The sequence below is a fragment of the Macaca nemestrina genome, chromosome 9, assembly GCF_043159975.1.
Source record: "Macaca nemestrina isolate mMacNem1 chromosome 9, mMacNem.hap1, whole genome shotgun sequence".
Classification (NCBI taxonomy): domain Eukaryota; kingdom Metazoa; phylum Chordata; class Mammalia; order Primates; family Cercopithecidae; genus Macaca; species Macaca nemestrina.
The window spans coordinates 24,350,830-24,495,008 of NC_092133.1; the positions used below are offsets into that span (position 1 = coordinate 24,350,830).

The window sequence follows — 144,179 nt, forward strand, 5'->3', positions numbered from 1 at the left end:
TGAGCCCAGGACAAGGCTGGTTTGCTGGGTGTGCACAGTTGCACTGATTTCCACACTTAGAAGGGGTTCCCACCCTTGAGGTTGAATGTTCTGTATTTACGCCACAGAATTCTTAATTATTTTATTTTTGACTATATGTTTTATAAGTAAAGTCTGATGGGACAACGGAGCATGTACTTGGGACTATGTAATTCTTAGCAACTCTCAATTATAACAAAAAATAGAAAAATTATATGCCAACTGGTTCTAAAAACAAGTGATGTAAGAGCAATATATTCAGTAGAGGAAGGCAGGATAATTGCCAGTGAAGCCTTGAAATTCGAATAGGTATTAACCAGGGATGTATTTTTTCTCTCTCTTACACTTGAATGTCAACTGTTTTCCCACATTTGTTCACATTAAAGCCTTTCCTTTAACTTTTCCAAACCATGGAGCAAATGGAGTAAGCACTTAGTATCCCCAAATAAGAATCAACTGTGCACTTTCTATGCTTTTTGGATCCTCAGAAAGATTCAGGCATCTGCTCCATCAAAACATCATACACCTTGGTTATAGACACTGAATATTGGGGCATTTGCATACACTAGTTGAAGAGATTTGGGAGTTACAAGAAATATGAAAGTGCTATCACTTTTTCTATCCAGGCTTCTTGAAAGTGAAAGCATGCTTAAAGGATTTATCAGCAAATGAATTGGGTTTTTCCAGTGGGTAGGATTTGTACAGTGTATTCATTTATTTCATTAACAAAGGCAGATATCTCTTGCATTTAAGTGGCAGTTCTTTCCACTCAAAGTCATGAAGTTCAACAAATGCAGAACTAGGCTGGCACCTGGGCCTCCTGGTCTACAATTTCTTAATACACCCAACAAATTTGACAGATCATCAACTGTGTTAACTCTGAGGATACACTGGAGAGTACGGCAGGATTTGCCCCTGCCATCACGGAGCTTTCACCCTGCGAGGAGACTCGTGTTAATCAAATAATTGCACATACAAATTAGATGATAACATTCAGAATATAGCGCATCATGGGATCACAAAACAGAATATATTAACCTTTTCTTGAAGGTTAAGGTTATGGTACACGCTCCCGAGGGGTGGCACATGAGTCATGATTTGGAGGAAGAACACCAGCTAACTAGGAGGTGACCAGGGAGGGAGGAGGAAAGTGGGTCAGGCAGAAGGTCCCATGGCAGGTAGTAGTGGGGGCAAATGTGAGGTGTGATTGGTGTGTCCGAAGCAAAGAGAGACAGGGGAATGTGGTGTGAGATGAGGCTGGAGAGACCGACAGTAGCTAGATTACACAGGCTTCTGGGAATAATGTTAATTTTTCTCTTAGGAGCAGTGAGAAACCATTTAGTGTTGGTTTTAGGCTGCAGGAATGGGAATAACGTGTCAGATTTGCTTTATTCTTTTAGGAACTCTTTTGTTTCAGTGTGTACCTGGTGGTGGGTATGAGATTCCCTTGAGACGTTATATAGAGATGCCAATGGGGACAGCTGGTTAAGGGAGGCCACAGCTCAGGGGGAAGGAGGGTGAGTCACCTGAACACAGAAGACTGGGAAAGTCCTGGGTGTCAGGATCCTTCAGGAAGAGTGCAAATTGTGACAAGAAAATAGAGCCAAGGATGACCCTCAGCAGCATTTAATGATTGAGGTTACAGGAAGATGAATCTAAAAAGAAATCTGATAAAGAATGACAAGAGAGGGAGGGGGAAAAGAAAAAAAAGAAAGGAAAGCGAGTGCAGTGTTGGTCATAGAAACCAAGGCACTGAATGTTCTAAGTAGAACTGGTCACAGTGGAATTTCTTTTGATGAGTCAGGTTAGATGACGACTAAAATACATACATTTCTTTAGTGATAGGGAGAACCCTGTCAATCTTACAGAGTAAGTGAGCAAGGGGTGGTAGTGAGTGGTCAGAGAAGTGATGAAGAGTTGGAAAGGGAGAAAACTCTTTTTAAAAGTTTGTCTGTGAAGAGATGGGGTGAGAGAGGGAGATAGCTGGACAAATTTTCTACTATCACAAATATTCTTGTTTCCATTAGCTGGGCGTGGTCATGCATGCCTGTAATCCCAGTTACTCAGGAGGCGGAGGCACAAGAATTGCCTGAACCCAGGAGGTGGAGGTTGCAGTGAGCCGAGACTGCGCGACTGAACTCCAGCCTGGGAGGTAGAGTGAGACTCTGTCTCAAAAACAAACAAACAAACAACCCCAACCCCCTCAATATCCTTGTTTCCAAACCTTGAAATTCTGGGTCTCTACTGCTGTATTCCCGGCTTCACTAAAACACACAGAATTAGACTTCAATTTGTTACAGAGATATCTTGGGGTTCAGCTCAGAGCATTGTTCTAAACTGCCGGCGAAATCTTACATGAATCATCTCATGAAATAAGTCCCCAATATCCTTATGTAATACAATCAGTCTGCTGTTGGAAGAGTTTCAAAGATGAAAAGATAACATTTGGCAACCCATCTAAGAGCTTTATTTTTATAAACAAAGCAACGGTTTTGAGAAACGAAACCGTTCAAAAGTAACAGGTTCATTCCTTTATATGACAAATGATGAGGACAGTTCTATTTTCCTAATACTCTGTTTCATCAACTGAAGCTATTTATTTCTTTAGCATTTACTCACTTATCCTGACAACAGGCCAAACACAGTCTACTTGAAATATATATTTATTTATGATTTCTCCAAACCTCCTTCTCTAAGGTTTCTTTTATTTTCACTGAGTGAGGTTTATGTTGGTGAAATGTTGCAGTCACTTGTCACTTTCCCGGAGCAGTAATTTAGCATCTGAAGAATGAAGCTCCTGGGTTTCTGAGAAGTGCAGATCTGTATCTGATGCTGGGAGTGCAGACAGGTGCCTCTGATCACGGTGAGAGAACACTCGCCAGAATGTGTTAGGTAAGGAAATAAAAATAGGGAGTTATCCCGGGAAAGTGATAGATGTCGAATATATTAGAAAGGGACAGTCATTATGGTAGTAAAGTTAAATTAATAAACAATTATAAATGGATTCGAATCTCTTATTTACAATCTGCTATGCAATTGCAGTGTCATACGCTGTGCTGTGGGTTTTGCAAGCTTCTCTCATTCAATCTTCTGCCACAACTCTGTGTATTGGGCAAATTTCTTAACTCCCATGAATTTCAGCTTATAAATTTGCAACATAGAAATAATGGTAATACCTGAGTTTATAAAGCCAGTATCAAGTGCAAAAAACCAATTTGCAAACTAGGTCCTGACTTCCATTTCCAGTTAACATAAAATAACTGGGATCTGCTTGTTCTCCAACCTGAAATGACCAAAAATACCAGGCAATGTGTGTGAAGCAAAGGTTTTCAAGTAACTGGTAGGGTAGCCAACTAAACCAATTTAAAAGTATCAGTGGAATAAGTATATTCTTTTCAACAAATAATGCTGGAAAAATTGGATGTCTATATGCACAAAATGAGTGTCAACCCATTCTTTTCCTTACATAGGAAAAATAACTAACAATTGGTCATAAACCTAAATCCAAAACCTAAAGCTATGAAACATATAAAGAACATGGAAGAAAGATTTGTGTCCTTAGTGTAGTGAAATACTTTTTAGGTACAACAACAACAACAAAAAATTATCCAGAAAAAAATTGCTAAATTGTACTTTGTCAAAAAATTTTTAAAAATATTTGCTTCTTAAAAGACACTGGTAAGAGAATAAAAAACAATTGACTGGAAAAACATATTTTCAAATCATACTTCTGATTAAAACTCAGAACATATAAAGAAACCTTAAAGTGCGATAATAAGAAAACAATTACATAAAAATTGGGTAAAATCATTCGATAGACATTTCCTCAAAAAAGATATATAGGCAAATAAGCACATAAAATGATTATCATTATTGCTTAATGAGGTATCCCCCACATAATATTGCCAAATATTTAAATTTTGACAATTATATTTGGCAATATATAATATATAATATTTGGCAATATTATAATTGTCAAAATTAAAAAAGGTGGATCATACCAATCATTGGCAAGGATATGGCAGAACTGGGACTCTCAATACACTGCCGCTGGGGGTGTGAAATGGTTACAGCTACTGTGGCAGACAGTTTGGGAGCTTCTTAACAGGTTAATCATACTCTTATATATGATCTATCCATTCCACTCCTAGGTATAATACCCGGAACAAAGAAAGCGTGTGTCTATGCAAGACTTGAAGACAATTTATGGCAGCTCTGTAGTAACCAAAACCAGTACACAGTTTGAATGTCCATCAATAGTTGAATGTATAAATGGTCTGTGGTATACCTATACAACGGAATACTGCTCAGCAGTAAAAATGACTTGGCTATGGATACATGCAACAACAGGAACAAGTCTCAAAATAACTATGAGAAATGAAGAAGCCAGACAAAAAAAAAAAAAAAGAATATATCCTGCGTGATCTGATTTATAAAACCTCAAAAGAATGCAAACTAATCTCTACGACAGCAGATTAGTAAGGATCTCCTGGAAAGGTAAGGTGTGAAGAGGGGAGTTGTCGAGAAAAGGAGAGGACTGGGTTAACAGTCACAAGAAAACTATTTTGATTGTGGTTGATTATTTCATGGGTGGTGGTGTTGATTATTTCATGGGTGTTTACATATATCAGCTCATCAAATTGTATACTTTAAATATGTACAGTTTTTTGTATATCAAGTAAACCTCAATAAGGATATTAGGAAACAAGAAAGAAACAAGGTGATGTGTGTAACCGGAATCACAACATTTTAGGAACGACTTCCCAAAACACTTATGGTCTAATAGGAAAAAAGGAATATGAGAGAATACAGAGAGATCGGAGAGATAATGCTTACAGCTAAGCATTATCCATGTTAATATGTTTATGGCAAAGCTGGTGAAACAAACTTCTTCAGAGTATATGTCACACCCTGAGAGAATCCATTAATTCCTGACTGGGAATCCTGAGAATGTTACGCTTAGGTGGCAATGAGAGCATCATTGGACCCATCGGAGTAGCAGGAAGAAGCAGGTTAGGGGCTGAATGAAGAAACACACCAATTGTCATGTTTGTAGGAAGGATTCTCTTGGTGACACAGGATGAAGAAGACAATCTGCATTGGCGTCATCCTCCAGAAGTTCATCTCTGTTGTTTTGGGAGAAGTAAAGCAGTACCGAGACATATTTACAAGTTGGGGCCACAAAGAACTTCACTGTGAGCCAGGGACAAGTTCTGTTAACCCAAACACTGCTCTGGGTCCTCAATCACATACAATTTCTACCAATTGCAAATCCAGGGAGAACTCGGTTCATTCCAAGATGAGTCATATAAATTTATGTGAGCACAAGTATCTCTATGAATGTACCAAAAGGGGAGAAAAAAGGAGGACAGAAATAGGAAAAACAAGTAAAAGACAAAAATTCATTCACCAGAAAAATGTTACCATGAATTTGATAAACATTTTCACCAAGGATGTTTCCATGAATTTTTAAAACATGTTATAAAGGATGCTCAATAAAACAACACAGCAGCAGGCTTCAAGGACTCAAGGAAGATATGATGATACAATAAATGATGTTGAAAATGAACTTAAAATTGAAGTAAAACAGAAATAGGAGAGATGATAGATATTATTGCCATGCCAGAAGCTTCCCAAAGGAGAATAGACATGGCTAAAATACTCTATAAACATGTAGGAATTAATTAAGGAAAGCAAGCAAAATTAAATGAAACTACAAAAAAATTAAAAAGGGCATCTGGGCATGGCAGTTCACACCTGTAATCCCAGCACTTTGGAATGCCAAGGCTGGAGGATTGCTTGAGGCCAGGAGTTTGAGACCAGCCTGGACAATAGACACAATTTCTTTAAAAAGAACATAACAGAAAATGGATTTGCGCCCCTGTAGTCTTAGCTACTTGGGAGGCTGAGGCGAGAGGATGGCTTGAGCCCAGAAGTTAGGGGCTGCAATGAGCTATGATCACACAACTGCACTCCAGCCTGGGCAATAAAGTGACACCCTGTCTCTTAAGAAACAAAAAGGGACAAGTATATTAAAAAAAAATTGTTAAGAAGACTGAATAGTCAATGGTATAGAAATAATATCCAAATATATAGTTCAATATTTTTTTCCAGAAATGAAACACTTGGATCTTAAAGTCATACTAGGTCCCAAGAAAAACTGATGGGGAATAATTAACACTGAAATCACATTCTAAAAATATTACTGACATTCAAAGATTAAAAATCTATTTGCAGTTAGGCAAAGGATCAAATCTCTTATGAGGAAAAAGAAAATGAGTCTGCTTCAGACTCTACACCCAGAGTTAATGCTAAAGAAATAGCAATGCCTGAAAGTCCTCAAGGAAAAAAAAGAGTGAGTCAAGTATCTTATTCCTGGACTCTGTCATCCAATTTATAAACAAAGCAGACGTCTCTAAGTACACAAGAACTCCAGGAATACCAGTGAATCTAGAATGCAACTTTCTGTTATAGAAGATTCTAAAGGGCAAACTTCAACTGATGAAGAGATGATTAAGGAAAGTATGGCAAAACTTCGTTTTGTTGGGAGAGGACTGAAATAAAGGTAGGGTTTATATTAACAGAATAGAGTATAAATAATCTATAATCCCTGAAAAAATGGAAAGAACAGAGTAAAGTTGGGATGAGAAGAAGAAAGATAGGAGGTAGTATAGAAAGCTGTGTAGCTTAAAATTAAAAGCTTTTAAAGCTGGCAAATCAAGTAATAGAACTGTAAACATGCTTAAATACTTAAAGGTAATTGGTACAAAAACCTTATAATCCACTAACATCAGGTGGTAGATGAGGCTGAGCAGTGGAGAGGAAATGGAAAACAACAACATTTTCATTATTGCTAAGAGTAGAGTTTTAGCCCGGTATCCGCTAAAAACTAGAAGAGTAAATGGAAAGATATAATTAGTCCAGAAATATACTTGCAAATGTGAAAACTTAGAAGTATGCAATAATTTTTTGTAAAGGCAAAAGATTAGAAGTAGTTGAAATATTTGGCAATTGGAACTGCACAACTGTATAATGAAGTCATTGGAAAGACTGAGAAAGCTCTCTGTGTACTTGCATGGAATAATCTCTAATGTGGCTATTAAATAACAGGAGTGAGGCAAAGAATAGTGTGTATGGAATGCTACCAATTGGATAAGAAAAACACATATGCATTTAATCATGGACCAAAATGTCATGCAGCATATACACATATATATGTATATATATGGACGTATGTATACATATGGACATCATGGACAATATGCTGTCATACGGCATATACATATACATGTTGTCCATGATGGACCGCATATGTGATGTTGGTTCCATAAGATTATAATGGAACTGCCCTATACAGGTGTACCCTTTTTTGGTCTTTTATACCATATTGTTACTGTAACTTTTCTATGTTTAGATGTATTTAAATACACAATTTGTGTATTTAAATTGTCTATAGTATTCAGTACACGAACATGCTTTACTGGTTTGTAGCCTGCGAGCAATAGGCTATACCATATATCCTAGGTGTGTAGTAGGTTATACAATCTAGGTTTGTGTAAGTACGCTCCATGATTGCACAATAACAATATCACATAAAGACGCATTTCTTGGAATGTATTTCTGTCATTAAATGATGCATGGCTGTATATATCATATAAAATATACCTGGAAAGATAACCAACAAAAATGTGTTTATAACTTAGATGTTTATGAAGGACACTGTAAGCAGAGGTCAGGAATAAGACAAAAATTATTTACTGAATACCTTTTCATACATTTTAAGTTCTGCACCATTTGTACATGTATTAATTATTATTATTATTATTTTTGAGACGGAGTTTCGCTCTTGTCGCCCAGGCTGGAGTGCAATGGCACCATCTCGGCTCACTGCAACCTCTGACTTCCCGGTTCAAGAGATTCTCCTGCCTCAGCCTCCCAAGTAGCTGGAATTACAGGCGCCTGCCACCATACCCAGCTAATTTTTTGTATTTTTAGTAGAGACAGGGTTTCACTACGTTGGTTAGGCTGGTCTTGAACTCCCAACCTCGAGGTCTACCTGCCTTGACCTTTCAAAGTGCTGGGATATCAAGCGTAAGCCACTACGCCTGGCCTAATTTTTAAAATAATAAGTTTTAAAATTTCCTTTTAGTGAGATGAAATTCAAATAACAAAAATTAATTATTTTAAAGCGCACAATTCAGTGACACATAGTATATTGTATATTCATAGTGTTGTGCAATCATTTTCTCTATCTCGTTCTAAAACATTTTTGTCACCCTCTAAGAAGACCCCGTATCTATCAAACAGTCACTTCCAATTCATAATTTGTTTTTAAAGAAAAATCAAAACCCTCATGATGGCTTATAAAGACATCCATAGACTTCACTTTTCTTTGAATCCGTGCAACCTTAATTCCAGCTACATTCCTACTTCTTATTTTGAGTCACAGTGGTCTCATTTATGTGATTCTTGAATTTGCCAAATTCTTTTTCTCTCTTCAGAATATTTGCACAAGCTAGTCTCTCTGCCTGTAACACAGTGCTCCCTACTTTTCACCTATCACATTCCTAGTCCATCTTGAAATTTCCATAGATGCCCTGGTTTGCCATCTAGACTAAGAAGTTCTCACAAAGTTACTGAGGTTATGCAGCTTTTTAGTAGTATATTTTGCATTTAGACCTAGAAAAGCTAATGCTAAAGGCTACTTTCCAGTAACTTAGCTCTGCTGGCCATTCCCTGGCTCATCTAATGATATTCAATTCACACATGATAATAAAAAATTAATTTTTCATAAATACAAGCCTTAGGTCTCAAATATACACATTCTGAGGACTGGGACATATGATATGCTTTAGAAAGTTACATAAAATAAGGCACCTCCTAGAGCAAATGATTTTTAGCGTAAATTTCATGTGAGTAAATTGAGTAAATAGAAACCAATCAGCCAGTACCACAGTGACACTAGTGGCAGATCAAAAAAAAAAAAAAAAAGAAAAGAAAGGGTAGTACTAAATAGAATGCCTTGTCCTGAGCTCAAAAATCATTATTTGTTTCTGGTGATTTACGTGAAATTGGAGACTCAGATCTTGAAACAGCCACAAAGAGTTTTTAATGCATGCTGCGTATGTTAGGGCATGAAAAAGCAAACCACCACAAATTGCACAAAGGAGATGCAACTCGTGTTGTCTGATGGCCAGTTCCTTAGGGATTAAGGTCTTGAACACACCGTTTGGGTTTTAGACAACTGAATTGCATCCCAGGTCTCCATAAAACCTTTAATAGGGAAGGAAGGCTGCTTTTGTCAACATGTAAGTCATTCTCTTCATTGTGCATATAATCTCCTAGATAAGTGATGCCATGATTTTGTACCTTTTTGAAAAGTGAATATTACAGCTGTAGTTTCTATAAAGCTGGCTGCCATGGCACAATTAGAGGTGAAATAAATCCCACCATTTTGGATGACACCCTATGCAGCTGAAACCAGGGCGTATAGATGGATCTGAGAAAATGGGATTTGACTGTGTAATTATCATACTCAGTCAATGTACACAGTTTATTTACCATGAAAAATAATTATTATACATGCAGATATTAATTTTTGCTATCAAATACCACTTAGGAAAACACTAACAATTTAGAAACTTTTATATTAAAAATGCCTGAAATGCCTATTTTAACCAATTCATGAAATACCATAACCTTTTTTTCCCCAGAGTTTTGTGTGATTGCTTCAGTGTTGATGTTGAACATCAGAGGGAACAAAGGGATCCACCTAATAAGCCAGTGTCTGGGATTTGGAAGCCAGGAATTAACAGCAGTGTTAGAAATGGTATTCCAAGGTCACAGTGACTTTTTTTTTTTTTTTTTTTTTGAGACAGAGTCTCCTTCTGTTGCCGAGGCTGGAGTACAGTGGCATGATCTTGGCTCACTTCAACCTCCACCTTCCAGGTTCAAGCAATTCTGCTTTAGCCTCCCGAGTAGCTGGGAATACAGGCATGTGCCACCATGCCCAGCTAGTTTTTTGTACTTTTGTAGAGACAGGGTTTCACTGTTTTGCCCAGGCTGGTTTTGAACTCCTGAGCTCAGGCAATCCTCCCACTTTGGCCTCCCAAAGTGCTAGGATTATAGGCATGAGCCACTGCGCCAGGCTGACTTTTAATCTTAAGAAGATAATGTTTTCTCAGTATTAGTTTTAACTTTTACTTGATGTCTTCTTAACATTTAAAGAAAAAATATCACTGTTGAAAATGATTTAGTATTTGGCTAACATTCACTGGTAAGAGAAAAATGTATTTTTGATGCAATAGTGATAATGATGAGGATGACAGTGATCAACATTCACCAAAGGCTCACCAGGCACCAGACACTGTCCTAGGTGCTTCACACATATTACCTAGTTTAATTCCCTTTACTACCTTTGGTAATAAGTAATAGAATTATATTCCTCTTTTACAGATGTGAAAACAGGTAGAGATTAATTGAGTTAAATAATTTGATTAAGTTTACACCATTAACAAGATACCATAGTAACTACTACATTTTACTACTTCCTATTTATAGCTACCAATTACTGAGTACTTGCCTTTGGGTCTCATGCAAGTTGTTTTTTTTGTTTTTTTGTTTTTTTCATTTTACTTTCACAACAAATGAGGTAGATCTCAACAGTTTATGTTCTTATACATAAAGGAAATGAGGTTTGTAGCAATGAAACAAATTGCCCACAGTCACCTTGCTAGTGTTACCTAATTTTCAGCCTACTAATAAAACCTAAATCTCAGTATATTAAAGAGTATTTAGTTTTGGCCATTTCTCTGGATGTGAAGATTTTCTTGTTTTCTTAAAAGAAATTGCATTTACAAATCATCTCATCTTGCACGATGCCTCGTGCAGTCAGAAAGACTTGTTGGGCCCTGGTAGAGAATCTTCTCATCTTTAGGCTTAGATAAATATATATATATTTGATACATAAGAGAACTTTTCTTTATATTGGTTTATTTCCACAATGAAAAAAATGTTCTGTACTGAATCTAATTGCATGGACTTGATGTGTGGAGTGAATTTTATATATACTTCATCTTCAAGTTGTTCTTCAGAAGTTTAAATTGCTCTTCCAATAAGAAGATAAAAATAAATTTTGATGCTAGATTGCTTATGTCAATGCCTTATTTTCATTACTGTAGAATTGGAAGTTTTTCTTCTGGCAGAGATGTCTGTAGGAAATATATGGTTATATTTTCAAGGGTACTTACAGTAATAATGATGTGTTTGGCTCTTACTCTTTAGTACTTTATGTAAGATTTTAATTAACCCTCACTGTAATCAGGCATAGATATTATATAAATTTTATTAAGGCACAGAAAGTGAGAAGCAATTGTGAAGTCATAGGTCAAAAATATAATTGCCAAAAATCTCACAACTAGTAAGTGGCAGAATTATTTGACACTATAGACACTGCATTCTGGACATAGCAATGACATCAGCAACATTAAAATGATGTGGGAGGGGCAGCTCAAAGGACATGCTTGAAGCAGAAGCAGTGGAGGGAAGGTTAAGGGATTTCTAGTTGTCATATGAGGGCATGATAAAATAAAAACAAGGTAATTGTGCATGTGGGAATCTCTCTCGCTTGGGAAGACAAATGCCAAGAGAGATCATTGGCATGGTGAAGGAAAGCTTGTGAAGATACAAAATGTTGATTGCCATATGGAAAATCTATGTGATTTAAGTCAAAATATTGTTTGCCATAATGGAAAGCCATCAGAAGCTCAAGCACACCACTTACCAGCTGTGAACTTGGACTGGACAAGTTGTCTAAGAGGGATGATAACACTATCCTCTGTCTAGTTTCACTGTGCGACGTTAATGAGAAAATGTGGATAAAATCCTCAGACAGCTTTGATAAATCTCTTACAATATTCTGTTGTTCCAGTTTTTAAAAAGCCAGGAAGACAGGGTCGTTCTCAAATACTTAAGTGCACTAATATGGGAAAGGAATTAAATCTATTTTTTGGGAGGACTTGGTGAATTGAAACAGATTTTGACTTAATGCCAAGCCTAGTTTCAATCAAGGCTTGCCATAAGAGGTTAGTTTTCCTTGAGAATATATGCATTATCTATCAGTGAAGAAGTGTAAAGAAATGGTGGTCACTTAGTGTGAAGAAGATTCAAGCATTAGATCAGCATTAATGTAGGTAAATTTTAAGGCTTCTTACGATCCTCAGGATCTATGATAATACGAAAGTCAAGCCTAAGAGAAAAGAAACTTCTTCACTGATTTTCCTATCCTTATGCCAAAGGCCTCCCTTGTTAAGACACATTTGAAACAAAATCTCATTTCATGTAACAAGTGCATTACCCAAGGAACTATGTCTTAACATAAATATTTGTGAAAGTTGTTGGGGTAACTTACTCATAAAACACCACCTTAAGATAGTAGAAATGAAAAATAATATATCACTGAAATATATATCTTAATAAAAGCTTAAAATATGTTATAATAGCATGTTAATTGTATACTTTTCTTTCTAGGGTAGGGATTGCAATCTCTTCTTGGAAAGAGTAAGACAGTAAATATTTTAGGCTTTGTGGGACATTTGGTCTCTATTGACTCAACTATGCTATGATAGCTCTAGGCAGCCATGAACAACATGCAAATGAATAAGCATGGCTATATTCCAATAATACTTTAAGGCAATGGCCAGATTTGGCGCACATGCGATCATATGTCAGTCCTTTGCAATGAGGACAGTGTAACTATGAAGTTTCTCCGTTGCAAGCAAAGTAACTGCCTTTTCATAATTTGAGCAGAAAATGAATTTATTAAAGAATATTGGCAGTTTGCAGAATCTATAGCAGGCTAGAGAACAAGCAATGAATGTAATAAAGCCAGGAAAAATGACCAAATCATGCACAAAACCAATCACATGAAGACCCCTCTGCTCCAAGGCACTTAAAGGGGCTACTAGAATTGTGAACAACACTGCCTCTGGATACTGGGTGTGGCTATGTCTGTCACTCTTCCCATCAGCCTTGACAGAATAGGATCTTCAATAGTTCTATTTCATTGTTTCACCAGCTTCGAAATCCAGGTTCAGTGTGGGTGCCTCTGATTAGCAGAGTCTAGGTGAAATTCTCACATCCTACCTTTAATGCAGGGTGGGGAGGTGAGTACTCAGCATTTTCATCTTATATGATTGACACAAGAAATGAAGAATTACCCAACTTAAGAAAGAAATTCAGCACTGGGCAGCAAAAATGAGTGACAAATGTCTAGTATAAAAAGGACTGAGGTTTTTTTTTCCCCCCACATATGTCTCTGTAGGAGCTAGAATGCTGCCCAGTGTATGACAAAGTTCCATGAAAAAAATACCTAATAAACAAAAAATAGGATAAGAGTTACTAAGAGCAGCCTAAGACTTAATAGTGACACAAGAAATGATAATTCTCTTCCCACACTGTATGCCTAAGCTCTTACAGAAATAGATGTACAGTAGAAAGGCAGCATATGCATTCTTTGAGATGGGTACGCTAGGAAGACAGTGTACTCATGCCTCATGAGAAAGCAATGACCAACAATGGTCATTTATTTATTGGCTCTTTGTGATATCCATTTATTCATTGGCTATTTGTGAATATTCCTTTGTGCCAGGCAACATGATAGGTAGAGGAAAAAGAATGATTAGCACAAGCAGAAGTGAGGCCTGCTCTGATGGAGTTTCTCATCTATAAGGGAGAGAAACATTTAGAAAAGAGAATTTAATATAAAATTGCAAGTTACTTAAGTGCTACAAAGGAAGGTACATGGTGCTACCAGTGTAAATAAAGAGACATGAGATCTGGACAGGGTTTCAGAGAAGGTTTTCCTGAGAAAGTAATAGCTAAGCTGAGATCTGAAGAATGAATGGAAATAGTCATGTAAAAGAAGTGGTGGAATTAGGAAAACAAAAGCCTACAAGGCAAAGAAAAAGCATATGCAAATGCCCTAGGGAAGGGGTGACAAGAAGAGTACTTCTAAAGGCACTTTTTGAAACTGGATCCCTTCTTTACACCATATACAAAAATCAATTCAAGATGAATTAAGTAAGTAAATGTAAAACCCAAAACTATAAAAACCCTAGAAGAAAATCTAGGCAATACCATTTTGCCCATAGGCCCTGGCAAAGACTTCGTGATGAAGATGCTGAAAGCAATTGAGAAAAAAAAAAAAAACTGACAAATGAGACATAATTAAACTAAAGAACTTCTGCACAGCAAAAGAAACTATCGACAGAGTAAACAGACAACCTACAGAATGGGAGAAAATGTTCACAAATTGTGCATCCAACAAAGATCCAATATCCAGAATCTATAAGAAACTTAAACAAATTAATAATCAAAACCAAATAACACCATTAAAAAGGGCATGAACAGATAATTTTCAAGAGAAGATATATGTGTGGACAACAAGCACATGAAAAAATTCTCAACATCACTAATTATTAGAGAAACGCAAATCAAAACCACACTGAGATACCATTACGTACCAGTCAGGATGGCTATTATTAAAAAGTCAACACACGGCAGATGCTGGTGAGGTCGCAGAAAAAAAAGAATGCTTATATCCTGTTGGTGGGAATGTAAATTAATTCAGCCATTGTGGGAAGCAGTGTGGTGATTTCTCAAAGAATGTAAAACAAAAGTACCATTCAATCCAACAATCCCATTACTGGGTATATACCCAAGGAATATAAATTGTTCTATCATAATGTTCATTGCAGTACTATTCATGAAAGCGAAGACATGGAGTCAACCTATATGCATATTAATGGTAGACTGAATTTTTAAAAAATGTAGTATATATACATTATGGAATACCAAGCAACCTTAAAAAAGAACAAAATCATGTCCTTTGCAGCAACATGGATGGAGCTGGAGGCCGTTATCCTAATTGAACTAACGCAGGAGCAGAAAACCACATACTGCATGTTTTCACTTATAAGTGGGAGCGAAACATTGAGAACACATGAGCACAAAGAAGGGAACAACAAACACCGGGGTCCACTTGAGGGTGGAGGGTAGGAGGAAGGAAAGGATATAAAAAGACTTCTTGGGTACTATGCTTATTACCTGGCTGATGAAATAATCTGTACAACAAACCCCCGTGACATGTAGTTTACCTATATAACCTACACATGTACTACCCTGAACCGAAATCAAAAGTTAAAAATAATTAAATAAATAAATTCTGACTCTGTCTCTCTCTAAATACACACACACACACACACACACACACACACACACACACACACACACATATATATATATATATACACACATATGTATACACACATACTCATAAATTGCTATTTCTCTGACATAACCACAGTGTGAAGAATAAATTGGAGGGTACAAGAATGAATTTGGGGATGAGAGTCTCAGGAGAGGAGAGAGAGAAAGAAGAAGAAAAAATGTGTGACGTAATTATGACTGAAACTTTGCAAATGTAATTTTAAAAAGATAAATCTACACTTCCAAAAACCTCAGTGAGCTCCAAGAAGATTAAACTCAAAGAGATCTACAGCAAGACACATGACATATTTTAAATAAAGTATGTCAAACTGAAGGGAAAATCTTGAAAGCAGCAAGAGGAAAGTGACTATCACATAGATGTAACTCAGGAATGGAAAACCAAACGTCGTATCTTCTCACTGATATGTGGAAGCTAAGCTATGAGGACACAAAGGCATGAGAATGATATAATGGACTTTGGAGACTTGGGGGAAAAAGTGGAAGGGGGCAAGGGATAAAAGACTACAAACATGGTGCAGTATATACATGGGTATGGGTGCACCAAAATCTCACAAATCACCATTAATGAACTTACTCATGTAACAAAATCCCACCTGTGCTCCAATAACTTATGGAAAATGTTTAAAAAAAGAACTGTGAAAAAAATGCAAATGGATTAGACTTTCCAATTAAAAGTCAGAAATTGGCAGAATGGATAAAAAGCAAAAACAACCACAATCCAACTACATGCTCTCTATGAGAGATTCATTTTAGACCCACAGACACAAATGAGTTGAAACTAAAAGGCTGAAAAACTTATCCTATGCAAAGAATAACCAAAGAGAGCTAGAATGGTTATACTAACACTAGACAAAATATGCTTTAAGATAAAAATTATAACCAGAGACAAGGAAAGACATTATGCACCAATAGAAGTATCAATCCACCAAGAAGATGTAATAATTATAATTATATAAATGACAAAGGAAAAGATACAAGTCCAAAATTAATAGCATTGAAGAAAGAAATAGACATTTCTACAATAATAGTTGGAGACTTCATTACTCCACATTAAATAATAGAACAAGTAGACAAAATACAAAAAAAAAAAAGGAGTAGTGGAGTTGAACAACACTATAAACCAATACACGTAGCAGACATATGCAGGACACTCCACACCAAAATAATATAATTCACATTATTCTCAAGTGTATATAGAACGTTCTCTGGGATATGTTGGGTCACAGATAAATGTTAATACATGGAAAAGATTGAAAACATCAAAATACTTTCTCCAACCACATGGAATGATTTGGGGTTGAGTCCACATTCTCCTCCCTGGGATCTGTGGCACCCTTCGTGATTCTGGTGGAATCCCATCTTGGAAAAGTTGATCCACAAACTTATACAAAATTACAAGAGATTCCAAATAGGCAGAACAATATTCAAAAGAACAAAGTTGGAGGGTTCTTATTTCCCAATTTCGAAACCTACTACAAAGCTACAGTGATTGAAGGAGTGCGGTACTGGCATAAAGATATACAAATAGACCATTAGATAAGCATTCAGAATCCAAAAATCATATATCTATGCCTAATTGATTTTCACAAGGGTGCCAAGACCATTCATTGAGAAAAGAATAATTTCTTCAATATGTGGTGCTGTGAAAACTTGATGTTCACCTAATACAAAAGAATGAATTTGGGCCCCTACCTAACATTACATACAAAAATTAACTTAAAATGAATTATTGATCTATATGTAAGAGTGAAAACTGTAAAACTCCTGGAGAAAAACATAGAGGCAAATCTGTATAATCTTTGATTGGACAATGGATTCTTAAATTTGACATATGAAGTGTAAGCAACAAAAGAAAAATATATAAATAAATTAGATATCAAAATTAGTATTAAAAAAAAAAACAGCAAAGCACACTGGCTTATGCTTGTAATCCCAGTGCTTTGGGAGGCCAAGGCAGGAGAATTGATTAAGGTCAGGAGTTTGAGACCAGCCTAGGCAAAGAAGTGACACTCCATCTCTACAAAAATAAAACTTAAAAAAAATATATTAGCTGATTGTGGTGGCATGCACCTGCGGACCTAGCTACTCGGCTAGGAGAGAGGATTACTTGAGCTCAGAAGTTGAAGACTTCGGTGAGCTGTGATTGCACCACTATAGTCCAGCCTGATTGACAGAGTAAGACCCCATCTCAAGAAATAAATAAACAAAACTAAAAACCCTAGGTGCATTTAAGAATATTATAAAGAGGCCAAGTGTGGTGGCTCATGCCTGTAATCCCAACACTTTGGGAGGCCGAGATGGGCAGATCACAAGGTCGGGAATTTGAGACCAGCCTGGCCAACATAGTAAAACCCCATCTCTACTAAAAATACAAAAAAAACTAGCTGGGCATGATGGCAGGTGCCTGTAATTCTAGCTACTCAGGAGGCTGAGGCAAGAGAATTGCTTGAACCTCAGAGTCGGAGGTTGCAGCAAGCTGAGATGGCGCCACTGCACACCAGCCCCGGTGATAATGTGAGACTCTGTCTCAAAAAAAAAAAAAAAAAAAAAATTATAAAGAACGTGAATAGATAACCTACAGAATGAGAGAAAATATTTGCAAATCATATGTGGATAGGGGTCTAGTATACAGAATATATAAAGAACTCTTACAAGTTAAAGAAAAAAACAAATCCAATTAAAAAATGGGTAAAGACCTTCGATAAACATTTCTCCAAAGAAGATATATAAATGTCCAATATACATATGAAAAGATGTTCAAAATCATTAGTTATTAGAAAAATGCAAATTAAAACCACAATGAGATACTACTTCCCACACACTAGGATGGCTATTATAATATATAAAACAAGTCAAAATCCAGAAAATAAGTGTTAAGAAGATATGGAGAAATCAGAATTCTTAACCACTCCTTGTGGGGATGTAAAGTGGTGCAGTGGCTGTCAGAAACAGTTTGGTGATTTCTTGAAAAGTTAAACATAGAATTACCACATGATTCAGCAATTTCACTCATAGGTATACAGCCTAAAAAATTGAAAACAGATACTCAAATTCATGTACAAGAGTGTTGATAGAAGCAGTATTCACAGTAGCCAAAAAGTAGATTTCTTGGAACCCAAATGTTTGTCAAGAGATAAATGAATAAACAAATTGCAGGATATGCACACCATAGAATATTCATCACCATAAAACAGGAATGAAGTGTTTATACACGTATAATGTAGATGAACCTTGAAAACGTCATGCTAAATGAAAGAAGCCAGACACAAACAGTCGCATATTTTATGATTCCATTTATATGCAATATACAGAATATGTCAATCCATAGTGAAAGAAAGAAGATTGGCAGTTGCCAGAGCTGGAGGAGGAGAGAATACGGACTGACTTCTTAATAAGGATGGGGTACTCTTTGGGGGTGATAAAAATGTTTTGGAACTTGATATAGGTAGTGGTTGCACAGTACCATGAATGTACTAAAAGCCACTGGATTTTACAGTCTAAAATGGCAAATTTTATATAAATTTTACCGCAATAAAAAGCACAGCAGCAAAAGAAACAAAGAATGGATGTGGGAACTGACTGGGAGGTTGTTGGATTAGTTCAGGCAAGAGAGGAGAGTGTTTTTGACTAGGGTGGAGATGGAGATAGAAAGAAGTAAACCATCTATGACAAGCTGGGCTTGATGTCAGAGGAAGAGGGGAAGGAAAAGGGCAGACACTAACAGGCAGGCTTTGATTTGGGTCATGGCCAACTTAATGCTGCAAAAGTGTATTAATGGGAATTCATCCAGATCAGACTTACCCTCAAACTCATTATCTGACCCTATTTAAAATGGACTTACAGACCCATAAAACCAATTCTGGTTAGGGCCATTTATTTCTATCTAATAAAACTTGAAGCTTTCATTTGATCCATTAAAATTCTTAATATCATTTTTTTATCTCTCTCTTTAAAAAGCTATTTTTTCATGTTCTAAGCATAATAATTATCTACTTGACAAATGTATTCCTAATTACACAATTACTTCATTATATAGTATCAGCTTAAGAATACCTGAAGTCTGAAATCTGTCTGGGAAGCAAATTATTTTATTTAATATATAATGTAATTTCTCCTGAAATAATTTTTAGGGGCTTGGGAAAAAATGATTTGGGCAGAAAAACTCTGGTGTATAATGTTAGAACTGATATTCCTGACAAAAATCAGGCAGAATGGATCAAATGTTGTGAAATGAGACAGGGTTGATTAGAGTCTCTAGCTAGGTCTTTGTTTGCTGTAAATGTGTATCTGTATGTGTGTACATGTTCACATGTGTGCATGAGTGTGCATGTGTGTGTGTGCATGTGTGTGTGTGTGCTTAAGGCAGTGAGAAAAGGTGTCTTGGTCATGAAGTGGCCTCATTTTAAGTCAAAGTGGTGAGAAGTTGAAGCAATAAAAAGTTTTTCTCTGTGATGCAAATGGTACCCCACCCCAATCTCTGAAATATTCCTCTCTACATCTTCATAGCAGTGGCTGTAATTCCTGTATGTTAAAGGCAAATATAAAGAGGCAAGGTAATATGTTTTACCAGCTATTAAAACTCAATAGGAGTATAATATCAGATCTTTTATATTCTCCAACAGCTGAGAATAAGTTATAGGGGCAATGGGAGTTTTGACGGAAAGTATATTAAAACTGCCGATTAGGGGCCTAAGACACTTCTGGACACCTTGATAGACAAATGGAAAGTCTGGTGTTTGGGGAAATGGTAATCAAAGACAAAACTTTTCTTACTTGACAGATGTAAAGAGGTCATTCTAAAGATTTTTGCTTATATGAAAAGTCTTCTCTTAGGCTTATCTTGGCTTCTTCAACTATCCCAGAAATTGGTTGTCCAATAGCTTAGAAATGTAGTCAAACCTGAGATAATTTTCTCTATTAGGAACATATTTGGTGTTCTTTAGAAGACTTTTCAACAACCCTCACATCCTAATAATCCTCATAGGGACACTGAAGTGTCAAGAAGAAACCCCACTACTGCCCTCAGTCAACTTAGGTTACACTGTAGGGACTGGATTGAACACTTTGCTTTTGGTTATTGCTCTCAATGTCATTGACATTGACATTTGTCCCCTAAATTCATTATTTATCCCTCCTTTCTCAACTACTTTATAAGATAAACATGCTAAAATCTCATCTGTTTTCCTCCTGCCTTGCTTTTCTCCTACTTAGTTCTTAGGCTCAATGTTAAAGTCATTTCTGATGGAAAGCCCCCACCATCCTCCCACTCCTCAGGTTACACTGGGCATCATCCTCTGTGGTCTCATAGCACCCTGTCCTCCCTGCATCATGGATGGGTCTTATTCTGCACTTTCTTTGTCATCTACTTGAGTGACACAGATGTCACCTAGATGCCTTCTTCCTTTTTGAGATGTTGGTAAAATTGAATCAAACCTTTTAATTCAATGGCCTGAGGACATCCAATCCCTCCACAGGGAATCAGCTAATATCAGCTATTACCCACAGGGTATTTGAGGTGAGGAGAGAGGGCATGGGAAGATGTTATTTTTCTGAAAGTCCTGAATTTAGAGCAGGAAAAGAAAATGGGGACAAACCATCCTGCTCTACATGGATCTCAACTGGAAACTCACCAAAGGACTTTGTTTCAATGAGACAGCAATGGAAACAATCATCACTCTTTACAAGCACTCAGGGTACACTACGCCACTAGAGATTGTGAAGGAGAGTGAGTCATGGAAGGGGACCTGTCACAACACCCTCTGCCTTCCCTGATGCTCCTCTCCCTCTTGTTTCTTCTCATCACCTTCTTATCAGCCTGCCAAGGATCTCTCAATTATCTTCCCCAATGGGGCAAAGCACTGTTCTTTCTCTGGATCTTTGGCACCAGCCGCCATTGAGACACCTGTTTACACCTGCTCATTTCTCACTAGAATATGGACCACACTGGAGTAGGGTATGAGTCTATCTCCTTCAACTCTATTCCCAGTGAAGTGCGTGATTTATAATTCTGGGAAGAATTTCTATGAAGTAATGAATAGAGAGTTATGATGGAATTAAGAGAACTATCCACCTGTGGACATAATTGGAGTCTGTGCCATTTTTAGACTTACAGTCAAAATTTTTAGACTTACGTCAGCTATTAAGTTTAACTCGAAGTAACTGTCTTGTGCTTGGCACAATGTAAAACACCCTGGGGAGTTTGCTAGGAGCTCATGATGTCACTTTCATTATAAAGTGGACAATGAAGAAGATAACATTATTGTGCCTGAAATGGTTAGCTGATGGCTAAGTGCTAACCTAGGTGGAACTGAAAATTGCCTTCAGAGAAAAGAGGCTGGTGTGGGCTGGGGCCTCTCGGTGGGTTTTATGTATGAGGAAGGTGTTGAAGAAGGGGTAGGACTTTGGATTGATAGGGAGGAAGTGAGATAACTTGACCTGTCTAGGCAGTGGGGCAAAGGTGAGCAGGCATGCACAGAGGACAGCAAATGGCCATCAGCCAGGACACAGGCACACGTGTGGTGCTTGTGATAACCAGGAATAGGAACTTGCACCTGTATCTGTAAGTAAAAAGAAAACACTCTATGTTCCTGAGCACCTCTTACATGCTAGACATGTCTATATAAATCATTTGTACCTACTAAACTCTTATCTGAGATTTACAGATGAGAGAACTGAGGCTTGGAGATGTTGAACGAGTTCTCCAATTCATATGGTGAGCAAGTTGTAGGGCTGGAATTCATCCTCCACTTCTCACTGCACACATAATACACTCCTCATTTCATGACTCTACCTATTGAAGAGAGGTTATTTTGATAATAGGATGTGGGGAGGCTCAGCTCTAAGGAGAAGGGTCATTGGGTTCCAAGAGGTCACTGCTTTTTCTGGAAGTTGGGAGGCAATAGAGCAGAGGGCAACTCAGTCAAGGATTCTACAAAGCGGATGCTGAGAAACACCTGTGCCCTCATGCTCTTCTGAAGCCCCCAGGCAGGTAAGGAGCCTAAGGTAGGGAGCAGTCTGTAGGGCCTTCAGAATTCTCAGAGCATCTCCCACTTTTGGGTGGCAAATTGTGTCCTAGAGACATCCCAGTAGGGGCAGCCAATGTGGAATGTGAGTAAATGCTATCTTGTCAGTCACTAATAACTTTCTTGGCTGAGTCTGTGTCCCCTTTGGGGTTTTCTGGATTCCCTATTGGACCTCTAACCAGCCTCAGAGCTACGGAGTGCTAATTGAAAGGCAGGGAGTAGGGAGGTATGTTTTATTTTCTCCGTTTAGCAGATGAAGAACACAAGACCTCAAGAGCTAAGTCACATAAGCTGTACATGAGATCACACACTCCAATAAGGGAAAACTGGGATTAGAACCCTGTTTATCTGATGCTAAAATTTTGAGTTCTTTCTATTGTGCCATACCATACTGAAACCTCAGCTAACTTGAATATTTAGGGAATGATGTCACAGAAAGGGAGGCAGGCAATGTGGGAATATTGGAAATAAACCAACAATTTTAGCACATATTTTAGAGTTTCTAAACTTGAGATTACATAATTTTTATGAGCCTGGATTTTAAATCACTATATTTTTCTTCAGATTGAAGACTCATACAACAAAAATACTGTCTAGTTGGGTGCTTCCACCAGATGGGCCGATGAGCTCTGGTTATAAACAAGACCCCATGCTTTGTTTTAAAACTTTTATGCTTTATTTGGGGGATCATAAAACCTGTGTGTGTGTGTGTGTGTGTGTGTATGTGTGAGAGAGAGAGAGAGAGAGAGAGAGAGATGGAGATCAAGAGAGAAAGATTTCCTTTCCATGTATGTAAGACACCAAGTTCCAACTAGGAGAACAGAGGTGCCAAAGGTTGAGGGAATCCGCCCTGGGTGACAACACTCAAACTGGACAGTCTTTACTTTTTGAATGAAGAGGAATGTGTCCTCATTCAACAAGTCACTGAATCTCTTGCCACTTTTCAGTGGGAGAGAAATTGAGATCAGTGCAGCATGGTATAGGTGGAATAGGGTGTGGACAAGGCATCAAGAAGCCTGAGTTTGTCCTTGCAGTAGCTCCTTGTGTGACCTTGAGTGATTCATTTGCTTGCTGGGCAGTACTGAACTCATATTTAAGAAGGAGAAATTTAGTGTAGATAGTGTATTACATCATATAATTTAAAACAAACACACAAACAATGGACACCCTGGGGTGGGGGACTGAGGTGACCGGAAGGGGACACAGAACAGCCTCTGTGGTTCTGGGATTGTTCTGTTTCTTGATCTGTGTGCCAGTTACAGGGGTTGTCTAATCATCTATACATTTTTGTTAGTTCACTTTTCTATATGTACTTTATTCTTCCAGAATATTTTACAATAAAAACATGGAAATCAAACCAATTGAAGTTCTAGTTACTTCAAATCATTATTTAGAAAAAAGGCTAAGGAGAAACATAGTGAAAAACAAGATGAAAAATGATTTAAAACCTCCCTAACAGACGTCATCTCATTTGTGGGTTGCAGTTTTCAAAGGAGATCAGAGATGAATAGTCATGTGAGAAGAAAAGGAAATACAAATAGTAATAGCGCAACAGTTCAGGATGGACTGCTCTGGACAGCACGTCTTTATGATAGAATTGATCATCTATCACAGGTTTCCACTGAATGTGACCTTGCAACTACACAGTCTGATTTACTGTAATAACTGTATTTTGAGGCATTACATATTTAATCAATTTCATGGAGGAGGCAGTAAGTTAAAAACGATGTTGAAACTCAGGACTCATGTTGTTGTGCTGGGATGCTATAGTCCCACAACACAATGTTACAGAATGTTAATGCACTGAGGACCCAGAAAGACCAGGAGCATACAAATAGGATCACAGTCAGTCCTGCTAACACACAGATCACTTTTAGATAAATGCATCTCTTTCTTTGACATTAAAGGCAACTTTCAATTTTGATGGGAATCTATACTTAAAATAAAAGAGATACAATAGTTGAGGGTTGGAAGGTAAAGCTTATACCTGGAACACTGAGCTGACACTGTGGCTTGTGCTCAGGAAGCTGCAGTGGAGGACTAGAGTACCATGGTGGCTGGAGTTCCTGCCTTTGAACTGACACCAGCACATCCTAGAAGCTTTGAGAGAGTCCTTTGGCAAGCTTGGCAGCAAAGAGTATCCTTGCTTGAAGTCAGTACCCAGATGGCTAGAAACTGGTGTCACAAAACTGGAATCTTACAAAATGAGGATTTATGGGAGAATAGATTGGTATAGCCCTTTTGGAGAGTTATACAGTGATCCCTAGTATAACTGAGAACGCTTATTCTCTGTGACCATACAACTTTGCCCCAAGGGATTTACCCTATAAAAATCCACTCACTATGTACACAGAGACATGGAAAGAATGTCTATAACAACTTTGTGTGTAATAGTAAAAATTTGGAAGAATACCCACTTCCATTTATGTGTAAAGAATAATTATGCTATTTTCACACACCAAAATACAATTTAGCAGTGAAAACAGTTGAACTACAAGGATGTATATCAACCTAAACTAACTTCATAATATCCTTGATTATAAATGAAATTTTCAGAGTAATATAATATTTTATAAGAGTTACTGTAAGAGTTAAAGAGGAAAGAAATACAAAAAGCAGCCCAACAGTCAAAGACAGGTTTATTTTGGAGAATAAGCTTGAGAGGGGCTTCTGGCCAATTTTGGTCAGCAGTGCTGTCTCTTACAGACTAAGAGTATCATTGGATTTTTGAGGGTGAGAGAGCTTATCACAAGCTTGGAATGTTTCTGTGTAGGGAAGTTTATGGCAGGGTTGGAATGTCTCTGGTCAGAGGGGAGGTTATCTTGGGGCTGACACTTCTCTGGCCAGAAGGGAAGTTATCTTGGGGCTGGCATGTCTCTGGTTGCGGAGTGGTTTGGAATGTTTCTGGTCAGAGATGTTATTTGTGGTTTATGGTCATGGTGACTGTAGCCATTAGGTTGATGCCTTGTGGATTTAGGCAGTTTTTGATCAAAGTGAACTTTAAAATGACAGTGCTTGTCCAAGATGGCGATGCTCCTGCTCTGTCATTTACCAGCACGTGAAAATAACATTTAAAAATACTTAGGGACCATATATAACTAGTGAAGGTATGAAGAGATTCGTGTGAATGATAAACACCATGTTCGATATACTGGTCATCTCTGAGAAGGAGTGATGGGGATGTGAACTGGGAGGAGCTCACAGGTATTCAATTTGTGAGTCTTTGCAGCAGTTTCAGTTATTCCTTGTGTTAATCATCCTGTCTGGATGGCTAAAATAATTCATAAAACAACTTTAAAAAGTTAATCTGAAAATAAAATTGTTAATTTTACATAGATCTGTTAATCTATATATCAATCTATTTTTCATATAATAAATGTTTACTGAGCTCCTGCTTCATGTGCATGATCTTCCAGGAGCTGTGAGAGAAACAAGAGAAGTAAAAGGCATAGTCCATGTCCTCCAAGGACTAATGGTTGATTTGGGAAGACAAGACATAGGGAAATTTAGTCAATATTATGATAAAAGAGAAATCTGAAAAGAAGACAGCTTGAAACAATGGTTCAGAAGAATCCTGCTTCTAAGAATGTGGCAAAAGATAACATGATGGACAAAAAACCAAAACCAAAAACAAACCAATAATGGAACATAAATCCACTCACTCACTGGAGTCCTGGATCTTCTTTCTAGGATACCATAAAATCTACTAACTTGACAAGTGCTGCCACTCAGGCCTGGGTCCTTTCAAACATTTCTTACAATTGCTAAAGTTCTGCACAAAGGGTGATTTTTCTTCTACGTTGTGTATGCTTTGTCAATGTAAGTGTCACAGCTCTCCGCATGGTGGTGTCACAATGTCAGGGCAATATCCATTTGTCATTATAATGTCCATAGAGCTCTTTCTAACTCTGTTTTATGCCTAAAATATATAAGAACATATTGAGTTTGACTAGAATAGCTTCAGTCCCCTCACAGGAGAATCAAGGGATACAGTGGAGGAGGGTTCAGTTGTTTTGCTGACAACAATTTATGTGGGACTGGGTAATGGATATTATGTGAAAGGCTAGATCACTTGGAAGGTCCTTACCAGCTGACATGGTTTGGCTGTGTTACCACACAAATCTTGTCTTGAACTGTAGTTCCTATAATCCCTGTGTGTCATGGAAAGATCCCGGTGTGAGGTAATTGAATTATGAGGTTGGGCTTTTCTCATGCTGTTCTCATGATAGTGAATAAGTCTCATGGATCTGATGGTTTTATAAAGGGCACCTCTCCTACATATGCTCTCTTGCCTTCCACCAGGTAAGACATGCCTTTGCTTCTTCTTTGCCTTCTGCCATGATTATGAGGCCTCCCCAGCCATGTGGAACTATGAATCCATTAAACCTCTTTCCTTATAAATCACCCAGTCTCAGGTATGTCTTTATTAGCAACATAGGAACAGACTAATACAGCAAATTGGTACTGGTAGAATGGGATGCTTCTGTAAAGATACCAAAAATGTGGAAGTGACTTTGGAACTGGAAAACAGAGAGAAGTTGGAATAGTTTGGAGGGCTCAGAAGAGGACAGGAAGATATAGGAAAGTTTGGAACTTCCTACAGACTTGTTGAATGACTTTGACCAAAATGCTGTTAGTGATATGGACAATGAAGTCCAGGTTGAGGTAGTCTCAGATAGAGATGAGGATCTTGTTGGGAACTGGAATAAGGGTAATTCTTGCTGTGTTTTACCAAAGAGACTGGAGGCATTTTGCCCCTGCTCTTGAGATCTGTGGAACTTTGAACTTGAGAGAGACAATTTAGGGTATCTGGTGAAAGGAATTTCTAAGCAGCAAAGTGTTCAAGAAGTGACTTGTGTGCTGTTAAAAACATTCAGTTTTATGTATGCCCAAAGATATGGTTTGGAATTTGAACTCATGTTTAAAAGAGAAGCAGAGCATAAAAATTCAGAAAATTTGTAGCCTGATGATGCCATAGAAAAGAAAAACTCTGGCCGGGCGCGGTGGCTCAAGCCTGTAATCCCAGCACTTTGGGAGGCCAAGACAGGCGGATCATGAGGTCAGGAGATCGAGACCATCCTGGCTAATACGGTGAAACTCCGTCTCTACTAAAAAATACAAAAAACTAGCCGGGTGAAGTGGCGGGTGCCTGTAGTCCCAGCTACTCGTGAGGCTGAGGCAGGAGAATGGCGTGAACCCAAGAGGAGGAGCTTGCAGTGAGCTGAGATCCGGCCACTGCACTCCAGCCTGGGTGACAGAGCCAGACTCCGTCTCAAAAAAAAAAAAAAAAAAAAAAAAAAAAAAGAAAACAAAAACTCATTTTGTCAGGAGAAATCAAACCAGCTTCAGAAATTTGCATAAGTGACAAGGAGCCAAATGTTAATGTTAATCACCAAGACAATGGGTAAAATGTCTCCAGGGCATGTCAGAGGTTTTCACAGCAGCCTCTCCCATCACAGGCCCGGAGGGCTAGGAGGAAAAAATGGTTTCATGGGCCGGGTCCAGGGCCTTGCTGCTCTGTGCAGTCTTGGGACTTGGTCCCTTGTGTCCCAGCCATGGCTAAAAGTGACCAACATAGAGCACAGGCCATTGCTTCAGAAGGCACAAGCCGCAAGCCTTGGCAGCTTCCATGTGGTGTTGGGCCTGCAGGTGTGCAGAAGTCAAGAATTGATGTTTGGAAACCTTTGCCTAGATTTCAGAGGATGTTTGGAAATGTCTGGATGCCCAGGAAGATGTTTGGTGCAGGGCCAGGGACCACATGGAGAACCTCTGTTAGGGCAGTGCAGAAGGAAATGTGGGGTCAGAGTCCCCACACAGAGTACCCACTGTGGCACTGCGTAGTGGAGCTGTGAGAAGAGGGCCACCATTCTACAGATCCCAGAATGGTAGATCCACTGACAACTTGCACCATACACCTGGAAAAGCCGCAGGCACTCAAAGCCAGCCTGTGAAAGCAGCTCGGAGGGGTGCTGTACCCTGCAAAGCCACAGGGACAGAGTTGCCCAAGGCCATGGGAGCCTACCTCCTGCATCAGTGTGACCTAGATGTGAGACATGGAGTCAAAGGAGATAAATTTGTAACTTTAAGTTTTAATGATTGTTCTATTGGATTTCGGACTTGAATGGTGCCTGTAGCCCTTTTGTTTTGGCCAATTTCTCCCATTTGCAATGTCTACCCAATGCCTGTACCTCCATTGTATGTAGGAAGTGACTAACTTGCTTTTGATTTTACAGGCTCATAGGTGAACGGGACTTGCCTTGTCTCAGATGAGAGTTTTTGGACTGTGGACATTTGGGTTAATGCTGGAATGAGTTAAGGCTTTGGGGGACTGCTGGGAAGGCATAATTGTGTTTTGAAATGTGAGGACATGATATTTGGGAGGGGCCGAGGCAGAATGATAGGGTTTTGCTGTTTCCCTACCCAAATCTCACCTTGAATTGTAGCTTCCATAACCTCCAGGCATCACCCCCAGTGCTTAGCCCTAAAGGGAAGCAATGAAAGAATATAGGGCCCACTTTCAATGAGAGTGATAATGTGCTGTGGAAGCATTTGTGACGGCACTAAGCATGCCTAGAGGCAAATGGTCTAGACCTGGGGAAGGGCAATCTCCCGCTTTCAGTCAAAAAGAATAACAAGTTGCATTATAAAGAACTGTTGCCCTTCTGTTCTGAGGTAGACAACCTTCATGTTTCTTTCTCTTATTGCTCTTTTTTTGCTTTGCAGCACAAATGGCATTTGTGTATGAGAAAGAACAGCTATCCTTCCCCTTGAGAGTGAGTGAATATGAAATATCTCAATCAAGGGGATTTATAGCTAATGAATCCTGCACAAAAACAAATAATTAGTTCCCATCGCTACTCGCAGGAGTAAGGAACAGTCCTCATTTTCTAGCTTAAGTGTACAGGAAACCTAGTCATTCAAGAATGACAAGTCATTTTATTTCAGAATCATACTTTAATCTGCCAAAGCAAATGAAAGTTGAAATGAGGATAAAATGTAGCATGACATGGCCATCTCTGATCATTTGTGATTGTAACAAGCACTTATACGGGATTGGGAGCACCATTCTTTGAGAATATGGAGACCCAGATTCTTTTTTCAGCTCTTTCATGAACAAATTGTGTGAACTCATTGCTTAATCTATCTGGGCTTCAGTTTCCTCATCTTAAAAATTGAAAGGGTCAAATGTAACACCTTCAGTAAGCTGTTAGACTATAAAATATAAATTAGCACATATGTGTATATTACTAAACACATGTGTGTGGAGAATGATGTTGGTAACATTAAGTAGCCTTTTCTTGTTGTTTTCCTGCATGTCATAGTAAACGTTCAATGCAGGAGGAATACTGTTGCTATAAATTATTTCTGGTTTTCTGTAATGCATGTAATGAGAGGGACATCTTTGGTAGAATGACTCACATAATAAATATGGTACATATCTTCCTGTTTAGTAACCAGGCAAGTACATTTCTGTCATTACCATGATAGAATATAAGCATCAGCTGCATGCTATCCACACCTTTTTGGGAAAGTGTTATTCACTGAGTCCTCCCCTTCCTCCTCCCCTGCTCAATTTCAGTGCTGACCCGTTACATCACTTTGGTAAATCTCTCTAACATCTCCATGCCTTTGTTTTTGCTCAAGTAAAATAACAACTTTGGGTTAGACTTGTATCAAATAAGAAAAGGAAGAAGAACAAAAGCATTTTAAATGATTCTGTGAACAACAATGTTCAGAAAATGCTGCACACCTGATCCCTTCTCAGAGCCTTAGCATCACATTAACATTCTGGAGACTCTGAGAAATCCTGCACAACAAAATCCTGTCTAACTTTAATTCACCCAGCTTGTCCTGGAAACAATCGTCCATGAATCCTTTGTTTCTGGGTAGAAGCAATTAATAATGGCACCTCAGAAGTAAGAATCACCAGACTTCGGGAAACCTCAAACATGATGGTCTCCAAGATGTCATTTTAGCTTAAATATTTTATGAAACCATGGCAAGAAACCCCACCCAGCCACAAAAATGTTTGCCATCTGCACACGTGACCTAAGTTCTTCCTGCAAGGACCTCCTGAGGGCCTAGCTTTACTGCCTTAACCCAGTCTGGACAGTTTTTCTTATAGGTATCTGACTGCCTGTCTGATTCTAAGAACAAGCCATTCTCCCAGCAGACAGTCATCACAGGTCTGGTTCAGACACTTCTGATTACGGGCCTGCTTTGCCCTGAGTGTTCTGTGTTGACTGGGCAGTGCTTCCTTTTCTGAGGTACCGATCCCCAGGCTTTGGTGTCTCCTGCCTAGATTACCAGGACTAGCCTGTGCCTTCCTCCCTAGGTTGTCTAGGTTCTCTAGAGTGAGTTCCCTTTTTATCTGCTATGTATAATCTCTATTTTGCCATAAACACTTGTATTATCTACCAGACACCTGCTGACTCCTTTAACTCTGTCTTCACACACTTGGCCAGCCCATTATACTCAAAATCTTGAAGCAGCATTTTAACTGGAAGCCTCGAGGATTGCAGTTGATTAGAGGCATATTCCAGAACATAAATACTAGGGTGTCAGTTGTGATGCTGTCCCTGGAGGTGCTGGTTCTTGGTATTTCCGATATTTCCAAGTGTTGATTTCATCAGTGTGCACTATGGAGAGGGGATGCCTTCTTCCTGCCTGAAAAACTGGGAGCAATATTTTATATGTTTTGTGACAAGACTAGTGTCAAAGGTAGCAAAGACATTGTAAATATTTAGGGCACCTGATAACTCAGGTCCAAACTGTTACAGCAGCTATGCTATTGTATGTTTCTCCATCTCCATAGATGAGTCTGCGTAGGCACCTTTATTGGAATCCAAATGCATCTGAATTTCCCACTGCTTCTCTAAGAAGCGTTGTCTTTAGCTAATAAAGCACAGCGTGGTTTCCTGTACCTCGAGCATATGTATCACCTTGAGATTCTGCTCATGTCTCTGTCTAAGTGAGATGAGCACTAAGGGATTCTGATAGAGAAGATATCTGGGGAGCTTTGGGAGGAGTGGGGGCCATATTTATTCAAGCTTTAAAAGATAGAACAAGGCATTAAGCCCTCATCAGAACAGTTAGATCTTGTTCCTAAACTTCCCTATTGATCCATAGTTTTGTCAGAGGCATGTGAACCAGAGCAACTCCATCTTGAATAGGAACTGGGTAAAATGAGGCTAATTTTACTGGGCTGCATTCCCAGATGGTTAAGGCATTCTAAGTCACAGCATGAGATAGGAGGTCAGCACAACATACAAGTCATAAAGACCTTGCTGATAAAACGGGTTGCAGTAAAGGAGCTGGCCAAAACCTGCCAACACCAAAATGGCGATGAGAGTGACCTCTGGTGTCTTCACTGCTACGCTCCCACCAGCACCATGACAGTTTATAAATGCCATGGCAACATCAGGAAGTTACCCTAGATAGTCTAAAAAGGGGAGGCATGAATAATCCACCCCTTTTTGTTTTTAGCATATCATCAAGAATTAACCATTAAAATGGGCAACCAGCAGCCCTTAGGGCTGCTCTGTCTATGGAACAGCCATTCTTTTATTTCTTTACTTTCTTAATAAACTTGCTTTCACTTTGCACTGTGGACTTGCCCTGAATTCTTTCTTGTGCGAGATCCAAGAACCCTCTCTTGGGGTCTGGATCTGGACCCCTGCCCTGTAACAGTGTGATGGCTTGCTCTTGATAAGCCAAGATCACCCTCAAAAACTTGGAGATGGGTTATGGCAGACATCTTTAGGTATCCCAAACGAAACTGTGGTGTTGCTCTCTTTGCCTTTTGCCTTGAAGGAAGTCAGAAAGAATGGGAAACTTTGTGTATAAAATATGGCCTGGAAGGAATATTACTTCTATTAAAAAATGTTTATTGCCAGCATATGATCATTCAGGTAATAGATACTACACACATAATATTTGTAAACTACCAAATAAATGAACTCAGATAAAAATAAAAATCACCAAACTTCTGCCAGACAAGAATAAATACATTATCTTATAGCTATTTCTGGTTCTTTCCATATGCATATATAAAAATACATAATAAAAGGTAATAACATTAAATAATATATAAATTTTCTAGTTAGCTGACTGGATTTTTAACAAAAAAAGGAATTTATCCTGATTTCATAATTCTATGTAGATATTTTCACTTCCTGATATATTGGACAATTTCTTCTGTGCTTTAAATATTCTTATAAATAATTTTAATAGTTGCTTAGAAGTCCATTGAAAGAATGTACCATTGTTTACATAATCAATTTTTCAACATTTAGGACTTTTACTTAAACATATAAATATTGTTTTAATATCCATCTTAATGGAATAAACTTTAAATATTTCTCTGACAATGTCCTCAAATTCCTGTAAGAGGGATTTCTAGGTCAAGCAATACATATGTTTCGAAGACAAGTGACACATATCAACAAATTATTTTTAAGAAAGACTCTACCCACTTATAGCACTATCAGAAATGTATTAGATAACTCACATGCTATATTATCATTAAAACAATTTCAAAAAATAAATTTTGATAGCAAAATATACAAATAATTTTTAGTTTTTAAATGTGTATAACATTTTCTTTATAGGCTTGGCATTTGTTCAATTGTGATTTATATGTACCTTTGATACATCTGTTATAGTGCTCCATTTTTCTTATTGATATGTAGAAACTATTTATATTTTGAGGCTCATACAACATTTTTCTCATGTCTTTAAAGTTTTTTTTTTCTAGTTTTTTACTTTCAATTTTGCTGAAACATGATATTTTTCTGTAGGTAATTTAGAAGTGGGAAGAGAGAACTGAAACTCTAAAACAACTATTTGCACATGAAAATTCAGTGCTCACATGCTGATATAAAACATAATATTACAAAGTGGGTTTTCAAAGAAGAGCACATTTGGCATTTGATTCTTTATCTTTGCCATGTTTCTGGACAAGCTGGCACACTTAATTCACAACCTGTGTTCTCTCTGACCAACATTTAAAGAGATTGATGTTCTTGCATGCAAACAATAAATCTACAGAGAAACTACCCATAAAGTCTCTTCTGAGATGTTTAGTGGTATAGACTTTGGCAGAAAGAGAAAATTCCTAGTATATTGTTCCAAATTCTTTGAGAAATCAGCAGTTGAGGTTTGATAGATGGGTATTTTCCACATCATTATACCCAACATTTCTGCAGTTTATTTCTGAAAACTCTAATACATTTTCTCAGAAGAAATACAGAAAGTGCATTTTCAGGTGATAAGATCTTTTTGCTTCCTGTATCTAAAGCAGACAGCAGGCAGATTAGAAAAATGTCCAAAAGGGATACCAAGTATACAGACAAACACAAAAGAAAAATAAACAACCATCATATTAAACAAAAGATGTTTTGACTCTTAGTCCACAGCTATCTTTAAATGTTTTAAAAGTTCTTTTCTGTTTTCCTCGTGTAGTAGGTCACTTTTATTTTTATGTATTCAAAACACAAGAGTACTGTCAGTAGGAGTTTGCCAATCTGGAAGATAAGCAAAAATTTACCTCCTGCTTTGAGTTTAAACTAGAATCCAGTTTTGGCTGGGTGCAGTGGTTCATGCCTGTAATCCCAGCACTTTGGGAGGCCAAGGTGGGTGGATCACCTGAGGTCAGGAGTTCAAGACCAGCCTAGCCAACATGGCAAAACCCCATCTCTATTAAAAATACAAAAATTAGCTGGGTGTGGTGGCATATGCGTGTAATCCTAGCTACTCAGGAGGCTGAGGCATGAGAATCGCTTGAACCCATCAGTGGAGGTTGCAGTGAGCTGAGATCATGCCACAGCACTCCAGCCTGGGTGACAGAGGGAGACCCCATCTAAAAAAAAAAAAAAAAAGATAGAATCCAGTTTCATATAAAATATTCCCCCAGTATCCTACATTAATATTTAAAATAAAAGAATCTTAGAAATATAGGGGGTATACCTGCCCAAATCTCTTGTCAAATTGTAATCTCCTGTCTTCCAGGTGGGGCCTGGTGGGAGGTCATTGGATCATGGGGGTGGACCCTTCATGAATGGTTTAGCACCACCCTCTCAGTGCTGTTCTTGTGATAGTGAGTGAGTGAGTTATCATGAAACCTGGTTGTTTAAAAGTGTGTAGCACCTCCCACCTCTCTTTCTTGCTCCTGCTCTAGCCATGTGAAGATGCCTGCTTTGACTTTGCCTTCTGGCGTGAGTAAAAGCTCCCTGAGGCCTCCCAAGAAGCAGATGCTGCCATGCTTCCTGCACAGCCTGGGAAACTGTGAGCCAATTAAACCTCTCTTCTTATGTATTACCCAGTCTCAGGTATTTCTTTATAGCAATGTGAGAACTGACCAATACAGGGAGTCTTGCAGGTTTCCTAATTAAGTAGTTGCTACACAAAGAAGAGTGAGACTGTGGGTGTATACTCTTGTCCATTGTGAATATAAAGTGTTTCTTATCTTCTTTTCCTGATGGGACTGAGAAAGAGTGCATTTGCCAGATAAATGGGCACATATTATGCACCTAAAAATATTGTTAATTTGCTTTAGCAAGGAAATCACATTTTACATGGCAGTTGCAATTGGGCTGCTACTGGATTGCATTTGTGTAAGTCCACTGTCCTCTAGGTTCTGGCTGATTTTTCCAGTGACCAGAATGGTAAATTCAACGGTGATGTGATAGAAACCACCACCTCTTCATAATTTAGATCTGTAAGGATGGCACTGATCTCTGGGATTTTCCGTAACAGGGCAATTTCTGAGGCTTTCACTCAGCTTTCTCCACGATGATAGCTCTTACCCCATAGGCCAAGGCATTAGTGTAGGGGTTCTGCCAACTAGCAAGTATGTAAATTCCAGTTATAAATTGGGTCCAGGCATATGACCCCTGGTATATCCTTGGGCTGAGTGGATTCTCTGTGAGCGGGACCTGAACCACAACTCCATTTATTAACAGGATGCTTACTCTAATGGATGAGGCATGATGACTCTTTGGGTCCCCAGATATTAATGTCAGTTAGGATCGTACATCCAGTAAGTTTTAAAAATGTTTGGATATTCCCCATTTCCTAGGATATAGTACCCAGTTGAATGGTTGTATTTGCCTTTGGGGAAGAATTAGGAATATTATTATCATATACATTTATTGTAATATTATAGGGCCCTTTCATTGAGGACTAGACCTTCCTTTCAGTTCATTGGTTCTAGGTCTGAGAACTCACTCAGATCCAAAAACTTAGCAAGGGATTTTGACTTTTTATTGGGATAATTTCACTTAGCCTCCAGGTTATCTATTTTTTTATTTCTTTGGGGGCAGATAGATCTACCTAGGGATGATTTGGTCAATCCTCCTTGGCTGATATTCTGACCTTTCTGCTCAGCTCATTATAATTGTTCTCACTTTGTTTTGATAGAAAAATACCATCTTGTGGACTCTACAGTTCAGGACTATTTTATTTTTGTTGCTATAAGGTCAACTAGCTCTGTAAGAACATCTCCTACCAATACTTCTGGCCTTCAGAGGACAGCTATTATTGACCTTAGCATCTCCCTGTTTCCCTCACCACAGTTCTCAGTTTCCACATGGTATCATAGTCAAGCTTATGGCCAAGTAGATATTGGACCATTGTTGACATATGAATAGGTTTTCTAGTTGGGGCTGGTTCTTGAGTACAATGGAGGGAGGAGTAACATCAATGCATTAGCAAATGAGTGAACAAAAAGGAACAGGGGATCTACCTGGGTAAGAAGGGAAAGAAATACCTGAGACCAGTGAAAATAGGAAAAAGTAACAAGGTCTCAGAACTGAAAGTCATGATGAGGTGATGCAATTGCTAAAGTTGGAGCTCTAGAGAAAGTGAGATGGAAGGATAGGAAATATGAGACACTGCAGACCCATCTAGTTAGGCTGATTTACACTTTCCAAATCCCAAGCCTTTTCTGTTCAGTTTGTTTCCAAGATCCAGATGCTTTCTCTTTAGGTATTAATTCATCTGTGGATACAGGGCTACAGTAACCAAAACAGCATAGTACTGGTACAAGAACAGACACATAGACAATGGAACAGAATAGAGAACCCAGAAATAGGACAGCACACCTACAACTATTGATCTTCAACAAACCTGACAAAAACAATCTATGGATGAAGGGTTCCATATTTAATAAATGTTGCTGGGATAACTGGCTAGCCATATGCACAAAATGGAAACTGGACCTCTTCCATACACCGTATACAAAAGTCAACTCAGGATGGATTAAAGACTTAAATGTAAAACCCAGAACTATAAAAACCCTAGAAGAAAAGCCTAGGCAATACCATTCAGGACATAGGCACAAGCAAAGATTTTATGATGAAGATGCCAAAAACAATTGCAACAAAAGCAAAAATTGACAAATGGGATCTAATTGAACTAAAGAGCTTCTGCACAGCAAAATAAACTATCAACAAAGTAAACAGACAACCTACAGAATGGGAGAAAATTTTTGCAAACTATTCATCTGACAAAGGTCTAATATCCATTATCTATAAGGAACCCAAAACAATTTACAAGAAAAAAATGATTAAAAAGTGGACAAAGGACATGAAGAGACACTTCTCAAAATAAGACATACATGAAGCTAATAATCATATGAAAAAAGCTCAGCATCACTGATCATTAGAGAAATGCAAATCAAAACCACAATGAGATACCATCTCACACAAGTCAGAATGGCTGTTACTAAAAAGTCAAAAAATAACAGATGCTGACAAGGTTGTGGAGAAAAAGGAACACTTTTACACTGTTGGTGGGAGTGTAAATTAGTTTAACCATTGTGGAAGACAGTGTGGTGATTCCTCACAGACCTAAAAACAGAAATACCATTCGACCCCAGCAATCCCATTACTGGGTATATACTGTGCCTCCCTCCCAGCCACAAAATAAAATAAAATAAAATAAAATAAATGATTCTATTATAAAGACACATGCACATGTATGTTTATTGCAGTACTATTCACAATAACAAAGACATGGAATCAACCTATATGGCCATCAGTGATGCACTGAAAAAAGAAAATGTGGTACATAACACCATGAAATACTATATACCCATAAGAAAGAAAGAGATTGTGTCCTTTGCAGGGACATAAATGGAGCTGGAGGCCATTATGCTTGGCAATCTAACATAGGGACAGAAAACCAAATACAGCATGTTCTCATTTATAAGTGGGAGGTAAATGATGAGAATACATGGACACACAGAGAAAAACAACACACAGTGGGGCCTACTGGAGTGCAGAGGGTGGAAGGAGGGAGAGGATCAGGAAAAATAACTAATGGGTACTAGGCTTAATAGCTTAATACCTGGGTGATGAAATAATCTGTACAACAAACCCCCATGACACACGTTTACCTGTGTAACAAACCTGCACATGTACCCCCGAACTTAAAAGTTAAAAAATAAAAAATAAAATATAAATTACCTTGACGCCCTATGGCCTGCATATACCCAGGCCACTAAACGGGTACCGTGATGGTTTCAGAACTAGTAGTAAAAACTTTCCCAGATTCATACCTTCCTGCTATTGCCCTTCTTGAATTTTGACCCTTCTTAACTTCTCTATACTCTATGCTCTGATTCTTGGCTCATTATCCACGCAAGATCCTAGCTGTCGCAGTGAATTCTCTTAGGTGGTCATTATGTTCCAGTCAGTTCCTGGAAGCAGAACCTCTGGCAGAGGTGGCATGCCCTTTGGGTCTGCTTAGTGCTCCAGGGGGAAAAAACTAGAACTGATCCATGACTTTGTTAAAGTTACCCTAAAGGAAGCTGTCTCCGTCTTCATGCTGTTAACCCCTCTCTCCTGTTGTCTCTCAACACTTGGGAAGATGTTGTATCTGTCTTGTGAGCATGCATTCATTATTTGTCAAAATACTATTCTGCTTCTCTTAGTTTTATTTCTTATTGTATCAATAGTTTTCATTGCTTATTTTTTCTTCTCTAAGTTAATGGTTCTAAGTTGAATTCCAGTATACAAATGTAGTAGTTTCAGAATTGCTAATCTACAACCACTCAGGAAAAACCAAATAGAGTGCATCTTACATGCACATATTATACACATTAATTTTGTCTTTATTTAGTTGTATAAACTCCATTCATTTCCTAAGCTACTCACGTTAGCACCTTTTTCTTCCAGTCCTTTCAGTGAAGTTTTTTTTGCAATACAGTATTTGTATTTGTAATAATACTTTTTTCTCATAGTGTGTATTCTACCTTGAGTTCCATTGACTTCTTAAAGGGCTTTAAAAATTTGCATACATTATTTACTCCTTGAGTTGTAGAATTCTGTGAAATTTGGAAAAAATATGTAGTATCATATATTCACCATTACACTATCATATTGAATAGTTTCACTGCCCTAAAAAAATCCCCTGCACTTCAGCCCTCCTCTCCCCACTCCTGAAGCTCTGGTAACCACTGATCTATTTGGAATGTATATAGATTTGTCCTTTCCAGAATTTAATATAAATGGAATCATACAGTATGCTTTCCTGGGCTGCCTTCTTTCATTTAGCAATATGTATTTAAGATTCATCCATGATTTGTATGGCTTCATAGTTCATTTCTTTTTATTGCTGAATATTATTTTATTATATAGATATATCACAAATTTGTCCATCCTCCTATTGACAGAGTCAGATGAGAAGCTGTGACATAGCCCTTTGTTCCATGTGACTGTATGTAAAGAGAGCTAGTCTGCAGACAGAGACAGGTAAAGCAAATGCATGGATGATAACAGCTAAAGATGTGAAATGCACAGGCAGAGGTGCCCTGGATACCTGACACTATGTCCTTTCCTGATGCCAGCTCCTTCTTAAGATTCAGCTGTTGTCTTTTCTTCCGTGACCCCCTTTCCCCAATGACTTCATGATAAATTTCCATGCTGATTCTTAAGCTAGCTCAGTGATTATCTGTTACTTGAATCCCAATGCTCTCAAATAATACAGAAGCACATGCTATTATTAATGTCAAAATCATAAATTAGATCTCTGTTCAATCCAGAGCTCCATCCAGCTTCAGACAGTTTGAAACTCAGGCCATTTGGTCCTTCATGTGTTTCCTAGTTACAAAGCCCTATGTATGTAATGCCTAGATCATAGGGAATCTGTGTTTTTTAACATGTTATCAAATATAGCTGATGAGAGTGGTGGTCAAAAAAGAGTGGGTAAATAACTCTGCATACTGATCCTTTACTATTCGGAAAACAACTCAAAATGTCTGTCCTTCCTGTAAAGCAGGAAGAAATAGCTAACATTCATTGTGTCCTTCTTTCAGGGTCCAGAGCCAGCACATTGACTTTAGGACTTTTAAAAATTGTATGTCATAAAGACTTAGCCATTGATTAAGCAAGAGACAAAAATGTGTTTTCTTTGTAGGTTTAAATGACCTTTGTAGATAGCAGTGACTGTGGGTGTGCAAATGCTGAATTAATTCTACCAGAGCAGCCTGAAGACAGGTTGACTGAACCCTTGGATGTCAATTTCCTCAAAAGAGCAATGTGAAAAGTTACCAGTTTTTAGCATTAGGGATTGAATCACTGTTTTCAGGACTATTCAATCTACCACGTCAACATCTCATTAAATTCTAAGCACTGTTGTGGATGACAAGGTAGGAGGTGGGAAGATGTGAGTTAGGGATGGAGGGTGAGGGACGTAATGATGGGCTCACCAACATGGTTTGGGTGTTGTGCCTCAGGAAGTGACTAGAAGAAGCAATCACACCAACATAAACCTGTCTGGCCATGAGCATGCATTTTTTTGCTACCCATGTGGGCCTTTGTGGTAGGTGGGAAAAGGCGACTCTCAATTTACTTCATGTACTCCCTGCCAGAAACCTCCATATAGGCAAGAGATTTCCCTAGTAAGCATCCACTATACTATATACGACCACTTTCTGGGAAATATGCAGTGCCCTCAAAATCTCCTCTTCCCTGGAGATGGTGGAGATTTTTGGAGCTTAGCTTATACAGACACTGTGTTCTCCTCAACCATTCCACACCCAGGGTAAAGTCCATGAAGTCAGTGTTAACTAGAAGGAATTTCCTGATGAAACTGCTGGGCATTAATGGGAGAAGCTGTGCTTTCTCAGAGTAACAGGCGTTGTAGTTTAGAACTTGACTGTTTCCAAATTCTTCCTCCTGCCACAGTCTCTTTATAATTCATTGAAACCTCCTTGTCCCAGAGCTGAAGATCAGAAGATCAGTACCATCTGCATTTTCCCAAACATCAAAGGAAGGCAGTTTTTCACAAGGGGATCAGTTGTACTCATATGCCCTCTTTTACACGTGATGATGATGACACTGGTGCTGCTATTGATGATGAATTTATCCCACCAGAAGATACATGCTTCAGTAAAAATGAGGCAGATACACCATGGGGATTTGGAAAAGGCTCTTAAAAGACCATCTTCTCCAGGAATCTTCCATACCACAAATATGAGACAACATTTCCCTTCTCTTGTCTGTCAATAAAAAATCTTTTGACGAATTGTTTGCATTGTTTGTAGTAAATTCAAGTTGTTTTTGTTTTTGTTATTGTTGTTGTTTATCTGTGTAGTATTGTTTTGGTAGGATAAAAAGAGAGCCATGAAATCAGCAATGTGGACGTAATCTGGAGAAACATGATTACTCATCGTATAACTTTAAGCAACTTGCTTTACTTCTCTAGGTCTCCATTTCACCTATAAAATTTAGATAACAATGCCTATGGTTGAGCTGTTGTGAGGATTATAAGATGACGTGTACAAAGTGCTTAGAACGATTCTATACTCACTATCTGGAGTAAGTATTTTTTTCTTTCCTGCTATTTTCTCTTTTACTTGCCTTATACAAGAGCATCAATCATGGGGGCCACAGGCATGAAAATCTATTTTATAGAAGGAAATGAGAATCTTTTTATATAAGGAAATGAAAGATTTCACCTAATGACTTTAAATTTCTGAAGATTTTTATATTAGCCATGTTCAAATCTCCCACTGGACTAAAGCAGTTGCATTTCTAAGCTTTTGAGATTGGTGTGCTATATCTCCATAGAATGTTAGAGCCAAGAAAGTCTTTTCAGGTGGTTTATTTAGTGTAATTCCTTCATTTTGCAGAAGAAGAAATTGTTACTTTAACAGTTGAGATGATTGTTTGAGGTCATTTGCCCAGGTAGTACCAAACCAAAATTTGAATTCATTCCAGTCCATTTCCATTCTGTTATCCTACCTAATAGCTGACATTAAAGATGTAATGATTTTCCCTGGGTTGTCTTCTTGCTAACTTTTTAATTAAAGAAAATGAAGAAAGGTCCAATTTTTCTTTCCCATTTTATCTTGGTTCAAGATTATGTACCCAAGTTTTCAATCACTGTAGAGCAGGGCAAATTATGGAGGAAGTTTGGAGAAAGTAAGAACTAAACAATTCCATGCAGCCCAAACATCCTTAAGAAACAACATTCTTTGAAGGATCTACCCAGATTCCAATAAGGAAACACAAGAGGCCTCACAGGTCATTCACATTGCATAGCATCTAAGAACAAGCACCAGGACACCAACAACATGACCCAGAAACCAGACTAATTAAAGAATACAGCAGGGAATGAAGCTGGGCCACCGGCATCGCAAATATACAGTGTTCAAACCAGAGAAAGGATAGAAAATTCCACCATTGTAGTTGGTTCCACGAGAAGCATGCTGTGGCCTCTTTGATGTTTCACCAGAGGGTGTCTGCGATAAACTGCCAGGCCTGAAAATGTTCAGCTATTCAGTTAGAAAGTGAGCATTAGGACCAAACAGTATCAGGAGAGACTGGTGGGATGAGCCTGATGGTTTCTGTGTGTGTGACTTGGATGAAGGGCAAGACCAATTTCAAGTGTAAGATTTGTTCAGCAGCCATATCTGTTCCATGCGTGGAGGCGACCAAGCAAGACAGTGGCAGGAGACAGACCACAGTTCCTTGGTTCTACCTAGATAGACAAGGCAGCTCCACTATAAGGACTGACCACCAGAAATATCAAAACCTCAGTGCCAGGCGGGTGACACAGGCATGAGAGCAGGAGCAGTCAGGGTTAGAAGAGATTCCTGAGGCAGCAGTGAAAGAGGGTTTTACAAAGAAGGTGAGGTTCTGACTATCTCCCTTTGCCTGCCCACTTCCTCTTGGGCCTGTGGGTCTGAAGCATAGCAGGTTAATTTGGACCTTTGTAGTACATCATCTGCTATTGACCTCTTTGTGTTCATTACAGGGCTTACAGAAAAGTCGGGAACATGAGCCACTGCTTCTCTGCTGTCTCCTTGTGTCCCCAGCACCAGCTGAGGCTGTGTGGGAAGCTCCTTTACCAACTCAACCTTACCAGGATGTAATGATGATGGTGTTGTGGTCCTGCTTAGACACTTATCAGGTGCCCGTGTCTTCCTCTCAGGGCCCTTAACACTATTCATTCCCACTTCTCCAAATTTTCAAGATTCTATTCCCTGAGCAGGCCTCTAGAACTATCTCTTTCTCCGGAATGTGCTTGATTTTTCACGTGTTTCAGTGGTTCCTGTAGCCACTAGGCTATTTATCAGTTGCCTTCACTTATGTCTTTGGTTGATACAGCTTCTGGCTAATTGATGATTTGTGTTTGTCTAGTAACACTGTTGAATCTCTTCACTCTTCTTGTCCATGTGTAACTTAGATTTGAATATCACAATTAACTCTCTACTATGTAAGGAAAAACAATACTTTAAGATATCCTTGCCAGGCATGGTGGCTCAGGCTTGTAATCCCAGAACTTTGGTAGGCCAAGGTGGGCGGTTCAACTGAGGTCGGGAGTTCGAGACCAGCCTGACCAACATGGAGAAACCCCACCTCTACTAAAAATACAAAATTAGCCAGGTGTGGTGGTACATGCCTGTAATCCCAGCTAATCGGGAGGCCGAGGCAGGAGAATTTCTAGAACCTGGTAGGGGCAGAGGTTGTGGTGAGCCGAGATTGCACCATTGCACTCCAGCCTGGGCAACAAGAGGGAAACTCTGTCTCAAAAAAAAAAAAAAAAAAAAAAAAAAAAAAAGGAAAATCTTCTTAATTTTCCCCAGGAATGTTCTATGGTTGTTATCCTTAAATATTATTGTAATCATTATTTAACTGTGCACCGGCTGTTGTAGGAAACAAAGTCGTGTTCTCTTCTCAGTGGATTAACGATTTAAATCAGAAAAGTAATGCATTCTAAGAAGATGAGGAAAGTATAATAGGAAAACGGATAAAGCGCCCAGGAGATGGGTCATTATGTTGAGGAGATATGTGTCTCTGACCCTGTGTTGACTAAACCCTGCAACCCAGCAGAAGGTACCCGTGAGGCCCTTGGAGGATTGCTTTGATAACTTGAACTGGCAGCAAACCAGTTTCCAGCTGGGAAAGGCTTCTTTTACTCCACTTAAAGAATAGATAACAATAGATTTTAATTGTTTTATTCACTTTGAACAACTACCACATACTTCTGCATCCTAGGGATCACACCTTGCTATAGACAGGCCTGCTTCTAAGTGCGGGCTGTAACCTACACTGCCATTTTTCTTGCAAAAAAGGGTAAGTTTCCAGTGTACACAAGGCATTAGTAGGACCTGTAGACACAGGTGAGCAAAGCAGACCAGGTGTCTGTCCTGGAGTTTACAGTAAGGGAAGTGGATTCCCTTAACTGTGAACTATATGATTATGTGTTTAGTTATAACTGCTCGGCTATTCACAACTGCAAAGACTTGGAATCAACCTAATTGCCCTTTAGTGATGGACTGGAAGTAAAATGTGGTACATATATACCATGGAATACTATGCAACCATAAAAAAGAATCAGATCATTGCTTTGCAGGGACATAAATGGGGCTGGAGGCCATTATTCTTAGCAAACTAATGCAGGAACAGAAAGCCAAATATCACTTGTTCTCACTTATAAGTGGGAGATAAATAATGAGAACACGTGGACACATAGAGGGGAACATCACACACTGGGACCTTTTGGAGGGTAGAGGGTGGGAGGAGGGAGAGGATCAGAAAAATAACTAATGGGTACTAGGCTTAATACCTGGGTGATGAGATAATCTGTATAACAAATCCCCATGACACAAATTTACCTATGTAACAAACCTGAACTTGTATCCCTGAATGTAAAAGCTAAAAAAAATACTTATACCTGCCTTGGATGCAAAGTTCTGTGAGAGGGACCCGACCTAGCCTGGGAGTGGAGGTGGTCAGAGAAGCTTTCCCTGAAGATGGAATAATTAAGGTGGTATGAGAGGTGAATGGGGACTAATCAGGGGAAGGGGAGGATATCAGAGAATGCAGTAAAAGGCAAGAGGGCTGTGCATGTAGAAGTCCCCAAGGCACAGAGGAGGTGCATGCTACCCTTTAGAAAGCTGATGATGGCCAGTGTGGGCCTGAAGTGGGGAAGGTGGCCAGAGCAAAGGTTGGAAAGACAAATAAAGACCAGATCAGGCAGGGCCCGGTGCACAGTGTTGAGGATTTGGAATTTTGTTTTAAGAACACAGATAGTCCTTGCAGGGAGTGTGCAGTTAAACAGGAGGTAGATTTGAGATGTCATGATGATCCAGAAACTGTGGAGTTAAATGCATATTAACTGGAGCTGAGCTTGATTCTGGTGAAAACATACCTACTCTTGGCTAATGTGAAGAAACACTGATACAAAAATTGATCCCATTTTTGGGTGTCTTTTTTTCTTTGTTTTCAACAGAACCATTAGAGTTGATCTTTATGGCACTCATCTGGGAACTCTGCCTTGACTTTACAGACAGGGTGGGGAAGAATCTGGCCCTGGAAACCATGGATCCCCCCTTGTGATCTACAGTCTTCTCTACTCATTTCTTAATTCCCTCAGGTATGCATTCCTTTTGGAACACAAAGTTCAAAAGTGGATAGACACAAAGGAGTGTGAACTTGGTGTCTATGGAGGTTGGTGGTGATCTGTGGCAAAGCAACAGCGAAGTCCCCAAGTGGGCGAAAGTTAAGCTGCCTCTCTCAGCCTCACTCCACATTCCACCTCGGGCCTGGTGCACAAGCTTTTTTGTGCATGTTAACACGGATAACTATGGAGTAGTTTGTAAATGGATTAAATATGAATTTAAGGTTAACAATTGTCGAGTTGACTAAACCCATTGACATTCTTAAGATCAATGTCTTTAGGCTCAGAGAGAGGCAGAAATTAGGAAAAGGATTTATTGTTGATTTTGGACTGATGCTGCCTCCTTAAATTCATGCTGAGAGATGTCCATACCACCCTCCAACTAGTTCTTTCTTTTGATGTTTTGTCTCCCCTATCCCCCCAACAACCAGTTCTTTCTTTTAGTCTATGCTTTACTCTCTGCCTCCTCTCTCTTCTTCTATCGACTAACAACCCCACCTCATCCCCCTTCCCATCACATCTAACCTCCATCACTTATTTCTTTCCCTCTATCCCTAACCCCTCCCCCTCCCCCTCCCTTTTCCCCTCCTCCTTCCCTCCCATCCCCTTCCCCTCCCTCCCTCCCTCCCTCCCTCCCTCCCTTCCTTCCTTCCTTCCTTCCTTCCTTCCTTCCTTCCTTCCTTCCTTTCTTCCTTCCTTCCTTCCTTCCTCCCTGCCTCCCTTCTTTCTTCCTTCCTTCCACTCATATTTATTTCTTTGTGATGTAAAATTTAATGGGAGAAAATCTTTGAAGAATATGAAGAAATTATACACAAGAACTGGTTGTTGGTGGGTATGGGGGAGACAATCATACACAATAACGTTATGTCAAGAAAGACTTCCTGAGAGTCAGCTCCTTTCTATGATGGAATGAGCTCCCAGAAGATATAATAGGAGGCCAATCACTTGAATTATTTAAAACGCAACTGGATAAAGTCATCAAGGATGTGCTGCCAGGAAGGGGACCAGCCTCAGCCATATAGGAATAAAGAAAATGGTCCTAACCGGATTGTTCTCTTCTCAGCTCAGTTTGTCTCTAGGCTGAATTCTGTAACTCCTGCTGAAATCAGCTTTATTTATAGTCAGCAAGTTCCACTACTCTACTGTGGTAAAATTAATCAGCAATTAGAACAAAATAAGGATAGGAGATATTAGGGATGCCCTTCTCAAGGAAAAGCCTGTTCTTGTAGATAAAACATTGAACTTGATATTGAAGGAGCTCAGTTCTTATTCTAGGCTTACTCTTGATTATGGGATAAGAAAGGAAAGTTATTCTGCTACTTCATGACAAAATGTCCTGGTTAAACATTACTTCCAGAGGTGTCTGAGTATGATTTTTTACAAAATGAGTAAAGCACTACAGCTTTCTCCCCGCAAAATCCTTTTTTCCCTAATATACATTTATGACATTTATACTGAGATCCATATTATACTTCCAGTGCATTGCAGGAATCTTTCTTAATATTTTTAATTTGTGGAATGCTTCATGAATTTTCCTGTCATTTTTGCTCAGGGGCAAATGCTAATCTTCTCTGTATTGTTCCAACTTTAATATATATGTTGTCTAAGTGGACACAGAAATCTTTTAACAGAAAGTATGTGGAATATAAATATTGCTACTTTGGAGCAGATCAATGTCCTTGCTGCCTAGCACTGTAGGACTTATGGAAAGCTGTTGTTGTTTACAGTGATGATGTCACCAGACAAACATATCCCTTGATTCTCCTCAAACTTTGATAGAAACCCACTTGGTTCTATAAACCAACAGAACTTTCTACATGGGGTGCATACTTTATAATTTTTTTCACAAGTATCCTTTTACTTGATATTTCATTTGGGTATTATTAAGATTGTTTTACAGATGAAAATCCTAGAGCTGACAAGGGGAAAACTTATTTGCTCAGTGACCCAGAGCTAGCAAGTGGTAGAGTGGGAACACAGTCTGTCTCCAAAGCCCTATAGCCTTCTCATTTCACCATCCTGCCCTTCCTAACCCTTTTCCAGGCCTCAGCCTAGCAATGTACAGATGATGGCCCTCCCTACCCTCTATATATGTCTGGCCAAATTGACCACATACAATGTTGTAGTCAGTCTCAAAAGCTGCTTCTTTGAATGTAAGTTTTCATTCTCAGGGAAACAAATGCAAATTCCTTTGAATTTTATACCTCTCGGTTGAACAAATCAGCCCTTTTCCTGATCAGCTAGGAATTGGATCCATTCTTCCTCCTCTCTTTGCAGATCCGCCTTCCCCTAAACTCCTGATACAAGCTCATCCACCCCACAAGGCCAGGACACCTGAGTGATTCCCCGGGCTTTGAGAACGCAACTTGTTGGGGCGACAACTTATTCTGGACTAGGTTTGACAGGAAGACCAACTTATTCATGCCCTCATTTTGTCGTAGTAAAGAGCCTGCTATCTTTTGCAACTGACTGGATCCCTTGATCAATTCCAAGGGACCATCAAAACTCAACGTTCTGACCATAAGGATGATAAGAAGTAAAATAATTAATGAACCTAAAATAAATTATCCAAGTGCTGTGAATACAACACAGGAAAAAAATTCTCCCAGTAAAGAACTTAACATGACTTTCACTGAAGGCCTTTCAAAGCTGAACTACTATGTTCACTCCTCATGTTCCCTGACAAACCTGAATCTTGTCACCTGCCAAAGGTATCTGTCTGTAGCATCTGTGTCCCTGAATTAATGTAAGGTATTTCTTTAGCCACGTACTGGTTTCTGTCTTGTTAGTCTTCTGTTTCTGAGTTGCAGGTTTCTGCTAAAAATGTTTCAGTTCAGAAAAGGTAAATAAAAAGTAATTATGTTTCTTTCATGGTTTGTCTTGCGATTTCCCTACTGGCACATTTCCCTCAGGAAAGGACTAACTTTCTAGAAATCAGCTTTCTCCACAGCTAGGACAACATGTCTGAGAACTCAGAGACGAGAGCAACGTTAATCAGCAGGTAATACCCATTGGTTTCTCTGGAAGGAGTTAAGAGATGGAGTGGATGGAGTTGGCACAGCAAGGCTGGACCTGTTTTAGGAGTGGTAATATTAGTAATTAAGTGAAAATAATTATAATCATAATAGTGATAGCCACTTTTATTGATTAGCACTGTAATAAATACAGTAACACATTATCTCACTTGAAACGCACCCAAAGCCCATCAGGTAGGTACTAATATTCTCCACTTTTCAAATGAGAAAACTGAGGCTTTGTCAGGATCTCGTGATCTGCTTTATTACTCACCATGTGCTTCGTGACTATGGTGACAGAGGTATCAGTGAACTGTCTACCCAGGGCCCAATGCCAGTGATGCTTGTCTTCTGTTCTCCTCCCTTCCTCCCAGAGTTCCGGGCTCTGGATGTCTGTCTTGTAGCTGATTTATTATATCCCTACTATTCATTTCAGGTGCAGACAGGGGAAGGTAGAAATGCCACTCAGTGCGATTTGTCCCCTTATGGTTTAAAAAAGTTGTTCTTACTGTCTATAGATTCTATTTCTCCCCAGTTAGAAGAAATACGAAACAGCAGCAATAGAGTAGAACTTGGGATTTGATAACTTTGAACTCTGGTCTTCCAGCTTGACATGTGGCCTCCTGCAAGTCAATTCACTCCATAGGTAACAACTTTCTTACCTTAAACATAAGGGAATGAATTACAAGATCTGTAAGATCCCTGTCTGCTACAGAATTGCATGTTTCTGTGATCACATGGTTTTCAGTCATTTATTTTGATGTCGTATAAACTCAGACTTCTCTTAAGGATAAGTTAGGCCTGGCTCAATGCCACAATGACTGCCATATGAAATCTATTTGGTTAGTCTTGCTTTAACATATCATGAATTTACTTAAGAAAATAAACCCAACAAATCTTAGGCTTCATTAAATAGTAAGATATTATTTGTGTCAGAACAATAGGGGATCAAATCTAGGTGTTGCTAAATGTAAACGGTGACACAGTATAATTTTCAAGAAGTGAAAAACAAGAATGTTCTAAAAATACATAGAAAGTATCTGTCAGGAATGACTTAAATCATTAACAAGGAAACCAGCAAACTGGTAAAGCTGGTTCCAAGAGTATTTGAGGAACGGAAATTCACGTAGTCTGTCAGGAAGGGCATGCTGAAATAAGTTTGCAAGTCAGATACAAAGCTGGCTAGTTTCCTACAAAGCAATAAAGCCATTACATTTGTGGCATCAACCATTACATTTGTGGCCAAAAGTCTCTTGAATTTCTACTCAACAAACACCCACAAATTAGTATGTAACTCAGTATCTGAGCCTTAATCAGTAGTAAATAGCAAATCAAATAAAGTTACACTTAGTAGAGAATTAAATAATAGTAGAGTGGGCTTGTTAGATAATACTTCAGCATCGAAAAAAACATAACCATCCTTTTGCCTTATTTTCATGTTTTGGATAAATCTTGTTGTCAACTAAATTCACTGTTCAACAATATTATCTCTCTGTAACTAAGATTCAGCATCCACAAAAGGGATAAGTGATACCCACCCAAAAGGACTGATGTGAGTCTTATATAAGATGTGTAATTCATGTAGTTATGGACAAAAACCTAGTAGTTTCTGATCCTTTTCTCTGTGTTTTGAAAACAACTACACTCAAAAGGTGAATGATTGCCAGATTTCTAAGCAATGTCCTTATTCTCCAAGTTTATGCGAGATTGTTCTTTGGCATCCTTGCCCCAGAAATCAGAGAAGCAAAAAACAGAGAGAAGCACTAATGGTGTGCATGCTTCCCACCCACACATCATCATCAAACAATAAGTGGCCCTTTTTAGGGGGTGAGGAACAGAATAGAATTCAAATTTTTTGATACATATATATATATATATATAGTCTGACAGACTCCAGTCTGTCATCCAGGCTGGAGTACAGTGGTGTAATCATAGCTCACTGAAACTTCAAACTCCTGGGTTCACAAACTTTTGATAAATATTCAAGAATATTTTCAGTTATCCATTATTTTAAAAATAATTTAAATATCTATAAAATCATAGAATATCTTGAGATAATAGAGACTTGGACCTCCTACAGTCAACCACATTGACCTGGTTCATGATGAGTGCTTTACACAGTCTTCTCTGCCAGACGGTCTCTCATCTCCAGTTCTGAATATAAACAATGATCAGTGGTCACCGTGGGGTCAGGGGACTAGAACTGACCATGACAATCTCTTAGGGGTCTTTCCTCATCGTTACTTTTAGTTTGAGTTTCTTCGTATCAATAATTAATGGTTCTCAATAAGCTCTTCCAATAGACCTTTCTGTGATGCTGAAAATATTGAATATCTGCACTGTCCAATATGGTAGCTACTAATCACATATGGCTATTGAGCAATTCAAATGTGGCTAGTATAACTGAGAAAATAAATTTTTATTTTTATTTTTTATTTATTTTTTGAGACGGAGTTTCACCTTTGTTGCCTAGCCTGGAGTGCAATGGTGCCATCTTGGCTCACTGTAACCTCTGCCTCCCAGGTTCAAGCAATTCTCCTGCCTTAGCCTCCCGAGTAGCTGGGATTAGGTATGCACCACCATGCCCAGCTACTTTTGTATTTTTAGTAGAGGCAGGGTTTCTCCATGTTGGTCAGGCTGGTCTTGAACCCCTGACCTCAGTTGATCTGCCTGCCATGGCCTCCCAAAGTGCTGGGATTACAGGCATGAGCCACAGTGCTTGGCCTGTTTTAAATTTTATTTCATTTTAGTTAATTTAAATTCGAGTTTAAATAGTTGCTTATGGCTAGTGGCTACTGTATTGGACAATGCAACCCTGTAGTCTCAGGACTGGTATTCCTAGTCTACCTTATAGATATTAAGGAGTAGAACCTAAACTGACCAATCAAGCAAATACACTCTTTGAGGACAGGAATCACACTTAATACTTACCCCTAAAGTTATAGATTCTTTCATATGAAATATTCTTAGAAAGACTTCTGCTTCTGAGATGGAGTAAACATTTTTTCCTATTCCTTCCACTAACTACAACTAAAAACCCTTCTTTTGTAGTCATTTTGTTCAGTCATCTGATAAGGATAACAGATTAGTAGACAAATAATTATTGTATTTTGTGATGAATGAAACCCATTGTCTTATGCCTTTTATGTGTATCATATTAATAAATGTTCCTCGTACTTATTTAGAAGACTTTACTGTCAGCTCCACCTGAAGAGCCAGTGAATATCTAGTGAGGTGGTGCATGAGCTGAATGTTGATGGAAGAGAGTTTACCAAGGGACCCTGAGGGTGAGGGAAGAGGGCGTTCTTCTTAAAGGAAACAGCATGCGCCAAGACCTGGCAACATTAGTGTGCAGAATAGCACCTTCACTGAACTTCATAGAGGGACTACGCTTTATCTAAGGTCATGAAATTCTTCAACAGCAGAGCTTGGGGCAGCATCAGTCCTTTCCACACAACATTTCTGGTTGTAAGTGATCAGGCGCTTCCTAATTCGCCACTTTGAGCTTCCTGAACAGAATGCTGCCTGATCAGTTGCCCTCCAAATGTGTACTCAGAGCATGTAATCTTTATTATTCTTGACTTCAAGCCACATTTTGGATGCACCATGTCGATACACTGGCAAACTGCAAAAAGTGAGATAAAAAATATCAAAGCCAATTGAAACAAAGATGCACACATTATGTCTAGGCTTCAGGTATTGCAAGGTGCATTTAAGTTTAGTGCCCTTTAAAATTCCCTGGAAGTTCTCTATAACCTGATTTTGTTTGGCAATTTGTCTCCTCTTTCCTTCCCTGTCATATCTTCAATTTCAAAAGTGAGGGAAAACAATCTGCTTGCTGTAATCAGAGCCTATGCAAATGAAGCCAGGACCAAAGTCATGAAAGATTACCAATTCATAATTACCTTCAAACCATTTTCCATCATGTGACCAGACTGAATTTTTGTATACAATCATGCAGCAATTAGCCTAGCAACTTAGTTCTTTTATCATTTCCCTGAGGGTAGCTGAAAAGTACCTATTTCCAGGCCAACACAGCTAAGTCGCATTGTTATTATTATCTCATTTCATACTATTGGATGGCCACTGATTCTCTATATAGAAACAGCAAACAGTCTAGCTGGAAATGAAGGCTACAAGACTTGTTTTGTAGTTTCTCCTTTAATAAGTCAATACTCAACAAGAGTGAACCCCGCCATCCACACTTCCAGGTGAATCAGTTTACTCAGATTGCTTCTCTCTACAGTTGTGGTTCTGAAAGTTTAGCGAGCATCAGAGTTTCCTGTGGAGCTGGGCCCCACTCGCAGACTTTCTGACTCAATAGATTTGGGCTGGGGCATGAAAATTCTCAGGTGTTGCTGATGCAGCTGGTCAGACACCAGATTTTGAGAACCACTGCACTATGATCTGATTACATGGAGAAGTGGATGTCTGGTAGCTACAGGGCTTCCTGGATACACTTAGGGAATGAAAGTATTGCTGTGAGGAAATACTCATATGATTGTGAGGAATTTTATTTCCTGACCAGAAGTTTAATTCCTTGGAATGAAATAACCTCTTCTGTATTCTTAGATACCCATGCATGTTTGCACATGAACAAACACACAAGTATATGCACACTAAATCTTAATTTGGAAAAAAGGAACGCACTGATAGGCTGACAGGCTCCGCCTTCCAAAATTCAAATGGAGAGGAGTCAGACTTTATAAAATAGTATAGTATTTACTGAATTTAAATTATATAATAAGTTGAGAAAATGACTTCTCCACTTCATTTTGCAGTCTTCACATCTGTAAGGTGAAGATAAATGTTTCTTGCCATGTAGTAGCTGTATAGATTCAATTCAATAGGACAATGCATATAAAAACTTTTAGCTCAGTCCCTTGCACCTAATGACCACTCTGCAAATGCTTTGTAAAATATGTACATTTCTGAGACCGAAGTTTACAAATCGACTTAACCAGCACACAGCCCTTCAGTCAATGGGATTTTTTTCCAAACAGAGCAACAACAGCATAGAAACACCTGGCATTGGCATTTCCTTTTCACTTACTTCCACAATCCAAATCACTATCCATCTAGCTTTTGGTATGTCACCAGTGAGAAAGTTTAACACTGGGGGCTTCCCATCTACATTTCTAGGTTTTCTCTCAACTCCTTGAAGCCCCAGCTGTTTCCTCTAAGAAGAATGCCCTCTTCCCTCACCTTGCAATAGAGAAAGGCTTGTCCTTTCATCCTTTCCTGGGAGGGAATGGCCTCTCATTTCAATTTTCAATGGGGACATGTATCCCCAGGCTGTAATTTATGAGAAGAATTCTATCAGTGGGCAGAAGTGGTAGCTTATTATAACTAATTTATTCCTAAACCCCACCCCCCTAACAGTGAGGGATGTGGGAGTGTTAAGGGGAATGGGACTACAATAACAAAAGTAGATGTGTAAATTTGGCAACTTTTCACTCAACATATCTGCTGCTTTCATAGTTCCTGGCTCCCCCATCTCAGCAAAGCAGAGGGCGCATTGTTTGCAGGGTTCCAATAAATGTTCATTGTGCAGCACCTTTTCATAATTTGGGGTGAGGATTGAGGCAGGCAAGGGTACAGTATTTTCTGTTTTTCTTAAGTAATTCTTTCAAAAGCTTTTTTTTTTTTTTTTTTTTTTTAAAGAAACTTGTATTTGTGAATGAGAAGACAGGAAACAACTTAAATAGCGGTTGTGGGCTTTGGGACTAGAGAGGGGTAGGTGAATCTTGGCCCTACTATTTATCGATTAGAAAAGTATAAATGACTCTCATTTTTGAACCTCAGTTTTCACTTCCGTAGCATGGAGAAAATACCTCATTAGTTTTGCGTAATGAAATAAGGATATAAAGTTCCCATGGCCTATAATAAAACTCTCATTAATGAACACAATCTGATATATAAGTAACATTACCTTCTGATATGGTTTGGCTGTGTTCCCACCCAGGTCTCCTCTCAAATTGTAATCTCCATAATCCCCACGTGTTGTGGGAGGGAGCTGGTGGGAGGTAATTGAATCTTGGGAGTGGTTTCCTCCATGCTGTTCTCATTATAATGAGTGAGTTCTCACGAGATCTGATGGTTTTATAAGCGTCTGGCATTTCCCTTGCTGGCACTCATTTTCTCTCCTTCCATTCTGTGAAGAGGTGCCTTCGGCCATGATCATAAGTATCTTGAGTCTTCCCCAGCCATATGGAACTGTGAGTCAATTAAACCTATCTTCTTTATAAATTACCCAGTCTTTTGGGTATTTCTTCATAGCAGCATGAGAATGAACTAATATACCTTCCATTTACTTCTCTATATTAAAGCACATTCTTATCATATCATTTCATCCTCGCAATAATCGCTTCTGCCAGTCAGATATTCTTGTGTCTATTTGCCCATGTAGCTTTTAAACAGAATGAATGATTTATCTAGTTTTCAATCCAGAGCTTTTGATATACCAGCTACAGAAGAAGATAGATGTTCTGTAAGGCTTGGGAGATGCAGTAAAGCTACTCACATCGATTCATGTGGCAAAATGCCTGCAGAGCCTAATGGTCTCTATAGAATGCCTTGATCCTAAATACATTCTTTAGTTTCTAATATAGCCGTATACATTCTTATTTACTTTCTAATAATATAGCCATCATTGAAGTTAAACATTTAGGAAAGAAAACTACATAATTACAAATAATTCAATCTATTTTTCTAATTCTTCAATAAAAATTGGAAAAACAGATTATTCAATTAACTGTAAATGTTTAGCTGAAGAAATGTGAGTGAAATGATATGTAATCACCAAGTGCTTATGGTTGCCCATCACTTGACAATTCACTTGGGTCAAACAAACTTCAGCTGGGCTTCTCTTCTCCCACTTACCCTGGACCTTTGGCTCATCCCCACAGTTAAGGTTAAGCTAGCACTAAGATGTGGAATATACCTCTGACCCTTCCACTCCCTTAACAGCTTACCACAGGGAAGAGCATCTCCTGTTGAAGCACCCTGATCATGCTGTCTGCTGGCCCCCACAATCACTTTCTTCCCCACCAAAGTTCCTGCTAGCCCTGCAGACCCCTCCCTATACAAGAAAAACCTTTTACTTTTGCTTAATGTTGAGACATATACGGACTCTGAGGTTGATGTGTTCTCTTTATTGCAGTAGTCATGTTGAAAGTGTCTTTTTCTTAATTAAGTCTGGATTCGTTTTTCATTTGACAGTAACTTTTAGACAGAAATTTTGAGTCGATGATAAAGTGAGAATTCTTTTATGATACTACATTACTTTTACTGATAAGGCCACATATGATCTCTCTGGGGGTGTGTGTGTGTGCACGCATATGCATGTGTTGAGAGACAGGCAGAGAGACATAAAGACTGAGATCATTTAACTGAAAAATAATAGTAACATTTATTGGGTATTTGCCACACTGAGAGGCTTAAAGGGCATAATCTCATTAAATTCTGACAAAAACTCTATAATGCGTGTCCCAGAAATAACTCCATTTTACAGGTCTTAAGAAACTAAGACTTACATTATTTAAATTTATTCACTAAGTTGCCGTAAATTAGTAAGTTGCAAAGCTGTCTGATTCAAAAGTTTGCATTTATAATATCCGTATCATATTCCTTTTTTCCAATTTGGGATGCTTTAGGTGCTATTTTCTTACCTGTGTTATGTTTGTTACTAAATTATTGATATTTTAAAAATCATATTCTTGGCAAAACCGGATTGAACTAATTTAATATGTAAGACTGGTCTAGACACAGGGAAAGCCAAAACACAAAGAGGAATGCAAAAATGTTTTTAAGAGGTATACAGTTTGGTATTGGAACTGAGATACAAAGAAGTAACTCTAAAATGACTGCAAATGACATAGAACACAGGGAAACAAAGGACTATAGGAATCAGGAAGAGGGAAGGAGTCTTTCTGGTGCTGATGAGGACCTTTAGATGGTGCTTCAGGGCCAGGTGCCATGGCTCATGCATGTAATCTCAGCACTTTGGGAGGCCAAGCCAGGAGGAACACTTGAGCCCAGGAGTTCGAGACCAGCCTGGGTGACATGGTGAGACCTTCTCTCTACTCAAAATTAAAAAATAAAATTTCCAGGCAAGCAAAGTGGCGTGTGCCTGTAGTCCCAGCTATTCAAGAGGCTGAGCCAGGAGTTCAAGATTGCAGTGAGCTATAATCACATTACTGTACTGCAGCCTGGGCGACACATTGAGACTGTGTCTCATAAAATAAAATTTAAAAATATATAATTTGTGCTTTTACAGTGCCTAAGTATAATTGTGAAATGGAGCCTCCATGAAAAATCTTCAATTAGTGGCTCACGCCTGAAACCCCAGCACTTTGGGAGGCCGAGGCGGGTGGATCACGGGGTCAGGAAATCGAGACCATCCTGGCTAACACGGTGAAACCCTGTCTCTACTTAAAAAAAAGAAATACAAAAAACTAGCCGGGCGTGGTGGCGGGCGCCTGTAGTCTCAGCTACTCGGGAGGCTGAGGCAGGAGAATGGCGTGAACCTGGGAGGCGGAGCTTGCAGTGAGCGGAGATCAGGCCGCTGCACTCCAGCCTGGGCGACAGAGCGAGACGCTGTCTCAAAAAAAAAAAAAAAGTTTGATCCATAAGATAGTCATTAAATATAAACTCAGGGTATATTGCAAAATTTAACTCACAGGTGTATCATTATTAAAAGGTTTGTGAAGGTGAAACGAGCTGGTACTGGAGAGATGAGGAGTAATTAAATACATTACAAAGAACACCAAGCTGCTCAATGTCCCATGATATAGCTATGGCAGATCCGAATCCTTAACATTTTTATGCAGATGCTTAGATTCTCCTCCTAGCTATTTTTAATGCATAGCTACAGAATTTAGCATCTTGAGAAAGTGCAAAGAGAGGAAAATGGGTTCTGCAGTGTGATTTACTATGTGGACTTACCCCAGGTCAGTCACTGAGTGCCTTTGGCATTCCATACAGGAAAAGATCTGTAGGACATTTGTGTTATCTGGTGCCTTCCAGGAAATAACGAGCTCCTGTTAAGGATCTTCAGATTGCCAAGATGTAAAACAAAATAATCTTTTTCCCTGATGTGTTTTCAAACAAAAATACTCCTGTAAAGAAGTGATGTGATGTTAATAGTTCAATGACAGTAGTACTTTGATCTCATTGCTTTGATTGGGCTTTGAAGATAATTTGATTGTAATTCCTTCTCTGGGACATGTCTGAAATACAGTTTGGAATGGTCAATGAAGCCATTGACTGGCCTTTTTGCTGGAAATGTTAGCTCTTGGGGTCCCTGTTGTACTGTTTATTTTCATCTGTAGTGATCCTTCTCTCACTTTACATAGCTCTTTGTGCTTTAAGTTCTAGAAAAAGGAATATTATATTTTAATGGATGTGATTTTTCTCATCAGTGACCAATAGCAGTGAGTCCCTGAGCACAGGCTTCCTGGATGAGAAATCTCAAGTCGCATCTTACTAGAGCCAACTACAGACTTACTCTTTTTTGAGGCAGTGAAGGGCATAAATGGGCTTTGGCAGACAGACCCCACCTCTACCACTCTGTAACTGCTTATCTATGCTGAGTGGTCAACAAATAGATGAGTTTGGTTGATGATCTCAGAGGCTAAATATGATGTGGGAAAGTTGGTCACTTTGGTGATAAGAGCTAGATTCTTGTATTCCTATCATTTTTCACTTCTGATGTGTATCTGCCGAACCTCCCTGAGGTGCTTGGGGGCTGCATACGTTTGGTGGTCTCCAATATGCCACAGAGCCTATAGCCAGGTGGGAGGTACCCCATGCAAGGTAAAGGAAAAAGGGAAAGTAATTTTGAAATAAACACAGCTCAAATCCTTTGAACTCAGTCTCTGGAGGAACACAATGGACATGTGAATTTTCACGTGTGAAGTCTGAGCTCTAAAACTCCAGTCGGTTAACCTGATAGCTCTTGGGATCCAAAAGACCATGCTATGAGGCCTGAAGACATTGACTTTCTTGATGGTAGAGGGGTTTGGTTGTAGGGTGAACCTTATGAGCATTGGAGAAGTTATGCTGCTTTCGTGTGGACTGAGCTGTCTTTGTTCAGAGGATTAAAAATGTTTCCTTCCCACAAAGACTGTGAAGATGTAGGTTTTCTATGGAAAACACACAGGGCCTTGGAATTCTCATAAGAAAGTCCAGTATCTGATGGTTCTGTCTTGCTTTTGATCTCTCTTATAAGAGCAGTAAGGAACATCTTTGAAAAATGCAGTTGGAAGATTCAAATATTACGTTTTCTGTGTATCAGCATATCAGCTACGAGGTATAGGGGTGTATAGTACTGAGCCCCAGAGAAATGTGACAGTGTGTCCTTGTTTCTAGATGCTGGCATAGCTAAGGGTTGAATATTCTAGAAAGGTGAATTGTGAAAAGTAGGGAGTGCTGGGAAGGGTTTTGAAAGAGACCAATTATAGTACGTAATTTCAGAGCTCCTTTAACTCAGTGACTTTTTCTTTCTTTAAATGATATTTTCAGAGCTGAGAACTGGCAAGAGATCTGTGTAAAGTTACTCAGTCACTTAAATAAAAAGCATCCATTGAAATAAACACAGCTCAAATCGGCTGCATCCACTTTCCATAATCTCTCTAAATTTTACCAAACAGTTTTCCCTGTTACCATTCAAGATGCCAGCTGCTTAATTTTCAGTTTTGCCTCTGCTTTGTTAATCTCATCAGTTTCTGTCAGAGGCTCTTTAACTGACAAAATGTAAGACTGTTGACTCGTTCCAGCCTAATTTGTACCTTGTTTGGTCTGATTGAGAGGGAAGAATAAACACAAACGATTTTTATATGTAACACAATTAGTGGTGAGCTAGGCTATCAGTGGTATCTTCAGCTATCCCTTTAGATACATATTAAACACCTGATCAGCTGCTTGTCTGCCTCCTGAGGGAATCAAGAGAAATGCATTTACCAAACTTTCTGAAAGTGCAGTGAGCAGGATATTAGTGTTACATAGACAATACGTGATATTTGTTCTGATGTTCAAGGAATCAGGATGTGGACATCTTTAGGGGAGCCTAATTTTGGCTACCACAGACTTGTACATTCTAACTGCTACACATTTTAAACTCTTTTGTTTTTGATATTTGCCACTTCACCTTGTTGTCTTTCTGCAAACCTATAACCTCAGATTTTGCATACCTCCAGTGGAGAAAGGTCCTCTCTTTAAATGTTTGTGTTTTTCTATTTTTTTTTGTTGTTGTTGTTTTGAGACGGCGTATGGCTCTGGCCCAGGCTGGAGTGCAGTAGTGTGATCTTGGCTCACTGCACCTCTGCCTCAGTCTCCCGAGTAGCTGGGACTACAGTCGCCTACCATCACGCCTGGCTAATTTTTGTATTTTTAGTGGAGATGGGGTTTCACTGTGTTAGCCAGGATGGTCTCGAACTCTTGACTTCATGATCTGCCCACTTCAGCCTCCCAATGTTTTAAATAGCATCTGAAGACATCTTTTCACTGATCATAGAAAAACTTTGTTCTATATTGGACTTTTTTTCTTTCTCTTAACTGCTCTACTTGTTTTCTTGTCTAACCTGCTTACCTAGCTACTTACCATACTTACCTATGTACCCACCATACTTACCTATCTACCTACTTTTCAAAATATAAAAATTGTTTATAAGATAACAAGATTATTTCCTCCATATATTTTTCATACATTTCTCTAAAAAGTTGTAATAGCATATGAAATGGGCCTATGTTTTTTAAATAAATAGCAACAAAAGCAAAAACCCTGATGGTATATAATGTACACACACAGGTAAAAAGTTAGGGCCATTATTCATGTATCCAAGAGTAATTATTACTGCATTCAGCATTGATCTTTCTGGGATCATTTCAGATAATAGTAGCAAAATTGAGGTTTCCCAGAGCCAGTGAGAAGCACATCAATTGAACTGATGGCTGCCTTTTTTTCTCGATGCTGCTGAGCTCTGTTCCCAAACAGCTAGGCATCTCATTTGGCAAGAGGGTTCCCAGGAGTTGAATGGCAGATTCTCTAGGAGCTGAGGGAATTACTATTTGGAATCAAGGATATCACACAGTGATGGGTAATTATGAATTAAGGGGATGAGCAATCAAGATACACTGTGTGACAAGGGCATGCTACTTAAAATGTTTTCAATTTGTGGACAGTTACTGATGTAATTCCCTCTGCTTTCTATTAGAGTTAGCTTGAGTTCAGGTTCCAAAACCCCACCTAGTCACAGGATAAACTTGTCTCACACTTTGTCCTCTGAGATCATTATTTCTATTACTTGTGAGTTTGAGAAGCTGAGAACTGAAAGTGATGACTTGGGGAAATTTTATGTTGCCTGCTTACCTCCTTGTTTTGATTACTTAACTCCCCTACCTATTTTCTTGTCTAATCCACTTACCTATCTACTTACCATACTTACGTATCTACCCATTTTTTAAAACATGAAAATTATTTATCATTGAGATCACAAAAGTATTTTCTCCATACACTAAGTTTTTGACTAATATTTAACCTTGAGTTTAAGCATTTGCTTCATTTGCTCTGATTTAGAGATTCTTTTTGCTATATTAGGAAAAAACCATAATTGAGATGGATGGGCAGACTTTATTTTATGATATTCTTTAAGGGCTAGATAGTATGATCATTGTGATGATGATAATGATAATAACAATTATGATAATAGAGAAATGGATATAAAAGGAAGAAAAGGAGGAAGAAATTATCTCTGGGCTTGTGGCAGATTTATTAACTATTAACTCCCTAAAATCATTCACTTATATATTCTTGGATTTCAAGCACATTTTTTCCCTCAATTTCTCCTGTCATTTCTTTCTGCATCACTCATTAAGTCAACTAGATGCCGTATATGTACTGAGTCTTCAAGGTACTATAAGAGAAAGTTATTTGGATTTCAAAGAAATACACAACTCCTAATATCAGAAACTGGATCTTTGACTCAACAGAAGCAAGAATGCCCCAAATTATGCATATTTAAATAATATATAGAAAAATACAGAACATTGGTAAATAGAAAATGACCCAAACCCAAGTACTATTTTGATTTCCTTTCAATCTTCCCCAACGACAATAGTTTTACTGGTTGTAACCTAAGTATAATGTAATTTTGTGTCTGGTGGATATTTGTTGTTTCTGTATACATGGGGCATCTAACCTTTGTCTTGTCTTGGGAGAATTCCTTCCTAGACAAGGTTTTCTCCCACTATAGTGGTTGAAAATGTCACATTTCTGCTTTCACGACATCCTCTGAATCCACAGTGCTGCCCATGAACAATCAGAAGCTCCTATCTCAGATTAAATCAGAAACAGTGACTTGATGTTACAGAGAATGCACTGGATCCCATCCAGTGGGAATGGCAGTGAACTTGTCAGGGAGTTATATCTAATTTTCTGAGGAGCAGCAGAGAATCCCTATTAAGGAGACTCCCCCGGATCTGGTAATGCTGGTCGTTAAGCAGGTCTGGGACACTATATCACATGATGTATTAGGATCCTTTCTATACAGATATCTTTTCAGAGATATCCCCTACAATGTGTGTTCCCCTTGAAAAGTAGAGCCTTTATGCTGGGGCTTGGCTGCCCATCCTATAAGCACATTTCCAGTCAGGGGAACATATGGTTTTGGCTGTTAGAATGTGGGTGTGGCCAAAGCTTTTAGGAAGTGGTCCTACGCTTTCCATGCTCTCCTCCCTTTGGCTCACTGGATGTGGACCACAATTAGGCTTCAAGGCTGGTGTTTCCACAAGATGGAAGGTATTTAGGATTATTGAAAAGCATGAAAAAGTGTGGTTTGTTATGTGAACAAGAGGTAAACTAGTATCTTAGGTCACAGAACCATGGGGTTTTTTTTTTTTGTTACAAAACTAGTGTTGCCTTAACTGCTCCTCTACATAAATTCTTCTCCAAGGAAATACACTTAAGAAGTCGTGTGAGGAAATGTATTATGCCTTCATCAGTGCACTACACCTGAGAATAAGAATAAATGTATCTTTTCATTTTTTGTTAATATAAACCTATGTCTAAACAAAGCAACATTTTCAGTAATTACTAGTTTTTATATTTCATATTGATTGAGAACTTAGTAATTAGAAAATTGTGCATTTGGAAGATATTTCTTCAGATTCTCAAATGGCCTTTGAATATAAATGAAAAGTCAGCAGCTTTCAGGTCAACCTAACTCTATTCTTTATTCAGATGTGGTTGAATGGTTTTGTTTGTCCTCAAATAGGAGGAGATGGGTCTGTATTCTTTATTTTTTCAGACAATCACCTGGTTTTATAAAAAGTAAAAATGTTGCTTTGAAACCATTAACTAAAGGCATCAATCTCAGAGAAATGGCATAAACATAAACATTCACAAATAATCCATTTTTAAAGTAGACTGGCTAAATTTACATATAGATTAAAATGGAAATGTATGAAATACTTTTTTTTTAAATCCTGATAGCTTTACACCACTCATTTTTTTGTTTGAGATGGAATCTCACTCTGTCACCCAGGCTGGAGTATAGTGGCGCAAACTTGGCTCACTGCAGCCTCTGCCTCTCGAGTTCAAGCAATTCTCCTGCCTCAGCCTCCCGAGTAGCTGGGACTACAGGTGCTACTAGATCCAGCTATTTTTTATACTTTTTAGTAGAGACGGGGTTTCACCATGTTGGTTAGGATGGTCTTGATCTCTTGACTTTGTGATCCACCTGCCTCAGCCTCCCAAAGTGCTGGGATTATACCACTCATTTTTAATGGCTGTAGACTGTGCACAAAGTGCCACAGGTGTTTCCGTCTACCTGGAGATGTAAGTGCCCTAGTCCCAGCCAGACTTCATACGGTTAATTTGAAAATTGCTTCCAAGGAGAAGGCAGGGAAAGAATGTGTTGGAGAGAGACTGAAGGATCTACATCAGAATAAGGTGGAATTGATTGAATTAATTAATTAATTAATTAATTTTTTTATTTTTATTTATTATTATTTTTATTATTATACTTTAAGTTCTAGGGTACATGTGCATAACGTGCAGGTTTGTTACATATGTATACTTGTGCCATGTTGCTGTGCTGCACCCATCAACTCGTCAGCACCCAACTACTCGTCATTTACATCAGGTATAACTCCCAATGCAATCCCTCCCCCCTCCACCCTCCCCATAATAGGCCCCGGTGTGTGATGTCCCCCTTCCTGAGTCCAAGTGATCTCATTGTTCAGTTCCCACCTATGAGTGAGAACATGTGGTGTTTGGTTTTCTGTTCTTGTGATAGTTTGCTAAGAATGATGGTTTCCAGCTGCATCCATGTCCCTACAAAGGACACAAACTCATCCTTTTTTATGGCTGCATAGTATTCCATGGTGTATATGTGCCACATTTTCTTAATCCAGTCTGTCACTGATGGACATTTGGGTTGATTCCAAGTCTTTGCTATTGTGAATAGTGCTGCAATGAACATACGTGTGCATGTGTCTTTATAGCAGCATGATTTATAATCCTTTGGGTATATACCCAGTAATGGGATGGCTGGGTCATATGGTACATCTAGTTCTAGATCCTTGAGGAATCACCATACTGTTTTCCATAATGGTTGAACTAGTTTACAATCCCACCAACAGTGTAAAAGTGTTCCTATTTCTCCACATCCTCTCCAGCACTTGTTGTTTCCTGACTTTTTAATGATTGCCATTCTAACTGGTGTGAGATGGTATCTCATTGTGGTTTTGATTTGCATTTCTCTGATGGCCAGTGATGATGAGCATTTTTTCATGTGTCTGTTGGCTGTATGAATGTCTTCTTTTGAGAAATCTCTGTTCATATCCTTTGCCCACTTTTTGATGGGGTTGTTTTTTTCTTGTAAATTTGTTTGAGTTCTTTGTAGGTTCTGGATATTAGCCCTTTGTCAGATGAGTAGATTGCAAAAATTTTCTCCCATTCTGTAGGTTGCCTGTTCACTCTGATGGTAGTTTCTTTTGCTGTGCAGAAGCTTTTTAGTTTAATGAAATCCCATTTGTCAATTTTGGCTTTTGCTGCCGTTGCTTTTGGTGTTTTAGACATGAAGTCTTTGCCCATGCCTATGTCCTGAATGGTACTACCTAGGTTTTCCTCTAGGGTTTTTATGGTATTAGGTCTAACATTTAAGTCTGTAATCCATCTTGAATTAATTTTCATATAAGGAGTAAGGAAAGGATCCAGTTTCAGCTTTCTACTTATGGCTAGCCAATTTTCCCAGCACCATTTATTAAATAGGGAATCCTTTCCCCATTTCTTGTTTCTCTCAGGTTTGTCAAAGATCAGATGGCTGTAGATGTGTGGTATTATTTCTGAAGACTCTGTTCTGTTCCATTGGTCTATATCTCTGTTTTGGTACTAGTACCATGCTGTTTTGGTTACTGTAGCCTTGTAGTATAGTTTGAAGTCAGGTAGTGTGATGCCTCCAGCTTTGTTCTTTTGACTTAGGATTGTCTTGGCAATGCGGGGTCTTTTTTGGTTCCATATGAACTTTAAAGAAGTTTTTTCCAATTCTGTGAAGAAACTCATTGGTAGCTTGATGGGGATGGCATTGAATCTATAAATAACCTTGGGCAGTATGGCCATTTTCACGATATTGATTCTTCCTATCCATGAGCATGGTATGTTCTTCCACTTGTTTGTGTCCTCTTTTATTTCACTGAGCAGTGGTTTGTAGTTCTCCTTGAAGAGGTCCTTTACATCCCTTGTAAGTTGGGTTCCTAGGTATTTTATTCTCTTTGAAGCAATTGTGAATGGACGTTCATTCATGATTTGGCTGTTTGTCTCTTACTGGTGTATAAGAATGCTTGTGATTTTTGCACATTAATTTTGTATCCTGAGACTTTGCTGAAGTTGCTTATCAGCTTAAGGAGATTTTGGGCTGAGACAATGGGGTTTTCTAAATATACAATCATGTCATCTGCAAAGAGGGACAATTTGACTTCTTCTTTTCCTAACTGAATACCCTTGATTTCTTTCTCTTGCCTGATTGCCCTAGCCAGAACTTCCAACACTATGTTGAATAGGAGTGGTGAGAGAGGGCATCCCTGTCTTGTGCCAGTTTTCAAAGGGAATTTTTCCAGTTTTTGCCCATTCAGTATGATATTGGCTGTGGGTTTGTCATAAATAGCTTTTATTATTTTGAGGTACGTTCCATCAATACCGAATTTATTGAGAGTTTTTAGCATGAAGGGCTGTTGAATTTTGTCAAACCTTTTCTGCATCTATTGAGATAATCATGTGGTTCTTGTCTTTGGTTCTGTTTATATGCTGGATTATGTTTATTGATTTGCGAATGTTGAACCAGCCTTGCATCCCAGGGATGAAGCCCACTTGATCATGGTGGATAAGCTTTTTGATGTGCTGCTGAATCCGGTTTTATTGAGGATTTTTGCATCGATGTTCATCAGGGATATTGGTCTAAAATTCTCTCTTTATGTTGTGTCTCTGCCAGGCTTTGGTATCAGGATGTTGGCCTCAAAAAATGAGTTAGGGAGGATTCCCTCTTTTTCTATTGATTGGAATAGTTTCAGAAGGAATGGTACCAGATCCTCCTTGTACCTCTGGTAGAATTCAGCTGTGAATCCATCTGGTCCTGGACTTTTTTTGGTTGGTAGGCTATTAAATATTGCCTCAATTTCAGAGCCTGCTATTGGTCTATTCAGGGATTCAACTTCTTCCTGGTTTAGTCTTGGAAGAGTGTAAGTGTCCAGGAAATTATCCATTTCTTCTAGATTTTCTAGTTTATTTGCGTAGAGGTGTTTATAGTATTCTCTGATGGTAGTTTGTATTTCTGTGGGGTCGGTGGTGATATCCCCTTTATCATTTTTTATTGCGTCAATTTGATTCTTCTCTCTTTTCTTCTTTATTAGTCTTGCTAGTGGTCTGTCCATTTTGTTGATCTTTTCAAAAAACCAACTCCTGGATTCATTGATTTTTTGGAGGGTTTTTTGTGTCTCTATCTCCTTCAGTTCTGCTCTGATCTTAGTTATTTCTTGCCTTCTGCTAGCTTTCGAATGTGTTTGCTCTTGCTTCTCTAGTTCTTTTAATTGTGATGTTAGAGTGTCAATTTTAGATCTTTCCTGCTTTCTCTTGTGGGCATTTAGTGCTATAAATTTCCCCCTACATACTGCTTTAAATGTGTCCCAGAGATTCTGGTATGTTGTATCTTTGTTCTCATTGGTTTCAAAGAACATCTTTATTTCTGCCTTCATTTCGTGACGTACCCAGTAGTCATTCAGGAGCAGGTTGTTCAGTTTCCATGTAGTTGAGCGGTTTTGATTGAGTTTCTTAGTCCTGAGTTCTAGTTTGATTGCACTGTGGTCTGAGAGACAGTTTGTTATAATTTCTGTTCTTGTACATTTGCTGAGGAGTGCTTTACTTCCAATTATGTGGTCAATTTTGGAATAAGTGCGATGTGGTGCTGAGAAGAATGTATATTCTGTTGATTTGGGGTGGAGAGTTCTATAGATGTCTATTAGGTCTGCTTGCTGCAGAGATGAGTTCAATTCCTGGATATCCTTGTTAACTTTCTGTCTCGTTGATCTGTCTAATGTTGACAGTGGAGTGTTGAAGTCTCCCATTATTATTGTATGGGAGTCTAAGTCTCTTTGTAAGTCTCTAAGGACTTGCTTTATGAATCTGGGTGCTCCTGTATTGGGTGCATATATATTTAGGATAGTTAGCTCTTCCTGTTGAATTGATCCCTTTACCATTATGTAATGGCCTTCTTTGTCTCTTTTGATCTTTGATGGTTTAAAGTCTATTTTATCAGATATTAGTATTGCAACCCCTGCTTTCTTTTGTTCTCCATTTGCTTGGTAAATCTTCCTCCATCCCTTTATTTTGAGCCTATGTATGTCTCTGCATGTGAGATGGGTCTCCTGAATACAGCAGACTGATGGGTCTTGACACTTTATCCAGTTTGCCAGTCTATGTCTTTTAATTGGAGCATTTAGTCCATTTACATTTAAGGTTAATATTGTTATGTGTGAACTTGATCCTGCCATTATGATATTAACTGGTTATTTTGCTTGTTAGTTGATGCAGTTTCTTCCTAGCCTCGATGATCTTTACATTTTGGCATGTTTTTGCAATGGCTGGTACCGGTTGTTCTTTCCATGTTGAGTGCTTCCTTCAGGGTCTCTTGTAAGGCAGGTCTAGAGGTGACAAAATCTCTAAGCATTTGCTTATCTGTAAAGGATTGTATTTCTCCTTCACTTATGAAACTTAGTTTGGCTGGATATGAAATTCTGGGTTTAAAATTCTTTTCTTTAAGAATGTTGAATATTGGCCCCCACTCTCTTCTGGCTTGTAGAGTTTCTGCCGAGAGATCTGCTGTTAGTCTGATGGGCTTCCCTTTGTGGGTAACCCGACCTTTCTCTCTGGCTGCCCTTAAGATTTTTTCCTTCATTTCAACTTTGGTGAATCTGGCAATTATGTGTCTTGGAGTTGCCTTCTCGAGGAGTATCTTTGTGGCATTCTCTGTATTTCCTGGATTTGAATGTTGGCCTGCCCTACTAGGTTGGGGAAGTTCTCCTGGATGATATCCTGAAGAGTGTTTTACAACTTGGTTCCATTTTCCCCCTCACTTTCAGGCACCCCAATCAGACGCAGATTTGGTTTTTTCACATAATCCCATACTTCTTGCAGGTTTTGTTCATTTCTTTTTCTTCTTTTTTCTCTTGGTTTCTCTTCTTGCTTTATTTCATTCATTTGATCCTCAATCGCTGATACTCTTTCTTCCAGTTGATCGAGTCGGTTACTGAAGCTTGTGCATTTGTCACGTATTTCTCGTGTCATGGTTTTCATCTCTTTCATTTCGTTTATGATCTTCTCTGCATTAATTACTCAAGCCATCAATTCTTCCACTTTTTTTTCAAGATTTTTAGTTTCTTTGCGCTGGGTACGTAATTCCTCCTTTAGCTCTGAGAAGTTTGATGGACTGAAGCCTTCTTCTCTCATCTCGTCGAAGTCATTCTCCGTCAAGCTTTGATCCGTTGCTGGCGATGAGCTGCGCTCCTTTGCCGGGGGAGATGCACTCTTATTTTTTGAATTTCCAGCTTTTCTGCCCTGCTTTTTCCCCATCTTTGTGGTTTTATCTGCCTCTGGTCTTTGATGATGGTGATGTACTGATGGGGTTTTGGTGTAGGTGTCCTTCCTGTTTGATAGTTTTCCTTCTAACAGTCAGGACCCTCAGCTGTAGGTCTGTTGGAGATTGCTTGAGGTCCACTCCAGACCCTGTTTGCCTGGGTGTCAGCAGCAGAGGCTGCAGAAGATAGAATATTTCTGAACAGCGAGTGTACCTGTCTGATTCTTGCTTTGGAGGCTTCCTCTCAGGGGTGTACTCCACCCTGTGAGGTGTGGGGTGTCAGACTGCCCCTAGTGGGGGATGTCTCCCAGTTAGGCTACTCAGGGGTCAGGGACCCACTTGAGCAGGCAGTCTGTCCCTTCTCAGATCTCAACCTCTGTGTTGAGAGATCCACTGCTCTCTTCAAAGCTGTCAGACAGAGTCGTTTGCATCTGCAGAGGTTTCTGCTGCTTTTGTAGTTATCTGTGCCCTGTCCCCAGAGGTGGAGTCTACAGAGACAGGCAGGTTTCCTTGAGCTGCTGTGAGCTCCACCCAGTTCGAGCTTCCCAGCGGGTTTGTTTACCTACTTAAGCCTCAGCAATGGCGGGCGCCCCTCCCCCAGCCTCGCTGCTGCCTTGCGGTTAGATCGCAGACTGCTGTGCTAGCAATGAGGGACGCTCCGTGGGCGTGGGACCCTCCCGGCCAGGTGTGGGATATTATCTCCAGGTGTGCCTGTTTGCTTAAAGCACAGTATTGGGGTGGGAGTTACCCGATTTTCCAGGTGATGTGTGTCTCAGTTCCCCTGGCTAGGAAAAGGGATTCCCTTTCCCCTTGCGCTTCCCAGGTGAGGCGATGCCTCGCCCTGCTTCAGCTCTTGCTGGTCAGGCTGCAGCAGCTGACCAGCACCGATTGTCTGGCACACCCTAGTGAGATGAACCCAGTACCTCAGTTGAAAATGCAGAAATCACCGGTCTTCTGTGTCGCTCCCGCTGGGAGTTGGAGACTGGAGCTGTTCCTATTCGGCCATCTTGCTCCGCCCCACCCGAATTAATTTATATGACTTGAACTCATGTTGACCCTGTCTCCCACCTCACTTATATATATGTAATATATATAACATAAAATATAAAATATAATGTAAAAATGAGGGGGTGTGTGTGTGTGTGTATATATATGGGGTGGTGGAAGGAAGAGGGAGTTAATTATCAAGGCTTCATGTTTACCAATTTTTTGATTAGCATAATCTCATCTTGAACTTTGCTTGGAATAGATAATTTATTTTCCTGGAGGTTTATTGTGCAAGTGCGTGCGCGCGCGCACGCACGTTTGTACACATTCTTAGGCCAGCTTCTCTCACACAGCTGAATTACGTGAGACTGATCTCTTCTAGTCTGTCCTTGTTTCTATAAAGCAGAAGTTCTAGATATCTCTCCCTCACCAATAGGATGAATAGGAAAGAATTAAAATGGGAGTGGGCGAGTGAGGCCGGAGTAGATGTCAGTGGGGCAAAAAGGAATAAGTGATACTGATTGATCAATACACTACATACAGGATATTAATCAGTTGGTGAATATTGTTCACCCCAGGCCCATTGACTTATTCTTGGAGGTGGGGTCTTGGAAGTAGCTTTACAAAAAAGATTCTCAGGTGATCCTGTGAGTGCTGGTTGAGTATATGCTAAGTATTAGTGTAGTTTTGAAAGGACTGATAATCAACAGACTCAGCAATTACCTGTAATGAATTTTTAGTGTTGTAACAGCACTGATAACTCTCTATTTCTGCTCCCTTCCCCACCCCCACCCCAAAACCCCATAGCTGCAGTGGGTGGGATGAACAAACCAGCTCTTTCTCTTTTCTGCTGGGATCAGTGGAAAAACACAGCCTTGGTACAGGAGACAGTACCTTAAAGCACTTCAGATCCTTTTTTGCAAGTAGGGAGGGAATAATTTTGAGTAAACATTCGACAAGGGCAACAATGAAAGCTCTCCAAATCCAGCCAGAGGTCTCGAGCCATCAAATCCAGGGCAGTTAGGAAACTGTCAAATAAATAGCCATCCCTGCAAATAGCCCCTGGAATATCGCCAAGTCCACAAAGCAGGTCTAAAATAAAATCTTTCCCATGGCTAATAATCTTGTTCTAAGCTACTAGCTATGATTGAAGTACTTGTTTATTTTTCTTTGTTTTATGTGTGTATTAGCACAATTCTTTCATCACCATGGTCCTAATGACCAGTGCTACATTATGGACCTTTGATTTTGCAGTGAGTAAGAAACATGCAAAAAATGAGCCAGTAAATAAATGTGTTCTGTACCCTTCAAAGCCAGGAGCAGGTCCTTTTATATAACAACAAAAGCAATCCAAGAAAGTTTCCCATGTGCTGATAATTCTAGTTCTGTTTCCAGGCCGCAGGGAATGAGTGATGAGTTTATACTGTAATGGTGATAGTCCTTCCTACAGGTTGTAAACAGCTCCAATGCCTAAACTAAGTAAGTGGTACGGCTTAGTTGTTTTTAAGAACATGGATTTTACAAGTAATGCTGGAGATAGACCTGGAATAAAATCCTGCTTTGCCACGTGTACTTGGATGATCTTCAATAAATTACTTAACCCATCTAAGCTTTTTTCCCCCCTCTATCTGTTAAATGGTAAAATGGTATACCTACCTCTAGTGGACTTCGATATCTTTAATTTAAACCCTCCATAATTCAAAACAACTAACATAGAATCCCCACTCCTTGGATCTGAAGACTGAGCATATTGACTCAAGATTGTTCAGTGAAGAGCTTTATTCCTGTGGTTGCAGCCATTGGTTAAAGGATAAACCTGTAACTCGAGAGAATAGAGATGTTCCTTAGGATTTCTTTGCTGAAGGAAGCAGGGCCAACTGCTGTTTCAGCTGCAGGTATCCATTTTTCCTGCCACAAGTAGAACACATAACTGTGGAAGGTGAGATTGAGGCCAATGAGTTAAGAAAAGTTGTAGAGTGGCAGGGGGAGACATAGCAAACAAGTCCGATATAATACTGCATCGAGAGCCACCCTTCCCATTTTCTTGAACTGTTAAATCCCCAATTTACTTTAGCATTGTTATTGTTAGTAGTAGTAATGAGACAGGAATAATATAGGATGGTCACAGGAGAATAGAAGTGCCCAGGCAGCAGCTTCACATCACTAGCAAAGGGAGACTGTTGGAATAGTTGCATAAGCTAGGGGTGGATAAGGCTCTGAGAAACAGGATGTGGGCCAAACTCGCTAAGACTGACTGGACCCAACACAGCATTGGATTTGACCTAGGTTTCACCTAGGACCTTGTTATATGCCCATTAACATACCGAATCACACACTCACTAGTGCCATGACAGTTCTGGGAACATCCATATTTGGTGTAAAAATGGATGGCACCACAGTTCTGAGAAACCTTCACTTTCTTCCAGAAATCTTCATGAATATTCCACCCCTCGGTTAAAGAAACCAATAAAGATAGAGGCCCCAAACTCTGTGGGTGAGATGCTCTCTCTTGAGTATGTCTGTACTCCTTAAGTACACTTTCACTTTGCAATAAATCTCCCTATTTTTTCTTTTCTTTTCTTTCCTTTTTTCTTTTTCTTTTTCTTTCTTTTTTTTTTTTGAGATGGAGTCTCGCTCTGTTGCACAGGTTGGAAGGCAGTGACTCAGTCTCAGCCCACTGCAGCCTTTTCCTCCTGGGTTTAAGCAATTCTCCTGCCTCAGCATTCCAAGTAGCTGGGATTACAGCCGTGTGCCACCATGCCTGGCTAATTTGTGTATTTTTAATAGAGATGGGGTTTCACTGTTGGCCAGGCTGGTCTCAAAATCCTGACCTCGTGATCCGCCCACCTTGGCCTCCCAAAGTGCTGGGATTACAGGTGTGAGCCACCACACCTGGCCTACTTTATTTTCTAACTAGCCCTTTAATTCCTTCTCTGGATAGTGTTAAGGGCCTGGACACCAGCTGGGGTTAAGGTCCCACCAGCGTTTAGGGACCTCTCTTAGCCCACCAGTATCAGTAACAGTAGTAGACTAATATTATTTGTTGCTCTGCTGTTCAAGTCAGCTTTAGTTGAGGTTCTCTAGTTTGTAACTGGAAAAGTCCTAGTTAATATAGTACCACATAGGACTACAGCAAGGGGGAAATGAGGTGCTTACTACATGTAAAACACTTATTGTGACTAAAACCTTAATAAATATTAGCTGTGATAATGAGGGTGATAATGACAGTTATAATGACAGTGATGATAATGATACCTTCTATTTTTTTCCTGTAAAATATCCAGAACAGCACCGTGAATGTCATAGGCACTCACTAAATGTCGCTTGATTTTTTTCCCTCTTCTTGGAAGATAGTGAGAAAGTTAACAAGAACTGGAAAAAAACTTTGCATCTGTTTCTGTTGCCAGCTCTAGCCATTATCAATTTTCTGTTTCTATGTTTGATGTGGTTTGGCTCTGTGTCCCCACACAAATCTCATCTTGAATCGGAATCCTAATAATCCCCATGTGTGTAGGGAGAGACCTGGTGGGAGGTGATGGGATCACGGGGGCAGTTTCTCTCATGCTGTTCTTATGATAGTGAGTTCTCATGAGATCTGATAGTTATATAAGGGGCTCTTCCCCCTTCACTCTGCACTCTTATCTCTTACCTGCTGCCATGTAAGACATGACACTTCTCCTTCTGCCATGATTGTGAGTTTCCTGAGGCTTCCTCAGCTGTGCAGAACTGTGAGTCAATTAAAACTCTTTTCTTTATAAATTGCTCAGTGTGTCTTATAGCAGTGTGAAAATGGACCAACACAATGTTCAATTTTTTTTTATTGGTAATTCATATTAATACCTTACCTCAACTTCAAATTATGGAAGAACTTAGTTCTCAGTATTTTCACCTTTGAAGGATTAAGTAGTTTGTTGTCTGGGAGCTGGATGGTGCTGCTCAGAGTGAGAACATATTTGCATGAATTAAAATACTGGAATATGTTCTCCTCAAGCTTCCTCTGTTTTCTGTTTTGAGAAACAATGAAAAACACATTGCCTCAAATCAGAGGACTTTTAGAAAATAAAACCAAAAGGCAGTGGCATTATTAATTACTGTCAATCTTGTTAGGATGATACATATAAGGAAAGCTACAAAGGTTTGGAACAATCTGGAAGAAAGCTCTGATAAAATTACAAAACAGATACATAATTTTTCTAATGATTATTAATCATCACCATCTTCATCCTCACCTTTGTTATTTACGTTCATATTGAGTTAACGACTGACCCTGAATGATGGTAATTAATTTCTAGTCCATACATTGATTTGCATTGCATGTTCAAGAGCTGGGCTTAACAGAATTTTGGGCAGAACTATGAGTCAAACAGGATCACTACCAATATAAATAAAGAAATCTCTATATCAGCATTTGAATAGAGAAATGAAAGACACAAACAAAACCATTTCCTCACTGTGGACACTGGCCATAGTTTGGACTACATAACCCCAGACAAATGTGCTAGGTAGGTATGGGAGTTAATTTCATGTTTTCTATATCTTTGTGAGGAAACAAAGCTGAGGAAAAAGTAATAATGACTTGGAAATCATATAGGTCATATAGCTACTTTAATTTAGGTTGATGCATGTATACTTATATATATGCACATATACATGTATATAAATATATGTACATATAATACTTATATAGGTATACATAAATATATATTCATACAAATACATAAATATGAGTATATATAATATATAACTTTAAACATGATGGCAGAAGCTTTTATGTGTTCATCAAAATCAGTTAAATATATTTCTTCTACCACTTAGGCACATAGTTCATCTGCATGCTGAAGACTCACTGTTATTAGATGTGACCATGTGGCTAAGTTCTGGCCGATGGAAAGGGAGAAGAAGTAAAATGTGTTATTATTCCCAGGACTGGCCCATTATTTTGTCTCACATGAATATCCAGATCCTCTCAGGATGTAAATGGTTATCAGAGAACACTTAGAATCTGAGGGTAGACTCATAATATTGAAGAAACTCATTTAATTGATTACACAGGGTAAGAAATAAACTATTGTGATTAGCCACTGAAATCTGGGAGTTTGTAATAGCACCTGGTAAAATTTTAATATTATAGTAATCTATAATCTCCTAAACTCCTTTAGGACTAAGTAGTCTTAAAATATTTGTATGATAATGTGATCAAAAGTGACTCTTAATAAGTGTTTTATTGTTAATTAGTATATTTTTACTTCTTTTAGCTGTGTGGCCTTAGAAAACTTGAGGTCTCTGAGTTTAATTTAATCTTTCTGAGCTGGAAAATAAGGTAATATAGTACTTAACTCACAGCATAATTATGGAGTTTAAAAGAGCTAGTGTGTGCTTCAGCATCCCAGAGTAGGGTAAGTTCTCCACGAAAAGTGTGTGTGGCCCTCAGGCCCACCTCTGGCAGAGAAAACTGCAATTTCCCAAAACACTCTATTTCTCCTTTCCCATTGCCTCATCTCTACTTGATGAGCTCAGCTAGAGCCAGAGAGGCCATGTCTCATTCATCTTCAGATCTACAGCACTGAGATCAGGCAGCCTGACTAGCAAATACATTCCAAATAAATAGCTGCTGAATACATGTATTCATGAATCAAATAATTTGTGATATTTTCTGTCTTCATTAGAGACTGTTAGCACATCAATATGGTGTTTGTTGAACCTGACAAGATGATCAGTTACCCTTGTGTTTATTCTTTCTTGCCCATGGTTAGTGGATGTACTAAAAAAAGGATACATATCTGAATTATGAAATGAAATGATGAGTTTTCCTAAGTACACCCAAATGATTTGCCAACTCTTGTGTCTACTGCTAATGATACAAAACACTAGCATTGGATTCAGAATCATCAGGTTTTAATTTAGTTAAAATTTAGGGGTTCTCATAGGAGAAAGAGGGGGCAGCTAATCAGAATACCTGAGGATCTTTTCCAAAACTCAACTACAATTTGGGAATCCAGATGGGATCATTCTACAGGCAGTGTCTGATGCCCTACTCCCATGGGGACTCACTGACCTTTCTGCCATGTGCTTTTGCAGTTATTTAGTCACATTTATGCCAGATAATCAATGGAAAATCATAACTTTCCGAGCCTTGTTTTCTCTTCTGTGCAATGAACATCTCAGTGTAATTGCAAGGACTGAATTTACAGTTCCCAGAATCTAGTACTGAATTGATTGCATTTGCTTTCTTGTACTATTGGTGACCCCATTAAAGGTACCTCAGCTCTCAGTGCTCATTTTCTCTTGTCTAATTTTCCTATCTAAACTTACTCTTGTAAACAACTCGTATCATTCTTTTAGAATGATAGAACAGATTTTTCAGAACAGTGTCTGCTGTTCTATTCTGATTTTATTTTTTTACTTCACTGCGTTAGAAGGTGTATGTTTTACATTTTAATATGTAGTGCTGGACTGTTCTCCCTTAAGCCATTCCTAATCTGTGCTCTCACCAGCATTTATGAGCTAATCTGTTTCCCATTTTTTTTCCCAATAGACTTTTTAAATAGTTCCTTTCCCCCCAATTTAACATCTATTACCATTTTAAGAAACACCACCTACATGTTTTTTCATGTTCTTAACAGTTTGAGTGTGGTCAAGTAGATAATCATGTCTTATAGCTATGGAGGGTCAGGCAGAGAGTAGGGTATGGGGACAGCATAATTTTCTGCTCAGTGGTCAGAGTACAAGGAGGGGAGTCTGAATGCCAGCTGGTCCTGCTGCTAAAGGCAGAATGCAAGGATGAAGCACAATGATTTATTTGCTTTTGGTAGCTATCATGGCTCTGCCTTGTTTTAACTTGGGGGCAGCCAATCTGTGACCTTGTCAGGACTGTGAGTTTTCCTGGGGACCTGCAGTGAGCCCCACATGGTGGTAGAGACTGTAGAGAAAGTAAAGGAAGCAGAAGACAGTTTTCTATTCTCAAGGAGTCTGACTCACTGGAGCAAAAAACTAACCAAAGTTGAATAAATTCGCCTGATAGTTTTTCTTTTAGCTCATGTAGTATTTGTATCACATTAATTAGTTACTTTTATTTAAAATGAGAGTTTCATTAAAAATGCAGATTATTATCATATTTTGAAAAGTGGGAGATCTGGCGCTAGTGACCTTGAATTCCTGTAATTATCACCTGTAGCTAAAAAGCCCTTACGGTTTACATTTTTTTCAGTTTTCTACATTTCCTACCAGTCCCCTTGTGTAATAATCAGCCTGTTTCATTCTTATTCATTATCTGTGAGGACATAAGATTTCAATACATTGGCTTAGAGAGTTGAATTGGAATTCCTAGAGGAAGTTGATACTAACAAAAATAACATATAAAACTGACCTGGACTTTAATGGACTTGTAGGTCTTTCAAATTATAATAATGTTGATGAATCTTTCAAAATTCTGTTTTTTGAATGGGATCACATTATATACATAAAATCTTCTAAATTTTTTTTTTCATTCAACAGTAGCAGTAGAAATACATAATGTTCTTTCAATCTTTTTCTTCCATAGAGTATATTCTGATGTTCCCAATACTATGTTTTTTATGCTGTTATTTTGGGTATAGGATCCCACCTGTTCTAACCCTAAAAATTTCACCCAAGGCTGGGCGCGGTGGCTCACGTCTGTAATCCCAACACTTCGGGAGGCTGAGGTGGGTGGATCACGAAGTCAGGAGTTCAAGACCAACCTGGCCAATATGGTGAAACTCCATCTGTACTGAAAATACAAAAATTAGTTGGGTGTGGTGGCACGCACCTGTAGCCCCAGCTGCTCAGGAGGCTGAGGCAGGAGAATCACTTGAACCCGGGAGGTAGAGGTTGCAGTGAGCCAAGATCATGTCTCTGCACTCCAGCCTGGGCGACAGAGAGACTCCATCTCAACAAAAACAAAAACAAAATTACCCGCTCAGTCTTGTCTATCCCTTGTCCATATACTTTCTGCAGTCTTGGCTGTGGGAAAGCATCATGGATCTAAATATACACTGCCTAATTTGAATCCCAGCACTGCCACCTGGTAGTTGAGTGACCTTGGGCAAATTGTATAACTGAAGTTTCCACATTTGGAAAATGAAGATTACATTCTACCTACTTACCTCATAAGGCTGTGGGTGGTGAGCACTAATTGTGTTAATTCATGTAACGTATTTAAAACAGTGCATGGTACATAATAGATCTTTAGTAAGTGTTAACTGTTTCTGCTATTTTCTAATGGAATATGATATTTTGAAAATGTTAAATACAAGAACATTGATAGCCACTATTTATTGCTCACCTTATGTAATGACAGATACTTTGCTTAGCTTCTCTCATTTCATCCTCACAACACTAAATCACTTCATAACCTTTCAACACATTGAGAATCTACTTTGTGCCAAACATTTTGTAAGACACTAGGAATTTAGCAGTGAAGAAATCAAACACCTGTCCTCTCACAAAGCTTACATTCTATTGGAGAAAAACATAGAATGTTTATATTAATAAGTAAATAAAATGTACAGCAGATTGGGACACTGTGAAAATATAATAAAGTAGATATGGTAGAAAGTAGGTGTAATTGTCTCCATTTCTATAAAGAAACTGGCACAGGGAGAAAAAGTTATTGTGGTCAAGGATTTTTAAGATACCTGCCCAAGTCCTGATGATCCCAGGTCCTTGGAAAGGCCAAGGAAGGACAACTATATTTGTGTTCTACGTTGTCATATGTGGTAATTGTGGATTTGGAATAAAGAAGATATTTTTGCCCCAGCTAGACCAATTATATTGTTTCTTTTGGGAATTTTATAACACAGTCAAAACATTCATATATTGCAGATTGGCAGTGGTTATGGACAAGTGCTTGTCTGAGTTGTCAGAGTGAATGCAAATGATCAAGCTTATGCACATTAGCTTAAGTAAATAATTTATCACTCTAAGAATACATGAACAGAGGTATAGACAATGTTGATGCATCTATCACAGCTTGACTGTCACGCAAATCCTTGCAACTGGCAATGTTCCAGAGTGGTCTATTTATCACTTTTGGGTGTGTGAGCCTCTAGTGATAAATTTAGCAAGCCTTACCTCAACCTGTTAACTCAACAAGACTATCCTCAAGGAGACGAGCATGCAGGCTTGCCTCCTTTACATAAGCTCCACTGAGCCCACAAAGGAGAATTGAGACACCTTAATGCTGCAGCCTCTAGTTAGTGAGATGTCAGAATATTCTTTTCTATTTACTTGCTTTTAGCTTTTACTAAAGAAAAGAAAGAATCTGATTTTAAAATGTGTATGCAAACACACACACACACACACACACACACACACACACCCACCCCTACAAGGATTTGAACCTATATCTTTGTATTCTCCGTAAATAGTTTGAAGAATAAAACATACAAATGTTTTGAAGAATAAAATACAGTTTATTTATCATTAATGTTTTAGGAGACTTAAAACTTCTTGTAAAAATTCCATTTTTTTAAATGTTAAAAAAGCCATCTCAGAAATTTAGGAACATTTTATTCTCTCCTCCACTCTTGAATTACCAATGCCCACATTTCCCAGTGCAAAACACTTGTTGAGTATCCCTGTACTACATCCCTATTTTTCAGAAGTTTTAGAAAGAGCAAGTTACCAACAAAAGACCACAAAGAGGAATGAGCTGGTCCCTCCCAGCCACCTCACACAGAATGGAGCTGGCTTTCACACCTGGCTGGTTTTCAAGTGTGTAAATATTCCACAAGAGGGACTGATAACACTAGGCTTGGCTAATTTCTAAAGATCATTTTCCTCTGTGAGTTAAAGCCAATGACCCCAGCTCACATGCAAACATCGGTTGTTCCTTGCTGACCCTTCCAGGCACTTCGTTTGATTTCTCAGTCTGCCCTGTAATCTGTGTAGTTGCCTCCCTGAAGTTGTTTATTCTGAAAGGACATACTGGGAGCCTAGACCAAATAGTGCAGGTTGGTCAAAAGCTACTGGCTGATTGTTTTCTTGCATGTGAATGAATTTTAATGATGATTTCACCTGCTGATGGTCTAAGTGTATCATTCATTACATTTGGGTAAAATGCATGTTAATGTGCTTAGCAAGTAGTTCAGGAAGAAATATTTTTATCTGTATTTCAAAAACTAATAAGCATGCATTTTGAATACAAATATTTTATTTGGAAGGATAACTATGACAATGCTGGTTGGGTTGTATTTCTCATAGGAGCTTTAGGAGTACTTCATAGGAAAGTGATTGTATCTGTTTTTTGTCTTGCTCAATTCGTTCTTTGTGAATCTTGATCTCTCATTTTATTTTGAAGAGGTGCTGCAAAGTTACAATGCCATTGGAGCAAATTAGAGTAGAATAATCAAATGAGTGCTGGACTGAGACACTAATCTGCTGTGTGACCTTGGGTAAGTCACATGGATCATTCTAGGACCCAGTTGTCTCATTTTCTCATAAAATACCTATGTTTTGTTGTGTTTCTTAACAAGAGTGTGGATATAAAAACCTACTCTGAGCTAAAATGTGTAACATGTAGGTACTGTTACTGTCATTTGCAAATATTGTTGATATGAGAGTCCGATGATATAGGGTAGATCTCATCTTGTGAAGTCGAATCGAGTTGCTTATTACTTTTCTTCTTAGGTGGGAAACATTTTTGTTAGGAGGAAGCGTTCATATTCCAAGTTGCCAGCTATAAATTGTAACCTACTGAATAATCTTTCTGGGGGATATGCATCATTTTTAGAGTTTGGGCTACATAATGTCCTTCTGGTTGAGTGCAATGCTTTTCCTCCTGGGCTGAGTATTAAAATCACATAGGGCTTTAAAAGCTACTAATTCTCAGGCCTTAGCTGAATCCCTGTTTCTAAGAGTAAGGTACAGCAACTTGTACTTCTTAAAAAGTATCTCAAGTGAGTCTGATGACAGCAAAGTTTGTCGTTGACTATTTCAGTAGAAAGAGCATCAGATTTACAGGGAGATACACCAGGAACTGAATTCTGTCAACTTTGTGATTTTAAGTCGAGGTCTACTATAAAAAATAATTCAGTTTGCCTTTATCTCTGGTTCTTGGGAGGTAACCTCTAAATTCTTGAAAGTTCCTGATTCATGTCAGTGTCTTTGTTATTTATGGTGGACCCTGGGACCACATTACTTAATTCATGCTAACAATATGACTCAGATCATGCCATAAAGACCAACTATGTGGTTAGAATGCTGGGGCTTTGAGTCATGTGATATCAATCTGGTCTCAGAGAAGGGATGACTGGAGATTGAGTCACATGGCTAATGATTCGATCAGTCATGCACACATAACATTTTTAAATAACAACATTTTTAACATTTAATTTTGTCTTTCACTTTTATAGCATGAAATCTTATGACTAATAAAACTTTAAGTATACCTTATTTGTCCATTTACATAACATTTTATTATTTTTGAAGAGTAATACTTTTGTGCCCCCCTTTTAACCTAACATTTTAATCATGAGCCTTTACTCATAGAGAACACAAAAATATGCTTTTATTGGTTATATATTTCATTATGCTTATCTAAAATGAATTAAGATATTAAATTATTGAACATTTTTATTACAATTATGTTACTTTTATAAAATCTTTTTTTTTTCTTTTCCTAGAGATAGTCTCACTCTGTCTCCCAAGCTGGGGTGCAATGGTGTGATCATAACTCATTACAGCCTCAAATTCCTGTACTCAAGCAATCTTCCTACCTCAGCCTCCCAAGTAGCTGGGGCTGCAGGCATACTACAATGTCTGGTTATTTTTGTTTTTCTATTTCTTTTAGAGGTGTGGTCTCACTATGTTGCCTAGGCTTGTATTCAACTCCTGGCCTAAAGTGATCCTCTCATCTCAGCCTCCAGAATAGCTGGGATTACAGACATGAGCCACCATGCTGGACTATATTTGTTATTTTAAAAGACAGTTTATATCTTTGAATTCATGGCTTCATGCTTTTTAAAAATAAATTTTTAGAATAATTCACAGGAAAGGGATTTCTACATCAAAGACTAAGAACACAGAAGAACATTTTTAAGTGACAAAGAATGTTTCCATAAGTTTTCTAATTTAACACTCAAAAAAAATATCCTGAAGGTGAAAAACACATGTTATTTAACAGTTTATAGATAGAAAAACTGAGTTTAAGACTATTCAATGACTAAGACCAAATGAAATGTAAGAAACAGGCCTAGAACCATTTGCTTGGCCTGGGATTTTTCTCAGTGACTTAGGGAAAATAGACATTATTTGTTTCTTCCTTATTTTGTATTGATTACTGTATAACTTTTATAATAATTATGTATTTACCTATTTTGGATAGAAAATGTCAAGGGAGGAATAATTTGCAATTTTTTTTTCAGTGGAATTAGACAGTCATCAGGATATAAAGATATACTCAAACTACAAAGCAATAATTCTAATGTTAATTTATGAGGGAGAGAAGGGAGGAAAGGGGTGAGGAGGAGGAGAGGAGGAAGAACAGAGCTCCTAGAATGAACTACCATTGGCCCGCTGCTTTACTAACTGCCTTCTTATGAATAATCTCACATCTAAAATATTATTATTTTTCTTTAAGAATCCTCCCTTTACAGATGAGAAAACTGAGGCCTAGAGAATTAACATGCTTTCCAGTGATTTGAAATTTACAAAATAGCATATGAGATTCAGCACAGGGCTGCCAGACTCCAAAACTCTTGGACTAAACCACCCAATTCCTTTGTGACTTGATTGAAGCTAGACAGAGTAGACAGGTAGAGCAGGTCCTGGGATTAAAGGGGCCAGATTCTGGGTTGTGGATTTTACATTTTCTTTTCTTCACTTCGGGGGATGACGAGGTTCAGCTCTGTGCCTAGTTGTCTTTTCTGGATCAGCTATGTCATTGGATAAGTGAAGTTTGTGTTGGAACTGGCATGGGTTGTTTGAGCCTTGAAGCCTTACTCTTGTTGGGTTTCTTCAATATTCTGTGCTCATGTGGGCTTGGTTTGCAGTAAAAAGTCACTATTTTTATTAATGAGTCCTGTGTCCTAAGGCCATGAGTAATTTGCGGAAGGTGTCTGAATAGTCATCAGTTATCCATTACTGACCTGCTTCCCATACAGAATGAGCTGAGAGTCCTGACTTAAGACTTAGGAAGGAGTGAAGATGGATGCTCAGCCTGTTTCAGCAGTGGATCATCATGTGAGTCCATTTTGCTTGGTAAAGAGCAATCACAATTTCTTTACACAAGTCTTTTATCCCTCCCTTAGTGATAATGACTTTTTTAATATCTTGGTTCTTGTTATATGTTATCTATGACAGTGCCAGTTATTCAGAGTAAAATTTAAAAAATAATCTTCTATGCTGTGTTCCAGATGGCTCCTATCATTGGTTTATTACTTTTACAGAGGTTTTAGAGAAATTTCAGAAAATAAGCCAACAGTAGATTGCATCAGCTAGTGAAAGTGGCCTTCCCCTGTTGATGATTCTGCTTGGGCAAATATAATCTGTGTATTAGCTGGAGCGCTGTGTTTCATAGGGCCAGAATTTATGGGATTTGAGGGTTTACCGGTTTATTATTTAATATGGGAAGATGGTCTTGTTGCTTCTTGGAAGACTGGACCCCTGCAAACAAGTTTAGTAGTCACAAATCATATTTCCCATTGAACTGACTCTTGAGAAAAGTTGCATAATTATAATCGCCTATTTTAAAAATCCATTTTATAGTTTTAAAGGTTTTTTGACAATAATCTTGAAGATAAAACAGAGCAGGTATAATTACTAGTCTTGTTGTTATTTCTGTATTCCTAATGAGACAACTAATGTCCACAGAGGTGATATGGAATAATGCAGGTGTTCTGGCTCCTTGGTTAATCTTTTTTGCTTTTCATTATTACCATGTCATCTTTCCTATATTCAGGAGCCATAATTGAGGATGTTCTACCTCCAATAGAGGACAGTTCCCACGCACCCAGGTGCCAGGAAAGGAAGTAGGGGTCAGCTCAAACTTACTAAAAATATTCAATCCTGTCATGGAATGAACCTTAAATGTCATTAAGTCCAACAACTCATCCAGTGTAGAAATTTATCCTACAGTGTTGCTGACTGATGCCCTTCCAGCCTCTGACTGAATATTTCTGGTGATAAACTGATTTATTCCATTTGGGGATAATTCCGAGTTATACAAATTATCTTATTAGAATGAATTAAAATGAACCATTATTACTTTGAGTTTGATCTTAGGTAGCCATCTGCATTTTCACAAAGGAGTTATGCTTGTGGGTGGCAGAATATTCTTGGATTGATTTAAAGTTTATGGAAGTGGATTAGATGACTTAAAGCTTATTCTAGCTCTAAATTTCTAAGTAAAACACTTCTTGTATTAGAAATTGATCATCTTGTTTATGTTGTCTTTTATCCTTAATACATCTTGATGCACCAGTATATGTTCATATAGTATATTATTAGAAAATTATATCATTTATATATAATATACTTTATTTACTTATATTTTATGTAATTTATATGTAATAGTATCATATTTATATAGTATATTATTAAATTACATAATTTATCTATTATATATACTTAAATGTATTTATAAAATTTATAATAGTATCATATTTTATAAAATTTATACAGATCTCTCCCATTTTGGGCAATTTTGCTTCTCAGTACCATTAATATTTTCAAGATATGCAATCTGTAGGTTCTCTCAATGTATCTGCTATTGGTGGAGAAATGCTTGGAAATTTTGGTAGAGAAAGTATCAGAACATGTTTAGAGAGGCTATTTGAGAAATGGTTGCAGAGGGCTTTACCTCTTAGTTGAAAAGTATTTGTGATTAAAGGGGAAGCTAAAATTAATACATAGATGTGGAGGACTTGTAAAGAGAATGATTGGAAATTGTGCTTTACCTTCAAACAAAATATTGAGTGGACTGAATTAATCAAAAGAGAAATGTATCAATTGAGAAAAAAGTATCAAAGTTGGTAACAATGAATCATTGTATTGAAAAAAGTATCAAAGTTGGTAACTAATGATGAATCACATTGTATTAGTAAATTTAGAGAATAAATGTATGAACTATATAAAAACTATATTACAAAGTTGAAAAAAATAGACTTCATAATTAATACTTTTTGGTACCGTAAGAGTGGTATAGGCTAGGAGTGGTGGCTCATGCCTGTAATCCCAGCACTTTGGGAGGCTGAGGTGGGGTGGATCACCTGAGGTCAGGAGTTCGAGACCAGCCTGCCCAACATGGTGAAACCCCGTCTCTACCAAAAATACAAAAATTAGATGGGTATGGTGGCACGCGCCTGTAATCCCAGCTATTCAGGAGGTTGGGTCAGGAGAATTGCTTGAATGCAGAAGGCAGAAGTTGCAGTGAGCCAAGATCACGCTATTGCACTCCAGCCTGGGCAACAAGAGCAAATCTCCTTCATTGAAGAAAAAAAAAAGGTGGGGGGAGTAAACAAAAGAGCTCACTAGTTCATTTGTAGCCCAATCAAGCAACCTGAGAACCAGTTCATAGTGAGCTATATGTCCTCTCACTTTCTGTTCGTCTCAGTGACCCCATCTCACCCCATGTAAATATACAAAGCAGAGTTTCAGCATCACAAACATTAGCTGTACTAGTACAATTCATTTTAGCTAGCTCCACATTGGAAGGAGGTCTAGAAAAAATGGGGAAGAGTTGGAAGAGTTTGTAATCAACACAATGGACAAATCTTCACCTAGACAGACCAAAAATAACGAGAAGGTACAAATACCAAAATCAGTAATGAAGGAGGTGTCATCACCAATCTGACAAAAAATAAAAGGAATGTAGGAAAACTCTGAAAAATCCTACACCTAAGATTATACTACTTAGAGATAAATATCTAAGCTGACACAAATTATTAAAACTGACACAAGAAAAAAAAAAGAACATTTGAGTTTACCTATGACAAGTAAGAAAATTGAATGACTAATTACAAGTCTTTCTAGAAAGCAAAGTCCAGGCATAGAAAGCGTTCCTAATTAAAGCCTATTAAATACTTAAAGAAAAATAAAACTAATGCTTTAATCTCTCTCAGAAAACAGAATGAGACAACACATCCAAATTTATTCCCTAACCAGTACTACTCTAATACCAAAGCCAAACAACGTCATTATAGGAATAGAAAATCATAAAATGGCATCTCTCTTGAACATAGATGCAAAAATCTCAAGCAAATATTAAATCAAGCCCAGAAATATATTTTTTAAAAAAGACAAATGGATCTTGGTCATATAGAATTTATACCAAGAATGCAAGGGTTGGCTTAACATTTGGATATCAATTAATGTAGTAAGCATTAATTCTATTACTTGAATGAAGGAGGAAGAACTAATGATTATCTGACTAGAGTTAAGCATTTGACGAAATTCAAAATATATTTATGATAAAAAGTCTCAGCAAGCTAGATATAGAAGGGAACTTCAACTTGATAAAGAGTATATATTGTAAACTTATGACTAATATCGTACTTAATAATATTAGACTCAATATTTTCCTTTAAAATTAGGGATAAGGTGGGGATACTACTCTTGCCACATTTGCTCAACATTTCACTGGAGAAGCCAGTCAGCACAATAAAGCACAATGAAAATGGATAGATGGATGGATAGATATATGCTGTTAGAAAAAAAGTAAATCTGTCTTTATTTGTGGATGACATGATCCTTTATGTAGAAAATCTTACTGAATCAACAATAATAAAAATATACCACTGTAATCACAAAGAAGTTCAGTAAGTTTGCTGGATATAAGATCCACATACAATGGTATAATTCTATATACTATCAAAAAACAGTTCAAAAATGAAATTAAGATGATAATTCCATTCAAAAGAATAAAACACACAGGAATAGGCATAAGAAAAGTATAATACTTGTACACTGAACACTACAAAACCTCACATAGAGAAAGAATACATAAATAGGAGACATTTCATGTTCATGCATTAGAAGTTCCAGTGTTGTAAAAAATAAAATTCCCCCCTTATATATCTATAGAATATTAGAATTTATATCTCCAGATTCTTAATTTTGCATTTTTCTACGACAGCATTTTGCTCCTTGTGACAAAAGCTGTTTGTTTATACCAAGGACATAATTATAAAAGTACAAAATCTTAATGTGCTTAGTGTAGATTTTAATGGCAAAAATTGGAAACAAAGTTTCTTAACATAAGATTTTATAAATAACAAATGCAAAGTAATGAAATGTTAACATCCAATAAAAATAATGTAGAATTTTACTCACTGATCTAAAAAAAAATGCTCATGGTTAATTGACAAAAGTAGCATGTGTATAATACACTCTATGCACTTCTATGAGCAGAAAAATATCTCTTTTAATATTCAAAGGGTTAATTATCCCTGAATTATGAGACTAAGTATAATGTTTTATATTTTTTTTTAGATTTTAGGAAAGACAGTTTGAATTCTTTAAAATAACCAAATATTGTAATATAAATAAAATAACATGTTCTCAGATGTCTAGATTCTTATTCTCTGTCTCCTTGACTGTCCCATCCTGTTTTTATAAAATATTTCATCTGGTCATTTGCTCTCTCCCTCCCTCGGTAATTTCTGGCAAACTTTGCCTGGGATCCTTTTCCCTCATTTGTTGCTAGTTCTACATCAGTTTTTGGTTTCTTGGTCAGTAGAATGTTAGTTTTCTTATCTGTTATTACAGTTAATGAACATAAGGTTAGAGGATGTTGTTGTAATTTCACAGTACTACACCAGCTACACAACGGGAAATCAAATTTGGCAGTTTCTTCTCCCATCAGATAAATTTTAAATGTATATTCTTGACTGAGACACCCTCTGGTTTAATGGCACTGATTGCCTGTTTAAATGTATGAATGACTGGGGAGCAATCATGCTTCTCCAGAAATAACCATAATTGACAGGCTGTTAAATAAGGAAAATGAGGTCTTAATGTGAATGTTAATTTCCAGCACATTTCCATTGTGTATATTTTTATGTATAAAATTTCAATGTTAGAAAAGCTTTTTATTTATTTTTCGTTAACATTTTATTTTAGAGTTTGAGATTTACAGAAAATTTGTGATAATTTACAAATTTCTCATTTACTCCATGCCCAGTTTTCCCTATTAGTATTTTATTATACGTATGGTAAATTTGTCACAATGAATGCACCAACATTTCTACATTGTTATTGAATTTTATACTTTATTTAAAATTTCTGTTTTTTTTCTGTTTATTTCTTCCTTCTCCTTCCTGTGTGGAGTACCTAGCACTCATGTCTGTTACCTCTTGTCATATAGTGCCAGGGTAACACCTAGGTCAAGGAGTGAGGGAGACAGACGACAATTTATTATTTACAGTGAAATAATTAATACAAAATCTGCCTCAGGTCCAGAATATCTCAGGTGTGCATTCAGGACAAAATTAATAAAGATGAATATTAAAAATTGAAGAGGGAATAAAGGTCACTGTCATAGAGTGATACATAATTGACAATGAAACCAATTAAGGTAGTTTTAATTGGATAAACAGTGTAGAACCACCTCTGAGGCTCACAATGGGGTCTAGTGCCCCATTAAGGGCTGACCTTGGCAGAGATGAGAATAAACAATTTATCTTCCAGCATTTCCAAGTTTTCTTCTCTGCGGTGCCTCTTTCCCCAGTTCTGCCTCACTCTTTCCTTGAGCCCTTAGGGTCCTGTTTCTTTCTCCCAGTAAACTATCATAACTATATGCCTTATACTGTGCTGGATGCATTGCAAGCATTCTCTTCAGCACTTACAAACAACCTTTCCAGTCCAGAAAGCTGTAAGGGACTCCCCTGGATTACACAGTGAGAGGCCAGTGTGAAATCCCATTGTTTTCTCTTTTACCATTAAGTCTATATTTTGTCAATACAGTATACTCTTTTTCATGACATTGCCACAATTAAAATTTATTTTAGAAAAGACATTGTCTTGGACTTCCTATACTCAATCATGAAATTCAGTAAATATTTTCTCTTCTTAAGGACATTAATTTTAAGTTGTCTATCTTATAGTTGAATGAAAGCCTTAATCCTTAGTTTTAATATCCTTGGAAGAAAGATGGGTGAGGTGCTTTGACTTAGTAAGTTTTTCCAAGTATGTGAAATTACTTTGTGTAGGCAACATCTCCTTTCATTTTAATAAAGGCAGCTTTATTAGGTCTATTTGTTATAACAATCAAGGAGATTAGAGGCTTGCAGTGGGGTTATCTTTTTCCATAAAGCAGGATGTGCCACTCCTGAAGAATAAATTAATATTTTCAAGAATTCATCAAGTATGTAGGTCTTTTGTGAAATGAAATTCTTTTGCATAACAATATATTCTTCAAAACAGATCTCAACGGGCTGTTATTTAGTTTTTCTGTCATTAGCCTACTGATAAGTTGGGAAGCAAAATATCACAAAATCTCCGGAGGCTGAAGTTAAGTGGTATGTAAGGAAGCTTATAAATTAGGAATCTTGATGTCAATTTTACATTTTCTGTCTCTTCTATTGGGATTAAGGAAGACAGACAGGTTCATTTGTTTAATAATGTGGTACACCTGAGAGATGATCTTTGCATCATCTTAACTGGTATTTTCGAGAAGGCCATAGTTAATGGTTTATATGTCATTTGAGTTGATTTTTTTTTGTTAAGTACATGAAGTTATACTAGAATCTTAAAATTCGACACAAATAGACAAGGTAGTTTAGTCTGAAAAGGAGGTTATTAACCCAAACAAATAATAATACAAAGCACAGGACCACATGTGATTTCCCCATCCCAAGACCATACAAAGCATATGATTTAATTCTGCAAGACTCTGATTCTGTAGGAATTGAGTATTCTCCACCAATTTCCATGAAATTTCCTCTCAAGATGAGTATACATCCAAATATCTGAACATAGAAAATGGCTGATCACAAGAGACTGAACCAAAATAAGACCTTGTCCTGGCTCTACAAGATTGTAATTGGGTATAATTTTCTAACTTACCTGTGGAGGTTAGAAAATAAATTCCCGTATATGCTAAAGGCAACTCTTATTACTTACAACATTGCCCATCTCTGCCTCAGAAAATTAGGTGGAAAAAGGGTAGGACTCTCTCTGTCAATCATTGTCAGTGAAATACGGTCTTACTCTGTAACTGGAAGAAAGATGTTTTTTTTTTTTTTTTTTCTCGTACAGATGTACAGCAGCCTTTCTGGAAAATTACATAATTTCAATTTTTTATTATGAATAAATTGGGGCCTAATTTGTATTACCTCTTTTTAACACTAAGAAACTGAGTATGAACTTCCCTTTTTAATATGTAATTACGAAGAAGGAGATAAGATCTTGGGGAGAGGGCTGGAGACGCAGAGCTCTGTCTTCCTGTCTGCCTCATTCATCCATCCATTAACACATTGAATGACAAAGTTGAATGCACTCTGATGTACACAGCTGGTTGCCCTACAGGCTGTCTTCACTCTCAGACAGATTTTTCTGCCTATAGACTGGGGGGAACTGGAAAGAGAATAGAGATCAGGGGTGTCTTTCAACCATTCAGAAGGCTGAATGTTTCAGGGTCTCATCCTGGTCATGGACTCAGAGGCATGGTTTGTAATCTTCAAGCAACTTAAGTTTATGGTGATTTCCAGCAATCTCTCCTTCTTCAAGCTCCCTTCCTCAGGGGGCAGCCACAACCTTATCCAGATGTTCTCTTCGGATGTATTTTCCCATGCATTGTTTTGGAGGGTCTCATCTGACTCCCTTGCCTTTTTTGTTTGACTGCACACATTGGCATTCTACTTTCTTTGTCTTTCACTTTTTTAAAGGTCCACAAAACATCTGTACTTCTGTTGTACTGGTTTATGGTCTAGGAATGAATCTGTATCTGAGAATAGTTTAGATTTTGCTTGACTTTTTTTTTCTCTTAAACTAGGGTCCTACTTTTAACATGTTGTCCCTCTAGTAGAGAATGTGCTTTCTTTCCTTTCAGGCCTAAGGACAGTCACCACCCTATAGATGGACACTTGGAAAATTGTTTGCTTGGCCCTCTATATGCTTCTAGAGGAATCCAGAAGCAATGTGTAAGTGCTATTTAACTCTTGCGCTGTCGTTTATCTATTTCCACTATTTAAAATTCCCAATTACAGCACTAAGACATTTATTTTTCATGATTTCTTTTACCTCGTAAACAATCTTAGAACAAATAAATGTTCAAAAACATCATATTTATTACCTAACTTGATACACTCTGTTCCCTTCCTCACGGAGTTTTCGAGTGATTGACAAATCACATACTTTTCCTAAACTGTAGTTTTGCCATCTATAAAGTGGGATTAATAAGACCTGTTTTAACATGTAAAAGTCTAAAACTTAGAAATCATAACATTATTTGCAACAGAGAGACAGCATATGATGATGAAGAGAGTTATTTATATTTACTATTTGTAAGTACCTACTCTGTGTAAGGCAGGGCAAGGTGCTTTCACTACATTATCTCACTTGACGTCTCATGTGAGGCTTAAAGAAGTTCAGTAACTCACCCAGGGCAGTACATCTGGTAGATCATGGTTATTACGAGACCTGTTTATGTCTGGCTCAAAACTCAAGCTCTTACCAACATCGCTGTGCTGACTTCCAACAACAGGATTCTTGCTGGGAATCTTCAATCTGCCAAGTATTCCAAACAGTAGAGAAAGTTCACTCTGTCTTTGTGAAACTTGCCCTCTAAAGAAGATAAAGAAAAAGAAATAAATATTCTTACAAATTTAGGGAAACCTAAATCCCTTAGGTATATAATCCAAAGTGTAAAATGTCAAACAGGCTGACAGATTCGGTTGTAAAGAAGACATTTAAGTCTAGAAAAATGCAGACAGATTGTTACTTGCTTAGACAGCAAAAGCAAGATCAGCAATGATGTCAACTCCTCATGTCCCTTGTCCCATAAGATGACATGGAATAAAAAGAGGCCAGATGACAGGCAGTATGAGTGGTGAGGCACCCTGTTGTTAAAGGACCAGGTCCATTCTGTAGCTACACAGCCTGTGCCAAGGTGGGGCAAGGAGGAGAGCCCCTTCCCTCACCAGAATGAGGGAGGCAGATGAGAAACTGCCTTATAACAGCCTCCCTTCAAGAGAGGAGGCAATGCCTGTGGCAGCTCTTCACAAGACTGCCGCTCTTGCCCTGAACTTGGAGGGTCACTGGATATTCCACAAGGATTTTTGGTCAGCCTGTGGTTGAGCTTTATTTATACAGCGTATGTAAAGATGTGCAAAGTGATCCGGGTGCCAGCACGGAGCAGTTCTGTTAGAAATAGACACATCTCTGCCCCGATCTGGACCTCAGTCTCCTCAACTGCAGAATGAGGGCATTGTACTCTGTCAAGCTCCTTCATTGTATACCCAGGGAACTTCTACATATTTTATGTCTCTTCTGTTTTTTCTCCAAGTTGAGCAATTCTAACTTTCCTTATTTCCTCTTATTTTCTGGCTTTGATCATTTTTTTTTCCTAGTTTTTATCAATTTCTGAGTGTGAATGGTCACAAATGGAATCAAGGAGAATTGGGATTGAGCAGGCTGGCATGGAAGGACTTAGCATGGCTTGGTGGTCTTTAGCTAATGCTAAAGGTTCTAGTAGCTTTTCTCCGCTATCCCTTCTCTCTCCACCTATGCCAAACAGCTGACAGCCTGCCACCTTGTTTGTGGGCTCCCTGCCATTGTCACAGATGGGCCCAATATGCTGGAGTAGGAAAATCACGTATGAGAATTATATGTGGTCATTGAAAATTACTGCAGTTGCTGCCATAAAATAAATCGGTCTACTAGCTGAATCCCAGAAGACTTGATGGATCTATTTGGTTGATTCTTTAAGCAATGTGATAAAATTTTGGCATTTTATGCCAGAATTTTCCAGCTGTTTATAAAAAGAACATGAATTAAACTAAGATATGATGAGAGGAGTATTTGTGAATTTCGCCGTGCAGTCTTTTTTTTCATAAAGAGTGTGCCAGTTCCAGTCTCTCTTAATTTGCCAATGCCACTGTCAATCATTAACTGATTAATCCTTATAGTAACGTGTGGATTTTTTTTATCAGGTCAATCATGCTGTTTGGAAGTACAGACAATATAATTAAAACAGAGACCCTAAAAAAAAAAACAGGTTTTTTCTTTTAATTTAACTTTGATTTTAAGTTCAGGGATACATGTGCAGGTTTGTTACGTAGATAAACTTGTGTCATAGGGGCTTGTTTAGATTATTTCATCACCCATGTATTAAGCCTACTACTCATTAGTTATTTCTCCTGATCCTCTCCTTCCTTCCATCCTTCACCCTCAAATAGGCCCCAGTGTCTGTTGTTCTCCTCTATGCGTTCTCACCATTTAGCTCCCATTTATAAGTGAGAACATGCGGTATTTGGTTTTCTATTCCTGTGTTAATTTACTAAGGATAATGACCTCTGGCTTCCTTGATTTAAAAAAAACTTTTTTCTAAAATTTGTTTTTAAAACCCTTATTTTTAGAAAAAATCATGTAAGGCTCCTATACATAGTTGTAGGGAAAGAGGATAATACTGTTTTAATTTTTTAAAAAACCTTATTTTGGAACAGATAAGTACAGAAAAGAATTTTACATAATTTTCACTTATGCAGAGTTGAACGAATTGGAGTCAATGGCAATGAATTTTTTTTTATTTGATTTTGCTCCAAATTTGAGCAAGCTATCATCTTTTGAGCAAACCAAGGGTCAACCTGGGTTGTAAATAAACTCGCAAGGTGGTATCTAAAATTTTTCATTTGGCTAAAAACTCTTCATCCTTTCTTGGAGGTAAAATTACAAAAAACCAGCAAGACCAAAATTCCCAGCTTATCCAAGAAATTCCAAGTTAATGCCTGTTTGACCCACAGCTAGTCCAAGTGGCATTCTCTTTTCTTAAGAGAGTTGCAATTTGGATGAATTGTGTGATCACTCTACATATAACCAAGCAACAAACCCTCTTTCCACATTTACCAACAATGCCAAAAATCCCTAAGTAATCATGCATGGTTCTCCAACATAGTCTAGGAAGAAATTTAACATCATAATTAAGTGTCTCTTTATCTGCTTGTTGTAGTTAGATTCTTTTGCCAAGGCAGACATATTCATATACTCTGAAGCCTACTAAACATGAGATTCGCTTTATTACTTTAGGATTCAGGGTGTGTTGATGGGACAGGGAGAAATAAAATAAAATAAAGTTCAATTGCCTATTTCAATGAATTCCCATTTCTGGCACGGAAAGAATTGAACAGATCATGGTAGCTGAACATTATGTGGCTACAAAGAGCAAAGTGTCTGAAAACAAGACTGGACCATTCTTGTTTTCTAGGTTGCTAAGTATGGCTGCCTCTTTCTGGAATGGGAACCCTCATTGCTCGTTTCTCCCCACAAGAGCCAGGGGAGCTGAGGCAGTAATTCCAACCATGAAGCAGGAGCTGTAAAGGCTGTTTCTTACGAGAACAGAAGAGTGCTTATGAGGGCTTGAAATTATGTCGATCTGGGTTTGAATCCTGTGATGAGAAATAATTTCTAGGTAGTAGTTTGTACCACAATTTTCATCTTTTAAATTTTTAACTATTTTTTTACTTTTTTCTTTGCAAAGCAAGATAGACATGTACTTCAGTTTTTTAAGCTCTATGAAGTTGATAATAATTCCTTTCTTGGAGAGTTGTTTTAAGATTATGAACAGAGTGTCAAAGAGTAGCAGGTACCTAGTAAGAGCTTAATGAATTGTGTATTTAGGACTATTCTTCAGTTTGGAACTGTAACCCTCTGTCACCCTGTCCTTCCTCTTTGTTCTTCACTTTTGTCTTTGGTTTTAGCTGGGTTTGAACTCTCTGTGGAAAAATTTCTTTGCTGTGTGAAGCTTCAAAGAAATATGGGGCCCTTTGAGAACACCTGCATTTACAGTGTACCAGAGTGGACTGTTTTTTCTTTTTTAAAAATTGTTTCCTTTTAACTGCTTGGCAGAGCTTATTGCGCATTTTCAACTTTTTTTGACTTTGTGATGTGTGCGCGTATGTATAGACTTTCCATCCAGCAATCATTATTCAAATATTTGCCTCATGCAGACAAGCAGAACTGCAGTTGTAGATATCTACAGCTCTCTGGTTTGTGTGTTCTTCAGCTTCTCATCTGAAAAATGCCTCAGGCCTCCTACTTATCCCCTTTTGTTTGAAATTCATGCAAGACGATTCCTGTGATTATCACTATAGCCACCAAACTAAATTTCAGTGTTATTTTTCCTGCTTCATGAGCACTGGGAGGCTGAATTTAGAAATGGAAGCTACTCTGCTTGGGTAGAAATAGAGATCCTACAAACTTCTGAAACCGTGGCTTTATTTCAGAGCATTCCTGTACCTGGAAGTTGTCACCAAACGGTGTAGGGAGTACCTGAGAAAGGAGGAAGCAAGGTAATGAACCAGGCCAGAGGGCAACCCATTTGGGTAAAGATACCAAATATGTATGGTTTTGGGAAAAAGATAGTGAACAAAAGTTGGTGAGAAAAAGAGCTCTGAGCACCCTCCTTCCTGAAAAAGATGCTAAAGGGCAGAGAGGAATTATTTGGAACAATCGGGTGAAAGCTGAACATGTTGGGTTCAACAGTTAGGGGGATAGGTGATATATTGGAGTCCTCCTATAATCTATTTTGGAGTAAAATTCAAGACAAGTATGTTTTTCTGGAATCCAAGGATGATACTAGCATAGTGGCATACGGAGCACAGTAAACACTTGTGTTTATTTCTTCTACTTCTGGGATCAGATTAGAGTTTCTATCCCCACACTTCTGCTTTCTGCCTGTGTAATGTGTGGGCAAATCACTGAATCCCAGTGTGTCTTGATTTTCCATGTGTGAAATGAGGATCATAATAGCTTCTACCTCATAAGATTTTGATAAAAGGAGATAATATATGGAAGTCATTTGATACAAAAGTACTTGGATCATAGAGAATTCTTAATTGTAGATATTATTATTTTAATTGTTTCTGTCCCAAACACTGTGACACTTGGCATATATTAGTTTATTCCCCACAACACCTCAAAACAAGCATTACTACCAATCCTGTCTATTTCACAGAAAGAAAATGAAGACTTGAAGATGTTCAAGGCCAGATATCCTTAATATAGAAGAGTTAAAATTGCATCTCTTGTCTGCAACCTCCAAGTCCTTTTTTAATGATGTCATACTGTATTCAAGACAAGATAAATAAATTGGTATTTGACTGATAATAACTTTAATTATACCTATTCTCTGAATAGAAGATTTCATTAAAATAGGTGGAGACTAAGTCTCTTTGTAGGTCTCTAAGAACTTCCTTTATGAATCTGGGTGTTCCAGTATTGGGTGCATAAATATTCAGGATAGTTAGCTATTCTTGTTGCGTTGATCCTTTTACCATTATGTAATATCCTTCTTTGTCTCTTTTGATCTTTGTTGGTTTAAAGTCTGTTTTATCAGACTAGGATTGCAACTCCTGCTTTTTTGCTTTTTTTTTTTTTTTTTTTTGCTTTCCATTTGCTTGGGAAATATACCTCCATCCCTTTATTTTGAGCCTGTGTCTTTGCACATGAGATGGGTCTCCTGAATTACAGTACACTGATGGGCCTTGACTCTATCCAATTTGCCAGTCTGTGTCTTGTAATTGGGGCATTTAGCTGTAGACTCCCATACAATAATAGTGGGAGACTTTAACACCCCATTAATATTAGACCAATGAGACAAAATTAACAAGGATATTCAGCTCTGGAACAAGCATACCTAAAAGACATCTACAGAACTCTCTACCCCAAATCAACAGAGTATACATTATTTTCAGCACCTCATCACACTTATTATAAAATTTATCACATAATTGGAAGTAAAACACTCCTCAGCAAATGCAAAAGAACGGAAATCATAAGTCTCTCAGACAACAGTGCAATCAAATTAGAACTCAGGATTAAGAAACTCACACAAGGGCTGGCGCAGTGGCTCACGCCTGTAATCCCAGCATTTTGGGTGGCCGAGGTAGGAGGATCACTAGGTCAGGAGATTGAGACCATCCTGGCTAATATGGTGAAACCCCGTCTCTACTAAAAATACAAACAAAATAGCCAGGCATGGTGGCAGGCACCTGAAGTCCCAGCTACTCCGGAGGCTGAGACAGGAGAATGGCGTGAACCTGGGAGGCGGAGATTGCAGTGGTAGAGATTACGCCACTGTACTCTAGCCTGGGCAACAGAGCGAGACTCAGTCTCAAAAAACAAAACAAAACAAAACAAAAAAACAAAAAAAACCAAAACAAAACCCTCAAAACCGCACAACTACATAGAAACTGAATATCCTGCTCCTGAATGACTACTGGGCAAATAATGAAATGAAGGCAGGAATAAATAAGTTCTTTGAAACCAATGAGAACAAAGATACAACATACCAGAATCTCTGGGACACAACTAAAGCAGTGTGTAGAGGGAAATTTATAGCACTAACTGCCCCAAAAGAAAGTGGGAAAGATCTAAAATTGATACCCTAATATCACAAAAGAACTAGAGAAGCAAGAACAAACAAATTCAAAAGCTAGCAAAAGACAAATAACTATGATCGGAGCAGAACTGAAGGAGATAGAAACCCAAAAATGCTTCCAAAAAATCAGTGAATCTAGCAGCTGGTTTTTTGAAAAAATTAACAAAATATATAGACTCTTAGCTAGACTAATAAAAGAATCAAGTCGACACAATAAAATATGATAAAGGGGATATTACCACTGATCCCAGAGAAATACAAACTACCATCAGAGAATATTACAAATACCTCTATGCAAATAAACTAGAAAATCTAGAATAAATACATAAATTCCTGGACATATACACCCTCCCAAGATTAAACCAGGAAGAAGTCGAATCCCTGAATAGACCAATAACAAGTTCTGAAATTAAGGCAGTAATTAACAGCCTATCAACCAAAAAAAGCCCAGGACCAAATGAATTCACAACTGAATTCTACCAGAGGTACAAAGAAGAGCTGGTACTATTCCTTCTGAAACTACTACAAACAATGGAAAAAGAGGGACTCCTTCCAAACTCATTTTATGAAGCCAGCATCATCCTGATACCAAACCTGGCAAAGGCACAACAAAAAAAAAAATTCAGGCCAATATCCCTGATGAACGTTGATGTGAAAATTCTCAATAAAATACTGGCAAACTGAATCCAGCAGCACATCAAAAAGCTACTCCACCACAATTAAGTTGGCTACAACCCTGGGATGCAAGGCTGGTCCAACATATGCAAATCAATAAACTTAATCCATCACATAAACAGAACCAACATCAAAAACTGCATGATTATCTCAGTAGATGTAGAAAAGGCCTGCAATAAAATTCAACACAACTTCATGCTATAAACTCTCAATAAACTAGGTGTTGATGGAACATATCTCAAAATAAGAGCTATTTATGACAAACCCACAGTCAGTATCATACTGAATGTGCAAAAGATGGAAGCATTCCCTTTGAAAACTGGCACAAGACAGGGATGCCCTCTCTCACCACTCCTATTCAACATAGTATTGGAAATTCTGGCCAGGGCAATCAGGCAAGAGAAATAAAGGATATTCAAATAGGAAGAGAGGAAGTCAAATTGTCGTTGTTTGCAGATGACATGATTGTATATTTAGAAAACCCCATTGTCTCAGCCCCAAATCTCCTTAAGCTGATGAGCAACTTCAGCAAAGTCTTGGGATACAAAATCAATGTCCAAAAATCACAAGCATTCCTATATACCAATAATTGCCAAATCATGAGTGAACTCGAATTCACAATTGCTACAAAGAGAATAAAATACCTAGGAATCCAATTTACAAGGGATGTGAAGGACGTCTTTCAGTAGAACTACAAACCACTGCTCAAGGAAACAAGAGACGGCACAAACAAATGGAAAAACATTCCATGCTCATGGATAGGAAGAATCAATATTGTACTCCCTAAAGTAATTCATAGATTCAATGCTATCCCCATCAAGCTACCATTGACTTTCTTCACAGAATTAGAAAAAACTATTTAAAATTTCATATGAAATGAAAAAATATGCTATATAGCCAAATCCTCAGCAAAAAGAACAAAGCTGGAGGCATCATGCTACCTGACTGCAAACTATACTACAAGGCTACAGTAACCAAAACTGCATGGTACTGGTACCAAAAACAAATATATAGACCAATGGAACACAACAGAGGCCTCAGAAATAAGGCCATACATCTACCACCAGCTGATCTTTGACAAACCTGACACACACACACACACACACACACACACAAAAGCAATGGGAAAAGGATTCCCTATTTAATAAATGGTGTTGGGAAAAACTGACTAGCCTTATGCAGAAAACAGAAACTAGATCCCTTCCTTACACCTTATACAAAAAAATAAGATGGATTAAAGACTTAAACATAATACCTAAAACCATAAAAATCCTAGAAGACAAAGCTATGCAATATCATTCAGGACACAGGCATGAGTAAAGACTTCATGACTAAAACACCAAAATCAATGAAAACAAAAGCCACAATTGACAAATGGGATCTAACTAAAGAGCTTTGCAGAGCAAAAGAAACTACCATCAGAGTGAGCAGGCAACCTACAGAATGGGTGAACATTTTTGCAATCTATCCATCTGGCAAAGGGCCACTACCTAGAATCTACAAGGAGCTTAAATTTACAAGAAAAAACAATCCCATCAAAAAGGGGCAAAAGATATGAACAGACACTTCTAAAAAGAAGACATGTATGTGGCCAACAAACTTATGAAAAAAAAATCATTGCTGGTCATTAGAGAAATGCAAATAAAAACCACAATGACATACCATCTCACGCCAGTTAGAAGGGTGATCATTAAAAAGTCAGGAAACAACATGCTGGAGAGGGTGTTGAGAAATAGGAAAGCTTTTACACTGTTGCTGGGAATGTAAATTAGTTCAACCATTATGGAAGACAGTGTGGTGATTCCTCAAGGATCTAGCACCAGAAATACCATTTGACCCAGCCATCCCATTACTGGGTATATACCCAAAGGATTGTAAATCATTTTACTATAAAGACATATGCACACCTATGTTTATTGTGGCACTATTCACAATAGCAAAGACTCGGAACCAACCCAAATGCACATCTATGATAGATTAGACAAAGAAAATGTGGCACATATATACCATGGAATACCATGCAGCTATAAAAAGGATGAATTTATGTCCTTTGCAGGGACATGGATGAAGCTGGAAACCATCATTCTCAGCAAACTAACACAGGAACAGAAAACCAAACACCACATGTTCTCACTCATAAGTGGGAGTTGAACAATGAGAACACATGGACGCAGGGAGGGGAAGATCACACATCGGGGTCTGTTGGCTGGGGGGTGATATAGGGGAGGGATAGCATTAGGAGAAATACCTATTGTAGATGGCGGGTTGATGGGTGCAGCAAACCACCATGGCACGTGTATACCTGTGTAACAAAGTGCACGTTCTGCACCTGTATCCCAGAACTTAAAGTATAATTAAGTGGAGAATTCAGGTAATGTAATAAAATAGAGCATTGTATGGGCTGCATATGTTTAAATGGAACAATCTCTGATGGCATCCCCTTACATACAAGTACCTAGTGTAGAAAGTTACTCTTCAAAAGATAGGATCATTGAAGACTGCAATATCCACTTCTTATCCAATTGCTCTTCATCTTAAATCAGAACAATGAAACAATTCTGTGAAATTGTCTGGTTGTTCCATGTTTTGCTGTAGATAGGTACTTATCCATGCTACTCAGAGCAGCCAGCTTTTTTTTTTTTTTTTTTCTTTTAACTCTGTGGATCTCTAGAAAGAAAATTTCACTTAATTCTTATAAATAGTACTTGTTTAGTATTGAAATTGATATGAACAGGATACAGGGAAATTCTGGGTAGAAGAGGGCAGTTCCCTGGCAAAAGCCTCACCCTCAAGCCTAGAGACCTGTGGCCTTAGGTGGGAATAGCCATTTCTATTTTCGTGCCCCAAAAGCTGCCTTTTGGCCTGCCATACACCCTTATCCTGTACCCATATAAATGCTGAACCCGAGGCTCTAGAAGCAGATGAGCAGGTGAGGAGATGAGACAAGCCAGACGGATGGTAGAATGACACAGCAGAGAAAGAAGAGGAACGTCGAGCTCTGAGAAAAGTTTGGCTGGGGCTGGTCAGAGAGCAGTTTAGCCACTGGTTGGCTAAACTCCAGGGGAAGATCATTTTCCCACTCTATCGCTTCTTCTGGTTCCCCATCCATCCGACTGAGAGCCACATTCATCCTTCAAACCCATGTGTGATTTGATTTTTCTGGGATACTGGGTAAGAGCTCAGGAAACAAAAAGGTGTCACGCTGTCCCTCTGCCCTTGCAAAAAGGCAGAAGTTCCATATAGCTGGTTAACACGTAAGCCTTCTGCGGATGGCAAGGCTAAGAGAGCACTGTAACACTGGGGCTGCAGGCACTCACCCCTAGACACCACCATGGAGCGGAAGCCCAAAGCACTCGCCCTGGCTCCTGCACCTGCCTGTCTGTGTGATCCCCTTCCCCTCAGGGATTTGAGCAGCAGGAGTGACCCAACAGGCAAGTGACACCCCTGTCACACGTCCTGCAAGAGGGATCAGGGAACTCTCTCATTTCAAAATCTAGAATTGTTTTCTCAACATGAAACACACCAAAAGGAGTTTTCATACATGTCTGTTCTGTCAACATTCATTCCTTGTTTCAGCAGATATTTATGAAAGGCATAATCTGTTTCAACAACTGTTCTAAGTGCTGCAGATAAAACAGTGAATAAAAAAAACAAAAAACGAACAATAAACAAAGTCCTTTGTTCTCTTGAGGCTCGTATTCCAGTGCCAGAAGCTAGATAAATGAATGGTGAGATGATAAATACATGCATGTAATGGGTTAGAAGATATCTGCAATGGGCAAAATAGAGAATAGAGGGATCGGATATCTGGTCAGTGAACTATGTTGATAATGGGCTGGTCAGGAAATGCCATATTGAGATGTGACATTGAAACCAAGACCTGAGGAAGTGGAAGGAGTAAGCCCTGGGGCTAGCTGAGGGAGAAGCATTCCAGCCAGCGGGAAGAGGAGGCAGCAATGTGTAGTCCCTCTAGCTTGGCAGGGACTGAATGAGGGAACGGGAGATTAGTAATAGTTGCAGCTGCAGGGATAACAGAAGATCAGACAGTATAGGGTATTGCTCTTGCCTTATAGGTCTTTTTTTTTTTTTTTTTTTTTTTTTTAAGATAGATTCTTGCTCTGTCACTCAGGCTGGAGTGTAGACGTGCTATCTTGGCTTACTGAAACCTCCGCTTCCAGGGTTCAAGTGATGGTCCCACCTCAGCTTCCTGAGTAGCTGGGACTACGGGTATGCACTACCACTCCCAGCTAATTTTTGTATTTTTAGTAGAGATGGGCTTTCGCCATGTTGGCCAGGCTGGTCTTGAACTCCTGACCTTGAGTACTGTGATTACAGGTGTGAGCCACAGCCCCCAGACCTGCTCTAGAGGTCTTTAAGGACATTTTGCTCTAAAAAAGTGGTGACTCTGTTGAAGATTTTGTAACAAAGAAGTGACTTCCACTTTTTGAAGCAAAGAAGCGCCATGATTTGATTTATCCTTCACAGGGTCTTTTGGGCAACTGTGCTCAGAATGGGCCCCATTTTGCAACTAATTCCTTATTGTTTCTTTCATGTCTTTTCCATATTTGGCTAAACCACCTAGAATCAAACAGCTTTTCTGAATATCAAAAAGACTCAAAGTCTGGACTATAAGATCTTCAGAGGAGAGACTGCCCTTTCCGTTCTTCAATTTTCAGTATCTAGCACAGTGTCTGTCACATAAACAATATTAAATATTTGCTTACTGTGAGCTGAATGTATGCCTAAACAGTTCTGTTCTTCTGGGAGTCTTGATGCTCAAGATGGTTCATTCTTTTTTTTTTTTTCTCTTTAATGTTTACTAATTAACTCAGAGAATTCATTCAATATCTTCAAAGTGACAGTTCTAATATTTATTTACTCCTGATATCATATATTTCTTCTATGTCTCTTGCTTATCTAACCTTTCTTCCTGATCTCCCTCTTGCTTTTATTCTAGCACATTTTCTTTTAATTATGTATGTTTTATGTAAATATAATTTACTATAAAACTTCCGCTCTTTCGTTTTGCTGAATTCTTAAGACTAGAGACTCATTGAAGACTAGGGCGAGCCTGCCTGCCCGCCCGCCTGCCTTCCTTCCTTCCTTCCTTCCTTCCTTCCTTCCTTCCTTCCTTCCTTCCTTCCTTCCTTCCTTCCTTCCTTCCAGAAAAGAAATAGGAATGCCAATTTGGTTACACTGATGAGATGAGAAACTCCAAATTATGAAAACACCACCTAACTATATGGTTTTCTTAAATTCTGTCAGAGCTATAGAAAATACTTCCTGTGCAAACCATCCACTCCCCTTTTCAAAAATGAGATCTCTTGCTTCCCAACTTCAAGAAGTCTTTCCTACTGTGAAATGTTAGAGAAGTAACAGAAAAGTCAAAATGACTTTGCAATCTTTCTTCCCTTTTTTGTGCCAGATAAGTTTCTATAGTCATATATTAAAATGTGCTTTTCAACATAATGCTATTCTTCCTCTACTGGTCTATCCCCATGTGCACTGCAATTCTCTAACAACATTTATTTTCTAAACATTTGCTGACTCTGTCCTTCAAGACACATATGAGTGGGTACCAATGAGAAGATTTACATGGACATGGAAGTGATTTGAGAAGATGTTTTGGCACTGAGAGTTTTTTAATATTTCATTGCAAGTAAGCAGATTTACTAAAGGTCTTCAAGAGATTCTGCTGTGGTTTGTTATGCCGATCATAATAGAATAAACTGAATGTAATGATACATTATATAATGTTCTTGAAAGGCCATGAAGGTGAATAGCTTTTAAAGAAAAGAACAAAGTTGTTTTAAATTATTATTAAGCTTTTGGATCAAGGGCAAAAGTATCAATGCTGTTCACATGTAAAGATAATTTTTAATTGGGCTAGCAAGTACAAAATTTAGGTCATAATTATAATGAATACTTGCTGCTAGGAAGATTAGAGATAATAGGTTATATTCTTGTATCAGCTCTGCTTTGGGGCATCTGTTTTAGAGGCCAATCCAATAAAAGTTTCTTAATTGACATTATTTTTTGTGTGTCCTTAGCATATGCTATAGTTGAACCTTAATTATTGCTACGACCTCTCAAGGGTAGTCGTAGCTCAGCTATTACAGTCTATTTCTGAGGCTTCCTTTTCTTTGTCCTTCTGGAGACTGGTAAATTATTTTCACTTTGAAATGCCTGGGTTTACAGGCACTGAGATAATGGTAGTATATGATTTTACAATTACCATCTACCTTCTCTGCTTGGCTAAATGTCCAATTATGTGATTCTGTACAATATGTTCATGAGGAACTTGAACTTCTATTGTATCAATATCACTTGCTTTCAGGAAAGTCTAATTTTTTTAATAAAAAAGACTTTATTTGATAACACCGGCACTGATGCCCCAGAATTTTCGAGAACGCAGTGGACTTTCAGAAAGTAGACTTTAAAATCCCAATTTCATATGTCAAATCATTAAAAATTGTTTCTGTATGTAGGTAATCTTCCAGCCTTCAGTGAAAGTGAAAGCTGGAAGATAACATGAATTTACTTTTAATCTATCAAATGATGGTTTTAGAACTTTTTCAGTAAATGGAAAAAACTGGTATAATGGAATCACTTAATGCTTTTAAGTCTTTTTTTCCCCCTTAACTGTAAATTTCCATTGATCAATAGAGAATAAAGTTTAATGGTTGATAGCCTGGTGCTTGGTGACCTGGGTTCAAATCCTAGCTCTGCTCTTTGGTTGCTCTATGACTTTGAGTAAATAATTTACTTCCCTATATTTGTATTTAGCTGTAAAAATAGGCAATACTTCCCTCATTATGTTGTTTTGAAAGCCAAATGAGTTACTGTACAAAAAATGTTTAGAAAAGTACCTGGCATAGACTAAGCACACCGTAAGTTTTAACTTTCATTATAGGAATTTCGCTATTTTCATTACAAAATCATAAGCATTTTCAGTTGACATCTATTGTTTATGACAGTCAAGCATTCCTTTCTCTTTGCTTTGGAAAAATCTCTTTCATTTCCCATGAGAACCACGACTTCCACATTGTGTATGTGTTATCCTGCTTGGACTCTCAAACACAGAAGCAGTACCACCTTTAAGCTCAAGCAAAAGAAATCCTGACACTCAGGACCTGTGCCTCAGGATCCCTTGAACTTTGGAGTCTTCTATGGTGCCGAGGACCAGCCAATGCAGCAGTACCATCGAGGCAGGGTGCTCCATCCTGGACCAAAACCCATAATGGGTTCTGGCCCTTTCCCTCTGCAGGCACTCTCCAACACTCTACCCCTCATAGGGGTTTGACCACATACCCCAGGTAATTCTGGGCTGTGAAATTATCCCAGGGATTCATAGTGCTGGTCTGATTTCAGGAAAGTGACTTGGTAAGTAGAATGTTCCTTCTGACCAGAATGCTATTTCCTTCACAAGATTACATGAGATTGTGCTTCTAGAATAGTTATAATGCCCTGATTTTGGTGACTCTTGCTCACATTAAACACAGATTTTAAGGCTCTGGGCTATAAAGAATATACCATTGACCATTGGGCACAAGCTCTTGTGCTTTTGCTTGCCTGTGTTCTAAATATGCTATTGCCTCTAGTTAACAGTGTTAAAGGTTGTTTGTGGCAGCAGAAGTCATTTACCCTATATGCTCTCCATTATTGGCTCCTAGGGGACCCCAGGGGTACAGCTTTTTGGGAGTAGCCATGTTGGTATGTTCTGAATGCTCCACAAAGCCAAAAGTCCAATCCAATTGGTGTTCTTTTTTGCTTCCAATTTTAAATTTAGTCAAAGATATAAACTTATTTCAATTTCACTCAAAATTGAACTAGCAGTCTTAGCCTATGCAACAAGGCAAGAAATAAAAGGCAGACATATAAAAGGAAGAAACAAAATACAGCAGATAGTATGAATCTACAAACAAAAACAACCCTAGAACTAATAGGTGAGTTTAGAAAAGTCACAAGATAAAGCACAAAAATAACTGGATATTTATACACTAGCAACATATATTTGGAAACCAAAATTAAAATTATATCATTTTGAATAATAAAACTGATGAAATATTTAGCTATATATGTAACAAAAATATATAAGCTCTATATGCTGAAAACTACAAAACACTGATGAAAGTAATTTTAAAAATCTAAATAAATGGAGATGGATACCATGTTCACGAATTGGAGAAGCATCAGGAGTGAAGAATCGTCACAGGAAATCAGAGACTCCTCCCAAAATTATTTATAAATTTAACTCAATACCAATAAAATTTCAGCAAGATTTTATTTTGGTAGATATTGATAAGCTGATTCTGAAATGTGTATTCAAAGACAAGAAAATAGCAAACAATTTTGAAAAAGTTCCCCAATTTTAAGATTTATTATAAAACTATATAATCAAGACAGTTTGATATTGGCATAATAATAGACAGCTCAATGAAGCAGAATAAAGAGTACAGAAATAGATTCATATATATACAGATAATTTGTTGTTGACCAAACTACAAAATCAATTCCATGAAGAGCTTTTTCAATAAATGATGCTAGAACAATTAAATATCCATAGGCAATACAACAAAAAACAGGGTAATAAAACAGAACAAATCTTGATCTAAATCTTACAGCTTATACAAAAATAAACTCAAAAGGGATTATTGGCTTAAATGTTAATGTAAGGCTATAACTATAAAAGTTTTAAGAAAAACTTCAGAGAAAATGTATTTGACGTTGAGTTTTGTAATGAATTCTTAGACATGACACACAGCATTATTCATTAAATAAAAATGTATAAATTGGATTTCCACAAGAGTAGACCAAAACAACAAACAGCTAAGATGTGACTCAAGTGTCAAAGGGAGAGAGTCGCAATGTAGTGGGGAAGTGGAGATACACCTCTGGTGGTTGAAAGCCCAGGAAGCCAGCAGAAGGGATTCAGCCTATACAGTCCTGTCTCCTCTCCCTGGATTGGATCAGCCTGGAAATAGGAGGGATTTCCCAATATGCAGAAAAGGTAAGCCGAAGACAACCACCATCCTGACTCCTACCACAAACAGCTACAATTCTTACTACAAAATAATTCTACAATCCTTATCACAGGATACTTTCACAGTTCTTGCAAAGTCTCGGGCCCAGCTTGGAGCTCTGCTAGAAATTCATAATTTCAGGCCGGGCGCGGTGGCTCAAGCCTGTAATCCCAGCACTTTGGGAGGCCGAGACGGGTGGATCACAAGGTCAGGAGATCGAGACCATCCTGGCGAACACCGTGAAACCCCGTCTCTACTAAAAAATACAAAAAACTAGCCAGGCGAGGTGGCGGGCGCCTGTAGTCCCAGCTACTCGGGAGGCTGAGGCAGGAGAATGGCGTAAACCCGGGAGGCGGAGCTTGCAGTGAGCTGAGATCCGGCCACTGCACTCCAGCCCGGGCTACAGAGCGAGACTCCGTCTCAAAAAAAAAAAAAAGAAATTCATAATTTCCCTAAATTAGGAGCCCAAGGTGTTCACTCCCCACCTCCAACTCATCCCCTGTGAGACAAGCTGCAACAGCCTTAAGCCTACGACTAGCTATGACTCTTGTCCTGCACATTACGGAAACTAAACCCCACTGCCACACTATCAGCCAGTGGAACAGTCCAGCAGTCTCACCCAGGGAAAATACACCCTTAAGCTGGCCAAATACTATGTGCCGTCCCTCAAGTAGGGGAGGTCTCTGAGCCTACAAGCAGCTGAAATGCCCCTGAGCCCATGTGGCTATAAGCCCATGCTTCGGACCTGAGAAACAGCCCAGCAGCCCCCCCTATTCCTCACAGACACGTTCCTGGTCTGCCCAATAGCCCTGCACCTCCAATAAGGGCTTATAAACAGTTCTGCTGGGTACTCCTAGCAGCCATATCCCCAGCCTGGCTAAGTAGGCTTTGATCCACATCCAGAGTTTGAGAGGCAGTCCTGTGAGCTGCCACTAACTGACATATCCCCTGCCCAGCTAAGCAACTCTTTGCCTATGTCCTGAGCCAGAAAAATGGTCCCTAGACTGTCTCCAGCAAACGCACACCCTGGCCAACTGTGCAGCCATGTAACTCTGTCCCAGGCCTGAGAAACAGCTCTGTGGGCTGCTGCAGCAGGCATGCGCCCTAGGATGGCTGAGCAGTCTTGCACCTGTGTCCCACCTCTGAGGAAACGGCCTTACCAGCCACTCCTGTCAGGCACACACCCAGGCTGGCCTAGCAATCACATGCTCATGAACGGTCCCATGGCTCTAATTCCAGTAATCCAAACCTCAAGTTGGCTAACCTACCATGCGTACTCACACATTCCTGATTTTAGAAACAGGCTGAAAAGTCCATCCCTGGCAAAACCACACCACCATTGCCACAAGATCACTCAGTCTAGGCCACTGAGAAACTCACAAAGACCTCTAGTGTGGCTTACAACTGAAGATTCAACATGACGACTACACTACTGTGTCTGCCTAGAACTAAGGCCAACATACCCCACAAAATGATATCCCACAACTTATTCATACAAATCTTTTCCAACGAAATCATATAATATTAGAAAAGATGACACATAGAAATCAACATAAGGATACACCAACCATGACAACGCAAAGAAACATGCCATTTCCAAAAAAAATAACAACAGACTAGTATCATAAAGAAATACATAAAATGCCAGGAAAAGTCCAAAATAATAATCTTTAAGAAACTCAGTGAGATACAAGAAAATACCAATAGGCAAATAAAATCAGAAAAAGAATTTATAATTTGAGAAATCCAATAAAATGATAAATATTTAATAATAAACAGAAATCTTGGAACTGAAAAATTAAAAAATAGCTTCAACACCAAACTAGCTTTATTTTTATTTTTATTTTTTTGTTTGTTTGAGACGGAGTCTTGCTCTGAAAAGATACACATAGACAAAGTTAAGGGATGGAAAAAGATATTCCATGTAAATGGAAACCAAAGGTAAACAAGAGTAGCTATACTTATATTAGACAATACAGACGTAAGTTAAAGTTAGGATGGTTATTATTAGAAAGACAAAAAGCTACCAGTGTTGGCAAGGATGCAGAGAAAGGGAAACTCTTATACATGCTGGTGGGAATGTAAACTAGTACAGCCACTAAAAAAACACTCTAAGGTTCCTTAAAAAAAAAAACAACTAGAGCCACCAGATGTGTCAGCAATTCCACAACTGAAAATATATCAAAAGGACAGGAAATTATTATATTGAATAGCCATGTGCACCCGTATGTTTATTGCAACACTATAATAGTTAAGATACGGAGTCAAACTAGGAGTCCAACAACAAATGAGTGGGTAAAGAAAATGTGATATATATATGTATATATACACAATCTAATACCATTCAGCTCTGAAATGAAATGAAATCCTGTCATTCACAGCAATATGGATGGAACTGGAGGACATTATGTTAAGTGAAATAAGCCGGGAGCAGAAACTTAAACATTGCATTCACTCATACGTGGAAACTAAAGAATGGTGATTGGCTGGGTGTGTTGGCTCACAACTGTAATCCCAGCACTTTGGGAGGCCAAGGCGAGTGGATCACTTGAGGTCTAGAGTTCAAGACCAGCCTGGCCAACATGGCGAAATCCCATCTCTACTGAAAATACAAAAATTAGTCGAGTGTGGTGGTGCGTGCCTGTAGTCTCAGCTACTCAGGAGACTGAGAGAGGAGAATTGCTTGAGTCTGGGAAGCAGAGGTTGCAGCGAGCCAAGATTGCACCAGTGCACTATAGCCTGGGCAACACAGTGAGATTCTGCTTCAGAAAAAATGGTGACCTTATAGAACTAAAAAATAGAACAGAGGGTACTAGAGGCTGGGAAGAGTAATAAGAAGGGAAGGTGATATGGTTTGGCTGCATGTTGAATTGTAAAAATCCCCAGTTTTGGAGGATGGGCTGGGTAGGAGGTGATTGAGTCATGGGGTGGTTCCCCTTGCTCTTGTTGTGATAGTGTTCTCAGGAGATCTGGTTGTTTGAAAGTGTATAGCACCTCTCCCTTTGCTGTCTCTCTCTCTCTCCTGCTCTGGCCATGTGAAGATCATGCCTGCTTCCCCTTCACCTTCTGCCATAATTGTGAGCTTCCTGAGGCCTCCCCAGAAGCAGAAGCCTGTACAGCCCACAGAACCATGAGCTGATTAAACCTCTTTCCTTTATAAATTACCCAGTCTCCAGTATGTCTTGATAGCAGTATGAGAATGGACTAATACAGAGGGATAGGGAGAGATTTGTTAAATAATACAACATCACAGCTAGGTAAGAGGAATCAATTGTAGTGTTCTATATCACAGGATGACTACAGTGAATAACAATATATGGTTTCAAATAGGAGAAAGATATTGAATGTTCCTAACACAAAAGATAAATGTTTGAGACAATAGGCATGCTAATTACCCTGACATGATTACTATAGATTATATGTTTCAAAATATCACTATATGCCATAAATATATATAATTATTTGTCAATTTAAAAATACACTTGAAAAAATTAGACTTCATCTAAATTAAAAATGTTAATTTTGCAAAATATCCTATTAAGGAAATGAAAAGATAAACTACATGTTAGGAGGAATATTAGCAAAACATAAATATATACTTATATATATTTATGCTTATATATTTATGCTTATGTATTTATGTATATACTTATATATAAGTATATTTAAATATAAGTGTATGTGTGTGTGTGTATATATATATACATATAAAACAATTCATTTTAAAAAGAATATATAAACTTTTTATATTTTATTTTTGGTAAAGATGGGGTCTCACTATGTTGCCAGAGTGGTCTTCAACTCCTGGCCTCAAATAATCCTCCTGCCTCATCCCCCCAAAATGCTGCGATTACAAGTGTGAGCCACCACGCCTATCCCCAGAATATATGACTTCCCAAACTCAATAATATGAAAATAAAATAAAAACAATTCTAAAAACAGCTAATGACATGAATATACCCTTCCTTAAAGAGGATATAAAGTTGGCAAATATGCCTTTAAAAAGGTATTTATAGTAGTATTGTAAATATTTTCAAATGTTCTGTGTATCGTATTGTTTTGATATCTTGAAAAACGTTTGTGACTGGGGAGAGACTGCCCCTCCTGGAGCTGGCCCATTCTTAGAAATAGCAAGGGCTCAGCCAGGAGCTTGCATTTGAGGTGCGAACTAATCAATCCAGAGCCATGCCTCCTCTCTCTGGCCTATACACCCCAGGAACCAACATTCCTCTTGCTTAATCATCTCAAAGCCTGGTATTGGACACCTGAGAACAATCCCTATAGCTTAGAGTCCACTGACATTATTCAGACTAGCCAGGCTTAATCTGTTCATTCTTCTCTTTCTTTTCCTGCGGAAACTCTCATAAATATCGTGATCTACAGGGTCCTTCCACTCCTGTCTTCTGTCTCCTGACCACCTCAGTGTCTTTCCCATCTGGCCTTGCATGGTGTTCCTATGCCTCCTGTCTCTAAAATCTGTTAGTATAATAAACTTAGTTTTTCCCTGAGCCTCTCTTCTCTCTTGTGGTCATGTCTTACTGACCATTTCAGAAAAGAGTACCGAAAAAAAAAGTCATTAACATTTACAAATTGAAATCATGATGAAATATTACTACATATTAGGCTAAAACAAAACATTCAGTAACACGTACTGACAAGGGTGTAGAGCAACTAGAACTCTTCATAGATTGCTGGTGGGTTGAAAACTGGTATAGCCACACTAGAAAATGGTTTGGCGGCCGGGCGCGGTGGCTCAAGCCTGTAATCCCAGCACTTTGGGAGGCCGAGACGGGTGGATCACGAGGTCAGGAGATTGAGACCATCCTGGCTAACACGGTGAAACCCCATCTCTACTAAAAATACAAAAAACTAGCCGGGCGAGGTGGCCGGCGCCTGTAGTCCCAGCTACTCGGGAGGCTGAGGCAGGAGAATGGCGTGAACCCAGGAGGCGGAGCTTGCAGTGAGCCGAGATCCGGCCACTGCACTCCAGCCTGGGCAACAGAGAGAGACTCCGTCTCAAAAAAAAAAAAAAGAAAAAAAAAGAAAATGGTTTGGCAGTTTCCTACAAATCTAACAGCATTCTGTTGTGTGACTCCACCAATCCCACTCCTGGAAATATATCTTAGAAAAATGAAAACATATATTCACACAAACATCTCTACATGGATATTTATAGTGACTATTAAAAATTGACTCAAATAAAAAAACATAATGTTCTTCAATGGGTTAATGGATAAACTGAGGTATATCTTACACGGTGGAATACAGATCAGACACAGCAACAAAAAGGAACAAATTTGTGATCCACACAACTTATATGAGTCTCAAAGGCATTGTAGTGAGTGAAAGAACCTGGTCTCCAAAGGTTACTACTGCATAATTAAATACTAAAAAAAATAAAACTGTAGGTATGGAGACTATCTCAGTGGTTTTTAGAGATTATAATTGGGAACAGAGGGAGAACACAAATTGAAAGCCTAAGAGAGTATTTTGTAGTAATTTAACTTTCTGCATATTGATTATTGTGGTGTTTATGTGGATCTATCTATATATGTTAAAATTCACATAACTGAAAGAGTACCAACAAGTCAATATTGCTGTATACATTAAAAAAAAAAAAGAACATTGTTAAGAAAATACAAGGGCAAGAGAAAGTGAGAAAAAAATTTCAAAATACATGTCTGATAAAGGATGTGTGTCTAGAATATATAAAGACCTCTTAAAATTCTATAATATGGGTCGGGCATAGTGGCTCACGCCTGTAATCCCAGCACTTTGGGAGGCCAAGGCGGGTGGATCACGAGGTCAGGAGATCAAGACCATCCTGGCTAACATGGTGAAAACACGTCGCTATTAAAAAATACAAAAAATTAACCCGGCGTGGTGGCAGGCGCCTGTAGTCCCAGCTACTCAGGGGGCTGAGGCAGGAGAATGTCATGAACCTGGGAGGCGGAGCTTGCAGTGAGCCGAGACAGCGCCACTGTACTCCAGCCTGGGTGACAGAGCAAGACTCCATCTCAAAAAAAAAAAAAAAAATAAATAAATAAAAAAAAAATATATATATATATAAAATAATAATAATATGAAAACATTCAAGCCTATTAAAAAATAGGGTTGAACAGTGTTTCAGCAAAGAAAAGAAATAGGGCCAAGAACAAGTACTCAGAATCAGTCATTTGGAAAATACAGATTTAACTATAAGACAGTGCTAGTTACTTTAGTGTCTTAAAAAAGCTTACAGTCAGGTACTTGTGAGGATGCAGACGATCTAGACCTCTCATACATTGCTGGTTGGAGTATAAAATGTATTAGTCACTCTGGAAAATAGACTCGCAGTTTTTTTTTATTTTTTTTTATTTTTTTATTTTTATTTTTATAAAGGGATGTGTGTATGTGTGTGTGTGTCATATGAGCTAGGGGTGTGTGTGTGTGTGTGTGTGTGTCATATGAACTAGTAGTTCTACTCCTAGGGTTTTTTGTTGTTTTGTTTTGAGACAGAGTCACTATGTTGCCCAGACCGGAGTGCAGTGGCGTGATCTCAGCTCTGCAACCTCTGCCTCCCTAGTTTAAGCAAGTCTCATGTCTCACCCTCCCAAGTAGCTGGGATTACAGGTGTGTGCCAACATGCAAGGCTAATTTTTTTTTGTATTTTTAGTAAGGACAGGTTTCACCAAGTTGGACAGGCTGATCTCAAACTCCTGATCTCAAGTGATCTGTCTGCCTCTGCCTCCCAAAGTGCTCCAAGTGCTGGAATTATAGGCATGAACCACCGCTCCTGGCCCACTCCTAGGTTTTTATCTGAAAAATAAAAACTTGTGTTCACATAAATACATGGCCATCAATGTTTACTGCAGCAATCTTCATAACCACCCCAAATTTCAACTGTCGAATAAACAAATGCAGGAATGCCCACACAATTGGATACTACTCAGCAATAAAAAGGAACAAGCTACTAATATAAGTAATGATACAAATGAATCTCAAGTGCAAATGTTAAATGGTAGAAGCCATACTCAAAAGGCTACATGATATATGCTTGCATTTGTATGACATTCTGGAAGTAGCAAAAATATAGAGAAAAAATTATATACCAGTGCTTGCCAGGGACTGTTGTTTGAGGGAAATGCTGTACTAAAAGGAGGCATGCGGAAACTTTCTAGTATGAGGAAAAGCTCTGTATCATGTCTGTGTAGATGATTGTACAACAATATGCATTTGTCAAGGCTCATAGAACTGTATACTTAAAATCTGTTTTTTCAGATATAAATTATACCTCAATAAACTGAGTTAAAGTATAAGGCTATAGGAGTGCCACAATATTCACAAATTGGTAAAGCTGGGTGATGGGCATTCAGGGGTTTGTCATACTTTTCTCTTTATTTTTATGTTTGGAAAACAATAAATAATAAGTCTAACACATTGCTGGCAGGAATTTGGGTTAAAGGATGTTCAGACATTGTTGGTGAACATGTAAATTGCCATGGAATTTTTTGAAAGCAATAGTGCAACAGCTGTTGAAACTTGAAACTACATAAAGCCTTCCTCCCAGAAGTCCTACTCTTTGAATCTCTTCCATAAAAATAAAAGCTCTGGGTTTTTAAAGATATACATACAGGATGTTTATTAGAGCATTGCACTTAGTGGCGAACCACTGGACACAAAATGAGTACACATAAATTAAGCACTAAAAAAACCCCAAACCCCCCTTGCCATTTCCCTTGGTAGTCACCCACTGGACTATGGCTTAATTACGCAACAGCTGCACTTTGAAATATTATGCAGACACCAAAAATAACAAATTAGAGGACTAATTTACAAATAAAATAAATGATGGGGTAGTGATTCAAACCTAGCTGTGTATCTTAGTTTGGGCTGCTATCACAAAAATATCATAAGTCAAGTGGCTTCTAAAGAACAGAAATTGATTTCTCCTAGTTCTGGAGGGAGCCTGGGAAGTCTGATATAAACGTGCTGGCAGATTCAGGTCCTGGTGAAAGCTTTCTTCCCTTTGGTGGCACCTTCTAGCTGTGTCCTCATGTGATGGAAGGGGAAAACAAGCTCCCTAAGACCTCTTTTATAATAGAACTAATCTCATAAAAGAGGGTTCTGATCTTATGGCTTAATCACCTCTCAAAAGGCTCTACCTCTTATTATTATCACATCAGGGATTAGGAATTAACATATGAATTGGAGGAGGTGGTAAGCACAATCCATAGCATTCTGCTTGACTCCAGTGTCTGTATACTAAGCCTCTGTATGTTACTTCATTTTTTTCCTTATTTATTTCCTTTTGTGTGCTCTTCCTTGCCTTCATCTTACCTTGATTAGGGTGATAAGCTCTAAGAAGGTGAATTTAAGGTTTGGGCCTGGAATAAAGGGCCCTTGAGATAGTGGGACTTTTGTCTGGAAAGAAGCAGTCTCCATTGCTCATTTGAGCAACACCAGCTCATTGACACATTGCAGTGAGATTTGAGGACAAAGTCCCAGATGTTGCTTTTGTACTCAGCTTTGTCCCCCAAATCTCCCTGAGCACCTTGGGACTGAAGACCCAGACATGTAGAAATCCTGGTGTTGAACTACCTCTCCCTCCTTCCCACTCTGTGACATGAGAAACCATTGCCTTCATTATAGAAGATGAAGGTAAGTGTTCAAGATACTACAGGTTAGATTCAGAGTGAGGAAGGCTGTGTTCTTACATCAGGAGAAGATATCAAAGTTCAGTCTCATGATTCCATTTCTACAGTGCAGAAGGAGGCCAAACTTGTCCTTGATGTTGGAAGCCGGGCTGCTAGAAACTCTTGAAAGCTATGGCTTGTGGAGGTCATGAGGGTGGCTTTTGGGAGCTTGATAGGGTTTGGCTGTGTCCCTAACCCCTCTCATTTTGTATTCCCATGTGTTGTGGGAGGGACCCAGTGGGAGGTGGGGTATTCCCTGAATCATGGGGGCAGGTCTTTCCCATGCTGTTCCTGTGATAGTGAATAAGTCTCACAAGATCTGATGGTTTTATAAGGGGGAGTTTCCCTGCACAAGCTCGCTCTCTCTTTGCCTGCTGCCATCCACGTAAGATGTGACTTGCTCCTCCTTGCCTTCTGCAATGATTGTGAAGCCTCCCCAGCCATGTGAGCTGTAAGTCCATTACACCTCTTCCTTTTGTAAATTGCCCAGTCTCACGTATGTCTTTATTAGCAGCATGAAAATGGATTAATATGCAGTTGATAATTTTGTCTTGTTTCTTGATCTTGGTACTGGATGCACAGTGTGTTCATTTTGTGAAAATTCATCAAGCTATATACTAATAATTGAGGCATTTTTCTGTATGTATATGTTATACTTCAGTTAAAAGTTAAATAGAAAAACAACTATACTAAATAGTATAATAAATATCAGTTACTATATAAATGACCATAGAATCTCAATGGCCTAATATAATAAAATGTTATTATTTGCTCATGTTTCTGAGATTATTGCTAGTCAGGAGTACTCCTGAAGGCTCTTCTCCAGGTACTGACCCAAGGGTCCAGGTTCCTTCCATCTTTGGACATGGCCATTATCAACATATGATTCTTTGTGGAAACGAAATGGTGCAAGAAACTCACGAAGGGTGAGGTTTTAGGGGCTCAACTTCGGAATGGTGAACAACATTTTCTCCCACATAATATTAGATAAAAGTGGTCAAATGACTTCACCTAGAAACAAGAAAATTTAGTCTTCCATTTTTTTTTCTCATCAGTCAGGGAAATGACATGGTTTGATAAACATACAATGTTATTTCGCTTTGCATATACTTTATTTTAAAAATTATAGTACAATTCATTTTGAGGAAGCAAGATGAACATTTGAAACATAAATAATAAAGACTGAACCGTTTGAGAAGGCTTCATGCAGAAACAGAACTCGAATTGTGTCTAGAAGAATGAGAATGATTTGAGCAGGTGAAGGAACAAGGAGAGGCATGGGTCCTGAGACCCCTGGTACATCACAGAAAGGTCCCAACACAAAGAGAAGCACGTGAGTATCACTACTTTATAACCATCAACACATGACTCCTTCATTCCTCAGAGAACTCTCTGGAATCATAATTTAAGAAATTCAGGGATGAAAGTTGGGGTTACCTCTACTGTAACTGGGTGCCGGCTTAACCAACTGCTTTCCCATCAGGAATGTAATCATCTTTCAAATAATATCACTCTATAAAGAGTGTTTGTTGATCTGCTTTAAGATATTTTGTCATGTGCCTCTACATTATTCATTTTGCATTGCTATAAAGAAATACCCAAGACTGAGTAATTTATAAATAAAAGATGTTTATTTGGCTCCCAGTTCTGGAGGCTGTACAAAAATCATGGCACCAGCATCTGCTTCTGGTCAGGACCTCAGGAAGCTTTTACTCATGGAGGAAGGCAAAGGAGGGGCAGACATTTCACACAGGGAGAGAGGGAGCGAGAGAGAGAGAGTAGGGAGGTCCTAGACCCTTTAACAACCACATCTCACATGAACTCATTACCATGGTGAGGACGTCAAGACATTCATGAAGTACCCACCTCCATCACCCCCATTAGGCCCTGCCTCTAACGTGGGGGATCACATTTCAACATGAGATTTGGAGGAGACAAACATCCAAGCAATATCAACCTCCTTTCAACCAAGACATTTTCTGATAATTTCAGCATGCCCAGTGATCTTTTACTGTATTGTGAATCCTTTCCTATTTATTTTGCACACATACAGTCTTGCCTTCTCTACTAGACTGTACTTCTGCATGTATTAAATAAACAGATTTTTTTTCCATCGTTGCTGAGCACAGTGTGGGAGGCATAATAGCTGTAAAAAATTAGAACATTATGGCCCGTTGCTTCATAGGGTCTTGAAAATACCTGGCATTGTATATTTATATTTATTTATTTATTTGATTGTCCAGACTTTTACATAAGACCAACAAAAAACAATCGTGAATTTAAATTATCATATCCTTTTCATTTTTGCTGCTAGTCACTGAGGGAGCAAGGGGCTAGGTTGCAAGGCTCACCATAACAAAGCTACATGGGTTCCTGAAACCCATCGTATGAGGCCAGGAATGTAGCTGAATTTCATGAAGTAAAAAAGATGCTTGTCACTCTGCCTTTTTCATACAGCCGCTAGTACTCCACAATGTACTAAATATTTTGTGTTCCAATACATTATTCATTTAATGCCCTGCCACATTTATAGGTTGGGGCTATGTGAGCTTTGGTGTGTATTGAAAATTGGCTTCAAATTCTAGCACTATTTCTCTTTCAAGGCCAAAAATAATTTGGTGGAAGTGTGATAGTTTCCTGGGATCTCTTTTGCCAAGTTGGAATCTTAAATGAGCAAAAAAATAGCAATAAAATGTCATGTAAAATCCGATACACGTTTAATTGGTATGCCTCCAAGAAGCATCCCTCAATAAAGAATTTTTAATCTATGTTAAATTTGCATCTTAAATTAAATGATTTGTGTTAAATTAACTGAGAGAAAAATAGACTAATTTTTACTTTCTAATATGAAATATTATCTGAGGATGTGAATAATTTGGTTGACATTCCCCTTATCTTCAAATTACTATATCCTTAGGCAGCTTGAAAATGATAATATCACGTAACCACAGGGCAATATTTTCCCCACTGGGTCATCAGAGTGTCTCACTGGAGTCTTTTGTCTTGAGTGCTGAGGCTAGGTTCTGAGAATCTATTGTATCTGTCATAGATATCCATAATTAAAAGCATGGTATTTATAATGAAAGATTAGACCCTTCTATAATTGGAAGCAAGACAGAAAACCCAAAGAGAGATCTTAAGTTGGTATAAGGGGACATTCTTGATGACAGAAAGATGACCACAGCAGCAGGTTGGACTAATGACAAGCCTGACAAGTTTTTTGGGAGCCTTAAAAGTTTAAGCTCTTTCTGTTTTGTTTGCTCGGTATTTGAAGTTTTCAGGTCAAGGTTCCCTCTGAAAACACACTGCTCTTCTTATTCCCCTTATGTGTGAATCAGAAATTAATTTACCACCGAAGGCAAATGAAATCATACTCAAAGATTCTGGGATACCCAAGGCTGTCAGCAGTTCTGAGCCCCAGCAGTTCCGTTTCGCAATCTCTCCATCATTGCCTTTTAATAAAGCCTGATCATCCCAGGATTGTTGCTGCCAGAGGTCTTTGTCACTTGTGCTTTCTGGCAGACCTTCCAAGGAGCTGGCAATGATCTCCTTAATTTCAGTGTGCAAATAACTGACAATATCTATTCGTTCTGGATCTACACTCCTCTCTGAGTCTGCCTGGTACTGGCTGAATAATGAATTGGCTGGCTCTAAATGTAAGGTCAGGGGAAACACAGACATGAGAATCAGATAGAGGTGGAAAGAGAAGAATGAAGTGGAAAGAAAAGAATGAAGTGGAAAGAGAAGGATGAAGTGGAAAGAGAAGAGCAAGCATCTTTCTTGAAGCTAGAAAGTTGAATATTTTGGACCAGAAAACACAAGAAAGCTTGGAATTTAGGCATTAAAGAAATGTCAAAATATTGAATTTTACCAAAATATTTTCTCATTTCAGCAATGTTGAGGATGACAGGGAACAATGAGGAGGAGGAAGAGCATGGTGATGATGATAATGATAATGAACATTTATTGAGTAGTTATTATATAGAAGGCACTGCTTTACATTGTTTTGTACACGTTTTCTAACTTGATCTTTGTAAACCTACGGGGGCAGTTACTACCACATTCATTCTGCATATGGGGAAACCGAGGATCAAGAAGCTGCAGTAATTTGGCTAATGTGGCACAGGTGTAAGTGCTCAGGTGCGCCTTAAGTTCGGTTCTGGTTGATGACATAGTAAGTGCTTTCAGGTTTCCCCAGTGGTTTTAAATATTGTAGCAAATGCTGTTGTCATTCCTCAGATCTCTGTTACCAGTTCCATGGGTAAAGCCTGCCTGTTAGTGCCTCCTAAGGGCTCACACCTGCAACCTGTTTAGAGGACCACCCTGGGGCCTCGGGAACCCTTTGATCAGACACACCAGGAGCCAGAAATGCCTGGGAGTTTAATTCCAGTTGGAGAGTTGCCAGGTACTTGCAAAGAAATATGAAAGCCCAGCTAGCTCCCTTGCCTTACAGGCCCTGTAATGTTTAAATGTGCTTCACGGCCCCCTGCAGCCTCAGCTGAAGTCTGGCGTGATGCCTAAAACTGCACCCCACTTGGCTTCTTCCTCTGATCCTTCCTGCTTCTTTTGCTCTCTTCCTGGTTTCTTTTGGGAGCGGTCCCTTAATAAATTCCACAGAAATACTGTCTTTGTGCCTGCTTCCCGGGGAATCTGAACTAACACAACTATGCTTTGCTCTAATTCTAAACTTGGCCATAAATGAGCCAATTTTAATGAAAGTCATTATGAAATGATAATTGAACACAGCTGATAAAGAAACATAAATGATTGTTTCTGCATGTTGATTTGGTCTCCCAGTTACTCTCATTTCATCCATTCAATCATTCACTCAGAAAAAAAATGTATTTTTGTACTAAGTAGCTAAGATCAACAATAATGCGCATACATCCCTTCATGCAGAAGGAGGGGAGAAAACCTTTTAGCACGTACTCTCAGGATGCCCGGAATGGATAGAGCAGGAAGTCTCAATAAAATTCAATCTTTTATGATTATGTGCATCATTTCTATTTCCATAATATATTTTTTTCGAGATCTAAATTTATGTTTGGGAGTATTTTTGTAGCTGAGTGGTGTAAGGGGCACGGAAACCTGAGGAGGCGTTGACTTCCCACTAGAAACCTTCACTCACAATAGGTTGAGTACATCTTCCCTGAAGTAATGGTAAAACCATCCAACGGCTCTTGAAATCTTGGGAGAATGGTCTTGGACAAATTGAGGAGAGTCATAGGATCGAAAGTATTCATTAGTTAAAATGTTGTCATTAATATAATTAGTTATTAAATAAAAGTATTTCCCAGGCTGAAAATTACTCCCTGCTCCAAATTTATTGTGTGAGAGGTGGGAGTTGGGATAAAATTCTGGTGGCGGGGGAGGTGGGTAGATAAACTCAGAATTTGGATCCTAAATTCCTCTATATTAAAAGTTCTTCAAATCTTGTGGGCAATAGACATTGCTCCCAAGTAGCTCTGCCTCTCATTTACTCTCTGTCTCCTACTTCCCCCATTTTATCCATATCTGAGAACTCACTGGGTTTAGAGAATGTCTCATCTGTCTCTCTCATCTACTTTCTAAGCTCAAGACTGTACCTGCCATTCTTTTGGCTGCTTTATCTTTATTTAATTTAATGCCCCTTTTTTTTTCTTTGAGACATATTACTCTCTACTCATTTTTGAAATTAATATTGGTACATCAGGTTGTGTTACCCTTGGCCAAAGCCTATTACAAAATATATAAGGCAGCCTGGGTGTGATGGCTCACACCTGTAATCCCAGCACATTGGGAGGCTCAGGTGGGTGGATAGCTTGAGCTCAGGGGTTCGAGATATTATTGTTGGTCTTTTTTCCAGTAAAAAAATTTTATTAACTATAAGAGTAATAAAATATTCCTTGAAAGGTTTAAAAATTTTTAAAAAATTGTACTTTTTTATTAGAATGTGCAGTTTGTCACCTATTAATAGTACATTGTTACTCTCTAATGCAATAGGAACACATCTGTTTTTAATACTGTACAGATTCATTAGCCTACTAGTCTCTTTGATCTGTTTCTGCAGCGGCAGAATAAATATGATAATAAATGTTATTTTTATGCCTATATGTGCCCTTTTTTCACAAGATAAGAGATGTTACTGCTAATGTGACCTTGTTTTTCAACTCAGGTGATTAGTCTAGGGAAGTAAATGTGTATGCTTATGATCCATTGGAGATTATAAGATATAGTAGACAATCAAAATTATAATTCCAAGTGAAAAAAGGGCATAATTCTTTAAAAAGTGTTTAGAAGGGTACATAGCAGAGGATATTTTCTTTCTTACTGGCAACAGATAAGAAAGATATATTGTAGCTAGATATATTAATGTTACCAAGAACAGTATTGATTCAAGCACTTACTGAAGAATCCAAGTGCACACTGGCTGGTTCTACTTTATTCTTTTAAAATATGAATTATATCCTTTGTTCATTGTGGGCAGGTACAACTTGGCTGATCCTTCTCTTCATGTATTTTTCAATATACAAAGTGTTATTTGTATTGTTAAATTTACATGATCTCCTCTTTAATTTTATCTGTTGCTAACTAGATCCAGAAATGATGACATTTAAAGGGAAAATGGCCACCATTTCCAGAATACTGCAGTGTAATAGAAGAACCGAATTAATTTAAACTCACAGTCCTCCATAATGGCTAGGATTCATCATTCCCACAGATAGAGCTCAGAGGAATTAACAGCACTGCATATCCCCATAGACTCTACAGATTAGCTGGCCAAGGTGAGATTTTTCTTTATATTCCTTCAATGCACATATTGACAATGTCTTCTTGAAGTAGATTAAGAATACAGATTGTGTGGCGTTAAAAGGTGAAAATGAAAAAATCATCATTGCAAAATTCTTTGATAGAGTCAAGACAAAAATCTTTTTGTTGAGAAATGTGAGACCAATAATTTAATTTACCTGTAAATATTTTTTCAAGTTTAAATTACAACAGAAAAAGACAGAAAGGCTTAACCTCAGGAAAATAGGAGATTTGTAGGAATCTACAGCTAGTCTTAGAAAATGCCATTCTTCATTTCTTTTTTCTTCCCTGAATGATTTGTAGTATCTTCCAGAACCTTTGCTAATACGAGAAAACGGAGGCTGAGCATGGTGGCTCATTCCTGTAATCCCAGCAATTTGGGAGTCTGAGGAGGGAGGATCAGTTGAGGTCAGGATTTCAAGACAAACCTGAGCAACATAACAGGACCTCTGTCTCTAACAAAAAGTAAGAAAAAAAAAAAGCTGCAAAAATTGTCTGTAATTCAAGCTATTAGAGAGCCTGAGGCAAGAGGATCCCTTGAGTTCAGGAGATCAAAGCTGCAGTGAGCTATGCACTCCAGCCTGGGTAACAGAGTGATACCCTGCCTCGCAAGAAAAATAAAAGAAAAACAAAAACAAAAAAAAAGAAAATGGAAATAGGTGGGGTTCCTGTAACTCATGAACAGGTAAACAACAGAACAGGGGCTATTTGAAAAAGATAGTTACAACACCAAATTAATTTTGCTGCTATGCTATTTCTGCTACAGTGACTATTTCCCTAGCTGTTACGTACTTCCCCAATTCATCATCAGTGAAGAGATCTAGGATATCTCCTCCAGTAATTTTTCTTCAAAAGACACAAATTTATTTACATTGTTAAAAAATTATATATTTGTTACTTTACATTCCTTAATTGTGAGTATAAACATGTATATGTGTTTCTCTGATCACCATAAACGAAGATAATTCCAGAAAATATAGTATCTGAAGGAACCCCAATTCTAAGACCCTATCAGTAACTTAGCTGCATTAGATTAAAAAAAAAAATCCTTCTTCAACAGCTTTCCAAGCTGACAGTCATGAAATTAAAATTATTTACTTGGGTCTCATAACAATCATAGAAACAGGGAAAATGATACCTGCAGAGGGATCACCAAAGAAAGAACATTGCCGGTATTATCACAAAAGGTCACACACTCATTCAATAACGCACTTCTGTGTGCAAACCCTGTGTTAGGGGTGAGAATCAGCCCTTCCTGCAGGTAAATAAATAAATAATAAATAGAATCCAGCATTTTAAAAACGTAACTATTAAAGAAGTGGAGGCTTAAATTTGTATGCATGTCTGTGTAAGTTAATGTAAGTTGGTGTGGGAGAACTTCCAGCTTAAAAGGCCACACACCGAGATTCACTGAGCTAGGGTAACCAGATGGGGTTATTTGGCCTTTAGTTGGCAGAAGAACCAGATTAGGAGAGAATTTAAGTCCAGAGTGAAGTCAGAGAGACAAGTCATGGTGTTTCAAAGTGTACTCTATATAATGACTTTATAGTGAGTATCTGAGTGCTTTTTAAAATTTAAGTTACAAGGCTTCTCCCCAGACCTACTGAATTGCACTCTTTGCCATCAGGCCCAAGAATAGCTGGTCATCAGGCCTTAAAAATGCCTTCTTTTCTACACTGTTGCTCAGTTTAATAATATTCACATCATTTATTAATTAACTTCATTATTGGTCAGGCTTTGTCTCTGGGCCACAGTTGGCTGCCAGTCATTCCTGGGCTACGTTTTTCCCAGTTTATTTCCAGTCTGAAATGTGCATGTATTCTGTGTGTGTGTGTGTGTGTGTGTGTGTGTGTGTGTGTGGTGGTGGTGGTGGTGGGGGCAGTTATTAAATAATTGGCTCATGGAATGGTGAAGGGAGGCCTAGCGAGTACAAAATCTCATGGAGGAAGCTCATAGGCTAGAGACTCAGGGAAGAGGTGCCGTTCAAGTTCAAAGGCAGACTGCTGGTGGTGATGTTGCCGATGAAGTCTGAGTTGATCTGATGACTGAATTCCCTGTTTCTTGAGCAAGGTCAGCCTTTTCTTCTCTTCAGGCTTTCAGTGGATGGGATGAAGCCCACACACATTATGGAAGGCAACCTGCTTTACCCAGAACCTATTGATTTAAGTGTAAATCTCTTAAAAGCACCCTCAAAGAAACATCCAGAAAAATTTTTGTCCAAACATCTGGGTACTGTGGCCCAGACAACTTCCTGCATAAATCTAACCATCACAGGGCTCTAATCCAGTTGGACTGGTGTGCTTATAAGAAGAAATTTAGACACCTAGAGACATGAGGGACATGAGTGCACAGAGGAAAATCATGTTAGGACACAGTGAGGAAATGGCCATCTGCAAGTTAAGGGGAGTATATGTAGTGCCTATAGTGTGTGTATACCCTATAGTGTGTGTATACCCTATAGTGTGTATATACAAATACAACACACTACAGGACAGCAAAGATGTCATTTCTTCAAGAGCACTGGCTATCAGCACCAAGACTGAGATTTCTAGGTTCTCAAGTAGAACCATAAAACTTGCATAGGTTCATTTGGTTTATAGTTTAGTGACTGCTATAGTTTGAATGTTTTATCCATTCCAAAACTTAGGCTGAAACTAAATCCCCAATGCAATGATATTGGAAGATGAAGCTTAATGGGAGGTGTTTAGCTCATGAGGGTGCTTCCTTGATGAATGAATCAATGTTACTATAAAAAGGGCTTGTGGGAGTGGGTTTGCTCCCTCTACTCTTCTGCCATGTGAGGAACAGTTCTTCTCCAGAGGACATTGTGTTCAAGGTACTGTTTAATATTTTGGAAGCAGAGACTGAGCTCTTACTAGACACCAAAACCTGCTGGTGCTTTGATCTTGGACTTCCCATCCGCCAGAATTTTGAGAAATAAATTTCTGGTTTTTTTGTAAATTACCCAGTTTCAATTATAGCAGCAGAAAATGGACTAAGACAGTGATCATTGTGCTCATTGCCAATTTCTCCATGCTTACATTCTAAAAAGAGCTATTTCAAGTGGGGTTCCTGTGCCCATCTGATTGGGATTACTCTTGTTGGGAAGAATTGTATATATGCCACCTCAGAGATGGTTTGCCATCTTCATACTTGGCCAATGTATAATTGCTTTCAGCTCACAGCCAGGCCTTTGTCCAACCCATATGTCATCAAAGTAGTGGAGATAGTTTTGTTTACTCAGAACATTTATCATGCACCATTAAAGCATACATCCTGAAAGCATATATCATGAAATATTTGTGAGACAGAGTTGATGCTACTTTCTTGAAGCATCAAGGGTTCCTTTACCATAAAGTCGACCCTAAGTAGCTCAGAACCCATAGTTGTTGATAAATGATGGTAATGATGATGTTAATGTGACAGCCATCACTGAAAACTCTCTTTTCAACTGTCTCTGCTTTAAGGGTTTAATTTTATTTACTTATTTAATCTTCAAAACCACTCTACCAAAAAGTAGTGTTATTAACCAATTTCATAGACATGAAAATAAACAAAGTGGTTAAATAGGTTGCCCAAGTCTTCAAACTCTTAGTGAGTATTGAGAAAGTAAAAATAGTACTGCAGTCAAAAGCCTAGTTCTAAAAGTGCTGTAGCTGTGTAAATAGAATCAATGATAATGTCATTGGTACTTGCCCCTAACGTACTTCAGAACTCCCCCAGGGATCCTTTTTAGGAGGCACACCATTCTAAATTCAAGAAGGGATTACATCCTGCAGACAGAGAGACTTGTTATGAATCCCATTGCTGAAGGCTATGATTCTAAAACTCTTTTGCTTCTGAGATTTTGCTGAGTGACTCCCTTTTTTTCCTCCAAATAAAACATTCCAAACACAGACTATAGTATAAGTTTTCATTTATAGTATAAGTTTGGAATTTCTTTTCTTCATGAAGTGCTATCAATTTCTCACTTTTGCTGGAAAACTGTCTAAGAACTTCTTTCCACACTCCTTGCTTATTTGATAACACTGCTTATGTATCTCTGAGAATTTTTTTTGTTTAATTTTAAAAAATATTTCTTAGTGTTTTAGAAAATAACTTCTAAATCTTTATTATTCTGAAAACACATGAAAGACTTGTGAGAAGGAGTTCCTCTCAGATGACAGGTTCCTCTAACATGCATTTCTAAAACTTTTGAAGTCACTATCTTTATCATTTCTTATTTCATAGCTACAGTTAATAACCCAACTATAAATTTAATACCTTCACATTATTCCAGATTGCATTTCATTGTGAGACCTGGCAATGATGCTGTCATCCAATAAATCTGATGAAAATGATTGGGTTCCTCTCGCTATGTCAGCGTTAAAAATTTTGGTTGATTGATAAATAGCTTGTTCTCACAGCTGTCAGAAGTTCAAGTTATTATATGTTAATTAATAATCAATAACAGATTATGTATCATTAATCATAAATAATTCTACACAACACAGGTAGGGTACCTTGTGTACTATAGTTGAATACATCAATAAACTTGACCATGTCATTAAATATTTATTGAGTAAATAAGGAAGAAAGAAGCCTTCCACAGGGATCAGCGAGGCTCTCAGAGATCAGTGTTCTTGGTCTCTGGGCTTCATCTTTGCAGATTTTCTTTTCCTTTATGGTGAAAATTCTGAGTAGCAGCTCCACCTCTTCCACTTTCATTGACACTGCTTGCTGTTTTCAACCAGCGTCTTCTCTTTCCTGAATCTCCCATAAAACTCTAGAAGTTATCACAGATTCCTTCTCTACCTGTTCTTAATGTAAGCACAATAACCATGAAGGTTTTCTAAGATTTTTGCTGTGTCAATTACCACAGGAATTAGATGGGGAGTAAAATGGTGGCTTGTCTCACCTACTCACCAAACACACCAGAACATATAGGAGCCTCAGCAGTGGAAACAGACACTTACACTTGAAAAAACTAAGGGCAACCGAGCTGAGGAACTGAAAGTAAATAATCAGTTCTCTCCATACTAAGTCCATTGCTTAAACACAAGAGACTCTTCAAAGAACTTTCTCCTGCATCGTCATATATGCCTCTAACTGAGATGGATGGTTTAGAATGTTGGTGTAGGGGTCTCTCCTTCACAACAGAATTCTAACAGGCAATGAAGGCATTTCAGATGCTTGTCATTACATCCTGCAGAAAATTATTTCCATAAATTAATTTCAAGTGTAAACATAATATGGAATAAGCCTTAAAAATCAAAAATTTTGATATTTTTGATATTAAAGATTTTGATATTAAATTAAAAGCTACAAAAGTATCAAATGCAAGAAGCGTCAGAGTGAACATCATACTTTTGTCAAGTATCAGGTCTGAATTCCACTTCAGCTCTATTGTCTCTGTTCCAGGTCCAGTGCCAAAGAAAACTTTAGTGAAAAAGCAAACAACCACACACTAGGCCTGTTTAAGATATGGAGCTAGAGCCTGTGGGCTCAGAGAGGAGTGGTTCACAGGAAATGAGAGAGGTAGTGTCTAGAGGTCTGCTGGTCACTTTCCGGGGTGCATTTCTTAGACCCTTACCATGTAGACAAATACCAATTTCACTCACTTATAATTGTTCTCTCTCAAACCTTTCATAAGGTTATCCTGGTCAAAGAGTTGGAGTCAGATCATAAGTACTACAAAGGACATGGCACTGAGCTTTTATTTTTATTTTAAGAGTCAGGAAAGGCATTGAAACAGTTCAAGCAAAGGAGTGACAAAGTCTGATTTTGCTGAATGAACTCACACTGACTGTTTGTGGAGGGTGAATTAAAGAGACCAAGAGGGAAGGAAGCAGGGAGATGAGTTGGGAGCTATAGCAGCAGTCTTGGTGAGAATTCCCAGCCAGCACTTTGGAAGGTGAATTAGAACTTAGGCATTCATGTGACTCTGCCCGCCCCAGTCACCACGCCAGGCTCTGTCAGATTTAAGAATGCTCCCTAGGCTGCAATAGCGTAACACTTCCTCCTCTGATGAGATTTTTGGCAATCATTTGCTTCTGAAAAGACTTTTTTGAGAAATTTCTATTTCCATCTTTTAAACAGAGAGAATAGAAAAAAATACTTGATATGCTTATAGGCAAAAGTAATAGAAAGACAGTAAAAATCTTTCAGCCTAAAAATAATTACACCAAAATCAAAGGCATGAACGTGCTGACTGGCTTGCAGTGTTTTGTGTGATGTAAATCATGCTAAAAGTAGAAATTTGAAAAACTACATTTCACAGGGAAGGCTATGTGTCATTTTTGGCCACATAAATTTATTTTCTCTCAAGCTGTAGGCAGGTGTCACCTCAACCTTTGGTACCATTGCAGAAGCATTAGCCAGGTCACCATATCCATGAAATGTGTTGTATGAGAAGCTGGCTCTTGTGCCTGGGATGTGTTTTCTTAGTAATACCAGGCTGACTTTTTTAAATAGCAGATATTATGGAGCTAATTCTGCATCTCCTTTATGATTGCGAGAAAATTGGTGGCTGTCATCATGGGAAATGGATTTCTGACTTTCTTTTGCTTCAAACCTGGAGAGCTTTAATGACTATTACAGAAAACATCTTTGTTGCTACACTCATTATGGGATATAAAAAGAGTAAGTTTCAGATTTACATTATTTTCCTGGGATTATTCATCATTCTTTATCATTAAGTCTTTAGCTTTTTTTGAAACATGCATAATAGACTCTGAATTAACTTGAGTGACTTATCAGAGTCTATATTTGGTGAAGAAAGGCCTCCACATTTCCTTTTTAGATATTTCTTCTATATCTGTCTTCAGAGTCAATCCAGCTCATTATGTATACCCAGTTATTCAACGACTATTGAACCACTGTTATGTGCAGGCTCTGTGATAGGTATTGGGCATCTATTAGTGACATAACTGATCCAATTTTTGCACACCTAGACCTTTTACTTTTGGGTACACAAAGGGTCGTACAGTTGATATTCTGCATTGCGCTGAGCTTAAGATAGATTTAGGGGAGGGTCCAGCCCTGAGGTTGTGTTTGGAAAAACAAAGGCACACATTGCTATGTCTCATTGGATTTAGCATCAATATGGGTTTTCCCAATGACCTGGAGTCAGAATTCTGCCTATGGAGCATTTGCATCTGTAGTGGATAATATAGTACCCTGGCCAGATTTCTGTTTCGGGACAGAGCCATTCATTCCCCAATCTGCCAGAAATGTTAACTGCTGGGACTCACATCTGTGTCTGTCTCTAGCATCACCCTCTGCTGAAGGGAGCTGTCCTGCCCAGGGTTATGATTCTTCCCAAGGACAGCATTCATCCAAAGATGGGTTGGTATCAAGGAACAAATTGAGTTCCCTCGCCTCAATGTAAACAATTCTCATAGATTATCAGGACTCCAAAGATTCCCATGGTGTCAGCTGATGCTTACATTGAATCTTCCTCACAGTTCAACTTCTTCCTCTTCCAATGCCACTTCCTTCATTAGCTTGCATAGGATGATTCTGAGTGTACTTACCAAAAATCTCCTTTAGGAAAAGCTCTATTCCAGAACATGTTTTCAGAGAATCTTAACTAAGAAGATTTAATGCTTTTTGCAAATTTAGTTTGTAATGTTGAGTGCCCATGGTCTATGACATGGTTTGGCTCTCTGTCCCCACCCAAATCTCACCATGAATTGTAATAATCCCCACGTGTCATGGGAGGGACCCCATGGGAGGTAATTGAATCATGGGGGCGGGTTTTCCCCATCTTGTTCTCCTTGTAATGAATAAGTCTCATGAAATCTGATGGTTTTAAGAAGGGGAGTTCTCCTGCACATGCTCTCTTGCCTGCCAACATGTAAGACCAGACTATACTCCTCCTTTGCCTTCCACCATGACTGTGAGGCCTTGCTGGCCATGTGGAACTGAGAGTCAATTAAACTTCTTTCCTTTATAAATTACCCAATGTTGGGTGTATCTTCATTAGTAGCATGAGAACAGACTAATACAGCCTATATACCTTTTCTTCCCTTTTTCCTTACTCTTTGCAAAATTCCATCAAGCTAGGGTATTTTATGTTTGACTGACAAATGAGAAATCGAGACGCAAAGACTGACTTTGCCTCAGGCTACACAGCCAGCAAATGGTGAAATCAAGTTTCATTGCCCTGTCTGGTGGGAGAGCTGCACTGTCTCTACTGCTGCACTACCCCTCTCTTTTGCCTTTCAGTCCCTTCTGATTGTCTTTGTGGAGTATGGTAGCTTTCACTGCTTCTTCATTCTCAGAACAAAAATTAAATCATTGATGTCTCAACTTATTTTTTTGTTTCACTTCTCTCCTTCACAACGGAATTCTAACAGGCAACGAAGGCATTTCAGATGCTTGTTATTACATCCTCCAGAAAATTATTTCCATAAATTAATTTCAAGTGTAAACATAATACAGAATAAGCCTTAAAAATTAAAAATGATTTTTTCACACCACCTTGAGAAAAATACTTTATCTTTCTGAATCTCAGTTGCTTCCTTTATAAAATGGGGATGATAATACCAGCTTCTCAAAATTGTTGTAAAATGAAATGAACCAATGCAGGTAAAACACTCAGGACGGTGTCTGCCTGTATTAGTAAGCATTCTCTAGAGGGATAGAACTAATTGATAGATGTATATAGAAAGGGGAGTTTATTAAGGAGTATGAACTCGCACAATCACAAGGTGAGGTCCCACAATAGGCTGTCTGCACGCTGAGGAGCAAGGAAGCCAGTCTGAGTTCCAAAACCTCAAAATTAGGGAAGCTGACAGGGCAGCCTTCAGTCTGAGGTCGAAGGTCCAAGAGTCCCAAAGTCCTTGAATAGATATTCTTTATGCTTTATGAATAGATAAAATGTGGTACATATTCCCAATGGAGTACGATTCAATCATAAAAAAAGAATGAGATCCAGTCATTTGCAACAACATAGATGGAACTGGAAGTCATTATGCTAAGTGAAATAACCCAGGCACAAAATTTGTGGGATCTAAAAATCAAAACAATTGAACTCATGGACATAGAGAGCAGAATAATGGTTACCACAGACTGGAAATTGTAGTGGGGGATGAGGGGATATATAGGTACAAAAAGTAGTTACAAAGAATGAGTAAGACCTATTATTTGATAGTATAATAGGATGACTATCATCGAAACCACTTAATTGTACATTGTAACATAACTTAGAGTGTAACTGGATTATCTGTAACTCAGAGGGTAAGAGGATAAAGGCTTGAGGGGATGGATATCTAATTCTCCATGATGTGCTTATTTCACACTGCACATCTGTGTCAAAGTATCTCATGTACCTCATATATACACCTACCCTGTACCCACAAAAATGAAAAAATAAAAATTATAAAGTAATCCAGATTTTAAAAAAAGCATATGTATATGTGGTCAAAAAGAAATGTCTGTTTTTTAACCAAACTATCCTCAATTAATTATTTGGCTTCAAAAATTGAGAAAGGAGTTTGAAAAAATGTCTTTAGGTATTTCCTGTCAGGAAAGATTGAGTACATTTCAATGAGGGAAGCCAGACTGCAGCTTATGCTAGAGCTATGCTTTTCAAATATAAGTGCACACATGAATACCCTGTGGATCTTATTAAAATGCAGATTCTGACTCAGTAGGTTTTGGGTAGTTTTAGATTCTTTATCTTTAACAGGCTCCCAGGTGATTCTGAGGCTTCTGGTCCAAGTACAACACTTGCATAGCAAGGGACTAGGGCATGTTCAACTATATGGCTCACCTGTGATGTATTTCCAGCCAGGCATGTGGACTTAGTGCTTCACTTGTGCACTCATGATGCAGTTCCCACACTCAACACAGTCATGGGGCAGTGGGAAGGGGAGACAGATACACAACTACCTAAAACAAATCACAATATTATATCATGTGTACAATAAACATTCATTCATAGTGATATGAAAATATAGAGGGAGTGGGGAACCAATTCTGTCTGAGGGAATCAGGGAAGTCGTTTCAAAGGATGTTTGAGTATACTTTTTTAAGAAGGAAAATGAGTTTTCCACATACATGCATGAAGGGACATATGGGTGGAATTAGGTGTCACCATGTGGCTGAAGATGATACATAGAAGAGTTTGGTTTCTCCACTGACAAAATGAGGGAATAATTTTGTGACTATAATTATGCATTTTCCCATATTATTGAGAAAATCAGTACATTTCTCTGTCAAAGGGTTAGCACAGCTGTGTCTGTGGTCCTCCACCTTTCTCTGTCACACCTGAAACAGACTTCAGGGCTGAAGCTTCTTAATACTTCATAGGATAACCCAAGTCAGGATGTAAATGTTCTCTCCTCCCAACTTTGGAACACTCGCATTTATTGAATGTAAATCTTTTGCTCATAATTTCCTGATATAAAACATTTTTGTAGCATCTCGAAACAGCTAATGGACTTTCTTGTACTTAATAATCTCATTATAGCTATCACCTAAGTGCCGGATACTGTGCAATTTTCACATTACAAATTCTCTTCTGTAATTCTCACAATTAGGAGCTAGGCAGCAGTATCACAGATCTCATTTTACAGTGCAGAAATTTAAGTCTCTGAGAGGCTTCTTGCTCAGAGAAGGACTTACCCTAAACTACCCAACCAGAGAGTAGCAGAGCTAGCATTAAAACTCTGTGAAGGCAGTGCATTTTAATCCTCTCATATACGTTGGAAGGATACATTGATAGATTCTGTTGTTGATTCAAGCTTGCTGCAAATTCTTTGAATTTCACCTATTGAGAAGCTGGGTTTTATGTTTCCTTTCCTTAAATCTAGTGGACTCTGTGAGTGCCTTGCCTGGTAGAATACAGTGAAATTAACACCACACCATTTTCTGGGCCCAAGTCTTAAGAAACTGAAACTTTCTTGTCTCTTGAAACATTCTGTCACCTGGGCATGGCGGCTCATGCCTATAATCTCACCTGGAGACTGAGGCGGGTGGATCACCTGTGGTCAGGAGTTCGAGACCAGCCTGGCTAACATGGTGAAACTTCATCTCTACTAAAAATACAAAAATTAGCCAGGTGTGGTGGCACGTGCCTGTAATCCCAGCTACCCAGGAAACTGAGGCAGTAGAATCGCTGGAACCCAGGAGGTGGAGGCTGCAGTGATTCAAGATCTCACCACTGCACTCCAGCCTGGGTGACAAAGCAAGACTCCACTCAAAAAAAAAAAAGAAAAAAGAAAAAAACAAGAAACACTCTGAACCAACATGTAAGAAGCTCAATGCCTTTCTGGAGAGAGACTACCTGCAGAGGTTCTGAAATTACAGGGAGAGGGAGAGTTTCCAGCTGAGCCCACCTTCCAAGGAGCCAAGGCATCAGACATCTGAGTGAAACTATGTGGATCCTCTAGACTAGCCCAACAGCTTTACAAAATCCCAGTGAATGAGGTTAGTCAATGCTGTGTAGAGCAGAAGCATCATCTGACTGAATGCTTCCCAGATTCATGAGGTCTTATAAAATGGTTATGGCCTTAAGCCATTGAGTTTGAGGATGGTTTCTTATGCAGCAGCTGATAGCTAATGACCTGTCTTATCTAAAACTTTGCTTGGGAAATTGTAGATGCTTTCTTCCTACCCACTTATGGCAGTTTTTGTGAGATATTAAGGAAGAATGAAAAAAAGTGGTTTCTGACTTTTAGTGTCTTATTTTTCAAGCCTGTGGTTTGCACGTGTTGGTGGTGGTAGTGGTGGTGGGCATAGTATAGTATGTGAACATCTCCTGGGGTACGAACAAATGGCACTGACCAAAACACCCCACGTAAATGTCACAGGTTTCTGCCCTTTACCCTGGAGATACATCATTAATACTAGGTTAGAGTTTTAGAGGTAGAAAGTGTTTTAAAATCCTTTGAACTAATCATTTATTTTACAAATAAAGCACTGAAGCCATGGAAGTTTTGTCACTGGTTTAAGCATAGCACTGGGAATAGAACACATAGGTGAATGAATTATAATACTATATAAGTATATATAAATCAATTGCCATAAATTGAGATTGCCATAGTCACTTATTAATACTTCAGAGTGAAAGAATAAACTGAGATTCTCCATAAAAAATGTAATCAACTACCAGTGTTTTTCAAATTTGGCTGCACATTAAAGTCATCTGTGGTTATTTAAACAAAATTGGCAGTCTAAGATCCAGACCTATCAATTGTTTTAATAATCAGTTTGTGAGTGGCCTAAGAAAGTAGTACCTTTTTGGTAACAACCCTGGTAACTAATAATGAATTCATGACTAGTAACTAGTAATTTGAGGGATTATATTTTAATAAGCTTATGTAATATTAATGGTGTTTTTACTTTCTTCAGTGACCATGCACAATTTGTATATCTGATTCAAACAGTTTGTCTATCTTCATTTTGCTAACTGCTTGAGCTACTCATCTTTAATATGTATTTAACAGGAACCTAACACAAATTTTTCTGTTTTTTAACATTGATCTTGTGAAAAATGAATTATACTTTGAGCCATCCTTTTCCCAGCTTTCAGTAGAAGTTCCAAATGCAAAACAGGACTAGTAGCTGGCTTTTAAAGACCATTTTATATTAACTTGGTAAATCATTCAAGCAGGAGTTATTTGTCAAACATATATATACTTGAATAAATTAGCTTTTTGTGAAGAGTGTGCTAGATTTATTAGCTAGCTGTTACTAATTTATCATATCCTCATTTGTTTGAATATAACTCCAAAATAATTCACAATTAAATGAAAGTATCCATATCTAGAATTAATGCACGGGAGGAAATGTAATTTCACTTGAGGTCAGGAGTTTGAGATCAGCCTGGCCAGCGTGGTGAAACCCTGTCTCTACTAAAAATACACAAATTAGCCAGGCGTGACGGTGCGCACCTGTAATTCCAGCTACTTGGGAGGCTGAGGCAGGAGAATCACCTGAACCCAGGAGACGGAGGTTGCAGTGAGCTGAGATTGCGCCACTGCACTCCAGACTGGATGACCCAGTGAGACTCTATCTCAAGAAAAACAACAAGAAAAACAAACAAAAACAACCAGGAGCAAAATAGGTCCTGATTTGATATAGTGGATAGTTTAATTGTGCCATGGTAGGAGTCAGTGGCTTGGATGTACTCAAGTGACCCAGAAAATAGAATGGAGCAAAATATAGCCTAATGGCTAAGTGTGCAGGCTCTAAAGTCAGGCTGTACAAACTGGAAACTTGGCTCTGTGATCTCCCATCTATGTGACCTTGGACACATTTCTTAACTTTTCTTTGCTCCTGTTGTTTCATGTTAAAATAGCATTAATAATAGTGCTCACTGCTTAGTATCGCTGGGAGGATTGAATTACAAAATATACATCCTGATACTCTCTGAACTCTCAGTAATGGGGAGCTCTGTGGGGGTACCTTAGTTAATATGATTCCACCACCTCAAAAACATTCAGTTAAAAGAAAAAGCTGGGGCCCTCTAATTTCAGGTTATTTCTTACTAAACATCTTGGTCAGTTCTAACCAGGTTCTCCAAATCATGAGGTGACCTGCCTGCCATAGATCTGGCACTAATTGTGCCTGTTTTGCAATATGGACTCCCGAATACTGTCTCAGCGCACTTTCGCAAACCCCGCTTGCCTCTATGTTGATTTAGTCTTTGCTTCTTGCGTTATACTTGGAGTTTCTTTGGCCTATACCTGGTTTCTTATTCCCAGGTTTTAGAGGTCAAAAATCCTTCTGATCATCTGCTTTTTTTCCTCCCTCTCTTCTTTAGCATTATCTCAGCAATAAGGGGCTGAAACATCATAGTTTGATTATATTGTTTTCTAAAATGTCCAGAATTCCAACAAAAATGTCTAATTAGGTTTCCATGTTTACCTTATCTTATTTTCCTATAAGCTACAAATATGCTGTATAACATTTGTTGACAAGCTCAGATGCATTATAACACATTGAGAAGGCTACAAAAGCATCACTCTTATTATATAAAAATTCCTTGAGAAAAAATGCTGTGCTTGAATCCCTTTTTGCTACAAAACTGGGCTTGCAATTTAACAATGACTCCAAAGAAAAAAGACTTCAATATACATGTAACAGAACATGTGTATGATCTATATGGTGAAAACGTTAAAATGTTGATAAAAGAAATCAAAGGAGACCTAAATAAATAAAGGCCAATACTGTGTCCATAGATGGGAACACTCAACATAGTAATTATGTTAATTCTCCTGAAATTAGTGTGTAGGTTTAATGTAATTCCTATCAAATTTTCAGCAAGGTTTTGCAGACACAGATATACAACATCTTGAATGAATCTCCAGGGATTTAAGCTGAATGAAAAAAAGTCAGTTTCAAAAGATTACCATTTCATTTATATGACGTTTTTGAAATGACACAATATTGAGAACCGGAGAACAGATTATTGATTGCTAGTGGTTAAGGATGTGATCCCCATCCACCCTGGGAATGCAAAGGAGTTGATGTGATTCTAAAAGGGGTTTGCGAAGGATCCTTTTGGTGATGTAACTATTTAATATCTTGACTTGGTGGTCCATACACAAACCTATGCATTTGACAGAATTGTATAGAACAGAACATACACATGGATCCAAGTTAAACTTTGGCAAATATAAGGTGGATTGTATCAATGTCAATATCCTGGCTGTGATATTATACTATAGTTTTGCAAAATGTTAACTGGGCATATTTGTTTCCCAGAGCTGTGATAATAAAATACCACCAACTGGGTGGCTTCAAACAACATACGTTTGTTTTTTCACAATTCCAGAAGTTAGAAATCTCAAATCAATGTTAGCAGGGTCATGTTCTTTCCAAGGATTCTTAAGGAGGAAACCTTATCTCTTCCTGCTTCTGGTAGCCGCAGTCATTCCTTGGGTTGTGACTGCATAAATCCAATTTCTGCCTCCATCTTCATGTGACTGTCTTCCCTCCGTGTATCTCTATCTCTGTGTCACTTCTCTTCTTTTAGGGGCACCAGTCATATTCGATTAGGGCCCACCCTAATGATCTTAAATTGATTAAATCTGCAAAGACTGTTGTTTCCAAATAAGGTCCTATTCGCAGGTACTGGTAATTAGGACTTCAGCATATCTGTTGGTTGGAGGGACACAATTTCACCTATAACACTGAATAAAGAGCATGTAGGCTCTCTCTGTATTATTTCTTAGAAACTGCATGTGAATCTACCATTATCTCGGTAAAAAAGTCAATTGAAAATAAAGAGCAAGAAGGGTACAGTAAGGGCAACCAAAGGGGTTGGTATGCAGCATAGGGGCCACTTTAAGAAACAGGTTTAAAAATCCGGGATGTGTGTGTGCAGTACTGTGCAAAGCAGGTCTAGCTGCATGTATGAGGCCAGGACCCAGAGCAAGTTATAATAACCTGGTCCAGTCAATTACCCTGTGGCACCCAGAAAAAAATAATCACTGTGTCCCTTGCTCCACCTCCCTAGGACTGATGTACTCTGTATTGCTGATTCAGAGGCCTAGTGAATAAATTGGTACTTTTTGTGTGTGAATGAAGAAAGAAAGCACAGAGTCTGACATTCTTCAGATTTGCTTGGCTTGATTCCCATGAGCCATTTTTTAGTGTTTCTAGTAGAGTTAGTTTGAAGACAGGGCAAGATGTTGTTACAGATGAAATTAATGCATATTCATAGGAAAGTTAAAATGATTCAATAAATCTATGCAAAACCCAAAGTACAGAGCCAGACACATATTGTTCAATAAATGTAAGCAAGTATTATATTCTATGTGTAATTCATTAGCTGATTTGAATATCAAATGGATCACTCTCATTCCTCCAAAATGCCTGAGGTCTTTTGGGGTAAAAATGAAATTAAACCAGACATATCTCCAAGGTGATAAATTTGGGATAATGTAGAGAAAATCTCCAAGCTCTTCTGGCTTCAAATCCAGGCATAGTTAAATAAGTGATCATTTGAATTTGTACATGTAATCACCCCAAAATTAATATGATCTGGTACAAGCCCTTTGCAACTTGTAGGGCTTCATAACTAAATCAGACCTTCCTGCTACATAGAAATTGAAGAGCTTGTAAACATCTCCCTATTGGAGTCAGGCAGGAGACCATCTTTCAGCTGTTTAATAAGAGTTCCGATTGGTGTCAACAAACTGACTCTACTAAGACAGGAGTTTGATTTGTATTTTTTAAAACCTCAATACATTTACTGTCACCTTTTCAGCTGCTTAATGCCTCGATTTTTGTTCACTCATTATCCACAAAGATAAAGTACTTATTTAGATTTTTTTAAAAAATTATCTCTTTTCAAATGAAAACCATTTCTGAAAGCACATTGATGGGAATATACCTAAACAAGGATATACCTCCTAACTAGCTCTTTTTAGTTGCTCACATTGCTGTAATTAAAGCTCATTGAGGCCAATTCAAATGAAGAACTGTATTCTTTATTTTTTAAAGTATCATTTCAAATGATTTTGAAACTGACATTATCCTCATTATCCCTTCTTATAAATGAGCTTTCATGATTAAAGAGGAGAAAGTGAGATTAGCTCAACGGTTGATGAAGGTTTATTATTGTTTTCTTTCCTTTTGTTTTGCTTTAATTTTGTTTTTGACCATTATACTTATTAGTTGACCTTTGTTTTACACCAAAACTCTCATCATATGCATGTGTTCAAATAAGACTGAAACCACCTTTGCAAAAATTGTAAGTGAGTAAATTATGATAGTGAAAGAGATCTGACCTAATCAAATCTATTTTGCTTCTAACCTCCAAACTGTCCTTGTTAATTCCTGGGCATAGGCTGAACTAACCATGGGAGGAGCTTAGTTTATAGTTTAACTTTGAAACTAAGATGATAACAGCGCTTTCCCAAAACAAACACCCTTCTTGCCTGGGGACCAGATTGCCTTTCTAGGGCTAACGTATTAGCCACAATATTAGAAATTATGGATCAGATGTCATTCGGCTAGAGGCCACAAGATTCTAAACCTCCCCAGTTCCCCCAAGGGATAAAATCACTATTGTAAAACCCAAGATTAGTGCTTGAGATATTTTTCAAACCCTATACTTGATGGATTGGCTGACACCACCCAGATCAATAAACTGGCTCATTTGGTCTTGTGGCCTTCACCCAGGAAACAGCTCAGTGCAAGAGGACAGCTTCAACTCCCTATGATTTCATCTCCAACCTGACCAATCAGTGCTTTCTACTCCTTGGCTGCTTCCCCACTAAATTAGCCTTAATTGACTCCAGCTCCCTAATTTTGAGGAGACTGATTTGAGTAATAATAAAACTGTGGTTTCCTGTTCAGTTGACCCTACAAGAATTAAACCCTTTCTCTATTGCAATTCCTGTCTTGATAAAGCAGCCTTGTCTGGACAGCAGGCAAAATGAACCTGTTGGGCAGTTATAGGACTCTCTGAGACTCTCCAGGGTCCAGGCTGCTTTGGGATTGATGGAAGCTTCCCTGAAAGAATTTGGACAGACGTTTCACCAAGTTCACAGCCAGCCAAAGACAAGAAGCTAGCTCCTCAACTTTTCCATTCCTACAGAGCTCTATGACTTCCAGTCCCAAAATCCACTTATTCTGTTTATTCATGATACAAAAGAGACAAATGAATCAATCACCTGATTATTAAGTTAAATCTTGGCCATCTCTGACTGAGGCCAAAGCACAAGAGCTGAGGAACCTAGAACAACTGTCATGAGGACTAAGCTCTGATTTTTTTTTTTTTTTTATCTTGCCCGAATTTCTATCTAAGGAGTCTGGGGAGTCATGTGCTATAAACCATAAATTCTCATCAGATGGGTTTTATTTAACCCTATATATTGCAACTTACTTTTCAATCTGACTCTGGCATAACATTACAAGACAAGAAAGAAAATAAAAATATTTTGCCCCAAGACATATTTCTCTGCCTTATCTTGAAATGGCTCTGCAAAACTGTCCTTTGTGGGGGAAAATATTCATCTCATAAAGAATCTCTATTAATGCAGCTAGATCTTTTTCTTCTAGGCCCTCCCAATCCAGAAGAGATTGACTAAAAGCATAGCACCTTTTAAATATCTGAACAGGAAACATTTGTCATGCATTGTCTCTAAGGGCAGTCATTATAAGACTTCAAAAGAACCTTGGTCTCCACAATTTTAATCTTAACCTGAACATTTCCTTTCTGTGGATCACAGGTCTTTAGACAAACTCAACCAAATGTCAACCAGCAAATGTTTAAATTTACCTATATCCTGGAAGCCCCCACTTTGAGTTGTCCTGACTTTCTGAACCAAACCAATGTATTTCTTAAATGCATTTAATTGATGTCTCATGCCTCCCTAAAATATGTAAAACCAAGCTGTACCCTGACACCTTGAGCACATGTTTTAGGATCTCCTGAGGGCTGTGTCATGGGCCATGGTCAGTCACATTTAGCTCAGAATAAGTCTCTTCAAATATTTTACAGTTTGACTCTTTTCATCAACAGTCAGGTATGAGCTCCTTGCACAATGCTTTCTGCTGATTCTTCTGACAGAAGGTGGCTGAAGAGGAACTTTTGATAACTTCAAAAATTTAGTGAGGATGATCCCCACAATGAGCATTCCAAGAATACTCCCTTACAGATTCTCATCAACACCCGCTTTTCTTGCAATTTGGAGTGTTGCACTCCAGGCATCCCTGGGGTCCCACTGAAGAAAGCATTGTTCCAAAATGGGATCCAAAGAATGAGAAGTTTATTTAAAATGTTATTTAATGATAATTATAATCTTTCAATTCATAATACACTTTCATGGTCAAGATTCGATTGACATCAAATAATGTAAAATAAAAATTCTCTGGTATGGTTTGGATTTGTGTCCTCACCTAAATCTCATGTCGAATTGTAATCCCCAATGTTGGAGGAGTGGCCTGGTGGGAGGGTGATTGGATCGTGGGGGGAAGATTTCCCCCTTGCTGTTCTTGTGATATTGAGTGAGTTCTCATAAGATCTGGCTATTAAAAAGTGTGTGGCACCTTCCACTGCACTCTCTTCCTCCTGCTCCAGCCATGTAGGACACGTCTGCTTCTCCTTCACCTTCTGCCATGATTGTAAGTTTCCCGAGTCTGGCTCAGCCATGCTTCCTGTATAGCCTGTGGAACCATAAGCCAATTAAACCTCTTTTCTTTATACATATTCCAGTCTCATAGTTTTTTACAGCAATGTGAGAACGAACTAGTACACTCTCCCTTCTGTTCCTGTGCTCCAGCAATTCAGTGTTCCTCTCCAGAGGTAACCATTATTATTGATTTCTTTTGCAGCCTTTCAGATATATTTTATGTATGTGTGGCAGGCCAGGTCTCACTAACACAAGCCTCCATTACAACTGTCCCAGCACTGAGTGAGTAGCTAGGTTAAACATTAAAAACTGATTGAGCCAGTGCCTTTATGAAAGACTGGAATGTAACAAAGAGCCCACCAAGAGTTTTGCCTAGGCTTTTCCTGGGCCTTGAAGAATGACAAGATAATGAAGAAATTCTTAATAGGACCTTTTTAGGATTAAACAAGATTTATTGGGGAGTCTGAAGAAACTCCCCAGGCCTCCACAAACAAGTTTATTGGGATCTAAAGGAACTCCCCAAACCTTTGTGATTTAGCAGGAGAAAAGACAAGGGTAATTACCGCAGCACCTAGACCCATTCAGATTAAGTAAACTTATTGAGGCTCCAGAAGAAGGTCTTTAGGACCCGGACATTAGTTATAGATTAAAATAAGTTAATCACTTATGTCTTTAGATGAATGCACACTTACACGTAGACATATAGCTTAGAAGGTATATAAGCTCTGGAAAACTTGTAATTTTGAGTTGGCCTGGGGATAATTTCCAGGCCTTTTCCCTGTGACCAGTTACAGAAATAAAAACTTTCTTACTCCCTAGTTCATCTGCATCTTGTTATTGGGCCACGAGAAATAGCAGCCCGACCCTCACTTTGGTCCAGGAACATATGCACATGGAAGTCTGTGCATATTCTTTTTCACTTCTTTCATCAAACGCATCATTGATTTTCATCAATATTTTTGTTCTTTGTTTTCCATCTTCTTTAAAAAAAAACAGTGGTATAGTGTTGTGGTTCAGAAACAGATACCTCAAAATATAGCTTTTTGATAAGCTGAACTGAAGAAGCCCCAAGGTCCCCAGACCTTCCTCCTTACCCCCACAGTCTCTCCAAATAATAAGACTAAGTTCTTCCTTGAAGTTCCTTTTTCTGCCGGAAGTCCAGACCCACCAAAAAGAACATTTTTTTTTTCCCTCCCCTTCCTATAGTCTCATTATCTATTGCAGAAAATAAGACCAAAAATGTTACCATATCTGAACAAACCTTTTTACAAAATAATAGCTATCTCTCAGATGCATTCAAATTCCAAAGAGAACTATTTGCCAGTTAATCTCTGTTCCCCATTAATTCATTACCCCAGTAATCATATATTGCCCCTCAACATAATTTCTTTTCTCTCCACAACATAACCTGTTTTACTAGGATCCAAAGCTCCATTCTTTTTGTAACCTTAAAATGATATGTTAGCTTTAGTACGCAATTGAGTACTAAATTACGTTTTCATTTTGAAGGCTTCTGTGTATATATGTTAAATAAATTTGTATGACTTTTCTCCTATTAATCAATCTGCCTCATGTCAGTGATTTTTCAGCAGACTTCCAGGGATCCAAGGACCTTGGCCCCTATGATAGTATTCCATGATAAAGATGCACCACAATTTGTTTTTTTATTTTTATTTATTTATTGTTTTTGAGATAGAGTCTTGCTCAGTCACCCAGGCTGGAGTGCAGTGGCGTGATCTCGGCTCATTGCAAGCTCCACCTCCTGGGTTCACGCCATTCTCCTGCCTCAGCCTCCTGAGTAGCTGAGACTATATACAGGCTCCCGCCACCACGCCCAGCTAATTTTTTTTGTTTGTATTTTTAGTAGAGATGGGGTTTCACCATGCTAGCCAGGATGGCCTTGATCTCCTGACCTCGTAGATGCACCATAATTTATTTACCCCAGCTGCTTCTGTGGACATTTGTATTGTTTCTAACTTTTAACATGTAGTAGCATAATTGTAAGCTAAACACTTTAAAAGCAATTGCTAGATCAAAGGCTATGTGGATTTGCCATTTTGACAGATATTGCCAAATTATTCAAACTAAAAATTGTACTAATTTGTATTTCTTCCATCAAAGTATAATAATGTTTCCTTAGACACTTGTCAGCATGTACGTAAGTGATCATGATTTGTCTTTGCCAATAAAGTAGATGAAAAACATATTTCATTATAGTTTTATAATTTGCATGTACAATGGATTGCAGTCACTTATTCCTATTTTTAAATTGGACATGTCAATTGAAGAGTGAGAGGATCATACATTTGGAAAGAATAGCTTTATTTTTCATAAAGGGTTGTAGCTTGCAGGGTGGCCATTCTGACAGACTGGGAAATGTAGCCTCTAGCTCGAAATCAGAAACACACACTCAAGGGAGATAAAAACGGAACAGGTATTTATGCTGAGTGGGGTGACTGAATATACATATTTAATAAGCCAAAGGATAATTCATGAATATTTATGAGAGGAGAAACCTGAATATGCTCAACTGAGCTTTATGCCTCTCCATGGAATCCATGTTGAGAAAACAATGCTGTTAGCGTGATATGAGGGTAGAATTTTCAGCCCTCTGAAATCAGAGGACGCAAAAACCTCTGCACATCCTCCATATACTGGCCAGAACCACTTTGGTAGGTTGGTGGTCTCTTATCAGGAAGGAATGCTAGTCAGTTGTTTTGTGGAAACCCACAAAAGGGAGGGATAGTGTCAGGCACTTGGTTGCTATCAGTAGTGGAGCCTTTCCAAAAGGCTTTTGTTTAACCCTTAGGGAAGAAAGTCTAATGACTGTTGTCCGAAAGAGGGCATATCACAAGGTGTATCTAACCTCCCATCCCGTCATGGCCAGGAACTCAGCTTCTAAGATTTCTCTGGCATCCCCTTGGCCAAGAGGAGGTCTGGGCCACTGGATGGTGGGCTTAGGATTTCATTTTTTATTTCTTTGCTACGGCTTATTCAAAAGTGTATATTGCATATCGATCAT

General features: G+C 38.4%; 1 long non-coding RNA gene and 1 other non-coding gene across 2 annotated transcripts; one reads left to right on the plus strand and one right to left on the minus strand.

Annotated features, from left to right (window-relative positions):
* The first annotated feature begins 45,087 nt into the window (after window positions 1-45,087).
* On the plus strand, window positions 45,088-94,829 carry LOC139356050 (uncharacterized). The gene is made up of 2 exons (XR_011607424.1): window positions 45,088-45,215; window positions 94,764-94,829. It is a non-coding gene; the product is annotated as an uncharacterized lncRNA (long non-coding RNA).
* Window positions 46,747-46,854, minus strand: LOC112424338 (U6 spliceosomal RNA). The gene has a single exon (XR_003015083.1). It is a non-coding gene; the product is annotated as a U6 spliceosomal RNA (small nuclear RNA).
* Window positions 94,830-144,179: the final 49,350 nt, after the last annotated feature.